Here is a 123843-nt window from a genome sequence, read left to right as displayed (position 1 = left end):
CTGCTAGCAGTGCCGGATTTACATATAAGCTAAACAAGCTATAGCTTAGGGCCCCACCCTCTTGGGGGCCCAAAAAATTTTAAAGGGAAAAGCACTGGGTATACATTTCCAAAATATAAGATAAAAAACAAATAAAATTAAACCTACATACAGCAACAGTGTTTTTGTGTTGTGTAGGCTCCTATGATGTAAGTCATGGGCCCCGCCTGCTAGCCTGCTCCCTAAAATATCACTGGTTTGCTCATTTCTATATATATAGGGTGCCTACATTCTGCATGGACGGGTTGCATGGCCACATGGGAAAATGGCTTGAGATACCTATTAGGTCCATAAATTACCATATAGCATATATTCAACACACAAAAACAGTGACATTTCGTTGTTGACAAGGGACAGCTGGACATATAAAGGACCCCACTACCTTCAGTAGCTTAGGGCCTCATCAAACCTAAATTCAGCCCTCGTCATCTGAATCACAGCTAATGAATCCTTGATGTTTGACCACCCAATCCCTCTTTAAAAACCTCCAAGGAAGGAGAATTGACCACCTTCCGCTGTCAAACAGCTCGTACAAAGGGAAATTTCTTCCTAATACTTGGGCAAATGTTGATGATGGATTGGGGGTGGTGAGGATTTTCCTAATTAAAATAAAACCTACCTACAGCAATGTTGTGTTGTGTTGTGTTGTGTTGGCTCCTATGATGTAAGTCATGGGCCCCGCCTGCTAGCCCGCTCCCTACAATATCACTGGTTTGCTCCTTTCTATACATAGGGTGCCTACATTCTGCATAGACTGGTTGCATGGCAACATGGGCAAATGGCTTTAGATACCCATTAGGTCCATAAATGACCATATAGCATATATTCAACACAAAAAACAGCGACAATTTGTTGTTGACAAAGGACAGCTGGACCTATAAAGGTCCCCGTTACCTTCAGTAGCTTAGGGCCTCATCAAACCTAAAACTGGCCCTGAATGCCAGGTCAAAAATTATGAAACCTATATCACGATATGAACTTCAAACCGGTTTTGGACGATATATTGATATATTGACCAGTCCTAGTTCCAATATTCTGCCTCGTTGGATGTTGGCAGATCACCTGAGGGTCCTCCACTGGGTTGCATTTGTTCCGCTGGTTGCAACTTGCTGACCCCCTTATATCATGGGCTACCCTTCCAAAGGCAGCTTTTCAGAATTAACTGTGCAATTCTCCCCACTCACTAGGGATGACTGCCTCCCATCAGATTCTCAAGTGATGCACAGATAAAAGTGTTCCCTCCTCCCACCCAAAAAAAGGGAAAACCCTCAAGACGTGTGTTCATTGTGTGGCTCAAGATGTACCATTTTCCTCCCGTGCTTAAGGAAGGAAATCAAATCCTCGTCATAAAAGAGTGGAAGGATTGGAGAAGATCCAGAGAAAATGTAATGTGTGTCTTTTGGGTCCCGTTCAATGGGCAAGGTTCTGATTAACGATCAGAAGGAACGCAGTGCATTTAGGGAGAAATCTGTCAAAATGGATAATCCTGTTGGTTAAAATTAAAATGTGGCTGTCGGTTTCAATGTGGCAGAATACTTCATTGTTTGAATGGCTGTTTCTGTCACCAAGACGAGCCCGGAAAGATCTGATCAAGCGGATTCTGTCTTGGGGAGTCACCAAGCAGGGCAAAAAGAAAAAAGAAAAAGTCCCGACTTTTTTAGTCACCCGTCAAGGCATTACAGTACCACTTGGCAAATAAGAATCCCCCAACTATTCTTAACCATGAATTATATAGATGTCTAAAACTTGGTGAACTCAGAATTCCCACTCTTTGCTAAAAGCAGAATGAAATAACTGCCTGCTAATAAACTGCACACTCAGAGTTCCCTGCTGATTTTCCATTACCATTGGCTGGATGAATCTTGGAGAGAGGCCTCAAAAGGTTGTGAAGGATGTAGAAGGCAGATAGGAAGAAGAGGCAGTATTTCTCTAGAAAAAGAGGTGCCAGAACACCTCTCTCACTCTCTTAGAATCGCAATGGTGCCCACCTGAGAGATGCCAGAACCGAAGAAAAAGCCCAGGGAAGAGGTATAAATTTTGGTGGAGCTCTGCAGTTAGGAATGGGATTCGTACAGTGGGACCTCGCAAGACGAATGCCCTGCAAGACGAATTTTTCGCAAGACGAATGCACCTTGTGATCTGATGGTGACTCGCAAGATGAATTCGTTTTGCGAAAAATTCATCTTGCGAATCGCGGTTTCCCATAGGAATGCATTTAAATTTAATTAATGCGTTCCTATAGGCAAAAAAAGAGAAATTTCAATGCATTCCTATGGGAAACCACTATTCGCAAGATGAATTTTTCACAAAACGAATTGACTCGCGGAACGAATTAAATTTGCCTTGCGAGGCACCACTGTATATTGAACGTTATATCAGAATGAGGTTGGGGTGAGAGGCTTGCTTTGTTCCCTTCCGTCCCCTGTTCCTTTGGCTTACTCTTTTGCTCAGCATCCCACAATTCCTGAATTCCTCGGATAAGTTCTGAAATGCATTCTGGAATGGGAGCAGGCAGAGTTTGCCTGTGTTTCTGTCTCCTTTGTATCGCTCTCTCTTGGCACACACTACATTGCAAACCTTGATGTGACTATAGGCTGGTTCGCACATTAAACTGAATGCAGGTACCAGGTGCTTCCACCCATGTACAAACGTTTGTGTGAAACAGCGTACACTTGTTGATTTGTTCAGCTCAATGATCATGTACACAGACTGTATACCCGGCTCATTAAACAACAACAAAGAACCAAGCCTTTAGTATTACCGGCCCAGAAGAGTTTCAGCAGGTGCCTTCTCTTTCTTTCTTTCTTTCTTTCTTTCTTTCTTTCTTTCTTTCTTAAAAAAGATTTTATTAAAGCTTTTTCATAATACAATAAGATAAAATAAACTACTTTCCCCTTCCTTCCTTCCTTCCTTCCTCCCTTTCCTTCTTCTTCCTTTCCTTCCTTCCTTTCTTTCTATCTTTTCTTTCTTTCTTTCTTTCTTTCTTTCTTTCTTTCTTTCTTTCTTAAAAAAGATATCATTAAAGCTTTTTCATAATAGATAAAAGAAACTAATCTAAATAAAAACAAATAAAGAGAGAGGAAGAGAGAGGAAAACACCAAAGGAACACCAAAACATAGAAGAAAAGAAGTGTAACTTCTTTGGTTACAATATCTAGCCAGCCAAAGCCACCGCCCAGACAAAGGCACTGGTTTGGCAAGCATGCTCCCATACATTCTACTCCCACAGATATAGGAACCCAAGAATCGGAAGGGACTCAGGGCAGATCCCCCCAAACCCACAAAAATATAGCAAATAAATAAAAATGGATAATTTTGGATTTAAAACCCCCAAGAGGAAGCTGGATGAGAGCAGATTTCGGAAGCGCACAAAGCTCACACGAAAGGGAAACATTTGCTCACACATTATCCACCAACATCAAGGCAAGAAGCAAAGACTGCAGGGAAGTCAGTTTAGGACAAAGATTTAGAGGGGGGAAATCCCTCTCGGTTCAGCAGCATCAAGAGATAAGTGCCGGCCAACGGTATATTTCAGACATGAAAGATGTTAACAAAAGGATTTCCTTTCTCACACGTACAGCTGATGCACATCTATAAACATACCAAAATACCAAATTTCTTTGATTGCAAGTGGTCTGGCATCTCAGTTCCTCAGATAACCCCCGTGATGAAAGATTCCATTTCCTGTTCCTGAGCCCTTCAACCACCCAGATCTCCAAAGCATAAATATTTTCACAGGGATGAAAATCCCACGCTTTTCGCCCACTTTCCCCTTCCAGGTTAACAGCTGCCCGTTATGGCAAACAAGTACGTTGAGTGTTATTTGGAAATGGAGCACTTTTTGGAATCGGACATATTGATGCTCAAGATGTACAGAACGTCTGCATTTGACCTCCAGATTTCATTTTAATGTTTGCCAATATTTGAGGTGCAATGCAAGTCTGTGCAACCATCGTTGAGTTAGTGTGGTGTTGTGGTTAGAGTGCTGGATTAGGACTTTGGAGACGTGGGTGAACTTGGGACAGCCACTGCCTCTCAGCCCAACCTACGTGACAGGGCTGTTGTGAGGGAGAACCATGGATGCCAACCATAGAGAAAAAGTGTCACGGTCCGGTCGGCGGGCGGTTGAAGCCCTGGCTGAGGACGTCAGGACCAGAGGCAAGATGGTGGTGTAGAAGCAGGAGCAGGTGCAGGGCTGAGGGTCCAGCAGCAGGCAGTCACAGGGTCAAGGAGCAAGGCGGAGGTGAAGGGCTGAGAGTCAAGGAGCAAGGCGTCGGCAAGGCAAAGGTCCAAGGGTCAAGGAGCAAGACGTCAGCAAGGCGAAGGTCCAAGGGTTGAGGATCAAGGCGTCAGCAAGGCAGAGGTCCAAGGGTCGAGGATCAAGGCGTCAGCAAGGCGAGGGTCCAAGGAGCAAGGTGTCTGCAAGGCAAGGGTCCAAGGAGCAAGAGGCCAGATGCAACCAGGCAGGGATAGCGTTGCTGTTGCAAAGAGCTGTTGCAAAGGGAAATGCTGAGCTTTTATCCTTCCCAGCTCCTGCCACCAGGTACAGTGAGGTGTCAAGTGGCCTCACCTGAGTGGCCACTCCTTGCTTCTCCAGCACAAGCTGAGGCAGGCCCCAGTCCTGCAAAGCACTACAGGCCCCAGAGCCTGAATCCTGCCCATACTCCTGACAAAAAGGTGGCAGGATCTTCCACATATTAGGCAGCAGGAAGAGGAATCTCCATGCTCCTGAGGCTCTATACCACTGGCATCACTTCAATCAGTGGTGGCAGGTGGGATTATGGCTCATCTGGCTCTATTAAATAAGAACTATCTAGCTTATTCCCAAACCGGAATTAAGAAATATCAACAACCTCAGATATGCAGATGACACAACCTTGATGGCAGAAAGTGAGGAGGAATTAAAGAACCTTTTAATGAGGGTGAAAGAGGAGAGCGCAAAATATGGTCTGAAGCTCAACATCAAAAAAACCAAGATCATGGCCACTGGTCCCATCACCTCCTGGCAAATAGAAGGGGGGGAAATGGAGGCAGTGAGAGATTTTACTTTCTTGGGTTCCATGATCACTGCAGATGGTGACAGCAGTCACGAAATTAAAAGACGCCTGCATCTTGGGAGAAAAGCAATGACAAACCTAGACAGCATCTTAAAAAGCAGAGACATCACCTTGCCTACAAAGGTCCGCATAGTTAAAGCTATGGTTTTCCCAGTAGTGATGTATGGAAGTGAGAGCCAGACCATAAAGAAGGCTGATCGCCGAAGAATGGGTGCTTTTGAATTATGGTGCTGGAGGAGACTCTTGAGAGTCCCGTGGACTGCAAGAAGATCAGACCTATCCATTCTGAAGGAGATCAGCCCTGAGTGCTCACTGGAAGGACAGATCCTGAAGCTGAGGCTCCAATACTTTGGCCACCTCATGAGAAGAGAAGACTCCCTGGAAAAGACCCTGATGTTGGGAAAGATTGAGGGCACTAGCAGAAGGGGACAACAGAGGATGAGATGGTTGGACAGTGTTCTCGAAGCTACGAACATGAGTTTGACCAAACTGCAGGAGGCAGTGGAAGACAGGAGTGCCTGGCATGCTATGGTCCATGGGGTCAAGAAGAGTCGGACACGACTAAACGACTAAACAACAACAACAACAATCTAGCTTATTTCACAAGCAGACAGAAATCAGATCATGGTTCAATGGTGGACTATTGGCTTGGGTTAATGGTCCACCTAGACCACAGGTGGACAACCTTCATCCCTTCAGATGCTGCCGGACTCCAATTCCCATTAGCCACAACCAGCATGGCCAGTGCTCAAGGATGATGGGAGTTGTAGTCCAGCAACTTCTGGAGGACTCCTGCCCTGGTACCTGTTGGTTGTTGGTGCTTTTGCAAGGACTGCTAGATTTGGCGAGCCTCCGTCAGATTCGACAAGGCACATCATGTTTTCAATCAGATGTGCCTCAACCGTCAAGACATGCTGAATGTGCATTCTTGGTTTGCAAATTGGAAACACATTGGCGGTCCACGAGGAGTCTAGCAAAACAAAGCAAAATGTAGGCCATGCGAGATGAATCAGCCCGCTCCGGTTTATCTTAATTGATTTGCAAAGTAGCTGAAGCCTTAGAAAGAATTCTGTTCCTGTCTAGCCGTTCAGAATCTGCGGCCACGCCTAATATGCAGCTCTCAATTTGTCCCACACCCATTCATGTGCATGGCAGGAAAGTGTCCTAAGAATACAAAGGTCTCTATCCATCAGCCTGGCTTTGTTTGACATCTGCTTGGCGCTTCCTTGCTTTGAAATATCCTAGATGCTTCTACGCTAGCCCTCCACCCCAACTATCCCAAAACGCAGCAGCCTTGCAGATTTCAAGGTTGCGTAAGCATGAGCACCGCCAGGTTCTTATGCTGAATAACCCCAAGACAAAGATGCTGAACTTAATTACAGCAGCATGTCAGCAAAGTACAAAATGTTCCCATTTCCTAAGGAATGTTGACATGCTATCTGCTGTGGTCTCATGCCTTGGGGTGTGGCTTGAAGAGGACTGAGTCATTCTTCTCCAAGACATGACCAAAGGCCATGGGAGGAAGGCTTCTTTATTCATATAATGATTCCCAACAGGTGAAACTGAGCGCATGGCTCTTCCTCTTTGCGTCCTCTAGTTCATAAGGTTGATTATCGGGGTGCCTGGTTATTGTCCATTAGGAATGTCCATCTCTGTGCCCAAATGGTTTGGGACCAGAGGCTCACCAGTGCCAAATGAGCCTCTCCTCCCCACAAGGTCTTTTGAGACGTCCGTGTTCTGTGCCTCACCTAAGGATGGGCAAATAATGTCCATTTCTGCTTCCTCAGTTTCCTTATTCTTTCAGTCTTCAGTTTGGTTCTTCACAATTCCTCACATTTGGCTTTAAAAAAAAAAGTCATCGTGGAAATTCATCAGCATCTTTGTGTGTCTTTAACCTAATGCACATACTTTCATATGCAATTCCTCCTGGGAGCCAGTGTGGTGTAGTGGTTAAGAGCGGCAGACTCGTAATCTGGGGAACAGGGTTCGCGTCTCCGCTCCTCCACATGCAGCTGCTGGGTGACCTTGGGCTAGTCACACAGCCTCACTCACCTCACAGAGTGTTGTGGGGGAGGAAGGGAAAGGAGATTGTTAGCCGCTTTGAGACTCCTTCGGGTAGTGATAAAGCGGGATATCAAATCCAAACTACTCCTACTCCTCCTCCTCCTCCTCCTCCTCCTCCTCCTCCTCCTCCTCCTCCTCCTCCTCCTCCCCTCCTCCTCCTCCTCCTCCTCCTCCTCCTATACACCTGTTGTTGTTGTTGTTGTTGTTGCTGTTGTTGTTGTTGTTGTTGTTGTTGTTGTTGTTGTTGTTGTTGTTACTAATACCAGTGTACAGGAAGAAGCAAAGATCACCAGTGTTGAAGCAGTGATTCTTCAACATCAGCTTCATTGGATGGTCATGTTGTTCAGATGCCTGATTACCGTCTCCCAAAGCAACTACTCTATTCCGAACTTAAAAATGGAAAGCGTAATGCTGGTGGTCAACAAAAGAGGTTTAAAGACTGTCTCAGGGCAAATCTTTAAAAAAATGTAGTATAAACACCAACAAAGGCACAAATATAGGATGGGTGATACCTGGCTTGAGAGCAGTACATGTGAAAAGGATCTAGGAGTCTTGGTAGACCACAAACTTGACATGAGTCAACAGTGTGATGCAGCAGCTAAAAAAGCCAATGCAATTCTGGGCTGCATCAATAGGAGTATAGCGTCTAGATCAAGGGAAGTAATAGTACCACTGTATTCTGCTCTGGTCAGACCTCACCTGGAGTACTGTGTCCAGTTCTGGGCACCACAGTTCAAGAAGGATACTCACAAGCTGGAACGTGTCCAGAAGAGGGCAACCAAAATGGTCAAAGGCCTGGAAACAATGCCTTATGAGGAACAGCTTAGGGAGCTGGGTATGTTTAGCCTGGAGAAGAGAAGGTTAAGGGGTGATCATAGAATCATAGAGTTGGAAGAGACCACAAGGGTCATCCAGTCCAACCCCCTGCCGAACAGGAAACACCATCAAAGCATTCCTGACATATGCCTGTCAAGCCTCTGCTTAAAGACCTCCAAAGAAGGAGACTCCACCACACTCCTTGGTAGCAAATTCCACTGCCAAACAGCTCTTACTGTCAGGAAGTTCTTCCTAATGTTTAGGTGGAATCTTCTTTCTAGTAGTTTGAATCCATTGCTCTGTGTCCGCTTCTCTGGAGAAGCAGAAAACAATCTTTCTCCCTCCTCTATATGACATCCTTTTATATTTTTGAACATGACTATCATATCACCCCTTAACCTTCTCTTCTCCAGGCTAAACATACCCAGCTCCCTAAAGTGTGACTTTGAGGTTAACAAGCCCATCTGCTTCTTCGCACACCGGGAGCATGCAGAGACCATTCCCATTCCTCTCATTTGGCGCATTTGCTTACAGGTTTCAGATTTCCTGGGTGTGGATTCCATCTCCAGCCAACACTTAGGATTCTTGAGTGCTCTGGCTGAAACTGATAAAAACTCCTTTCAATAAAGTTTTCGTTGGGGGGCGGGGAGGTGGAGAGGCGAGGCCTTTGAAAACACTTTATGCAGATGAGAAAATGGAAATGCTTGCACCATGGAAGCCTGGCTTATCCATTAATTGCTATTAGCGAGCAGCATATTTGATACGTCGATATATCGAGTTGCATCTAAAAGCTTTGAAAAAGAGAAAAACAATGAGCAGCACTTGCACTGTTGAGGCAAGTGTTTTCCTGCAATTCCCTTGGGTTTATTAGGCTCACACACTCCGGTTTTCAATTAAATCTGTTGCTGAGGATCAGTCTTCTCTTGTTTGTCAGATTGTAATAACGAGTTAAGGAAAGCGACTGGATCCCTCTAGTTCAGGCATCCCCAAACTGCAGCCCTCCAGATGTTTTGGCTTACAACTCCCATGATCCCTAGCTAACAGGACCAGTGGTCGGGGAAGATGGGAATTGTAGTCCAAAACATCTGGAGGGCCAAAGTTTGGGGATGCCTGCTCTAGGCTTCTAACTTACCTGGGTACTCTATGGTGACTGGTGTTAGCCTGGGTCCTGCTAGGTCAGGGGTCAGCAAACTTTTTCAGCAGGGTGTCCCTCTGTCCCCCAGCAGTCCACTGTCCCTCAGACCTTGGGGCGGACGGCGGATTATATTTTGAAGAAGAAATGAACGAATTCCTATGCCCCACAAATAACCCAGAGATGCATTTTAAATATTATAAAAGGACACATTCTACTCATGTAAAAACATGCTGATTCCCGGACCGTCCGTGGGCTGGATTTAGAAGGCGATTGGGCCGGATCCGGCCCCCGGGCCTTAGTTTGCCTACCCATGTGCTAGGTCCAATGAAACACCAACTCCAGCAAACATCCAGGCAAGCAAGAAGCACTTTCAGAGTTCAGGAGGGTGCAAAGCAGAGGTGGTGAGCAGGGCATACCCCTCGAGTGTCCTGATAAAACTGGGACGTCCTTGTTTTTTAGTAGCAAAAGCACAGGGGCCATTTGGAGCGCCACAATCTCGCCCTGATAAAGTGGTTTTCCAGGGCCACGATCTTGCACAGCACCCCAGGTTTTTGGGTGGCAGCCCCTCAGTCTCACACGGGTCACGTGACTCACAGCCCTGATTTTTCGCCTCAGTGTGATGGAGGGTATGGCAGGGTTTCCAGGTCAGGAGCATCCCAGACCCTGAGATTTCAGGGTCCAAGCCTGAGTCCTAAGGTCAATCCCTAGTGATGCCACAAGGGTGAGCCCTGGAGACGGAAGTTATCTGGGAGAGGGGAGGGAAGAATGGCAGACCCCACAGAGTGCCTATGCAATAATTTGCAGCCAGCCCCTGATGGGCTGATGTATGCAAGTTGCATGCACAGCTGTATTATTATTATTATTATTATTATTATTATTATTATTATTATTATTATTTAAAGGCACTCTCGCCCACCTGGAAATACGGGCCCTCTACCTGCCACCTGGAGGCCAGTCAAACCTGGAGACCTCAGGCCAGACTGGAGCTCTGGCAACCCTATTGGCGAGGGGTGTGACCCAGTAGGGTGTGCAGCCTGCAAAGGGCCCCAAAGGGCCAGACAGAAAGGCCTAGAGGGCCACATTTCCCTCCCGCCAGGCCTGATGTTCTCCATGCCTGTTGTGCTTCCTAACTCACCAGGTTGCTAAAGTGCAAATTTGAATCCAGGTTAGATCACCAAAGTTAACCCTTGGCCCTTTCTATTCTAGCATGTCTCTCTAATCACTGCACAACATGGTTTTGCAGCGGTTCGGAGCTCCACCGCTTACCCAAACAGGACAATTTCTGATGTCTGCGGGTTACCCTTGGAAAACTCAATTTTCTAGCTGCCGAAGGGAGCATAATTTGCCTGCCAGAGAGGAACTCGGCAATAAAATGTCCTTTGCCATGCTATAATTTTCAGGAAACTGTTGCTCTGAAAAGGCAATAAAACCTTGTTTGGAAACTCTTGAATGGCCTTAACCTTTAACTTGTTCTCAACTCACAGTCCCCAGGGTAACAGCTGAGTGCCGAGTACACTGTGAGACACTTTTCTGAGATGAATGGAAGCCGCTGGCTGATTCTCTGTCCAAAGAAGAAAAGAAGGATGGTGTGGGAATACATTCATTCATTCATTCATGGCAACTTATTATATCTCACCTTTCAAGGGACAGATCCTTCCAAGATGGCTCACAAGAAGCAAGGCATTTTCAGAAAGGAAGAATATACCAACATACAAAACAGGGGTAGGGAAGATTTTTTCAGCCTGAGGTCTACATTCCATTGGGGGCAATTTTTCCAGGGGCCACATGTCAGTGGTGGGCGGAGCCAGCAGGAAAGTGGGTGGGCCAATGGATGCCCATGCTACCTGTCTACAGTTGGCTAATTTCCTTGTTTGCTGGAAGTTGTGCAGCTTGGCAGGGAGGCCTGGTTAGCAGTGGAGGTGGGTTGTGAACACCCATTTTCAGGTTGGGTGCCGTTCCAGAGAGGTTGTATCCAGTTCAAAATGGGGCCATATTTTTTCAAGTGAGAAGACCTTCCATGTTCTGTTGTTGTTTTTTAAAGAAAGATTTTAACCTCTACCCTTTTGGAGTCTTGCGCCATGAGCAAAACAACAATAACCAGCCCTTTTCCATCCCCTTGTTGAGACTCTTGAAGCAGAGAAGCAGAGCCATTTATAGGTTTGTGCAAACACTTCGTCCCGTTTCCCCCCCCCCTCCCAGAAAGTAGTCGCTCAAAGCCGTTTACAAAAAAACCCCAAACCAGAAATTTACAGCAATCTATCATTTTAACAATTGCCAGACTAACAAAAGCAGCATCAAGGAAGAAGAATGCAAAGAGTGAACAATCAATAAATTAAATTAATCAGCAACAGAAACAAAAGCTTCTTTGAAGGGGAATGCCCTTCAATTCCTGGCAGAACACAAATAGATCAGAAGATAACCCAACTTTGTAGTCCAAGGAATTTCACATTATCAGATATCATCACCCCAGAGGTGGTCATTCTTCGCAGTGATAGGGATGGGCAATTTTGTGAGTTGTGGTTTTCTCGTTTTTCCACCCATCTCTGTATCAGTTTGTGATTTTCATTTCTAAATGAAACAAAATGAAATTTGTATGGATCTTTATATGCATTTTAATGTTTATCACTCTTAACATATGCATTCTCCTACACAATTTTGCCTCGTGGTCACATTTCTGCATGTTATTTACCCTAATATAATGCAAGTTTTGAACACATGTTCAAAACTTGCATTATATTTGCATATATATTGCATATATATATTGCATATATATATTTGCACATGTTTGGGTTGGAGATCTACAACATTTGTAGAAGTGGGAATTTCAAAGGATACTTGTGGTTGGTTTGCCTATTTGGAAGTGTGTGTTAAACAGTTTCATATTTAAGGGTGAACCAAACAAAAAAATGACCCATCCCTTGTGGCAAGGACTTATCCCAGGAATCCTCATTCACCGAAGAAAGAAGAAGAAGAAGAAGAAGAAGAAGAAGAAGAAGAAGAAGAAGAAGAAGAAGAAGAAGAAGAAGAAGAAGAAGAAGAATTTATTATTTATACCCCGCCCATCTGGCTGGGTTTCCTCAGCCACTCGGGCGGCTTCCAACAGAAAAATGAAATAAAATAATCTCTTAAAACATTAAAAGCCTCCCTAAACACGCCTGCCTTCAGATGTCTTCTAAAAATTTGATAGCTGTTTTCCTCTTTCCTCTGATGGGAGGACGTTCCACAGGGCGGGCGCCACCACCGAGAAGGCCCTCTGCCTGGTTGACCATTACTGGTACAGCTGTATATCAGCAGCAGTGGCTCAGCCTTCTACCGTCTATAAGCAGAGTGGACCAGGTTTCAAAATTGAGGAGTGTGTGACCTTGGAGCTGAAAGGCGATACCTGTTAGATCAGTGGGATAGAAGCAGAACCTAATGGCTCATCAAGGGAGAGAATCGGTCCATGTTTGGTGACTCATTGGTGGAGCCTAATGGATGTGGGAGCAGAGCTAATGGTCAAAAACACTCAACCATGCTGAAAGTATCCCTGCCTTTGCTTCTGATGCCCTAACGTGGTGGAAAGATAGAAAAATTCCACCCAGTAGAACCTTAGAGACCAACTAAGTTTGTCATTGGTATGAGCTTTCTTGTGCATGCACACTTCTTCAGATATTTCTTTGTGCATGCACACAAAAGCTCATACCGATAACAAACTTAGTTGGTCTCTAAGTTTCTACTGGATGGAATTATTATTATTATTATTTCAGCTATGGCAGACCAACACGGCTACCTGCCTGTAACTAGAACTATGGTGGAAAGATATTGAAGAAGAGGCCAAACACCCTGAATCTTCAGGTGGGTCCTTAAGAACCGGCAGGCCTCTCTGCAAAAACGAATATTATTTTTCATATTCATTTATTTTCCTGCCAGGAATTCCTTCTTTTGTCTTGCCCTGGGCCTGCTAAGTGCCTGGGGATCAATCTGCATCACAGTTGCTTCTCAGGCTGCAAGTGTCACTAAAAATAATAATCCTTGAGCCAACCATTTCTTTACATAATAGCGAAAAAGTGTGCCATAATCAAGAACAATACCCTGCTCGGTGGATCTTTTTGTTGGCTTCGGGCCTTGGCTCTCAGCTCCTGCCTTTGGTCAAACAATGTGAGGGTGATCAAAGTCAAATGCGAAGTGCCCCGTATTTGTGCCTGACATAGTGCCTGACGCCTGTTTGCTCACCCAGAAAGGATGGGAGCGTTTGCTTTCCTCTTTTGTGCTGGTGGCTTGTTTCTGCAAGAGTTTCCTACTCCCTTCAAGTTCGCCCAGCAGAAAAGGTCGAGGCGACTCGGTGGCACGTGGGCAGCCCTGTGCTTTCCTGAGAATAACTGGCTCCCAGCGAATTTGCCGCTCAAAATTCCCAAAAAAAACCATCTCAAAGAGCTAATTTTAAATAAACAAAGCTTTGCAAAAGACAAAGAGCAGGGAGAGGGGACAGAGAGAACTCTTTACAAGAAGGGGAAAACGGGGAGTAAAAATAGATTACTTCCCCCCCCTCTTCTTACTTGTTCCTCTCTCTTGCTGGAGATAAGCAAGCACCACACCCACAAACCAAATACTTATTATTTAAATAATAATAAGAAGAAATATGATTGAAAGTCCTTTAGCTCTTCCATCAAGTGATGACTTTGCAACTGGATAGAGAGTTAGGCCCACCAAATCATAGAGCCATAGAGTTGGAACCAACTAGAGTGGGAAATAACCCAACTAGTCCAGCATCCTGTTTTCACAGTGTCCAAACAGATATGCCCGTGGGAAATCCACAAGCAGGATTCGAACACTCTCCCCTCCTGTGCTTTCCAGAAATTGGTATTCAGAACCATTGCTTTCTCCAATCATGCATGCGGAAGGTTCCATCTTCTATGACTTCTGCATGGAGAAGATGCAGAAATGCTATTGGGTGACAGGGAGAAGGCGGAACTCTGCTACAATTCCCAGAATTCTTTGGGAGACTCAATAACAGATACACATATAGGGAGCCTTCCAGATGGTGCTGGATTTCCAACTCCCATCATTCCTGTCTATTGCTGTACTGGTTGACACTGATGGGACCTTTGGTCTAAAACTCCTAAAGGTGGTTAGAAAAGGTTGGTCTGACTCACTGCAAGACAACTTCATATTAGACTGACCAGATAGTCCTTGATGTTGTTATTTTGCATCAACAGAGAAGCAAAAGGGTGCCTGTCACACATGCACATTCTTTGGACCTGTTATGTAGCTTTCTATTCTCCTGATCTTCTCAGTAGCATTTTCCTTCTCCTTATTTGTTCTCAGCGTCCCCAGTTTCATTTGCCCACCCTGCTGCTTAATCTGATTGGCCTGATTGGTTCCTTCTAAAACCAGCACGCATGAGATCAGCAGGTCAGATGTCTCATGATGCTGTCAGCAAAATCACGTGAGCTGCCACAGCCAATGGGACTACCCAAGAGGTAAGGGCAAATGAAGTCAAGGACAGTGAGGGTGAAGAAGAGCGGAGGCAGTGATGCCAAGAAAGAGCCTGTTCGTACACACTGGGGGTCTCTCTGCCATACAAATTGCATGCTTAATCAATCTGCTGAAAGTCTTACAAAACCACTTCTGTCCTGCAGTTCATATGGGAGAAGGACTCAGTGGTGGCCAGTGTTTCTGGACTATTTAAAAATGTTTTCCCCAAAACCCCACCCCAAAGGATCTTAGGAAAACAATGCTTTAAAAAAATAAAAAAGGAGAGCTGGGTGTGACCTTTTATGGTTCTGATCATTCCAATCAAGTGAGTGATAATGGCTAACCTTTCCTAGGAAGTTCATGGAGAACAATATTTTAAGGAGGTTTGCCAAGGCATCTTAAAATTCCAGTGATGGGTTGCTGAGCCAGAATTTCTTCAGGGAAACAAAATGTGGATGGACCTAAATGTTACCAGATGAAGAAGGCAAGATCTATTGGAAGGGTGAAATGTTGTCATAGCTGTCAAGTTTTCCCTTTTCTCGCGAGGAAGCCTATTCAGCATAAGGGAAAATCCCTTTAAAAAAGGGATAACTTGGCAGCTATGAATGTTGTCCGGAATTAGGGAAAGAGAGATCTTATCTGCACAACCATTTCTCATCCAGTGTTTTTGATATAAGACCTTGACGATGTGAACATCTGATACAACAAACTGCTTAGATCCTTTCTGGAGTTTCAAGAAAAGCTACTAACTCAGGTGGGCCAGTAAATACTTTGCAGGACATTGGCACACCTGTAATAGGTGTAAGTCTTTCAAGAGTTCAACAGGATAAGATGGGCTGGTGACTATTCCTATTTAGCTGTTTTTTTCTGTAAAACATGCACACGAAAGCTCATACCAATGACAAACTTAGTTGGTCTCTAAGGTGCTACTGGGAAGAATTCATTTTATTTTATTTTTGACTACGTCAGACCAACACGGCTACCTACCTGTAACTTTCCCCAAAATGTCTGCTATATATACATTATTTACAAAATGGGCTCCACATGATTGGCTAATTCCGGGCTGCTCCTGTAGGCCAATCAGGTTGCGGATTCACTTCCTCCAGAAGCCTGATTGGATGCTCCTGCAGGCCAATCAGGTCGCTGATTCACTTCCACCTGGAGTTGGATTGGGTGGCTCCTGGGGGCCAATCAGACTGCTGCATTCTGGATCCTATTGTTCTAGGATTCAGCACAGTACATAACAGTAACCCTTTAAGGCTAAATAAAACTGCTAAGAGAAGTGGTGTTAAGTCTCTTGGCTCAGCTGTTGTACAGAACCACCTCTGTTCTACAATTTGTATGGAAGGACCCATTGGTAAACTGCGTATACTTCACATGGCAGAGGTGTTGGACTCAGTGGCAAGCCACATAGGAGAAGGATCCTGACTTAGCTGATAAACCACATGCAGTTCATACGGGAGAAGGGCAGTGCCATAAACTGCATGCTTTGTATTGCAGAAGATCCCAGATCCAATTTCTAGTCTCCAGTTAAAAAGAGATCAGGGTACATGTGATGGGAGAGTCCACCATGTGGGATGTCGGAGAGCTATTGCTCATTAGAGAAGACAATGCTGAGCTACAATGACCAATGGTAGACTTCAGTGTTGGGCAGGCCTCTGTGCTTCCTGTATATGCCATATTGTCAAGGACTGGGCAGAGGAGGAATGGTGGAGACCACCTCCCCATCCTGACGCCTCCAAGGAGGAGGAAGAGGAAGACAGTATAGATTTACAACGGGGGGTTACGGGAGGTTTCAGCTCAGAGGCAGATGAGGGGGAAAGCTGGGAAATCATGGGAGAGCCAGAACAACTCCCGGCTGACACGTTGTCATTAGAAAGCATCTCCCAGAACCTGGTAAGCCTTGAAAGTAGGAGAGCAAAGAGCTCAAAGACAGAGGGCACACAGCAGCACCCGTAGAAATGACGAATGAGGAAGTGGGAGAGACAGGGGGTGGAGATTCACTCAGGACAACACCATTATCCAAGAGGCTGGGTTCTATAGCCTCTCTCTGTAAAGACTGAAATAAAAAAGGACGGTAAGAAACTTTGCCTTGTCTTTATACTTTCCTGGGCAACCAACCGGGAGCCGCTGACAGCATCCTGACACATATTTGCTTACATGAAACACATGAAACAGGGAAGGCCCTTGAATGCAAAAAAGGACTAAGGCAATAGGTTTCATCCATGCTGGAAAGCTGAGTGAGAAACACACTCCTGAGCGGTCTGAGTCACCTGCTCCTCTCATTGCCAATTCTTCTATTCCTTCTGCTTTCCACACACTTCTGTGAAGAAGGACAAGTACATTCTGGTGAAGGAACTGGTGCAAAGTATCTTTCCAATAGTGTTTGATTCCAGAAATGGTATGATGGGGGAAATGTGCGTCCCTGAATCAGAAAGCATTCTTCATAACAGGGTTCGCGATTCTGCCCCCATCCACCACCAACTCCAGCTCCCAACCAAGAGGGAATGTGGACTTTGCTGTGCCCCTGCCCTAGACAGCTATCAGAGAAGGAATCCAGGAAGAAGAAAGGGTAGATTATTATTATTATTATTATTATTATTATTATTATTACCCCCGCCCTTCCCAGTTTAACAGCAAATATAAAACATTGATTAAAATGCGACTTAAAACAGCATAAAACAACATAAAACACAACATAAAATGCAGCATCAATATAAATAAAATTCAAAAATTCAGGGGTCGTTTTTTTTGGGGGGGGAACCAGTCAGTAGACATCAAATGATCACCAGGGTTAACTGGCCAAGTTGGTCCTACTAGGGCCAGCAAAGAGACCAGGGAAGAATTTAAATGTGGGGTCCCAGAAAGGGTTTCTTCATAGAAGAGGAAAGGGGAAAGGGAATAGAGGATCAGGCTAATTCAAATTGAAGGCCAGGCGGAATAGCTCTGTCTTACAGACCCTGCGGAAGGAGAGCAAGTTCTGCAGGGTCCTAGTCCCGTGGGTCAGAGCATTCCACCAGGTCGGAGCCGTCACTGAAGAAGCTCTGGCCACGGTGGAGGATAGTCTGGCGGAGAAAGGGAGCAGAGAAAGGGGTGTAGCTCAGTGGAAGAGCATCTCCTTTGTACGCAGGAGGTCCCACGTTCGATCCCCAGGTATGGCTGGGAGATAACCCCTCTCCAAAATCCTGGAGCGCCACTGCCAGTCGTTGCACACCAGGGTTTCCCATGCCTGGGTCTCCAGCTCTTTTTGGACTACAATTCCCATCATCCCTGGCCACTGGGCTTGCTGGCTAGGGATGATGGGATTTGTAGTCCAAAAACAGCTGGAGACTCAAGTTTGGGAAACCCTCGTGCAGACAGTTCTGAGGTAGATGGGCCCATAGAATTTCTCAGTATAAGGCACCTTCCTGTATTTCTAAGAAGGGAACAAATAGGAACGTGAGCAAAGTGTAGAGAGACAAAATAAATGCCCTTGAAAAAGGAACTGAAGGCAGGGCAAGGTGAGGTAGGGAAAGCTCAGACAGAGTCCAAAGGCAGGAGACTTGGAACTGGAAGAACTCCCTTCAAATGCCATCATCCGAGTTGAGCCGCTTAAGTGCTTTGGGATTGCAATTTACCCATCATTCCTTGTGACTTATGAACAAACTGCAGGGGTGTAGAGGGTGTGTGTGGGGGGTTGTATTGTTAAGAACCTGGCAGATTCCCCACTGTTCATTGTGTTGACAGATGTAGAATGCTGTGCAGAGCTCAGAAAAATTATTCATTTTCCTGCAAAGCTGACAGGCTCTCCAACACCTCCTCTTGCTCCCAAATATTTGAGGTTGAAAACAATGGCTGGGTTGTGTGTGTGTGTTGTTTTTAACTTGCTCCTTCTTGCTGTTAATCTCTCACAACGGTATCACGCTGTTATGCTAATAAGAGAAAACCCTAAATGATTTCAAATCCTTTGCCTTGTCACTAAGATACCAATGGTACACACTGAAAGGGGGGTGGGAGAAGGAGATGTTCTTTGGTGGACGCCTATGTATTGTGTTTTAATGTTGAAACATACCCTGGAACCTTAGGGTAAATGATGGGTAATAAATTATCACCATCATCATCAACAACTATAACAACAACTAGAAAGCAGTTATGTATCACCCAGATTTGAAATTTTTAAAATACAATTATTATTGTTGTTGTTGTTTAGTCATTTAGTCGTGTCTGACTCTTCATGACCCCATGGACCAGAGCACGCCAGGCACTCCTGTCTTGCACTGCCTCCTGCAGTTTGGTCAAACTCATGTTCGTAGCTTCAAGAACACTGTCCAACCACCTCGTCCTCTGTCGTCCCCTTCTCCTAGTGCCCTCCATCTTTCCCAACATCAGGGTCTTTTCCAGGGAGTCTTCTCTTCTCATGAGGTGGCCAAAGTATTGGAGCCTCAGCTTCACGATCTGTCCTTCCAGTGAGCACTCAGGGCTGATTTCCTTAAGAATGGATAGGTTTGATCTTCTTGCAGTCCATGGGACTCTCAACAATAACAACAACTAGAAAGCAGTTATGTATCACGCAGATTTGAAATTTTTTTAAAATGCAATTATTATTGCTGTTGTTGTTTAATTTTAATTTATTCAATTTTTAAAAAGATCCCAAGGTGGTGTACAACATCAAGCACACATTTTACAGAGCATCAATAATAAATAATAATAAATAAAAAGCATAATAACAGCATGATAATAAAATAATCATAATAACATTCACCACTTGCCCCCCCCCCCCCGGTCATAGATTATTTAATGACTAAAGAGCCTGGGAAAAGAATACATTTAATGATGGTGCCAGGCGAGCCTCTGGGGAGAGCATATGAAATTTAATATATACAGATGCATGCTTAGAAATTGCTCTTATAATCCAGATAAAATCTGGACACAATTCGTGGCAAACATTTCAAGCGCCACGACACCACTTTCATGGTCGGTCGGTCCCCCCCCCCCCCAAGAATCATGGGAGCTGAAGTTTATTGAGAGTGCTGATATTTGTTGGAGAGCCCTTATTCTCGACAGAGAATTACAATTCCCAAAGTGAAGAGGGATTGGTTGTTAAACCACTCTGGGAGCTCTTACACACACACACACACACACACACACACAGAGAGAGAGAGAGAGAGAGAGAGAGAGAGAGAGAGAGAGAGAGAGAGAGAGAGAGAGAGAGAATTTACATCAGGCATCCCCAAACTGTGGCCCTCCAGATGTTTTGGCCTACAACTTCCATGATCCCTAGCTAACAGGACCAATGGTTGGGGAAGATGGGAATTGTAGTCCAAAACATCTGGAGGGCCGAAGTTTGGGGATGCCTGATTTACATCAACTCCTGAAGAGGATGTTAAGCGTTGGCAGCTTTTGAAATAACAATACAGTAATTTAAAATATCTGGTGCATGGGCACAGGGCAGTCTCGAGCAGGTCAGGCGCCCGGCGCCCCCGCCCTCACAGGGCGCAGCATGGTTTCCACGCGGCTTTGCCGCACATCGCCCCGCCTACCGGCCCGGCGCCCTAGTACACCACGCCACCGGGACTCTACCTAGAGCCGGCCCTGCGTGGGCAGGGCCTGGGATAGAGCCAAGAGAAGGTTCAATGGGCAGAGACTAGACTAGGCTTTGGGATCAGAACTTTGGTGTGAGCTGAGCAGGGGTGCCAACTTGAATAAAATGTCGAGGGGGCCCAGGTAAGCCCCACCCTGCATAACTGATCACAAGACACAGGTAGGTGGCCATGTTGGTCTGCCGTAATCGAAACAAAATAAAAATAAAATAGAAAAATTCCTTCCAGTGCCACCTTAGAGACCAACTAAGTTTGTCATTGGTATGAGCTTTTGTGTGCACGCACACTTCTTCAGATACACTGAAACAGAAGTCACCAGACCCTTATATATAGCGAGAGGGTGGGGAGGGGTATTACTCAGAAGGGTGGTGGGAATGGGTGATTGGCTGATAGGAGTGGTAAACCTGTGGACGACTGTTAATGGCTGCAGTTGGTCTTACAGAAAAAAGCAAGGGGTGAGATGGCTAAAAAATAGCTTTATCGTGTATAATGAGATGAGAATCCAATGTCTCTATTCAGACCAGGTCTCTCCATGGTAATAAGTTGCAATTCAGCAACCTCTCTTTCCAGTCTATTTCTGAAATTCTTTTGTAAGAAGACAGCTACTTTGGGATCTTGGTCACAAGACGTGGGACATGCAGACCATTTGAATGGCAATGCCCATCAACTTTGGGGGCCCCTCAAATATTTTACCGGGGGGGGGGGGCAAAGGGACCTCAGCCCCTAGGAGTTGGCTCCTATGGAGCTGATGATTATATGGGGGAGAGCAGCCATCCCCCTTTCCGTTGCTCCAATCCAAACAAAATAAAACAACTCTCCAGCCCCCATCCAAAGAAAAAGAAAATCCTAGCCAAGCTGTGCTTATTTTTTTATTTTTTGCAGTTTAGTTAGTGGCCTTAATTACACCCTAGCATTTCCTCTGTGGTTGTGCGTTGATTGTTTTGGCTGTGAAAGGATTCCCGGGACCCCCCGCCCCCGCCCCCTGCCTTCACTGTTGGTAAATAAAAACATGAACCCTTTCTCTTTCAGAGACTGGGGACCCGGCCACATTTTTTCCCCAAAGATGAAAGCGATTCTTGATCACACAGTTTGGTTGAGAACCGCAGAAACCCCTCTCTCCCTCCCTCCCTCCTTCACTCCTCTAGCAATTGACATTTTATGCACAGTTCCACACATCCCAAACATCCCTAGTCCCCCCCACCGCTGCCCACCCGCTTTCCCCTTTGCAGCCAGCACAATTCATGCTCCGAGTCTCTTGGCTCTCACCAACTCCTCACTTGTGGTGGGAATTAGTGTATAACAGAGCTGGAAAAGGTGTTTAGGAAGACCCCATCCCATGGGTGGGCAAACTAAGGCCTGGGGGCTGGATCCGGCCCAATCGACTTTTAAATCCGGCCCACGGATGGTTCAGGAATCAGCATGTTTTTTTATATGAGTAGAATGTGTCCTTTTATTTAAAATGCATCTCTGGGGCATAGGAATTCGTTCATTCCCCCCCCCTCCAAAATATAGTCCGGCCCCCCACAAGGTCTGAGGGACAGTGGACCGGCCCCCTGCTGAAAAGGTTTCCTGACCCCTGACTTAGAACATTGCTTCAACCTGGTGCCTGTTATTCTACAGGCCAGCAATGTTACTCAATGGTTGATACTCAAGCTTGCAGAACTAAACCACCGTAGAGCATTCAAACCACATTTTCAATGTTAAATGCAGACTTACGAAAGCATAAACACAACAGCAATGTAGAAATCTGTGCCCTGATGTCACTTGCTGAGCTGGCATTTTTTTTAAAAAAGTTGCCGGATTAAAAAAATCAGCACCCACATATTCACAATGGTGGAAACAGAGGAGAGGTTTGGGATTCTGCGGTGTAAGCCCCAGAAAAGGAGAGCTATAATCTACACACTGACTTGAAATAGCCTGTTTATCTCTAGTTATTATTATTATTATTATTTTAAAAATGCAGGTGTCTTTTTTTTTGCCTTAAATTTTACATGTGGAACAGTTATTTCTTTTTACTTGTCAGAGGGCAAGCACGGCTGCGTTGTACGGAATTCAAACCGGACAAAAGAAGGGGTTTGTCTCAGAGGAGTGGCAAGGCTGTGACCCCTGCTCCTAAATGTGTTTCTTATGAACTGGCACATTGGAACCGAGCCACTGAAAGACTGAATAATGTCACCAGAGGCTGTTTCCTACACCCTGGGCTGTTGATGCTCAAAAATGCCAGCAAAGGCTCCAGACCAAACCGAGCTTCCCTTGTCTTGCTGCAGTTGTGATTCTTCCCCAGGCTGGAACAAGAAGTTCTGTCCTGTGCACTCTGAATCGGGGGGGGGGGCGGGCTCTCACAATGCTATAAAAGACTCCGTTTTGGGCCACGGTGGAATTAGAGTCGTCTTGCCCAGATTCCTGATCCAGGAGACATTCTGCGTTCACAAATGTCATCCTTTAAGATGAGAATAGGAAACCTTGGGCCCAGGAGGAATGTGGCTCTCCAGACCTCTCTATATGGCCCTCAAGACTCTCCCCAGGTCCTCCCTAGCCACACACCCTGTCTTCAGGCCACGCCCCTTCCCCGCCTTCCATTTCATCCTCTTTGAGAGTTTTTGAGCCTGCTCTAATTCATTTTTAATGTAATTTTCACTAATACAGGCGTTTTTCTACACACTTGACCCTAGCGTATGCATTTTTTGCACCCGTTACTCGGCTGCAGAACGACATTGCAAAATTCAGGCAAGTGAGAATTTGGGGGAGAATTGTGTTTATGTTTGCAAATTGTTTCAGAAATGGAAAATTAGGTAGCTTTGCCTCGATATGTGAACTGAATTGCATTTCTTCCCTCATCCTTAGCCCAATGGTGCTTACTTCTGGGTAAACATGTTCAGAACTGTGATGCTAATGAACAAACTGCTTCCAGACACCTTGTAGAAGATGCAGAAACTTACCATTTGGCATTGCCAAAGTCTCGAGACAAGCTTCCCCAACCTGGTGCCCTTGAGAACCCACCATCCTTGACCACAGGGGCTGTTGGGAGCTGGAATCCTACAATCTCTGGAGGGCACCAGATTGGCGAGGGAGGACCCACATTGTGCCTTGGGAAGAAATAAGTTGCGGCCTCATTTATAACACACCACAAATCATGCCTGGGAATGGCCACCATTTTGGAGACACATTTATTGCCCGTGGACAACGTGATTTACAAGTGCAGGCTCAACGCCCCGAAAGCCAAAGGGAAACAGATTGTTGGCATAACAAAAAGGTATTTAGCACTTTATAAACAAACCCCCATTGCATTTCCTTTGAAAAATAAAAGAAAAGGGCAGCTTACCCGAAAGCCCTCAGGAAGGAGAGAGATGTTTTCTGCAACTGTTCCAGGCAAAAACGTCCTAGACGACAGTCGGCGAGGCTCACTGGAAATCTTTTCGGGAAGGGCCGGTGAAAAACACTGTCGCTTCGTGATTAGAGCTTCCTAAATCAAGTTTTGCTGGCATGACATGAAGTGAACAAGGGCAGTAAAACCGAGGAAGTACATTGTGCTTGCGTCCCGGCCTGGACATGGAGAGGTTATGCGTGAACCGAAATGTCAACTGGCTGGGATTGTCTTGGTTTAATCGCTGGCCTTGAAAGGTGGGAACTGATCATTCACAGAGGGGGACGTGATCTAAAAACTCAACCTCACATTGAGCTCTTCCAGCTGCCAAGACAGACATGGCAATTATTGTTGAGAGTAAGGGTGAGTGCGTTTGTGCGGGGGAATGTGTGCTGGCATAGGTTGGATTGACATTAAATTGTGTTGGTGGGTGTGGTGTGGTATTTGTTGGCAGAGTAGCTAAATTGCAGCTGGGAAGCCAAATCATGTGCAACTCTTTTCTCGAAATTAAAACAATTTCCAACCGCTTGTTAAAATATTCAACAGCTTTCAACTTTCACTGGCTCTTCTTCCTTAAACATTCAAGCAAATCTGTGTTTTTCTCTCTTTCCGAGACTTGCATGACCATGACCAGGGCTGGCCCTACGACCATGCAGGACTCCCTGGTCCTGAACGGGGCAACTGTGCCCCTGAAAGACCAGGTGCGCAGCCTGGGAGTCATTTTAGACTCACAGCTGTCCATGGAGGCACAGGTCAACTCTGTGTCCAGGGCAGCTGTCTATCAGCTCCATCTGGTACGCAGGCTGAGTCCCTACTTGCCCGCTGACTGTCTCTCCAGAGTGGTGCATGCTCTAGTTATCGCTCGCTTGGACTACTGCAATGCGCTCTACGTGGGGCTACCTTTGAAGGTGATCCGGAAACTACAACTAATCCAGAATGCGGCAGCTAGACTGGTGACTGGGAGTGGCCGCCGAGACCACATTTGAAAGACCTACATTGGCTCCCAGTACGTTTCCGAGCACAATTCAAAGTGTTGGTGTTGACCTTTAAAGCCCTAAACGGCCTCGGTCCAGTATACCTGAAGGAGCGTCTCCACCCCCATCGTTCTGCCCGGACACTGAGGTCCAGCTCCGAGGGCCTTCTGGCGGTTCCCTCGCTACGAGAAGCTAAGTTACAGGGAACCAGGCAGAGGGCCTTCTCGGTAGTGGCCCCCACCCTGTGGAATGCCCTCCCACTAGAGGTCAAAGAGAACAACAATGACCAGACCTTTAGAAGGCATCTCAAGGCAGCCCTGTTTAGGGAAGATTTTAATGTTTGATGGATTTCTGTATTTTAGTGTTTTGTTGGAAGCCGCCCAGAGTGGCTGGGGGAACCCGGCCAGATGGGCAGGGTATAAATAATAAATTATTATTATTATTATTATTATTATTATTATTATTATTATTATTATTATGCAGTTCCTCCTGGGAGATTTCTACTTTCTCTTTCCAGAAGACTTCTCCTTGCTGCTTCTTTGGAAGAACGTCACCTTCTGTACTTCTTTCTGTCACATGCATTCACACAGAAACATTACCTCACCTCTCCTCTATTGCGTTGAGAGTGTGTGTTATCTAACACTGTCTCTTCTTCAGCTTTCATGGAGATGCGGCTGTTACAGTCAAGTCACTCGCACACCAAACAAAATGGAGAACGGAATAAGATACCTCCTGTGGGGCCAGTTAACCAATCACACAGGAGTAACTGGGGAACATTCCAGAATCAAACACACAATAATGCATTTAAGCACTCCCCATTTCAGAAAATTAAATCACTATGCTTAACAGAATTTGTGTGGGCATTGAGTAAGTGGAAATCTGTTTTATAGATTTTTGATGTTTTATCTGTTTGGTTGTGATATGTATTTAAATATATTGTTTGCTTTTCTTTGTAAACTGCTTAGTGATTTAAAAAAAATGAAAAGCAGTCTATAAATATTTGAAAGAAAGAAACAATATTACACATTTTGTTGAATGAACCAGCTGTTTTTTCTTGTTTTTTATTTTATTAAGGATTTTCTCGATTTACAGAAATATGTGCAATGTCTCTCGTAACATTTTTACAGATCAGTTTCATTTGTTGAGACAGTGGGAAGGAAAGGGGGAAAAGAGGTAGATGGGAGAAAGCCGAGTGGGGGTGGGTTCGGGTGACGGTGTTTCTATTTTACTAAATATATTGGGGGGGGGGTTGTCAGCGTCGCTTGTGCAGGTTCTCTGATGTTCGCTTGTGTTCCTTTGGTGGTGAGAGATGGGGTTGGCCTAGAGTATGATTATGCATTTGTGGTTGGCTACGGTGGTTTTTGTTTCATGTGTGAGTGGGGTGGGTGAATGGGTGTTTTGGATCAGGTTAGCCATATTGATTTGCAGGGCTGTCTTAAGCATACCTGGCGCCCTGGCGTGATGGATCCCTCCGGCGCCTCCCCCCCCGTCCCATTTCCCAGCGCGGCTGCTGCCTGAAGGGCCGGCGCCCTGTGCCATCCAGCTTGGCCGTAAGGCTGGCCCTGGGCCATGGGGCGCTGTCCGCCCCGTTGCGATGCCCCTGCGCGCGGCGGAGGCGGTCCCAGGCCCGCGCACCTCCGGAGAGCGGCCTGAAGCCGCTGAAACAGCTGAGAGGCGTGCCTAGGGCTGCATCTGGCGCGCCTGGGGCGGCCTCTCAACGGGTGCAGCGGTGCCCCTGGTGGCCTGGCGCTCTGGTGCCCCGCGCCACCGGACCCAGGCCTAGAGATGGCCCTGTTGATTTGTACGCTGTTGGTGGATTTTTGTCATTGTCTTGTTGGGCTGTGTATGTGATAAAAGGGAGCCATACCGGGGTGAAGCCACCTTCTTCTATTTGTCCCCGTGTCAGTTTCAGCTTATTGGTTAATTTTTCTAGTAAGGCTGTTTCCCATACTATATGTTACCATTGGTCCATGCTTTGAGTCTTGGGAGTTTACATGTGCAGTGATTAGTGATAAGGCCCTGGAAGACCAGGGTTTAAGCCTCTCCTCAATGCTGAAGCTCATTGGATGGTCTTAGGTCAATCTCAGCCTATCCTAACTCATGGGGTTGGTGTGAGGATAAAATGGGAAGGGTGGAGCTATGTGAACCATCTCGAGCTCCTTGGAGGAAAGGGGGAATATAAATGTACTTAATAAACAATGAAATCAAGTAATATGTTCTGTATCAACTATGCATCCTGTTCAGTTAGACATCAGTAGCCCTAGTGCCTATAAACCTCCCTATTCTCCCAGCCTCAAAGCCATCAAGATCCACCCTTTGAACCTTCCAGGATCTACAGTACCCTTCAAGTCACCTTTCCAAACCCTTGTTAGGTTTTACCACCCCGGCCCATCAAAGGTTTGCAGGCTCCGTCTGTTATCTAACCCCCAGAAGACCAGGCACTTGTGAAACGCCTGCTTGGCAGCCCTAACTGTTATTCGCAAGGCTCAACCAAAATAAACAGGTCTAAAGAGGAGGATTATGTGTGTTGGATATAATTCACCGATATCTATTCTCTGCGCAATGCAGCCAGGGCAGGAAAGGCCAGCACTTGTTTGTCCTGCACATTCTTTGCTTGCATTCTGCAAACAGATAAATACTGGTGGAACAGCAGGGCAGCAAATAATTGGCATATTTAGTTGCTGATGATATGCAGGCCTGGGCCAAAGGAGTTTCAGAAGATCTGGAAAGAAGCCAGTTCCAAACCCAAACCTTCTCTCTCTCTCTCTCTCCCCCTCTCCCTCTCTCCTCCATCTCCCTCTTCCCCTTTTGTGCTTTGGATTTGCTGTGGAAAAGGAGTTTCTCCTCATCAAACACACCCCAGAAGCTCTCAAGATCCCCAACCCTGGCAAGAGCCCAGGGCCCTGTTCTCAGCCCATTTGTCAAGTGTTATCGGCTAAGCGCCGACTCCCACCCCACGGGCAAATCCTACGTATCCTTTCTCAACTGCCAAGGCCTCCTGGAGAGCCTTGATAAACCTGGCCATGTTTATCAAGGGATAGTTATCGGCTGAGCGCTGACTCCCACCCCACAGGCAAATCCTACGTATCCTTTGGTTTCCCCTAAGCAACATTTCTGCGTGAATGTGAAGACTTTTACTTTGGAGGAATTTCTGGATTCCCAAGCAGCCCCCCCCAATACTGGAGTGTAAACGAAGCAACATAGGAAATGGTCTTATTTCCAGTGTGCACTCAGATGTGGGGGATGTTGCCTTTGTTTTCCTGATTATAATGCTACCACTTCTGTCCCCAGTGTGGTACTGTAGTTATAGAGTGTCAGACTAGGACCTGGGAGACCAGGGTTCGAATCCCCGCTAGGCCATGAAGCTCACGGGTTGACCTTGGGCCAGTCACTGTCTCTTGGCCTCGACATGGAGATGAAATGAGGACTAGCTGTACCTGTGATCTGAAGTAGGAGGGCTCTTCTTCCATTCCTCCCTCAAATTGTATGAGCAAAGACCAAGCTCAAGAACTTTGGGCAAAACTAAAAAAAGGAAAGCTTTTCTGTTCACTTTTTGAAATATGGCAACCCTACATACAGTGGTACCTCTACTTACGAATAACTCTACTTACGAATGTTTCTACTTACGAACGGAGCTCTGTCCGCCATCTTGGATGCGGTTTAGATAGGATTTTTCTTCTTCTTACGAATTTTTAGATAGGGTTGCTTCAGACTTATGAATTTTTTCTCCCAATGCATTCCTACGGGATTCGACTTACAAATTTTTTCGACCTAACGAATGTGCGTTTGGAACGCATTCAATTCGTAAGTAGAGGTACCACTGTATATCTGTAATGGCTGCTAATATCAGGAGCCTGCTGGGACACTCTTGTAACAGTTTACACAGCAAACGGGAAGCCGGTGTTGTACTTCATCGGCAGGAGGGATTGTTCTCTCACAGACAGACGCCTCTTGCCAGCTGCTCAGAAGTGAACATAATAAAAGCAGAAATACGGTGGAGTAGTCATAATATTAACTCCGAAAACAATAGGTGGCTTGAGCCTTGTTGAGAGACGCGCTGAGAACAGATAGCATGGACAGTCTGGACGGCAAATGTGTTCCCCTGAAAGACCACCAAATATTAGGGTACAAAAATAAAACCACAGAGATTTGGGAGCTCCTGCACCTCAGGCAAGTACCCCACCAGCTGTTCTCTGGGAAGAGGGACTGACTGCTAAACCACTCAGGGAACTGCAGCCATGTGAGGTGAATAGGGCCTACCCTCCAACATTTCTCTGATAAAAATAGGGCCGTCCTATTCCATCATAATAATTTTACTATTTATACCCCACACATCTTACTGTCTTGCCCCAGCCACTCTGGGAGGCTTCCAATGTATATAAACCATCATAAAACATTAAAAAAAAAAACCCTTCCCTATACAGGGCTGCCTTCAGATGGCTTGGGGATTGCATAACTCCGTATCTTCCAACATTTTTTTTCTGATGAAAATAGGGAAATTCTGATGAAAATAGGAAAAGCAGGACATTCCAGAATCAAATCAGAAACCAGGATGGGCTCTGTAAATCTGGGACACTTGGATAGGAGCCTCCTAACATCTCTCAGCACCCTTAACAAACTACCCTTCCCAGAATTCTCTGGGGGACGCCATTACTGTTAAGGGTGCTGAGAGCTGCACTTTCTGTGGTGGTTTAACAATCCCTCTTCCCAGGGAACTCTGGGAACTGTAGTTCTGTGAGGGGAATAGGGGGTCTCCCGACAACTCTCGGAGCCCTTAGCAAGCTACAGCCCCCAGAATACTTTGGGAGAAGCCATGCCTGTTTGAAGTGCTTCAAATATGTGGTGTGTTCGTGGCCTAACTTAGGTCCATCAATTTAATGGCTCTATTCTGGGCAGAACATAATTGGACACAACCCTTTGTTTTGTTACATCAGTGGGGGGCTTGTTTCTCATTGATATACACAAGCATATATGTTTATTTATAAATATATTGACAGAGGGTAACGAATGCGTTTTGGAGAGATGCAGAAACACACGAGAGGCAAGGAAGGCGCTGGCACTGGAAAACAGAAGGAATTAACATTAAGCATCGAAGCAGCAATTATTGTTGCTTAACACACAGTGAAACTGTCAAATGTTTTGCCAGACCAAGAGCCCCGTGTTCACTTCAAAGTTTGCTGGAGGTGTAATTTCACGGCAGCCTAGAAATGCGTCTGCACCCCTCGCACCTGAAAAACTTTACTAGTCTCTCCCCAAAATAGGGTTTCCAATAGGGAAGATCTGGACAAAGTTGTTGAGGTGGGTTTTTTTTGGGGTGTGTGTGTGTTGTCCTTTGCCCCCTCCCCCTGATTTTTTAAAATAAAAAGTATTGCCATATGTCCGGGTTTCCCCTGATATTATGCCAACTCGGCAAAAATCTGCCCGGACGCCATCTTGGTGAGCGATTCCCAGACACGTCAGGAAAGACCCAGACGTGTGGCAGCCCTACCAAAACTCTCACTTGGGGTGGAATTTGGCAGCGATTCTAATTTTTTTATTATTGTCACACACAGTTCCTCAAAAAACAGCTGTGTGTGTGTTGGGCGGGGGGAGACAAAGTTGTTGTGACAAGACTAGCCAAAATATCTCCCCCCCCCTTCACATCTGAAGTAGGAAGGGATGTGCATCTTATTTTATCACCCCTTTCCCACTTATCTTCCCTGTCAGCTCAAACATTTTTCTCCTCAGCCCGGGCCACATCTCATGTGTTTTGATAACAGAATTTGCAAGAACAGTCCAGGGTGTGTGAAAATGCTTTCCTGGCAGTAGTTTGAACATATTTTTAAAGTTTGCTGCTATGATTCATTTGTTAATTCTACAAATGGCCTCAAAAAAGAATAGAAAACAAGAAGCCTGCTTTCCTGCTACAAATACGGTCAACAGCCACCTTGAATTCCTTCGTTTGCTGCTTCTGTGGGGAAAGTAAATAATAATGGCCAATGTTCATCTTCGGGCCTTTTTTTTACAGTGGTACCTCAACGAACGACTCGACAACCGAATTTTTTGACTTACGAATGGGGGTAATGGCCGCGCGCTTACAAATGTCTCGACATCCGGGAAAAACCCGCGGCGGTTTTAGATGGGATTTTTTTGACTTACGAATTTTTAGATAGGGTTGCTTCGACTTACAAATTTTTCCGTTTTCCATGCGTTCCTATGGGAAATCGCGTTTCCAATGGCGTTTTTCGACTCACGAATTTTTCGACTTGCGAAGGTGCCTTCGGAAAGGATTAAATTCGTAAGTCGAGGCACCACTGTATTTACAAAATGGCACGCCCACTAAGTGCAATATATTTTGCTTTAAAAATAAAATCTGGAGCTACAAGGAGCATCACCCAAGGCATGTTACGCTGAAAACATTTCTCCGAAGTATCATAAGCATTTGCTTTGCTTAATGGAAATTATAGCAAAGTGTAACTCAAAAGATACGCTGGAAGGCACATTTGACTTCTGGTAAACCGAAGGCGCAAGTGGGAAATAAGATAACCTGCCTGCAGTCCTTTGACTTCTTCCCACATCCAACCCCCCCCCCCCAAAAAAACCCTACTTCACCGAAATAGCAGAATCCAGCCCCAAAGATGACCGCAAGCATTTCAAGCCAAGCTCCAACTAGAAGGAACTGGGCAGCCTCTCATCAGGAAAAGGCGATGCACAGATTCTTGGGCTCCTTTCACCAGTGAAGACTGGCAGGCCACAAGAGGAACCGCCCACCTCTTGTCATTTTATTTCTGATACGTTCCTAGATAATGCATTTGATAGAATTACTGGAAACGCTTCTAGGGACGGAGACCCAGTCTAGACGTTTCGGTCACCACGGAGATCAGCACCGCCCTGGGCAAATTCTCTCCTTAATCCCAGCCATATTGTGTACTGGAATGCCCTGTGTGAGTCAGAGCCGCTTGGAGATGCGTTTCCCTGCCCATAATCCACACTGCTTACGGCTTGCCAGCTGGGCAAAGGAAACTCGCAACGCTGCGGCCTACCTTCAACCGACTGCACTGTGACCAAGCTTCACATGCTAACTCCCAACAGCTTTAAGGTGGGATCAGTTGCCGGAAATTGCTGCAGGGATGCGAGGCCTTGAAGGAGAAATTCATACTGTGATGGTCACCGTCGTGCTCTCTGGATGCTACTGGACTCCTGACTCCTATCAGACCTTGGTTCAACGGCCAGGGATGGTGGGAGATGCATTTGAGCAATATCTGGAGCAGGCATAGGCAAACTTCGGCCCTCCAGATGTTTGGGACTACAGTTCCCATCATCCCTGACCACTGGTCCTGTTAGCTAGGGATGATGGGAATTGTAGTCCCAAACATCTCGAGAGCCGGAGTTTGCCTATGCCTGATATGGAGGGACTCTGATGTCCCCGAGCTGCACAAAGTGGCAACCCAGCCAGATGGACGGGTTATAAGTAATAAATTATTATTACACTTACATGGCGTGACCCAGTCCCAGAGCTCAGAACCCTGGCAAAACATTAACTGGGTAGTCAAAGCAGTGTCCTGTTTTGTTTGACTATAATTCCCATCCTCCCCGATCACCATGGACAGTGGTCAGGGATGATGGGAGCTGGAGTCCATCAACATATGGAGACGTGTCTGTATAGGATGAGTAGTAAAATATGCTGGAAATGTAAAGAGAAGGATGGTGAATTTTATCATATGTGGTGGACATGCGAAAAAGTTAAAAGATTTTGGGAAATGATATACAATGAACTGAAAAGGATTTTTAAATATACCTTTCCCAAAAAACCGGAGGCTTTTTTATTGGGACTTATAGGACAGGAGATTGTAAAAGGAGACCAGGTATTGTTTTTGTATGCGACAACCGCGGCTAGGACTTTGTTAGCCCAAAAATTGAAAACTCAGGAGTTACCGACGATCGAAGAGTGGCAGACAAAAATGATAGACTATGTGGAATTAGCAAGGCTGACTAGCAGGATCCGAAACCAGGGAGAGGCAAAGTTCTAAAAAGACTGGAGTAAATTTGTGGACTATATGGAGAGGAATTGTAGAAGTTTAAAGACACTTGCAGGACTGAAATAAATCCTACGAAATGACTTTAAATAAGGATGAAGTGTGCATGCACACGAAAGCTCATACCAAAATAAAAACTTAGTTGGTCTTTAAGGCGTTACTGAAGGAATTTTTTAAAATAAGGAGTAAAGGAACAGCGAGATAAGAGTTGAAAAGAAAACCAAATGAGGGGAGGGAGGGAAGTCAAGCTCGGCAGAGCATTGGGAATATGAGATAGGAGAATAGTTTTTAAAAAGAGAAAATTTGTATGTGTTGTATTTGTTTTTTATGTTTTGTTTTGTTTAATTTGTTTAATGTGTTTATTTGGAAAATTCAATAAATTGCTTTTAAAAAAAACAACATATGGAGACGTGTCACTTTGGGTCTTCCCGATAGATGTCAACAAATCTGCGTCCGTAATGTGACCCTGCATCCTTAGGGCAGGTAAAGGTGGAAGGAGGTGTTGTGGTTGTCATTTTTTAAATAATAAAACTGGTTGCAGTGCAGCAGGAAATCTAGCTTGCAGTTAGGCTCGGGCAGTGGTGGTGGGGACCATTTTCAGCCAAAGAGGCTTGTCTCCTGGGGGGCAAAAGTGGGAAGGGCCAATGGATCTGACTCTTAACTTTTGTTATTATAGGCTACATTCCAGCTGCACAAGTCAGAGGTATCTGTGCACACCTCTTCCTCCATCCAGGCAAACAAGAGCCATGATCAAAGTTCAGGGGCAGATTCCAGCCAGGCAAAAGCACTTAAGGAAGGTGCAGAGCAGGGCTGGTGAGGGATGCGTCCTGTTTGGGGTGGGGGAGGAATCCTAAGGGCCAGAAATAGAGAGAGCTGGCAGGCCACATTTGCCCCCAGAACCTGGGGTTCCCCACTCCTGGGCTGGAGCAAGAATAGGAAACAAGGAACCAGTTAGCATTTAGTCCACTCTGCACACTGATGAATACTACATGAACCTTGCAAGTGCAGACACTGGAAATACCCAAATAACTATCTAGCTCAGGCAGCCCCAACCTGCGGCCCTCCAGATGTTTTGGCCTACAACTTCCATGATCCCTAGCTAACAGGACCAGTGGTCAGGGATGATGGGAATTGTAGTCCAAACATGGAGGGCCGAAGGTTGGGGATGCCTGATCTAGGTACTTCCTGGAGCTTCTGACTGACAGACAGAAGATGTGCCTGAGACCTGGAGGTAAATGTTGGAGAGCCAATCAGGGGCTGACAAAGGGGCACAAGCAATGGCATAAAAAGAGATGGCGAGAGAAGCTTGGGTGACTCTCTTGACTTGGAGCCTTTGTGGAATTTCTAGTGGAAGATTGTGTCTTTGGAAGAGTAAGAAACCTTTTCAGTGGTGCCTCGCTAGACGAAATTAATTCGTTCCACAGGTCTTTTCTTATAGCGAAAAATTCGTCTAGCGAATCCCATAGGAATGCATTGGATTTTTTTTAAAAAAATTTCCCCATAGGAACGCATTAATTGAATTTCAATGCATTCCTATGGGAAACCGCAATTCGCTAGACGAATTTTTCATAAAACGAATTCGTCTAGCGAGGCAACCTCTGCTCGAAAAATCCCTTCGTTAAGCGGAAATTTCGTTTAGCAGGGCATTCGTTAAGCGAGGCACCACTGTAATTGGTTCCGGAAGTCTGTTCATAAACTGAAGCATTCATAAACTGAAGCGAACTTTCCCATTGAAAGTAATGGAAAGTGAATTAATCCGTTCCAGATGGGTCCGCGGCGTTTGTAAACCAAAAATTCATAAACAGAGGTTCCACTGTATATAGATCAGGCATCCCCAAACTGCGGCCCTCCAGATGTTTTGTCCTACAACCCCCATGATCCCTAGCTAACAGGACCAGTGGTTGGGGAAGATGGGAATTGTAGTCCAAAACATCTGGAGGGCCGAAGTTTGGGGATGCCTGATTTAGATAAAAGCACACTTAGATGCAGATCACTACGATGTATTGTGACCTAGCCTGCGGTGTGTGGCCTTTAATGCTTAAGAATTACAACCGGATAGTTCTCATTGTCCAACAGAGTTCTGCGGCTTAGATAAGGGGTCCCTTAGTGCAGGGGTAGCCAAGGTGGTGCCCAGAGGCACCAGTATGCCCACCAATACCTCCATAAAGTCTCCATAAATATCACCTCAAAAATTCGCAACACACAACTGTTTGCTCTTTGACCTAAACTCCCTTTACAGGTAGGTCTGACTCGAAGCAAAATAAAAAAATTCCTTCAGTAGCACCTTAAAGACCAACTAAGTTTATATTTTGATATGAGCTTTCGTGTGCATGCTTTCGTGTGCATGTGTGTATCTGAAGAAGTGTGCATGCACACGAAAGCTCATACCAAAATATAAACTTAGTTGGTCTTTAAGGTGCTACTGAAGGAATTTTTTTATTTTGCTAAACTCCCTTGTGTGCTGGCTCAGCCTCCACTGGACATGCCCCCTTAAAACATGACATTTCACTGGGTGCCAGGATTGGATCCCCACCCTCTGTGTGGCGTCTTCTTCCCTACTGATGGGCTGGCTGGCTGGGGGTGGGGTAGGCCCCCGCCATTTTGTGACCCTGTTTCTTATTCAGCTGTCTAAGAAGTGGCAGCTGTTATGCCATACCACCGCAGTGGCTATTTTGTGCTATGTCATGTGTCCCCCCCCCAATGGCTGCCATTTTGTGACGGGCACCCACGGCACTTTCTCGGCATCCCAAATGGGCCCACAGAGGCCTTCCTTGGTGGAATTAAGGGAGGACCAATGCTCTTGACTTGGCTCTCCCGGTAGCCAGGAGTCAAAGGACCAACAAAAGGAGAAGAAAGAAAAAGGAAAAATAAGAATAAGAAGCGTTGGCAGTGATATCCTTTGGTCCAGAGTGTTTGGGGAGCCACTGATCACACTATTAGGAAGAACAGTTTCTTCTCTCATTTGTGTGTGTGTGTGTTTGTGCACTCCCGTTTCCTTCATTTAGAACGGAGACAGTGAAAAAGAGCCAACTGTGGGCGCAGTCGGCGTTGTTTAGAAGCAGATACAATCGCAGGACGTGGATTGGATTCAGAAACGGAACTTGAGTAGATGTTGACAGATTTACTGCTCTCTCCCCGCAGCTTGTTTTGGCTGTCAAGGTTGGCTCTTCATTTTAACACGCGGCACGCAGCGCAGGCCCAAATGCGCGTGTGCGCACGGCCGCTTGTTTACAACAATGGAAGGAGGGGTGCCCGGTGAGCCAGATGGAATCCTGAAATGTCCTTCAGCCTCGTCGCGTGCGATGAAAGCACGCACGGCACCTTCCGGGGTTTCCTATCGCCGTGGGAATGGGCTCGTCTTCGGTCGTTGCGGGCCACCGCGGTCACAGGATGGGTTCTGTACCGTTCCAGTCGACGACGGCGCCTTTCCACCTAAAGGCAAAGCAGAACTGTTTACTTTGATGGGTATTGACGTGGAATTACTCTCAGGCCGTTATTAACGCAGCCTGACCGCAAGATTGGCGAGGACCAGTTGAAGGAGAAATTAACAGCTGACCGTGAAAAACAACATGCAGGATCAGGTCAATGGCCCATCTAGTCCAATATCCTGTTCTCACACGGGACAACCAAATGTCAAGGAGATGTCCGCAAGCAGGATCTGAGCACAAGAGTCCCTCCTGGGGCTTCTTGCAACTGGTATTCAGAAGCATGAGTTGCCTCTGGCTCTCCTCCCTTTGAGGTTTTGAAGCAGAGATCTGTCATGGATGCTTTAGCGGAGATTCCTGCATTGCAGGGGGTTGGACTAGAGGACCCTTGGGGTCCCTTCCAACTCTACAATTCCACGAATCTATGATGCCAGAGCATAGCCATCATGGTTGGCATTCAACAACAGCCCTCTCCTCCTCTGTGAGCTCGACCAGTCCTCTTTCAAAGCCATCTAAGTTGCTGTCCTGCACTGCCTCCTGTGGAAGTGAGTTCCATAGTTTAACTACGTGCTGCGTCCAGAACTACTTTATTTTTGTCTGCCCCGAATGTCTAGCATTCTGGACGTCAGGCCTAGATTCGCCATTTTAAGCAAAACAAGCACGTGCTCAGGGCATCGAGGGAAGGGCGGCACCACAGATATTTTCCCATTGCCGGGTTTACCATGGGCTGTATCATCGCAGAATTGTAGGGCTGGAAGGGACACTAAGGGTCATCTAGTCCACCCCCTGAAAATACAGGAATCTCAGCTGAACAAAAATAATGGCGCAGCTGAACAAAAATAAACGTTACTTTGTACAAATACACCAAAATAAGCATTATTTTCCCTCTTACTGTAGGTTTCATTTCGAAAAATCTAATTTTATTTTAAGGTTTATTGTTGTTAATATTTCGAATCAGATATATACGGGGGCAACAAAATCTTTTAAGCGCTTAGGACCTCTAAAGGACTTAATCTGGCCCTGCTAGATGCCTATGAGTTCTAGTTTCACGAGAGAGGGAGAAAAAAACCTTCTCTCTATTCACTTTTTCCATGCCCTGCTACCATTGTTGTGGCCTTTCACTTGCCTCACAAAATGGAATTGTTCTGGGTGAGTTGAGAGTCAGATTCCGCGATTGAATGTGGCGGGCAAACTCTCTCAGGAGGAGAACCTCAGCCCATGACGTCACATGAACCGCCATTACAATGGGAGCTCATCAGCTTCCTGCCGGTGGCCTTCGCAAAAGTGCCCCGAGGCTTGAATCAGCCTGGACCGATTGTTCTCTCAAGGAGTCTTTTGACAGTCATGTTTATTTATGGCTATGACTTCAAAGGAGCTCCAGCAAGGAGCCAGAATCCTTGAAATACACTTGGGAGTTCAATGGAGAGTCAATTCTCGCTTTTAAAAGCTTTTGTAACAGCGCAGGTTTGCTGCCTTAATTGACTCAGGAGTCAGTCCAGGAATGCCAACAGCACATCTTGTTTAACTTCATTTATGTCCTCCAAACAAATCTGGTTTTTTTAAAAAGACACAGAGGAGGCTGTAGGCCCCTCCGGGTCTCTGTTCTTCCCACTGGAACTCCGCACGCAGATGTTGTAGAAATTTGGGTCTCCCACTGTTTTTGGACTACAATTCCCATCATCCACAGCCACTGGTCCTGCTAGCTAGGGATGCTCGGAGTTGTAGCCCAAAAACAGATGGCGATTCAAGTTTGGGAAACCCTGTTGCAGATCGTGCAGCTTTTGTGTCGCATGTTTGCTTGGTTTCTGCTTCTGCGTACATTGTTTTGAATGTGCAAATAAATGGGATGCAGGAATCGTCTGACTTCTTTGATTTCCACTACTTATTTGTAGGGTCAGACAATTATCCTGAACCCATCTTCTGATCTTGTTCGTACAGACCCTGACTAAGATGGAAAAGTGGTGGCACAGACTCACATCTCTAGCTATATATATATGTCGACTTGGCAACTTTGAACCTAAGTGACCTTATGTTCACTCTGCTGCGCTTGTGTGAGGAGCCAGTCTCTTTCAGTGTGGCATCTCTGGAACTCCCTGCCCAGTGAAATCAGCCTTTGCTGTATTCTTTCTTAAGTCTTTTCTGCGTAGCCAAGCCTACTCACGCATTGCATGTATTCTGATCTGCAATTTGAGCTTATACCAACTTCTCACTGTTGATTTTATTCATTCTGCCTTTTTATACGCTTGTTTTCAAAGTTGGCTTTCAATGACCCTTTCAGTGTATGCTTCACAGCCTTTGCAAACCTCATTTATAGCTGGGCAGTTTGCAGATTTCGTTAAGTACATAAAATACATATCTAGAGCCACCTTTTCCAACCTGACGGTCTCTGAGTGCACCTGGGCATCAACTCCCATCAGGGAAGGGCCAGAGCTCAGGTCCCCAGCATCTCCAGAAACATTTGGGAGAGAACTCCATCCAAAGTCTGAGAGAGCTGCTGCCAGTCAGTGTAGACAATACTGAGCTAGATGGACCAAGAGATCCACCTAAACATTAGGAAGAACTTCCTGACAGTAAGAGCTGTTCGGCAGTGGAATTTGCTACCAAGGAGTGTGGTGGAGTCTCCTTCTTTGGAGGTCTTTAAGCAGAGGCTTGACAGGCATATGTCAAGAATGCTTTGATGGTGTTTCCTGCTCGGCAGGGGGTTGGACTGGATGGCCCTTGCGGTCTCTTCCAACTCTACGATTCTATGATTCTATTCTATGATTCTAAGAGATCTGCCTTGGTATTTGGCAGCTTCCTATGCACCCAACCAGCATGGAATGATGGGAGTTGTAGTCTGACAATCTCTGTAGGGTACCAGATTGTGGGGAGGCTGACCTGGGATAGCTCCGTCGGTAGACTCTTAGCCCCACATTGAGCAAAAGATGCCTACACTGTAGAGGAGTTGGACTACAACCTTTGCATTCCAGAGATATGCATCCATGCCAAGGGAATTCCAGGAGAGGCAGGCTTCAGGCGTTAACAAAATAAGACGGCTGCCTTAGAGATCACAACAAGATCAAAAGTTGCAGCCTACCCTTCGGCAGAGCTAACAGAAGTTATTTCCTTTGCTGGAGACAGAAAACATTGGGAGGATCAGGAGTGTGATATGAGCCTCTCCCTCTCCCTCTCCCTCTCTTTTTTGTTCCTTGGGGCGATGGAATACATTACGGCCACATGACATTCCGGGGGGAAAACTCGAGAAAGGCACATTCCTTTCGTCTCTCGGATCAGAACTGAGCTTCTCGCACAGGTGACGGGAGTTGCAACGCAGTCTGAGGTTGGAAGCAGCATGAGGAAGGGGTGTGGGTCGTCTCTCCCAGATTTTCATTTCATACATGTCAGAGGACGACAACAGGAAACACACAGCAAAAGGGCTTGCTCTTAGGGCAGGCATCCCCAAACTTCGGCCCTCCAGATGTTACAATTCCCATCTTCCCTGACCACTGGTCCTGTTAGCTAGGGATCATGGGAGTTGTAGGCCAAAACATCTGGAGGGCCGCAGCTTGGTGGTGCCTGTCTTAGGGATTTGCAACACATTTAAAAACATAGGTAAAGGGACCCCCGACCATTAGGTCCAGTTGCGGACGACTCTGGGGTTGCGGCGCTCATCTCGCTTTATTGGCTGAGGGAGCCGGCATACAGCTTCCAGGTCATGTGGCCAGCATGACTAAGCTGCTTCTGGCGAACCAGAACAGCGCACGGAAATGCCATTTACCTTCCCGCCGGAGCGGTACCTATTTATCTACTTGTACTTTTGACGTGCTTTCGAACTGCCAGGTAGGCAGGAGCAGGGACCGAGCAACGGGAGCTCACCCCGCTGTGGGGATTCGAACCGCTGACCTTCTGATTGGCAAGCCCTAGGCTCTGTGGTTTAACCCACAGCGCCACCCACCTCCCTTTTATTTAAAAACATAGGGTATCCCAAATCCATTGAAATCAATGAAGCTTACTAACTTCCATGCATCAGAGTACGGCAAGCATTGAATGCCACCCATAAAAATCACACCATTTACGAATTCGCACAAAATAACAAAATGTTTTGTTAATCCTCCATGGGAGGAGCACGCAAAACATTCATTGGGCAAGGATTCCCCCATTGCCATCAGTTCCATACTGGAGGAAAAACAGCGCCTGTTGAATTTCTCGCTGTCATGCAACTGTTAAAAGCACAGGAGCCCTGCCAAGAAAAAAAAAGTCTCTTGTCGAGGAGTGGAGAGAGTTTGTGTGTTGTCTGCACATGAACTGTGAAAGCTGAATATTTGGGTAACATATCAGATAAGTTTTCGGATGCTCTTAAGAGGAACCCCCAATTGGCTGCTGGTCGCATTATCTCTGGCCAAACAAGTTAGCCAGGCTTTTGAAGCATTTAAAAAACCCCTTAAATCTGTTTGAACAGAGATTACAGCAGGACAAAGATGAATACATAAACGAAAGTGTGTGTTTGCAGACGACAATTATTTTATCACCCTTTCTCCAACCTTCTGAAAATCCACCACCTGGAAATTATAAAGAAAAGAGAGTCGAAGGGAGGAGGGGGACAATTAGGCAGGTGTATTAGTGACAAAATAGGTTGCGATGTTTGAACAAAGGCTTTAATGGCAGCTGAAGAGACTCCTCCTGTTCTCTGAAAATTGCACATAGGCTTCATATAACGCCTTTTCCTAAGCAGCGTGCTATTTAGCCGGCATTGTTGGGAGACGTAGAACCGAGAGCTGCCACCTGCATTTTCAGCCTGCAAGGCTTCCCAACTACCACCTGACTATGAAGTCATACCAGGGGAACTAATTGGCCGCAGGCATGTATCTGGCACTGAAGAAATGCAACTCGTTTGAAAAAATATGAACACGACAAAATAATTCTGATAAGTGGAGGAGGGGGAATACCCCCCCCCTTCCCCAACGCTGGATTTCACCTACTTGGTCCGAATGCAGTGTTCCAATGGAGGGATGAGGTCATCATCCTTTCCTTCGATGTAAGGCTGTGAGGTATCTACAGGGAAGAAATCAGGCATCCATTAACGTTGCGTGTGAGCGGATCAAGCATACTTCACTTCATTATATTGTGTTTGGATACCTGTGCAGAAATAACTCTTGCTTTATAGCAAAATTTCTTTAGGCCCAGTGTTTTGGTCAAGACCACACCCAGTCTTAACCTGAGGAAAGGCTAGCCCAAATAATCCATCAGTCTCATCTAAGTTTTACTTAGGCTGCTGGTTTTTTTAGTTGCATCTTTGCCCGTTCACCAGGATATGTGCAAATATATCATCGCTTCCTTGTTTCGATTTCCATTGTCGTTTCTGTTAGAATAATGCACATTTTCTTGTTGGTGCTATGGGGCCTCTTAAACTTGATTCAGCTTGGAGTTCCAGCATGTTGGGTTTTTTTTGGGGGGGGGGTATAATTTTTTATGAAATTTTCTGTTTTACAATTTAGAATATTCATTTAAACAACCTTAAAATGTCAATGACTTCCCTTCTTCTCTTTTCCATGATTCATTTTGCATATCATAAATCCCTGCATATTTTGCATAAACTAAACCATTCAGTATTCCATTATTACATCCATCAAAACCTGTTTACACTGTTGAATTGATCTTAATGCTGCCAATGTTTTCAAGTGTACACAATTCCCGCCCCCATATATTCAATCAACATTTTCCAACGTATGTCTTTCTTGTTCTCTTATTCTCTTATTCTATATGATAGGTCCGCAAGCTGTGCGTATTCCATCAGTTTAAGTTGCCATTCTTCTTTAGTTGGGACCTCGCTCGTTTTCCATTTTTGGCCTAACAAAACACGGGTTGCAGTAGTGGCATACATTAAAAAAAAACCTTTTTGACACCTGGGAATTTCCATCTGAATTACCCCAACAAAAAGAACTCCGGGTTTTGTTTTGTTTTTGGAAAAAGTACTTGGTTCCAGTATGTCTGAATCTGGTCCTATTGCTGTGTTCTAAAAGGAATTTCCCCTTTCCTGTCTTCGAGCTGGAGAAATCTGATTGTCCCTTTGACGGAGGAACTGGGATGTAGAAAAAGCAGGGGTGGGATTCAACCCCTTCTGCAGGATACGGGCCCTGGGGGCAAAATTTTAGGGCTGCTGTAAGGGGAAAGGCTTACAGAGAACAGCCTCCCCTCATCAGGAGCAGCTCGTCTCCGAGCAGCCACGAGAGCGAAGGGTCTGAGGGGCAGAGCTAGGAGACGGAAAGGGAGGGCCAGTCCTCAAGCAACATCCAAGAGCCATTGCTCCATAGGCAGGAAGAGAGGGAGGGAGAAAGAGGGGACAGGAGTCAGTCAGTCCGCAGGCCATTCCCCCCGACACCGGAATTGAGGAGGCGGAGAAAAGGGAAACGCTTCACAGTTCCGAGGCTTTTATGTTGGTCTAGAACCCGGCGATCGCCAGTGCAGGAATCTTATTCGGAGTGAGCGGACATGAAACCACCAGCTCGTTACACTGTAAATAATGTGCACTAATAAAACCATCTTAAAGACAAGCATGTGGAGGGTCGTTACTCAAGAGTAGCCACATCAACCCTGACAGGTGCCTTTGGTGAGCGTGACCAGAGGCAAAAGCAAGCAAAGCCGCAACTGCAATCCCTGAAATGCAGGCATCTTTCGCCCAACATGGGACTCGAACCCGCAACCCTGAGATTCAGAGTCTCATGCTCTACCAACTGAGCTAGCAAGGCAGACATTTCTATACATAAACATCTCTCCATCACCCAGGCAAGCAAGAGGCAGCCCCAGAATTCAAAGACTTATCCCAGCCAAGCAAAAGCATTCTGTTAAGTACCGTGTCTCTACAAACTCCTTCCCTCTTTTTCCAGCTAGAGCTTTAACTTCCTTGGTCAGTTTTCCTGAAAGCGCTGTGGCCCAACATTTTGGGGACATTTGCAAATGTTTCAAAGATTCCTCATGCTAATTGTTGTGCAAAGGGTGGGTGGGCGGGATTTTTTTATCAGGATCATGTTTGGGAAGGGGGGGGGGTAAGCGTCCTCTCCCTGTGTGTTGCAGTACGGAAAAGTATCTCACCCTCCGGCCAGGCAGGGAACTGGGACTTTTTAAAAATAAAAGCCAGACAGTTCTGCCAGCAATGAAACCGAAGCGCCATCTATTTGGACCCCGAATTCGGCCACTGAAGCCACCTTCTGACGATATGATAAAGGGAGAAAGAGGCAGGCAGGGCGCAGCCCCGGGGGTCAAATGCTTTTGAAAACTAGAAGGGAGGTGGGGAGAATTTCAGAGCTCAGCACCGAATTCCACTCCCCTGTGGCTTCGTTTTACCGTCGCTAAACGACAGCTCTCCGTTTCATAACACCCACTGCCCCTCCCCCTTGCCGTTCCTCTATGAATAGCAGCCCACAGCTCTGGAGCAATTGGCAGTCGGGGATGCCAGGATGGTTAGACGCGTGGGTGCATTTGGAATGAAAGCAAAGAGTTTTCCTCCGTTCAAACTGCAATGCAGCAATAGGCCGAAGAACAAGGAAAGGGCTGGAAAAGTTTGAGCCGTGCAGGTACCATGGCAGCAGGCTGGGGGTGAAAAATGTAAAAAAAACCAGAGTTATGAAGGCATCTAAAGTGAAACCTAGTACATGAACCACAGCTGCAAGAAGTCAACAGGAAGCGGCTTTTCTCAAGCTTCGGTCTTTGGACTACAATTCCCATCATCCATGACCACTCATCCTATACAGACACATCTCCATATGTTGATGGACTCCAGCTCCCATCATCCCTGACCACTGTCCATGGTGATCGGGGAGGATGGGAATTATAGTCAAACAAAACAGGACACTGCTTTGACTACCCAGTTAATGTTTTGCCAGGGTTCTGAGCTCTGGGACTGGGTCACGCCATGTAAGTGTAATAATAATTTATTACTTATAACCCGTCCATCTGGCTGGGTTGCCACTTTGGGCAGCTCGGGGACATCCGAGTCCCTCCATATCAGGCATAGACAAACTCCGGCTCTCAAGATGTTTGGGACTACAATTCCCATCATCCCTAGCTAACAGGACCAGTGGTCAGGGATGATGGGAACTGTAGTCCCAAACATCTGGAGGGCCGAAGTTTGCCTATGCCTGCTCCAGATATTGCTCAAATGCATCTCCCACCATCCCTGGCCGTTGACAGTGAGACCAAGCAATGCAGTGTGGGAAGACTTTAAGCTAGGGGTTGCCAACTGTTTTTCCAATAGCCCCTGCTGCTGTGCTTGTAGCAGCAGGTTGATGTGCAAGAATTAATCAGGTGAGGCTCATTCCACAATTTCATCTGCTTTTTGTGTGAACTGGGATGATGCAAGGGAGTGAGTCCTTCAAACCAGAACTGAAGACCAGGATCAAACCATGGTTTGAAAAGTTGTCTTAAACCATAGTTTGCTGGCTCAAATGTAAAAGCAAACTGTGGTTTGTTCAAACTTATTAAGCTGGGCATGCCAAGAGGGAAGAGAAGGGGAGGATGGAGCTCACAGAACTTCTCCTTGCCTTCCAAAACATGGTTTGGAAAATCAGGAATGAGACATCTGAAGGCACCCTAAGCGTCTTCATGAAACGCACGATTAAAATCACACGCCCAGCCCAGTTTCAATCTTTTGTTTGTCTCCCTACCGATGGTTAGACGGATCTCATCTTGCTGATTGGCTAAGCCGTCGTAGTAATAGAGGTCAAACCGCCTCTCGGTTTTCCAGTCCGCGAGCAGATCCTTCCGCAAGCAGAAGAGAACGCTGAAATGGCTTTCGCTGCACACAACCCAGATTGGGAACTTGGGGGTCTTCAGGTAACAGCCAACCTGAGCAAAGGGGAGAAAAAAAGTGCACACGTTTGGGACAAGGTTATATTTTCACAACTGGATAATGCCTGAAGGCTCTTTCGACCATAAGCATTTTAAGTAGTGTGAGGAAAGTCCCTTCAGATGTCATTTCTGTTTCCTAGCAAAAATCACAATCATAGTAATTTATTTATATGCCACTCATCTGACTCGGTTGCCCCAGCCACTCTGGGTGGTTTCCAGCAAATTATTTCGCCAGGTAAGAACGTTCCTCTTCAACCAGGCCTTGGGCTTATTGATACTCTACAGCAGGCATCCCCAAACTGCGGCCCTCCAGATGTTTTGGCCTACAACTCCCATGATCCCTAGCTAACAGGACCAGGGGTCAGGGATGATGGGAATTGTAGTCCAAAACATCTGGAGGGCCGAAGTTTGGGGATGCCTGCTCTACAGCCTTTTAAATGTGTCTGTGGGAAGGAGGGGGTTATTGTTTTGCTGTTTTGTTTTACTTATTTCCTGGTTTTTATCCTGTATTTTATTCTGTGAAGCACCCTTCTTATGATGAAGGGCAGTATATAACTCTAATAAAAAAATAAAAATAAAACCACAGTAAAACATCACAGATTAAAAACTTCCCTAAACAGGGCTGCCTTCAGATGTCTTCTAAAAGTCAGATAGTTGTTTATTTCCTTGACATCTGATGGGAGGGGGTTCCACAGGGTGGGAGCCACTACTGAAAAGGCCCACTTCCTGATTCCCAGTAACCTCACAGTGAGGGAACCGCCAGAAGGCCATCGGAGCTGGTCCTCAGTGTCCAGGCTGAATGATGGGGGTGGAGACGCTCCTTCAGGTATACTGGGCCAAGGCCATTTAGGGCTTTCAAGGTCAGCACCAACACTTTGAATTGTGCTTGGAAATGTAGCAGCTTAATTCCATGCTGCGGATGTGACATTTGAAAGCCTAGGCGTTGTTGGCAAGGCCAGTTGGCAGCTCTTGTGAACAACATCAGAAGAGCCCGGTTGAATCTGGCCAAAGACCCATCTGATCCATCCTAAGCTCTTGCGATTCCTAGCAGCTCAACACCATCACCATCTGGCCCAGAGGAAAACGTGGGTGAACATTTGATCATATGTGGTGGAACTGTAAGGTGGTAAAAAGATTTTGGGAAATGATATATAATGAGTTGGGAAAAAATGTTTAAAATAACCTTTGTTGAAAAGCCTGAAGCCTTCCTTTTTGGAATTCTAGTAAAGACTATTTATGTATGCGACCACGGCTGCATGGATGTTATTGGCCCAGAGATGGAAAGAAGATAAAGTCCCTACCAAAGAAGAATGGTAGATGAATGGACTATGCTGAAATAGCTAAAATGACTGGAAGAGTCAGAAATAAGGAAGACCAAAATGCTAACAGGGAATGGGGATTTTTTTTAAAAAAAACTTATCTTAAAGACCATTGTAAACAGTTAAAAGTAGGATAGGAATATCACTTGTAGTTTAAGGTTAATTCTGGACATAATGGAAGAGGCAAAGGGTTTGGATTATCATAAAAGATGCAGGAGGAGTTGATTAATAATAGGACACACAAAGGGGAGGATGGAACTCCAGGAGATTCCTTGGAATCTTGTTTTTATGGTTTATGTTTGATATATCTGCAAAAGTATAAGTTGAAAAACCAAATAAATAAATTTTTAAAATAGAAAAGAAAAGGTGGGTAAACATGCAGGTTGTAACAGTTTAGGGAATAATAAAAAATATTTCAGAGGAGGAGGAAGAAGAGGAAGAAGAGGAAGAAGAGGAAGAAGAGGAGGAAGAGGAAGAGGAAGAGGAAGAGGAAGAGGAGGAAGAAGAAGAAGAAGAAGAAGAAGAAGAAGAAGAAGAAGAAGAAGAAGAAGAAGAAGAAGAAGAAGAAGAAGAAGTGAGGGGTAGGAGGCGATTCAGAGGGGCTCTTGTCTATGGGTCCCTTAACGGGTCACCATCAAATGCCCAATGATGCCGACCTTTGACACCAGTTCTGAACGGAACACCTGCTTTCCAAACCCTGTGTCACTATAAGACCACCTGACCTGCTTTCTTTTCGATTGAAGAATTAGATAACCCTATTTCCACCCCCTCATTGGGGGGGGGGGACCGTTCTCCACCTCATTACTTTGATAATGACTATTTTTAAAGCCATTGTTCTATACAATGGTTTGCTTGTTTATTTCTTGGGTAAATTTTTGAGTTGCGAACAGAGGCCCACAGTTATAAATACGCCGTCAGAATTAAACAAAGAGAGAGAGAGTGAGAGAGCAAAAGGTAAATTTCAAATGGGGGAAAGATAATATCGCAAGGATTTCCTTTCGAACGCATGCATATGGAAGCATTTTGAAAAGCAAACAAGGCGTCCAGCCCTTTCCCACTCCAGAAGAAACAAATTCTCAAGAATGCTGTTTGATGTGAAATGAGAAACACATTGAAAACATTTCTCCGGAGCGAAACCGCAAATGCCGCTCAATTAAAAGATTTTCAAACTTTCTAGCTTCAAGGAACCTTATCCACATATATTTGTTATTTAAAAACAAACAACAAAAAACCCCTCCATGACCAACACAGAATGCCTGTAACTGGCATAGCAGGGACAGACAGAAAGCTAGGCTGGATCTACTGATAGATTTCTGGGTGGTTTGCAGAACATTGTCAAAAATCTCTGACTCTCCACAGTTTAACAAGAACAGAGAGGAAGAGGAAGAGGAAGAAGAAGAAGAATCCATCTGCCTCACCTCCACAAAGACCTCTGGATGCATTTGCTCAGAGTCTGGCTGGCATCTCTTCTATGCCTGCAAATTTCATTCACTTATGTAAAAAGAGGAAAGTTGTATCTAAATAATGAGTCCAATAGGAAAAACAAAGAGCAACTCTGAAACAGTTCAGGATGCTTTGCAAACCTGATGTATAGATGTATGTTACATCCTGTGGCTGGTGCCTATCCATAGCCTATAAAGTTAAAAGCCAACTGTGGATAACCAGCTTTCAAAATGCTATAGCTGTGCAGAGATGAACGAGGTATCAAATCAGAGCGCAGAACAAACCTCTCACCTCTTTTGATTGGTTCCAACACATCCCCAGTGATCCACTGTTGTGAGGAAAATGGCGGGTCCAATATGATCAGAATAACTGCATACCTAACTGCCCTTCTGACCAATGGAGCTCTTGCTTTCTCTCATAAAAATGAGCAGTGGTTTTTCATTTTTTGGGGGGAAATGTCAACCTCTTTTACAAAGGGGCCTCTTCAAAGGCATAGCAATTGCCAACTCCCCAGGAGAAGTCCATGCCTGTTTGACTTCATTCCATGCTTCTGCGATGGTAAATCAATTCCTCTCAACAAGGTGACCCTGGTCACTTCCAGAACAAAAGTTCTTTACACCCAAAGGCATTTTGCCCCTTGGTCAGAGCTGAGGGGCAGATTTTTTCCCCTGCAGCTACTTAAAGGGGTGTGTGATGGGAATGAAGCCCAGACTGCTTCTCTGCCTTCAATGCTTGCAACATCCCAAGATGCAAACAGGGGTCAGGTATCAATTATTGCCATGTTTTATGAGATAAAAGGAAGGCACTACAGCAAACAAGGCACCCCAAAAAATTGCCAAGGAGGTTACATTGGACAGAGCAGAGAAGGGAGCTAATAATAATAGCAGCAACTTATTTTGTTTATGAATCACATCCTATGAAACATCTCAAAGAAATTTAACATCAAAAACACACATAACATGATTTCATATATAAGAACAATTTCAAAACCAATACAGATTACAGGTTGGGTTAAAAAAACAACACCTCTGTCTGAAAGGCCTGTTGAAAAATGATAGGTTTTGATAGGTGCTGAAAAGACGAAACGCCTGCCAGAAGCAAGATGGAATGAGTTGCAAGTATTTGACATCAACACAGGCCTTTTCCCTGCATCTGCAAAGCATTTCACACTGATTATCTCAGAATGCCTTAGGTACAGAAACAGAAGCGGCCTGGATTTTTTCTGAGACCTTTTTCTTCGATGGTTCTCTTTTTCTTTTCTTTTATCCCACCTCCCCAGGTGGGATAAAAGAACTCCACCGTTCTTTATGACATCCCCACCCCTGCAACACGTATCCCACAATGCCCTGGAAGGATGCCTGGTCCGGGGCCTTGTGGGGGATGCAAAATGGCGTCCAAACGGACATCACAGTTGTCGTCCCTGTCCCTCAGGGAATGCACAAAATGCAGTAAAACAAGGGCATGGAACCCTTTCAAGTTTGATGGCCTCCTTCCGTCCTGACTGATCTTCTGAGGGCCACATACAGGTGTTGGATGGAGCCAAAGGTAAAAGGGTGTGGTGCAGGATAGAAGGCCAGCCTCTCAGCTTCCACACCGGCTAATTGACCTGGAGGCGCAGGTCAATTCTGTGTCCAGGGCAGCTGTCTATCAGCTCCATCTGGTACACAGGCTGAGACCCTACCTGCCTGCAGACCGTCTTGCCAGAGTGGTGCATGCTCTAGTTATCTCTGACTTGGACTACTGCAATGCGCTCTTTGTGGGGCTACCTTTGAAGGTGACCCGGAAACTGCAACTAACCCAGAATGCGGCAGCTAGACTGGTGACTGGGAGTGGCCGCCGAGACCACATAACACCGGTCCTGAAAGACCTACATTGGCTCCCAGAACGTTCCCGAGCACAATTCAAAGTGTTGGTGCTGACCTTGAAAGCCCTAAACGGCCTTGGCCCAGTATACCTGAAGGAGCGTCTCCACCCCCATTGTTCTGCCCGGACACTGAGGTCCAGCGCTGAGGGCCTTATGGCGGTTCCCTCGCTGCGAGAAGCCAAGTTACAGGGAACCAGGCAGAGGGCCTTCTCGGTAGTGGCACCCACCCTGTGGAACACCCTCCCACCAGAGGTCAAAGAGAACAACAATTACCAGACTTTAGAAGGCATCTCAAGGCAGCCCTGTTTAGGGAAGCTTTTAATGTTTGATGGATTTCTGTTGTCTTTGTCTTTGTCCCTGGAGTTTTCTTGGCAGGGATACTGGAGTGGCTTGCCAGTTCCTTCTCCAGGTGGATCACGCTTAGTCAAAACTCTTCACTATGACCTGTCCATCTTGGGTGGCCCTGCATGGCATAGCACATAGCTTCTCTGAGTTATTCAAGCCCCTTCGCCATGACAAGGCATTGATCCATGAAGGGAATGAAGGGATCATTCTGTATTTTAATGTTTTGTTGGAAGCCGCCCAGAGTGGCTGGGGTATAAATAATAATAAATTATTATTATTATTATTATTATTATTATTATTATTATTATTCAGCCTCTGCTGAAATTCCCTCTGGCGAAGGACAACCTGCTAAATCTCAAGGCAACCAGTTTCATGGCCAAACAGCTGTTGGTCTCTCCCAATAGTTCAGGTGAAATACGCTTCCTTGCCATTTCCAATCCACTAGCACTAGCCCTCTGGGGCAACAGAGAACGTGTCTTCTCCATCTTCTACCTTGACAGATACTGGAATATACCTGCCGCACCGACCCTTAACCTTCCCACTTCCCAGGCTGAACATATCTAGTTTTTTCAACTGGTCTTCACAGGAAATGGCTTCCAGAGCTCTCTCCATCATGGTTGCCCTCCTGTGGATGAAGCCCTAGTCTGTTAGTGTCCATCCTAAAATGTGCCGCCCCAAATTGTACTCCAGATTTGGCCTGATCGGCACAGATCAGCAAAGAACTTTATTATAGAGTTCCCTTAGGTGGGCTCAGCGAAGCAGGATCCTCAGCCAACTAAGCTAAGCACTCCGTTTCTTATTTATATTTTCAAAATACAAAAGTGATTATTACAAATTCCACAGTGTCATGAAACATCAAGACAATGCAGTCATATAATTTCCACCCTGGTCGATTACAAATTGGGGGAAAGGGTAGCAGTACATTGTTCCTTTTTAAAGTACAGTTTGATTGGAAGTTACCTTATTTTTCCGTCTATTTGGGGGGACTCAGATTTAAGAAAATGGGGGGAGATGGCCCTGCCCCCTAATTTTTGACTTTATTTTTTAGGGGGAAAACCTAGTCTTATACACGGAAAAATACGGTAGTTGTTAATGCATAGCCAAATGCTGGCCTTTTATCATACGGCAAGGAAATCTATATGCAATCATTTTTCACCCATTCCAAACATAACAATAACTCTCTCTTCAAAAAAAGTCCATTCTACTTGAGCAAATGCCTTTTGTGTATCACTATCTAAGCACTAGTCTTGATTTTTCATTATCTCTTATACTGCGATTGTTACTTTACCAGAAAATCTTCTATACCAGGGTTCCCCAAACTCGCAATAATCGCGTATGACTTCCGGGAGTTTAGTCCTCGCCTTCTCAGGTGAAGATAATTTGGTTTTAATAATAGTATTTTCTCTATGATAAATTAAAATAAAAAATTATGCCACATACCCTTTGAAACCCTTTCACATACCTCAGCAGGGAGGAGTACCATACTTTGCGGGGAAAACTGTTCTATACAAAGCCACCTTCCCCGTTAATAATATGTTTAGGTGACAGACAACATGGCCACCCAACATTTTATAGTCCAGAGATATTGGTCTGAATAGTCCAATCTACAAGAGATCCCTTCCAAGCTTAGGTTTTAATATAATGGTTCTCTCAGGAGCTGTATCCCCCACTAAGCAGTCATTCATACCCAATGTTACTTTTGAAGGCAATATGCTTTTATATTACTGATAATATTCACAGGAGAAGCCAACTGGGCCTGAAGCCATATTTTAACTTACTGTTCAGACTTTTCTTATTGTTTCTTTTACATCTTAAACTCTGATTAGAGTTTCCAAGAAGCTAAATCGCCACCATCCAATCAATCAAAATGCATTTTCTTCTCTGCTGTTGAAACCACATTCTGACTGGACGTATTCCACAAAATCTATCATCTGCCAACATCTCTCCCTTCTACCACTTCTTTCCGGCCATGACAATTCCATGCGACTTGCTCATCCCCAAAACAAAATTACACCTTACTGCCCGTCATTCGAACGTGTGGTAAACCAGACTCCAATAAGAGATTCCCATCAATTCAAACTCCCAAGCTCAATCCTTGCCGAGTTCATTAATTCAACAGTCTCCGCTCCATTTACAGCCAATCAAAAGCTCCAGGTCAGTTTCTTGACATCAAATGTCCAACTCAGCTCTATAAATAATGTTTCCAGCACCACTCCTTGGCTTGAGCAAGGGTTCCCAGCACAGTTTATTGAAAGATGTTCCCATCACAGTCCATTTATCAGATTCCCAACAAGGCTAAAATCAAGTACTGTACTTGCTCCCCATTCTCTTTGAAGAAAAAAAAACACAAGGTGCATCTTGTCTATGGGACCAGTTGCTCCATTTGTCCCGCCCCTCCTCCCGTGGCTCCGCTTCACAGCTCACTGGTAGAACACAAAGTTTTCATGCAAAACATCCCTGGTTCAATCCACGACATCTCCAAGGCTGGGAAGGAGATGCCTGACACTCTTGAGAGATGCTGCCAGCCAGCGTTGACAATATTGCAGTACAGTCATACCTCGACTTACGAAGGCTTCGACTTCTGAATAATTCGACTTCCAAAGTCTAAGCCTCTGGAAGTATTTTTGGCGCGGACATTCTGCACCTGTGCAGAGCGGCGCACGCAGTCGGTGCATGCGCAGAAGCACAAAATCGTGCTTCGCGCATGCGAAGTAATCACTGTAGATGTAGGAGTGTAATCTGTCAAGGGTGCTTCCCTGCCAAAGCAATGCACATGGCAGAAAGCTGACTCTTTATTATAAAAAATAACACAGTCGCTTCTACAGCTCTGGAGACCTACGCACACCAATCTAACAGCTAGACAGTTCTATTCCCAGGTCTGTGCGCTATGGAGCAGTTGCAGCAACAGAGGAGCGCCCCCCCCCCCAGTTTATGTACCTTCGCCCGATGGGGCTGCACGCACGCAGAGACTACGCCTGCATGGAAGCTGCCTCTGCTCATCCCTCTTCAATCCGCTCCTGGTTCTGGAAGAGGGTGGTGCAGGAGAGAGTGGAGATGCACCTGGCCCTTCACCTGCCTGACGTGCCTCTTCCTCCTACCCATCCCTGTGCTCCACCCTCCGGCTCTGAAGCTTTCCCCCTGCCTCCATCTCTTGCCTCCTGGCTGGTACAGGTCCCCAAAGATCACCAGGCCCCTCTCCCGAGTCAGACTCCAGCACCGCTTCCCTGCTACACAGCCGCCAGCGTCCTGCCAGTCTCCGATATCATCCATCATTGGCATTAAATTCAATTACTTGTAGGGCATTGCCATAAACACCAACACACACAGACACTTGGGCAGAGTCCTGTTAGTTCAGGCCTGTTCTCACAGCGGTCAAGTAGAGGCCCACGGAAAACCTGCAAGTGGGACATGCGCTTCCTCCAGGAGGCTGAAGGAGTTGTCATTAATAGAATGCATTCCCATATGGACAGGCCACGTCCGAAAATAAACACGAGGATCAGGCTGTTCTATGATCACTTGCAGATTTGAATAGGAACGGAGAACATGAAAGGCAATGAAGAGAGGAGAGAGGATGGAAAGAATTGAGAGGTTCAGAATAAATATAACAAGCTCAGATCTTGACAGGGAGGTGAATCAACTGTGTGATGTAGCAGCAAAAAAAAGCTAATGCTACTCTAGGCTGCACTAACAGAAATAGAACATCCCGATCAAGGGAAGTAATAGTTCCGCTCTATTCTGCCTTGGTCAGACCACACCTGGAATACTGTGTTCAGTTCTGGGAGCCACAACTTAAGGCAGGCATATCCAAAGTCCGTTTCAGGAGGCCTAATCCGGCCCGCCGGTCGGTTTAATCTGGCCCCTGTGGCAGTTTATTTCCTGGGGTTAGATTCTTAAAAAAAAACCTCAACAACTTCAATCCTAAAGAAAGGATAACAACTTTGGTTGGCCCTTCAGCACCACTCCTCATGGGCCTTCACTTCATCAAATCTGGCCCCCTTTGAAAAAACTTTGGCCACCACTGATAATTAAAGGATATTGACAGAGGAGGGCAACCAAGATGATCAAGGGTCTAGAAACCAAGCCTTATGAGGAACGGTTGAGGGAGTTGGGCATGATTAGCCTGGAAAAGAAGGGACTGAGAGGAGATGGGAATCATAGAATCAGAGTTGGAAGAGACCACAAGGGCCATCCAGTCCAACCCCCTGCCGAGCAGGAAACACCATCAAAGCATTCTTGACAAATGCCTGTCAAGCCTCTGCTTAAAGACCTCCAAAGAAGGAGACTCCACCACACTCCTTGGCAGCAAATTCCACTGCCGAACAGCTCTTACTGTCAGGAAGTTCTTCCTAATGTTTAGGTGGAATCTTCTTTCTTGTAGCTTGAATCCATTGCTCTGTGTCCGCTTCTCTGGAGCAGCAGAAAACAACCTTTCTCCCTCCTCCATATGACATCCTTTTATATATTTGAACATGGCTATCATATCACCCCTTAACCTTCTCTTCTCCAGGCTAAACATACCCAGCTCCCTAAGCCGTTCCTCATAAGGGATCATTTCCAGGCCTTTGACCATTTTGGCTGCCCTCTTCTGGACACGTTCCAGCTTGTCTGTATCCTTCTTGAACTGTGGTGCCCAGAACTGGACACAGTACTCCAGGTGAGGTCTGACCAGAGCAGAATACAGTGGTACTATTACTTCCCTTGATCTAGATACTATACCCCTATTGATGCAGTCCAGAATTGCATTGGCTTTTTTAGCTGCTGCATCACACTGTTGACTCATGTCAAGTTTGTGGTCTACCAAGACTCCTAGATCCTTTTCACATGTACTGCTCTCAAGCCAGGTGTCTCCCATCCTGTATTTGTGCCTTTCATTTTTTATTTTCCCAAGTGTAGTACTTTACATTTCTCCTTGTTAGAATTCATCTTGTTTGCTTTGGCCCAGTTGTCTTAATTTGTTAAGGTCATTTTGAAGTGTGATACTGTCCTCTGGAGTATTAGCCACCCGTCCCAATTTGGTGTCACCTGCAAACTTGATCAGGATGCTCTCAAGCCCATCATCCAAGTCATTGATGAAGATGTGGAATAAGACTGGGCCCAAGACAGAACCCTGTGGCACCCCACTAGTCACTACTCCCCAGGATGAGGAGGAGCCATTGATGAGTGAGCACCCTTTGGGTTCGGTCAGTCAGCCAGTTACAAATCCACTGAATGGTAGCATTGTCTAGCCCGCATTTTACCAGCTTCTTTACAAGAATATCATGGGGCACCTTGTCAAAGGCCTTGCTGAAATCAAGATAGGCTACATCCACAGTGCTCCCCTCATCTACTAGGCTTGTAATTCTGTCTGGGAGCCATCTTCAAATATCTCAAGGGCTGTCACATGGAAGATGGAGAAAGCTTGTTTTCTCCTGCTCTGGAGGGTAGGACTCGAACCAATGGATTCAAGCTACAAGAAAGGAGAGTCCAACTAAACATCAGGAAGAATTGTGTGACAGTAACAACTGTTTGACAGTTATGCCAGGGTTTGAAACTGGGGCCTTCTGCATGCAAGGTAGATGCTCTACGTCACTGAGCTACAGCCTTTCCCCTGTTGACAAAAAGCCCAACCGTGCTTGGAAAGCCATAGGTTCCCCAGCCCTGCTCTAGAAACTGCATTTACCCTTGAACATAGGCCTTCATCCAGCCAGCCTGCTATCACGGGACCTCAACTCTGCAAAGATTATAGTTAAAAGGAGGATAACAGATATAGAAAGGCAGAGGGATTTGAGTAAAGTACCCCACTTTCTTACGCAGAAGGAAAGGAGATACATACCCCGCCCTGCTGCATATCTATGCCATCTGGAAATACCATCTCATAGAAGAGCTTTCACGTTAGTGCGATATAGCATAATGCCCTCAGCAGTTCTTCAAGGGAAGTATAAATGGACCCCAATGTGCGAGAGATGCTGCCCGTGTGGATCTGGGGAAGTGGAAACTATTGGCCACATACTCCTGCGATGCAGCTACTACGAGGAGGTGCGAGGCGAGCTCATCCCCCGATGCTGGCTGAGCTTCCTGGACACTCGGACAATTTCTCTATAGAGTGGCTCCTTTCAGATGCTAACTCTAATGTGACAGCAAGGGCAGAGCTATTAGATGTACCCTCCCAAGTAGTGATACCTGCTTTTATCTAAAAAAATTATAATGGTGAAAGTTTAGACATGTTATTTATATATGTGTTGGCGTTGGTGCTGACCTTTAAAGCCCTAAATGGCCTCGGTCCAGTATACCTGAAGGAGCGTCTCCACCTCCATCGTTCTGCCCGGACACTGAGGTCCAGCGCCGAGGGCCTTCTGGCGGTTCCCTCGTTGGGAGAAGCCAAGTTGCAGGGAACTAGGCAGAGGGCCTTCTCGGTAGTGGCACCCGCCCTGTGGAACACCCTCCCATCAGAGGTCAGAGAGATAAAGAACTACACAAGTTTTAGAAGACATCTGAATGCAGCCCTATATTGGGAAGTTCTTAATGTTTGACCTTTTATTATGTTTCTATATGTGCTGTAAGCTGCCCAGAGTGGCTGGGGAAACCCAGCCAGATGGGCGACGTATAAATAATAAAATTATTATTATGACTATTTATGATTAACTAGATACCACCCAGCCCTAGTTATGTGGCGCCTGTAGGAGTGCCAACTGCACCGAAGTGGTCAAGCAGGCGTATTTGGGTATACCTGAAGGAGTGTCTCCACCTCCATCGTTCTGCCCGGACACTGAGGTCCAGCACCGAGGGCCTTCTGGCGGTTCCCTCGTTGCGAGAAGCCAAGTTGCAGGGAACTAGGCAGAGGGCCTTCTCGGTGGTGGCGCCTGCCCTGTGGAACGCCCTCCCAACAGGTGTCAAAAAGGAAAACAACTACCAGACTTTTAGAAGACATCTGAAGGCAGCCCTGTTCAGGGAGGCTTTTAATGTTTAATAGATTACTGTGTTCTATTTTTCTGTTGGAAGCCGCCCAGAGTGGCTGGGGAGACCCAGCCAGATGGGCGGGGTATAAATAATAAATTATTATTATTATTATTATTATTATTATTATTATTAGTCGTCATAGTACTCTCCCAAGTAGTGATACCTGCTTTTATAAAAAAAAATTTATAATGGTGAAAGTTTAGACATATTATTCGTATATGTACCCTCCCAAGTAGTGATAATTTCTATTACCTAATAACTTTTATAATGGCTATAGTTTATATTTATTGTATATATTTTAAATTGTATATTGGATTGTTTGATGTATAAATGCGTGTGCTGGTCGAGAACCGTAAAAATAAATTAACTAACTATCCTTGAACATGTGGCTCTCTCCCTACTGCTTTTCCATCCCTGGTTTCAGTTACTGTGAGTTTATTCAGTGCTGAGTGAGCCCATTTGCTGACATTTCGGGCAGGAGAATTAAGTGTGTGTGTGCGTGTGTGCACGTGCGTGCGTGCGATTGCAAAGGTTTGGGTTCAGCTTGGTTTCTGGTAATGCCAGCTTGCTTAAAGGAGTATTACGAGCCTCTCTCTGTTTACACACCAGTGGTTGAGAGGAGACAGCAAGCCCGCTCTCCCCCAGCCCGCTTTAGAACCAAGCCGAGGAAGAATTAAACCCACTAGAATTTCATTTGCTTTTCACTGCCTCCCTCGTGCGCCCGGAGACTTAATCCTTCCAACACACAGTGGAAGGCACATGTTCTCAATAATGATATATATATATTTATAAAACCCAGCCTCTTTGCATCAGGAGTTTCACTTAAGGCAAAAAATGGGCATGCCCTTTTGCAGGGATTTCTGCAATTGATTAAGTCGCTCGCCAGGAGCCCAATTTCCCCCAGACGCCGTATGTTAATCAAATGCTAGAATCCCTTCAGAGTACAGGGCGAAATGTGGGGTATTTACTTATTTATGGCATGTATTACTTAGGCTTCTCGGAAGCCTCGTGAACAAGCTCTCTGGGCATCACGCAAGATAAAAGAAAAAGTCACAATAAACCTTAAGAATCCAACCTAGGCTAAAACCGACCAATGTAAAACACAACAAAAATCACAGGAGCTAAAGACAACCCCCCAAAAGCAGGCGCTGGAGGCAACAACCATACCAGGGAGGCAGACAGAGCAATCTAGGCCAACTTTGCACCAGTCCGTGGAAGGTTTGGACTGGGTTGGAGTGTCGGCCCAATCCTGCCTGCCTCACGCCAGGACAGAACTCCCGCACAAAATGGTTGTTGACTGTACTATGTTTCCAAACTGGTGTGTTGCCCGGAACTTCCCAGGCCACAAACATTTTGGGTTTCATTTTTTGGACCCACGCTTGTGTTTTCCAGGCAGCGATAACATGGGGGAAGCTTTGGAGAACGACTAATGCAGCAAAATGATCTGTGGATGGCCCAGTATGAATCTGCCATTGGTTCACTATTATTGTACCATGGACATTCCAGTCCAATGCAGGGCCTTTATGTTAGCCCAACAGAATGTTTCTCCCCCAGCTTTTGTCAAGGGGCAGATATCCAAACATCCCCAGAAACGATAGACATTGCAGATGTTCTTTGAATGCGCCAGACACTGTAGAACGTAACCTTTTCTACTGTCCACCGTACAACCAGCTATACAAACATGTGCTATCCCCTCTTTTTTGGGTAGTCTAACATCACGGCGACCCAGGTGATCACAGGGACCCAGGTGGCGCTGTGGGTTAAGCCACAGAGTCTAGGGCTTGCCGATCAGAAGGTCGGCGGTTCGAATCCCTGCAACAGGGTGAGCTCCCGTTGCTCGGTCCCAGCTCCTGCCCACCTAGCAGTTCGAAAGCATGTCAAAGTGCAAGTAGATAAATAGGGACCACTCTGGCGGGAAGGTAAACGGCGTTTCCGTACGCTGCTCTGGTTCGCCAGAAGCAGCTTTGTCATGCTGGCCACATAACCCGGAAGCTGTCTGCGGACAAACGCCGGCTCCCTCGGCCTATAGAGCGAGATGAGCGCCGCAACCCCAGAGTCGGACACGACTGGACCTGATGGTCAGGGGCCCCTTTACCTTTACCTAACATCACGGCACAATGAAAATACCAGATTCTATCTGTCTGACATTAACCGCAAGGATGGCTGAGCTTTTATTAATCGTTTCTCAAGAGTGGTGAATGGCACTATTTAGTGGGAAGAAACTCCATTGAAAATACTTGCTATTACAAGGATGACGATGATGATGATTATTATTTACATGGATGTTAATTTGTATATATATATATTTAAAAAAATTATATATGGATGTTTTTAGGATTGTCTTTATTTGCAATGCCTAATAAAGGTTCGGCGAAGTAAGCATCATGGACATACTGTAGAATACAATTGAGGTTGAATCCTGACAAGACAGAAGTACTGTTTTTGGGGGACAGGGGGCAGGTGGGTGTGGGGGACTCCCTGGTCCTGAATGGGGTAACTGTGCTCCTGAAGGACCAGGTGTGCAGCCTGGGAGGCATTTTGGACTCACAGCTGTCCATGGAGGCGCTGGTCAATTCTGTATCCAGGGGGTTGTCTACCAGCTCCATCTGGTATGCAGGCTGAGACCTCCCTGCCTGCAGACTGTCTCGCCTGGGTGGTGCATGCTCTGCACCACATATGATGAAATTCACCATCTTTATCTTTACATTTCCAGCATAATTTACTACTCATTCTATACATTTTGGCTAATTCTACTGCTTACCTTCCAAGTCCCGGACTGCAGAATCCGGGACCGGCAGCCGTGTGACACCGGACGTTGCGTCGACGTAACTTCTGGTGTCGCTTTGCCCTTCTATGGGCACCAAAAATGGCCGCCGCCGGCTTCGAAAGTCGCTTCTACGCATGACCGGAAGTCGCATCTACGCACTTCCAGACATGCGTAGCTTCGACTTTTGAAGCCGGCAGTGTACCCTGTGGCTCAGCCTTAAGAGGGTTCTCCTCCTGAACTAGATACTGTACAAGTAAATCAAAGACAGCCTTTCTGGACAGGGGAAAAGGCTGGTTCCATCAGTGTTCGAGGCCCTGGAATTTGGTGCGTACCTGACAGATGTTGTAGTGCTCAAAGAGGGACAGGACGCCGATGTCACTGCGGCCGGAGACGCCTTTCAAGAGGGTGATGTTGCCGTTCCCAGAGTCCAGCTCCATCACGTCATTGAAAACGTTGGACACGGCTTGGCCAGTCAGTAGCAGGTTGACCAATTCCTGGTTACCGTAGAAGAAAAAAGGGGCTCTTGGAACAGACACTGTAGGAAGAGCTGGTGCTCATGTTCTAGGACTAATTCTGCTGGACCCAACTTTCCTTCAGATCCCTTGGAAAAGTGTGTGCTTATCTCTGTCTGCAGGGAGAGGGGCTGATCTGGGAGAGGGCAGAGAGATAGGACCCGGGGGGGGTGCCCATGGCACCCGCTGCCAAATAACCAGCCGGCAGCAAATTGCACCGTTCAAAGTTGGAGTTAGTTCTTTATTAGCAAAAACAGGATTTTCAGAGACTTGGCTGAGTGTCAGGCCTAATGAGCATAGCAGCTCATCCTCAGGAATCAGTTGCTGGGACTGAACCCCCCCCCAGTTGTCTATGTCCCCTTCTCGCCAAGGCTTTCCCCCAAGAAATCAGAGACTGTGCCCGTGTGCAACCAACCTTTCCTCTGCCCTTTTCATGCCTCTCCTGGTTCTGCAAGGAAGCTTGTTGCAGAAGGAGGAGGAGACCCCCTTGCTTCTTCAGCAGCCTGACTCATCCCTGCCTCTTGGCCTCCTCTCCTCTCCTGCTTCAGCTTCTGCTTCAGATTCTGGACTTCTCTCTGCCACAGACTCTCTCTGCTCACTAAGCCCTGTTACCTCTTCAGCTTCTGACACGTCCTCCTCCTCCTCCTCCTCCTAGTCTTCTCCCTCTGACCCCTTATCGTCGTCCCACCACCAACCTCCGGGCTCTGAGCTTTTTCCCTCTGAGGTCCCTCCAGCTGGCGCTTCCCACCATTCCTCTGTGTCCAACCCAACCATGACACCCGCTCACAAAATTCACCCCCTGACATATACCGGTACATTTCGGCCCCGTCTCAGAAGCCTTTGCCATATTTACCTGCGTACAGTATCCGTGTGCGCCAATCAGCCGGTTTGTGATCACATCAAAATCTCCACGTACTCTAGGGTGGGGGGGATAAAAATGAAGGCAGCAAAGTTAGATTGACTGAAGTTTCCCCCAAACCTTCAAAAGCACACCATAAAAATAGTCTAGTCCAGGAGTTGGCAAGGTTTACCTTGCCTGGGCCAGTTCACTCCAGCAGAGATCCCGCCGTGGGCCGGCTCACGCTTGTGTGTGAGCGCACGCAGCACATTTTCCTGCATCTGCATTTGTGCAGATGTGATTTCCAGCGTCTGCGTCTGTGCAGGAGCAGACACGATTTCCGGCACCGCAGAAGCGAGTCCCCGCACTGCACTGGTTTACCACAGTGTGCGGGGACTCGCTGAGTGGGCAGCTCGGTTCAGGGGCAGCTCATGCACTTTTTAAACCACCTCCATGGGCCGCTTGTGGCCCATGGGCCTTAGGTTGCCTACCCCTGGCTAGTTCAATTTTTGGAGACTGGGCCAGGTTCTGTGACATTCTATGACAGCGTTTCTCAACCACTGTTCCGCGGCACACTAGTGTGCCGCGAGACGCTGGCTGGTGTGCCGCGACGTGCGGCGACGAGAAGGGCGATTTGCATTGTCACGTGCCTGGCGGCCGCCAATACACAGCACTGACCCGCCGGAGAGCAATATTTCTCCTCCTCTTTCCCAAAGCTCAGTGCAAACGAACATGGCAGCCGCCAATACACAGCGCTGACCCGCCGGAAAGCAATATTTGGCAAGTGTTTCTTACAGTCATAATTATAATATAGGGCGGCACAGAGTTAAATTTTTTAACTTTTTTAATGGTGGTGTGCCTCATGATTTTTTTCACGGAACAAGTGTGCCGTGGCCCAAAAAAGGTTGAGAAACACTGTTCTATGAGGTGGCTCCCAAATTCTGCCATGGGTGTGCAAAGTCCTATTATAAACGTGCACTGTTCAACCCAAGTGCATTTTGCATTGCTGCTGCACACTTTAAACCAGCCTTAGCCAATGTCTTGCCCTCCAGATGTGTGGATTTCAACTCCCTTCAGTCCCAACCAGCACAGAATCCAAAACATCTGCAGAGAACTAGGTTGGTGAAGACTGCCTTAAATCCTTTTGAAATATATAATGCACAATTATTAAGTCAAGACTCTGGAGGAATCTGGGTGATTTAAGAAGGGCAGACCTGAAAATCCTCCCCCAAAGTCAAATGCTAGAATCCATAGGCCTCCTCTATCTCTCTAAATAAAAGATTTTATTCAAAGAATAAGGCCACAATATATTTCATTGTGAACATGAGTATCCGCAGAAAGTATTGAGGAAGTTACTATGAGTACTAAAAAAAATTCAAAAAAGAGCCTTTAAATGAAGCACTCAAAGAGTATGCTTCAATTTTTAAAAGGTGATGACTTATAAAATAAAACATTATTATTATTATTATTATTTTAGCTACATTAATGGCTGGAACTGTTTTCAGAGCTGAACTGACATAGCAGAACGTGAAATAAGTCAAAGAGAAAATATCATTGCACACTTTCAATGGGGCTTCAGAAAGAACCACCTTTGGCTACTGGCCACGGTTTTTCGCTAAGGGAACAATCACACTCTGGAAACCCCAAACCTTTGCTAGAAACAACTGACCGGGGCAACCTGCGTCAATTAGGGGCTGTGGGACGTTGAGTCCGGACAATAGGAGGAAGTTTCTAATTCCATCCTTGGGTGCAAACGGCCTGGGAATCTTGAGTTGTCCCTAAGACGCCCGCAGAGGAGAGACATCTGCCCTTCGCATCATTTCTGCGAGTGAGGAAGCCATCAAGGCCGTGGGATGGAGACTGGCGGCAAAGCCTGGGTTGTACTGAAATCCCCTGGGTAGTCTCCATTAGGTACACGTAACAACCAGGCGACCTATCAAGACAGGCCAAGCGTGAACAACACAGGTGTTGGGTCACAGAATCATAGAATCATAGAGTTGGAAGAGACCACAAGGGCCATCCAGTCCAACCCCCTGCCGAGCAGGAAACACCATCAAAGCATTCTTGACATATGCCTGTCCAGCCTCTGCTTAAAGACCTCCAAAGAAGGAGACTCCACCACACTCCTTGGGAGCAAATTCCACTGCCGAACAGCTCTCACTGTCAGGAAGTTCTTCCTAATGTTTAGGTGGAATCTTCTTTCTTGTACTGTAGTTTGAATCCATTGCTCCGTGTCCGCTTCTCTGGAGCAGCAGAAAACAACCTTTCTCCCTCCTCTATATGACATCCTTTTATATATTTGAACATGGCTATCATATCACCCCTGAACCTTCTCTTCTCCAGGCTAAACATACCCAGCTCCCTAAGCCGTTCCTCATAAGGCATCGTTTCCAGGCCTTTGACCATTTTCGTTGCCCTCTTCTGGACACGTTCCAGCTTGTCAGTATCCTCCTTGAACTGTGGTGCCCAGAACTGGACACAGTACTCCAGGTGAGGTCTGACCAGAGCAGAATACAGTAGTGCTATTACTTCCCTTGATCTAGATGCTATACTCCTATTGATGCAGCCCAGAATTGCATTGGCTTTTTTAGATGCTCATCACACTGCTGACTCATGTCAAGTTTGTGGTCTACCAAGACTCCTAGATCCTTTTCACATGTACTGCTCTCAAGCCAGGTGTCACCCATCCTGTATTTGTGCCTTTCATTTTTTTTTTTTGCCCAAGTGTAGTACTTTACATTTCTCCTTGTTAAAATTCATCTTGTTTGCTTTGGCCCAGTTGTCTAATCTGTTAAAGTCATTTTGAAGTGTGATCCTGTCCTCTGGGGTATTAGCCACCCCTCCCAATTTGGTGTCATCTGCAAACTTGCTCAAGATGCCCTCAAGCCCATCACGGGTCCACTGCTTTGCCCTCCCGCTGCCCGGAGCCAGGCAAAATAGTTAATCTGAGCACACGGAGGCGAAAGAGGAAGCGGGAAAGAGCCTCACCACCCTCCTTTAGTTCGATGCACTTTTCACGAGACAAAATAATGAAACGCCCCCCCTCAACACCTCGCCAGCAAGGGTGCAGTAAGTGGGGTGGCTAGTGCCAGATTTATGTACAGTGGTACCTTGACATCCGAACAATTCGACTTCCGAGGGTTTCGACTTCCAAAGTCGACAATCCCAGAAGTCTTTTCCCCGCGCGTGCGGTCAGTGCATGCACACAGGGCCGGTGTGTCCAGTTAGGCGGACTAGGCAATTGCCTAGGGCGCGTAAATGGAGGGGGCGCTGGCCAGCCTGCCCCGCAACCCCCCGCGCAACCGCCGCTCTCCCACGGCACGCGCCCGCGCTCCTCCCACCTATGGAGGGGACGCTGTGAGCTCCTCAGCGGCTGCAGAGAGCGGGCGGCAGCGGCGGCAGCGCCCATAGCTGAAGGCTTCAGCTATGGGCGCTGCTGCTGCTGCCGCCAGTCACTCACTACAGCCGCTGAGGAGCTTACAGCGTCCCCTCCACAGGTGGGAGGGCGCTGAGCTCTCCTTTTGGCTTGCGCTCCTCCCGCCTATGGAGGGGACACAGGGGCATCAGCGGCGTTGTGCGTGGGGCATGACGCATGTGCCGGGGGGGGGCGCCAGAAGGTGATTTTGCCTAGGGCGCAAAAAGCCCTAGCACCGGCCCTGCATGCACAGAAGCACGAAATCGCACTTTGCGCATGCGCAGAAGTGGCGCTTCGACAACCGAAGACTTTGACTTACGAAGACGGCTGCGAAACGGATTGTCTTCGTAAGTCGAGGTACCACTGTATATGCTAAAGAAGCTAGAGCTTAGGGCCCCACTCTAACTTACAGGCACAAAAATAAACCACCCTTCTCTCCTCCCTGCTGCCCTCCCGCTTTTTTTAATTGTAGATTTTCCTACTCCCGGCCACATGTGTGTGTTTTTAACGGGAGGCCTGGCACTTCCGCAGCTCCTCTCCATGTGGCGAGGTTGCACTGCTCCAGGGGTGACCTCACACCCCTTTCTTCATGGCAACAGACTGTTAACATTAGCAAAACACACACAATTACGGGGTTGGCGACAGAAATAGGCCACGGGTGGGGAAAGAGGGGGAAGAAAAGGTCTTAAAATAATTGCAAGGGACGCTTCTAGGAAACGGCAGCCTGTGCACAAGGGATCTCCGAAGGGATGTTCTCCTTGGGCATGTTCATGCGCCACCATTTATGGGTTTGGTCCAACGGCATGCAAGACAGGACAGCCCAGCCGCCACAGGTCAAGTGTATCTTTTACGGGCTGAAGGGTGAAGATCTTCCTGTATCTTCCTTCCCTATTCCCCTGTGGCCTGCAAAGCTGGTGTTTTATTCTAATCTGCAATTTTAGCTCGGAACGCACACTTCTGACTGTCAATCTTACTCATTTTGCTTTTTCCATAAGCTTGCCGGTAACTTAGATTTTCTAACCGGCAGTTCCGATGTGCGTTTTGCATTCTTTGTACACCGCACGGAGGTCTCGTGTGCAGTTAAGCAGCAAACACGTTTCGTTAAATACAGTTTGAAAAAATAACCAGGGTACTGCAGGCAAGGCGCAAGAGCCCGGGGTGTGAAGATCGAGATGCAAAATATCCAGAACACCACGCGGTGTAAATAGAAGCTGCAATTTTCAGGGTGTGCTGTATTAATTTGAAGACAGTGTGAGTTGAGGATGAATGTCTCCTACATCTTATATAAACGGCAATGGAAGAAACATATGTTTGAATGCACAGCAAACCTCTGAAGCGTGTAATGGAAGCCCAGTTCCCTTCAGGAGGGAAGGTCAGAGGTGGGAGAGAGAGAGAGAGAGAGAGAGAGAGAGAGAGAGAGAGACCTGGCTACTCAAGTTCTGAGGCAGATTAAGAGGCTATGAAGCACATTTTCCATGGATTAGAATAGATTGCTCTTAATGGACCAAGCAGCCTCCCCAATTGACCTTCTGTGTCCCTGAGACTCGGAGCTGTTTTCTCAAGGCCATTGTTTTTTGGCCTGTTTTATTTTTATTTTTTAATGATGCTATATATTACTGATTAAACACATAAGCAGCCATTGTTTGCTCCATCGTCCCCCAAAGAGGGAGAAAAGCAAAACAAAAAACGTTTCAGAGGGGAAAGTTAAAAAGCTTCGAGACTTTTTCGGGAGTCTAAGCTGGGATGGGGATCTGTGTTCCAAACACGCTTGAATGCGCATGCAAAGAAGAGGAGGGAGGTCAGGAGGGAGTTATTCATGAGTCGCAGGCTCATGATGTCCCTTAATCCTCTAGCAAAGTGTCTTTCCTTACGACAGGTGGCCTACGCCTGCCTTAGCTGATGGCAATCTCCAGAGGCTCTCCTCCTCCGCAGGAATGCAGGAAGCAGCTTGACAGAATCCCAGAGAGTTGGAAGGGACCCCAAGGGACATCTAGCCCAACCCCCTGCAATGCAGGAACCTCAACCTCCTACTGAGTCAGATCGCTGCTCCATCCAGCTCAGCACTGAACGACTGGCAGTGACTCTCCAGAGTTGCAGATGGAGCCACTCTGTGTCCTACCTGGAGATGATGGGGATTGAAGCTGGAACCCTTTCCACGTGCGGGGAAGAGTGCAACACGAGCCTGCTGGATCAGGCCAATGGCCTATCTTGTCCGGCATCCTGTTCTCACGGTGGCCAATGGGAAACCGCAGAGCACAGAATCATAGAATTAGAAGGGACCCCCAAGTTCATCTGGTTGAACCCCCTGCAATGCAGGAATCTCAACTAGAGCATCCATGACAGATGGCCATCCAACCTCTGCTTAAAAACCTCCAAGGAAGTAGAATCCATAACCTCCCGAGGGAGACCTTAGCAAAAGAGTGCTCTCTCCTCCTGTAGTTTTCAGCAACAAGGATGCACAGAAAACACCCAGCTTCTCTCAGGCCTTTGCCTAATTCTTTGGCTAACTCTCTCTCAGTGTGTGCGTGTGTGTTCATGTCTTACTAAAATATGTATTGCTGTGTTTTTATACAGTGGTACCTCGGGTTACGAACACGATCCGTTCCGGGTCGCAGTTCGTAACCCGAAAAGGTCGTAAACCGAAGTGCCATTTTGCGCATGAGCAAAGCATGCGTGCCGCTTCTGCACATGCGAGGAACGCACGTGCAGCGAAAAATACTTCCGGGTTTGCAGAGTTCGTAACCCGAATTGTTCTCAACCCGAGGTGGTCGTAACCCGAGGTACGACTGTATTGCAAATCACCCTTTGGTTTTCAGAAATAATAATGGTATAGAAATAATAATATGGTGGTACGGTACCTCGGTTTTCAAACGTAATCCGTTCCCGAAGACCATTCGAAAACTGAAATGTTCGAAAACCGAGGCACAAAGGGCAGTCTGCAATTTCAATGGGGAAAATTGAAAAAGAAAAGAAAAAACTCAGCAGAAGCCGTTTGACTTCCGAAAAGCGTTTGAAAACGGAAGCAATTACTTCTGGGTTTTCGGTGTTTGGAAACCGAAATGTTTGGCTTCCGAAAGACTTGAAAACTGGAGGTACCACTGGGAGGAGGAGGAGGAGGAGGAAGAGGAGGAGGAGGAGGAGGAGGAGGAGGAGGAGGAGGAGGAGGAGGAGGAGGAGGAGGAGGAGGAGAAGAAGAAGAAGAAGAAGAAGAAGAAGAAGAAGAAGAAGAAGAAGAAGAAGAAGAAGAAGAAGAAGAAGAGGAGGAGGAGGAGGAGGAGGAGGAGGAGGAGGAGGAGGAGGAGGAGGAGGAGGAGGAGGAGGAGGAGGAATTCAAAAGCATGACTGCCTTCAACCGTGGAGGCAAAGCACAGCTATCGTCCCTAACAATATCCTTGCCCTCCGTTGATTTCCCTCATCGTCTTTTGAAGCCATCCAAGTTGGTGGCCATCACTGCCTCTTGTGGGAGGGAGTTCCACGGTCCAACTATGCGCTGTGTGCAGAAGCGAAGACTCTGCCACTGGGGATATAGGAACGCGAGCATATTCAGACCATTGGTCCACCTAGCTCCACATTGAAGATGCTCAAGAGCGAGGTCAGGACCCTCCGAATGCCAAGGAGATGCTCTGCCGCTGAGCCACAGCCCCTCAGTACCCCCTCTGCATTTCAGATCGGGGCAGGGAAGGACTCTGAGGCGTTTAGCACCCAAGGCCCCCTGCTGAGTTTCTGACGAAGACGATGCTCGAACTGGAGACTTCCAACCGGTGCCAGATTTACGTATAAGCTAAACAAGCTATAGCTTAGGGCCCCAATTTCTTGGGGACCCCAAAAAAATTTAAAGGGGGGAAAAACCTGGATGTACATTTCCAAAATATAAGCTATAATAGGAGTACAGCATCTAGATCAGGCATCCCCAAACTGTGGCCCTCCAGATATTTTGGCCTACAACTCCCATGATCCCTAGCTAACAGGACCAGTGATCAGGGATGATGGGAATTGTAGTCCAAAACATCTGGAGGGCCGAAGTTTGGGGATGCCTGATCTAGATCTAGGGAAGTAATAGTACCACTGTATTCTGCTCTGGTCAGACCTCACCTGGAGTACTGTGTCCAGTTCTGGGCACCACAGTTCAAGAAGGATACTGACAAGCTGGAACGTGTCCAGAAGAGAGCAACCAAAATGGTCAAAGGCCTGGAAACGGTGCCTTATGAGGAACGGCTTAGGGAGCTGGGTATGTTTAGCCTGGAGAAGAGAAGGTTAAGGGGTGATATGATAGCCATGTTCAAATATATGAAAGGATGTCATATGGAGGAGGGAGAAAGATTGTTTTCTGCTGCTCCAGAGAAGCGGACACGGACCAATGGATTAAAACTTCAAGAAAGAAGATTCCACCTAAACATTAGGAAGAACTTCCTGACAGTAAGAGCTGTTCGGCAGTGGAATTTGCTACCAAGGAGTGTGGTGGAGTCTCCTTCTTTGGAGGTCTTTAAGGAGAGGCTTGACAGGCATATGTCAAGAATGCTTTGATGGTGTTTCCTGATTGGCAGGGGGTTGGACTGGATGGCCCTTGTGGTCTCTTCCAATTCTATGATTCTAAAAAACAAATAAAATAAACCCTACATACAGCAACAGTGTTTTGTGTTGTGTAGGCTCCTATGAGGTAAGTCATGGGCCCCGCCTGCTGCTCCCTAAAATATAGGGTGCCTACATTCTGCAGGTGCAAATGGCTTTAGATACCTGTTAGGTCCATAAATTACCATATAGCATATATTCAACACAAAAAAAAACAGTGACAAATTTGTTGTTGACAAAGGACAGCTGGACCTATAAAGGGCCCCATTACCTTCAGTAGCTTAGGGCCTCATCCAACCTAAATCTGGCTTGGCTTCCAACGCTCTTAATGTCAAAGTCGGGAGAGGCAGGCGTTGCGAATCGAAAAACACACAGCAATCAAAAAGGCATTAGCTGAATCAGAGCCGCTGCCCAGAGGAAGCAAGCGGAGGAACTAAAATGCCCCAGTTCTTATCGTCTGTTTACGTTCAACAAGCTTAATGAGTTTATCGCTTATCTCTACCAGGATTGACTTGTGGGGTGTTGCTGTTTTTTTGACGGCTCTCCAGGGCAGGAGTGGAAGGAGCAGGCTGTCCTGCACTAAGTGTATTTCTAATTATTACTGTCAAAACTTTCAGGGGAAGATGGATTCCCTTGTTTTCTTACCCAAGGAAAAAATACGTACCAATGAGTTTCTGGTACAGGCATTGCGAAGGGCAGCTAAACGGACGAGAGAGGCATCGTTTAGGCATGGAAAGCAATGGAAAGGTCAGGGATTGCTGGCCAGGTGTCCTGGTATGGCAAAGAAACTTCGCAGGAAACCCACACAGGAGAACCCCACCCTAGTTTCCTTCTTACGTTTTGGTAGGAGCTGTGGGAATGCGGCTCCTGTGAGCTGGGGTAGCCCAGGCAGCCCAGCGTGGAAGGGCAGAGCTGCATATCGACCACCTGCCCCAGCATCGCTGCAATTTACCTGGGCGGGGCTGTGTGGAACGGAGCATCCAATTGGCTCTTCCGGCACAAACCATGGAACTCACTGCCACAAGAGGCAGGCGATGGCCAATGGCCGAGTTGGCTTCAAAAGAGGATTTGGCAAAGGATCGCGTTGGAAGACCCACACGGGCACCGGAAGCTGAGTCACCAGGAGGCCCGTGTGCCCTCCAACTCCCCACCCCCACCCCACAGCATGACTGTGTGTCTCCTTTGCTGTTCTTCCAACCCTGGAGCAGTGTGGGAAGCAGTCACGGGGATGGAGAGGGGTTCAGTGTGAATGTTGTAGAGTGTTGGACCTGGAAAAGCAGCTGAGAAAAGGAGGCTGGAAATTTGCCGCGCGTAACTCCGTGGAGGGGCCTTCCGTTTAAGGAGAGGGAAGATATATTGCTGGTGCAGCAGAAAGGTTTGTGGTTCAAGCCCCACCTAAGGACGGCTGTGGGGCAAAAGATTCCTGCATTGCAGGGGGTTGGACTAGAAGACCCTTGGGGGTCCCTTTCAACTCTACAATTCTATGCGTCTATGAGCTACGCCGTTGAACCACAGCGGTATAGAGGGGCACGGTTTCTGATGCACATACAAAGCAAATTCCCTGTGTTGCAGAACAGACAATTCTAGACAAACCGCAAGCAACACACGGCTAATAATGAACTAACAATCAGTAAATAATAATATAACGTTTCACAGCAAGAAGTAGTACGTGCATCGTGTTTTAAGAGTTCATTAAACCGAGATGGTAAGTGTAGACAGTCGCTATCAAAGCACACTGGAATGAAGGCTATTCAATTGGTATGTATTTGTTATTATTTTTATATGCAGGGTGGTCATTTTCATGTTTGTTTCACCATTGCATGTGACGTACTTTATTCAATTGCCAGCTGATGAAGAATCATCTTCAAAACAGTTCATCTATCCAGATTAACTGTTCTGCTGTTTTCTGTTGGAGCACCTAACACCGCTTTCTGCAGGACATTGACTACTGAAAGGCATCTTGCCTTCAGCGCAGTGTGCTTCAGGGTGCAAGGGAGAAACGTGCTAAGAGGAAGGCACGCTTGGCAAATCCACACTGTGATCAACTCCCGCCCAGAAACCAATGTCCCCACCGTGGAAGGACGTGTGGATCCAGAATTGGCCTCCAAAGTCACTTACGGACTCATTGTTAAAACCGTGTTTATGGAAGACAATCTTACTTGGCTACGAGTGATCTCCAAAGAAGAAGAAGAAGGTTTGGTAAGTTTTTATTTTCAGTCCCTTTCCTAATGATTCCTAACACATTTTTGCACATCACTTGGGAAGACAGGCGAACTAATGCCAGTGTACTGGAAGAAGCAAAGATCACCAGTGTTGAAGCAATGATTCTTCAACATCAACTTCGTTGGACTGGACATGTTGTGGGGATGCCTGATGACCGTCTTCCAAAGCAACTACTCTATTCCAAACTTAAAAATGGAAAGCGTAATGCTGGTGGTCAACAAAAGAGGTTTAAAGACAGTCTCAAGGCAAATCTTTAAAAATGTGGTATAAACACTGACAACTGGGGAAAAACTGGCCTGCGAGCACTCCAGTTGGAGAACAGCCTTTACCAAGTGAAGACACTCGAACTCAGGTCGCAAGGGAGAAATGTGCTAAGAGGAAGGCATGTTTGGCAAATCCACACTGTGATCAACTCCCGCCCAGAAACCAATGTCCCCACTGTGGAAGGATGCGTGGATCCAGAATTGGCCTCCACAGTCACTTACGGACTCATTGTTAAAACCGTGTTTATGGAAAACAATCTTACTCGGCTACGATGGATCACCGAAGAAGAAGAAGCTTTGATAGTGACTGCCTACGCTTACCATTTCGCTTTAATGAACTTTAAAACTCTGTGCATGTACAGATGCTCCCTGGGCAGGTGGAGTGCAAGGAGCCCATACGGCTCTAAAAATCAACACAGACGTGCCTGTTAAGGGAGTCTCAGGGGAGACTTTTTTTGAGAAACCAGAGCCTAAGGAATTCCATCCGTGATAAGCCAGAGCATACTTGGAAACTTTGGCCATATTCCGCATCGCACAACTATATCTCAGAGGCTTAGGAGCCAATGCCAGTCACCCTTCAGAAAGAAATGCAGATGTACTCACTGATCGATGGATCTTGATAGTATCGCAGACAAAGTCAGAAGAATGCACCCGTACGGACCAGCTTCAAACTGGGAGGGAAGGAAGAGAAGAAGCTTGTGGTTCTGAACTGGAAGGCGCACCTTTCAAACTAGTCATTCGCGACAGAACCAAAAATGCATTCATCTGTCTTATTTTAAAAATAATTAAAAATAATTTTTGTGTGTCAAATTGCACAGTGGACCGTGTGGAACAGAACCGCCAACTATCCTTTCGGCAGATACTTTGATTTTATCTTTAAAAATGTAAAGGTTGTTGGTGCTTAAGAAGAGAATCCCAAGCCTATAGGTAGTATGTTCAACAAACACGGGTGGCGCTGTGGTGTAAACCACTGAGCCTCTTGGGCTTGCCGATCCGAAGGTCGGTGGTTCGAATCCCCATGACGGGGTGAACTCCCGTTGCTCTGTCCCAGCTCCTGCCAACCTAGCAGTTTGAAAGCAAGGCAGTGCAAGTAGATAAATAGGTACCACTGCAGCAGGAAGGTAAACGGCGTTTCCGTGCGCTCTGGTTTCCGTCACGGTGTCCCGTTGCGCCAGAAGCGGTTTAGTCATGCTGGCCACATGAGCTAGAAAGTTGTCTGTGGACAAATGCCAGCTCCCTTGGCCTAAAAGCGAGATGAGCGCCGCAACCCCACAGTCGCCTTTGACTGGACTTTACCGCCCAGGGGTCATTTGTCTTACCTTTTTGAGACCCATTGAAAAGAATGGACATGACTAAGTTAGGTCCACTGATTTCGTTAGGTCTACTCTTAAGTAAAACTGTAAACTACCACACTACAGTGGTACCTCTACTTACAAATGACTCTAGAAAAAATTGGGGCGTGCTTACGAATTTCTTCGACATCCGAAGGGCCCTCACCACCGCCACCAGCACTCCCGCCACCCTGCTGGGCTGAATCGGGCCCTCGCCACCGCCACACTCAGCTGGCTCCCACTGGATCCAGCCCTCGCCAGTGGCGCCAGCGCTCCCGCCACCCCGCTGTACTGCCTACGGCCAGATCCGGCCCTCGCCACCGCTGCCTGCGCTCCCTGCACTGAAAGGTAATGCTGTGCAGTTTGCATGCCTTTAAAGTGCACTTAAAAGTCTTTTTTCTAGGCTCCAGAACGAATTAATCTGTTTCCAATGCATTCCTCTGGGAAACCGTGATTTGACTTATGAATTTTTCTACATACGAATGTGCATTTGGAACGGAATAAATTCGTAAGTAGAGGTACCACTGTATACTAGGTCAACCAAAATGTCACATTATTTATTATTATGATTGATTGAGGGGCGGTGAATTTATTTTGTACTGATGTAGAATTGGGAGTTGGTCTGTTTGTCATTTTTGGTGTCCCTGCCAAGCTGCCTTATACCAATAATAATAATAATAATAATAATAATAATAATAATAATAATAATAATTTATTTTATACCCCGCCCATCTGGCTGGGTTTCCCCAGCCACTCTGGGCGGCTTCCAACAGAAAAATAAAACACAGTACTCTATTAAACATTAAAAGCCTCCCTGAACAGGGCTGCCTTGAGATGTCTTCTAAAAGTCTGGTAGTTGTTTTCCTCTTTGACATCTGATGGGAGGGCGTTCCACAGGGCGGGTGCCACTACCGAGAAGGCCCTCTGCCTGGTACCCTGTAACTTGGCTTCTCGCAGCGAGGGAACCGCCAGAAGGCCCTCAGTACTGGACCTCAGTGTCCGGGCAGAATGATGGAGGTGGAGACGCTCCTTCAGGTATACTGGACCATGGCCATTTAGGCAGAATGCTTGTTCTATCTTGCTCAGTATCTCTTACGCTGACTAGCAGAGGCTGTCCAGGATTTCTGCCAGGGAGCCTCTCCCACCCCCCTCCCTGGAGACGTCGGGGATTGAACCAGTAAGCTTCTGCTTGCAAAGCAGACATTCTGCCTCTACGCTATGGCCCTTCCCAGCATTCTATACCTGGAAGATGAGATTCTGTTGAAGCAGAGACAGCTAAAGGGGTCAAATCCAGTCTCTTTGATAAGCTACTGTCGCCAGCCAAGTCTGCTACATGCTCCACAGAAATTGCTAACTGAAGATTATAGAAGAAGAGCTGAAAGAAAGCATGCCTTCCCCCCTTTCCTAGCTGGAGGTAAAGCCATCAATCGTAGAATCGTAGTTATTCATTGGGAGAGTGTGATTTTTGCAGCTGCTGTTAAAGTTGCAAAACAATGAAACACAGCACGGAGCAATGGAGAATTTCTGAAAATCACGCTGCAATGGAGAAGCGATTGAGACCCGGACCTGGTCGAGATTCGTACCTGATGAATATTTTGTTGCAGGAACCCCAGCAGGTCTTCGTAACTTGTGGCAACGTGCAACATCAGCTGCGAAAGGAAGAAAAAGGCGTGGGGTGAAATTCAGGCCAAAATACAACGGGAACATCCAGCCAAGGTCTAATGGACAAATCCCAAACAGAGAGAGATAGACAGGACTACTGTCATGCGTAGCAAAGAGTTTCTCCTGGTGGAGACAGGCATTCTGCTAGGTATCAGGGTCCTGAGGCTTTCTAGTGGGGTAAAAAGGTAAAGGTAAAGGACCCCTGACAGTTAAGTCCAGTCATGAACGACTCTGGGGTTGCAGTACTCATCTTGCTTTACTGGCCGAGGGAGCCGGTGTTTGTCCGCAGACAGTTTTTCCGGGTCATGTGGCCAGCATGACTAAGCCGCTTCTGACAAAACCAGAGCAGCGCACGGAAATGCCGTTTACCTTCCCGCTGGAGCGGTACCTATTTATCTACTTGCACTTTGATGTGCTTTCGAACTGCTAGGTTGGCAAGAGCAGGGACTGAGCAACGGGAGCTCACCCTGTCGCGGGGATTCAAACCGCCGACCTTCTGATCGGCAAGCCCTTGGCTTTGTGGTTTAGACCATAGCGCCACCCGCATCCCCTATGGACAATGTGGACAGATACAAAACAGAGACTATGAAATAATATGCAGTTGGAAGTGTTGACAATAGGACCCACGGAGGGGGTGGGGTGGGGAGTTGTGAGATTCAGAGAAATCTTGTTTTATGGATATGTACAGGTGAAACTCGGAAAATTAGAATATTGTTGTCGAAAAGTGCATCTATTTCAGTAATGCAACTTAAAAGGGGAAACCTATATATGAGATAGATGCATGACATGGAAAGCAAGTTATGTCAAGCCTTTATTTGTTGTAATTGTAATTATTTGTCATTGGGCAGGTCAATTATAAATGGAATGTAATAAATGAAATGTAATAGCGATGTTTATTTTTGTTTATTTTTGTATTATTGTAACTATTTGTTTTATTACTGTGGAATTTCCAAAATAAAGCATTTGAAAAAATTAAAAGAAAAATAAAAAAATAAGAAGTTGCATTACTGAAATTAGACGATGTTCTAATTTCCTGAGTTTCACCTGTATTTGGTACTGTAACTAATTCTCATTTGTAAAATCAAATAACAGTGACCAACAAAAAAAAGCAGAAATAAGGCTCAAATGGGTTAGGGAGGCGGCTTTGGTGAGCTTTGAGGAAAGGGGTGTCCAGGAATAACACACAGGAGCCCTGGTGAGACAGGTCAATTCTGTGTCCAGGGCAGCTGTTTATCAGCTCCATCTGGTACGCAGGCTGAGACCCTACCTGCCTGCAAACTGTCTAGCCAGAGTGGTGCATGCTCTAGTTATCTCCCGCTTGGACTACTGCAATGCGTTCTACGTGGGGCTACCTTTGAAGGTGACTCGGAAACTACAACTAATCCAGAATGCGGCAGCTGGACTGGTGACTGGGAGCGGTCGCCGAGACCACATAACGCTAGTCTTGAAAGACCTACACTGGCTCCCAGTACGTTTCTGAGCACAATTCAAATTGTTAGTGCTGACCTTTAAAGCCCTAAACGGCCTCGGTCCAGTATACATGAAGGAGCGTCTCCACCTCCATCATTCTGCCCGGACACTGAGGTCCAGCACCGAGGGCCTTCTGGCGGTTCCCTCGTTGCGAGAAGCCAAGTTGCAGGGAACTAGGCAGAGGGCCTTCTCGGTGGTGGCGCCTGCCCTGTGGAACGCCCTCCCAACAGATGTCAAAGAGGAAAACAACTACCAGACTTTAGAAGACATCTGAAGGCAGCCCTGTTCAGGGAGGCTTTTAATGTTTAATAGATTATTGTGTTTTATTCTTCTGTTGGAAGCTGCCCAGAGTGGCTGGGGAAACCCAGCCAGATGGGCGGGGTATAAATAAATTATTATTATTATTATTATTATTATTATTATTATTATTATTATTATTATTATTATTTGTCTGCCTAACCCAGGATAGTCTCTGCCCAGCCACAACTCCCCAGCGTCTAAAGGGGAGGCGGCTTTCCCATCGCCTGGGACCCTCTGAAGATGCAAAGCCCTGAACTATGGTCTCTCTCTTTCTCTTTCTCCCCCCCTCCCCTGCAATTTTGAGATGGTCGGCAGCTGCAGGGCTGATGAGAATCCTCTGTTGAGGAAGTAGAACACGAAGCTCCGCGGCCCCCAAGGGATTCTTAAATTGAAACGCCTTGTATTTTTCATGACGTTCATTCCACAAGAACGATCTTTCCGGTTCATTACTGTTTTGATCTCATCTCCGCTCTGCTCAATTTGTGGCTCAATGCACAGGTTATGTGCAAACACGTATATTGGAGTCCGGGTGTCAAGGTTTTTGTTTGTTTTTTAACTGTTGCGTAATGGCTAGTTTTACGCCCCTTCCCCACCCTAACAGCAGCAAGGGAATTTGGATCCCCTCTTTTTTGGGGAAAACACACAACCACACACTCCCGGGACTCTGGAAATAACTGTCGAGCGGCTAAACCCCCAGATTTGCTGCACCCTGCTCTGGCTTCTCAGCTTTTGCCAGACACTGACCACATATTTCCCGGTTCTGTTCTTGTTGCCATTAAGGGCTAGAAGCATGCATTTCAAGTTTGATGGATAGAAGGGATTCTCAGGATTCCCAGAGCGCAAATCCCACATGCACACACACAAAGTTTGCAAATTCCACACGTGCAGAATATAGAGTACAGTGGTACCTTGGTTCTCAAACGTAACCCGTTCCGGAAGTCCGTTCCAAAACCAAAGCCTTCCAAAACCGAGGCGCGGTTTCCCATGGAAAGTAATGCAAAATGGATTAATCGGTTCCAGACTTTTAAAAGCAACCCCTAAAACTGCAATTTAACATGGATTTTTACTATCTAACGAGACCACTGATCCATAAAATGAGAGCAACAAACAATGTACTGCAGTCACACAATCGATCAATCAGTAGCTGAACTTGGTTCCACTGTGTCACAAAAACAAAAAACAAAAGAGCCGCAAAAACAAAAACGCAAAATAAATAGCAAAAACAGACAGACCTCAGGGTAAGACTCAAATCGGAAGCGTAACACTCAAAAAAGGAGCACGTTCGGCTTCCAGAAAAAGTTTGCAAATTGGAACACTTACTTCTGGGTTTGCACTGTTTGGGCTCCAAGTTGTTTGAGTCCCAAGGCGTTTGAGAACCAAGGTACCACTGCACGCTATTTCTAACTACAAAGCAGAAACATCTACCAAAGAAAGATTCCTGCATTGCAGGGATTTGGGCTAGATGACAGTCGTGGTCTCTTCCAACTTTCTACAATTCTATGAAAGGTTGAGGGCGGGGTGAGGGCAGTTCTGGCCAAAACATTACCGTTTCCAAGATCCCATCTGCTTTGTATTTCCCTACAGGAGTGAACTGCTGCGTTCCAGTACACCTAAAAAGAACAGAACAACAAAACATCTGTAGAAGGAAAACAGCAGCTGGGGAGCCCCGTTCGCTAAGGGCAAGAGTCATTAAAGGGCTGTGCCCTTTGCACCCAGAGTCAATACTTGGCGGGGGCTGGGGGAGCAACAAGAGTTTGGAATCTCTCCCCCTCAATACTTTCCCAGGGAAGAGGAAAACGGTATTTCCCATGTGCTTTTGTCCTTCAGATTTTCTTTAAACAGGAATCTCAGAGGTTGGGAAAACATCCTCTCCTCCGAGGGAGATCACTGCTCCAACTCTGTATATGGCAATAGCTTGGATCCTTGCGAGAGGAGCCCCAGATCAGCGATTAAGACACAAGGAAGACATTGCCCCACGGTGGTCAGAGCTATTTGTCCGTCAAGCAGGGAGGGGAAGATGCCACCATTTGCTATTTCTCCCTGTGCTCATCGTACGCTTCCGTTCTGCTTCAGTTCGGCTACTGCCAAAAACTACAGCATCGGTCCGCCACGGCAACTTTAAGTAACTTACACAATTTACATAATCAATCATACAAATTATGGAAATTGTGCAGGCCACTGTGGATACTGGCCTGATCCAGCAGGTTCTTCTTTTAAGCACTGACAATTTTTTGCCTGGGTTCTGCGTTCATCAGAATTCTCCAACAGCCCTCGCATCCAGCCAGTGCCGGATTTATGTATAAGCTAAACATGCTATAGCTTAGGGCCCCACTCTGTTGGGGGCCCCCCCAAAAAAAAAGGAGGAAAAAAAACTGGATGTACATTTCCAAAATATAAGCTAAAAACAAATAAAATAAACCCTACATACATCAACAGGGTTTTGTGTTGTGTAGGCTCCTATGATCATACCTGCCAAGTCTCTCGCAGAGAAATCCGGGATTGGCAGCCACGCGACACCGGATGTTGTGTAGATGCAACTTCTGGTGTCGCTTTGCCCACCTGTGGGCACCTAAAATGGCTGGTGCTGGCACCGGAAGTCGCGTCTACGCATGTATGGAAGTGCGTAGACGCAACTTCCGGTGTCGCTTTGCCCATCAGAAAACTTCCGGTGTCGCCTTGCACCAGAAAATGGCCGGCACCGAAAGGGAAAAGCGACACCGGAAGTTGCGTCTATGCACTTCCGGACATGCCTAGATGTGACTTCCGGTGCCGCCACCAGCCATTTTCTGGTGCCCATAGATGGGCAAAGCGGCACCAGAAAAATGGCCGCCGACAGGAACCAAAAAATAAGGGAGATTAACAGGAGAGGAGCTGAAACAGGAGACCTCCGGGAAACAGTAAGGAAAAATGGGGTTTTCCCGGGAAATATGGGGTACTTGGCAGCTATGCCTACGATGTAAGTCATGGGCCCCGCCTGCTAGCCTGCTCCCTAAAATTTCACTGGTTTGCTCGTTTCTATAGATAGGGTGCCTACATTCTGCATGTGCAAATGGCTTTAGATACCTATTAGGTCCATAAATTACCATGTAGCATATATTCAACACAAAAAACAGCGACACTTTGCTGTTGACAAAAGACAGCTGGACCCAGGGCCCCATTACCTTCAGCAGCTTAGGGCCGCATCAAACCTAAATCCGTCCCTGCATCCAGCCAATGTTGCCTACTCTAGCAACAGAACTATGGGGTCATTTCCCGTCCCCGGGCCTTCTAAACTGGACAGACTTTTGTGTGCAAAGATTCTGCTACTGCCACCAAGCAACAGGTGGCTCTCCCTGAAAACAGCAACCTTTTGTTGCAGCGCTCGCTGCATTTTCATAAACGGAGCTACGTGTACAGAGTGGGCACGCTTGTCACAATGCTCTGTGCAACTTTTGCAAACATACGAGGGTGTGGGTGTTTTCCAAATTAGCAGCAGATGTGAAAGGCACCAAAAGTCTCAGTCCTGATGGAGACCGCCACTCCCCGCGGCTGCTGTTAACTAGGGGAGGGGAAAACCAAGAGACTTTCATTTAGCGTCCCGCCTGGTTTAGCCCTGGTTAGGCGTGCTCTGACACGCACAAAATTTTCCCGGAAATCGGTAAGGGAGGCCGAGCTGTCTCCGAAGGAAGCTGACCCTCCATTAATTATCAGGATCTGTATTGACGAAATGTGTTAGAATAACCCCCGTGTTCTTCGGGAAATAGCCTGAAAAACCAGTGGCTTGAGGAGGGCATCGTCTTCCACTTACAAGGCAACCGTGGCTTTCCTGCGGCCGCCTCCGCACCACAAAATGCCGGCAATGGCCAGAGTGAGGCACTGGGTTCTGGCAGCCGCCGATACTTGAAGGCACTTGCTGTTTCAAGACAAAAAAGAGATAGCAAGGCGTCACAAGCGGCAAACGTTGCAGGGGGAGAAATGAAACGGGCAATGAACAGGGAGGACCATGCTGCAGTGAACACAGGAAGCTGCCAGATCATTGGTCCCTGTAGTTCAATGCTGCCTACACTGGCTGGCAGCAGCGGCTCTGCAGGTCTTTCCATGGAGAACATTCCCAGCTTTGCCTGGATCTGCTGGGGATTCCAATATTAAATTCCGATCCCCTCAGTTCACAGGAAAACACATCAGCATTTTAGTGTGAATTACTCCTAATATAAACATTTTTTTTTGTATTTCCCCCCAGATTATTCAAAGCATTTTTTGCCTCTTGTTCCTTAGTTTCACAAATATGCGTAGTTTATTTGCACACTTTCCCCTCCTAGTATATGCACTTTTGTTACACATTGTACTTGGTTGGAAAACTTCATTGCAAAATTCGGAGGTGCAAATTTCAAAAGATGACCGTGTTTCAGTTTCCATATTTCCTAAACGACCGTGTTTTAGTTTCCATATTTCCTAAACGGCCTCGGTCCAGTATACCTGAAGGAGCGTCTCCACCCCCATCGTTCTGCCCAGACACTGAGGTCCAGCTCCGAGGGCCTTCTGGCGGTTCCCTCACTGCGAGAAGTGAGGTTACAGGGAACCAGGCAGAGGGCCTTCTCAGTGGTGGCACCCACCCTGTGGAACGCCCTTCCATCGGAGGTCAAAAAGAAAAATAACTACCAGACTTTTAGAGGACATCTGAAGGCAGCCCTGTTTGGGGAAGCTTTTAATCTTTAATAAATTAGTGTATTTTAATATTTCTGTTGGAAGCTGCCCAGAGTGGCTGGGGAAACACAGCCAGATGGGTGGGGTATCAATAATAAATTATATTATTATTATCATTATTATTAGTATTATTTGGGTAGTATGTTAGGGTTGGTTCACATTTAACTATGAACTGAATTCCAATTCTTCCCCATCCCTACCTGGGATGAACATAGCAGGACTTCCTTCTGAGTAAACAAGCAAAGGATTATGCTATAGGAGAAATTGCACTCTATACATCTCTTCCTTCCTCTACCTGACCAATAAGCTCCATCTTATTGGTTGAAATGTCCTCTTTTGAGCCACACTCTCATTGGAGGCTGAACTAGGGGAGAACCAAGTAGCCAATTCTCTCACGTATCAGCCTTGCTGTTGCTCAAACATTGGTAGACTCCCATCTGGTTCATGCAGATTTTCCCTTTTTTAAACATAATTTTTATTTGATTTCACAAATATAAAATTATAAAAATAACATAACACATACCCACAAATTAAGAGATTTCTCCAAATCTCTGGACTTCCCACCTGGGCTGTGTTATGAAATCTTTTCTACTGCATCTTTTTCGATACAGTCGCACCTTGGTTGTCGAACGGTATCCGTTCCATAAGTCCTTTCGAATTCCGAAAACGTTTGAAAGCGAAGGCACAACTTCCAATTGGCCGCTGGAGCTTCCCACACTCGATCGGAAGTTGTGTAAACCACGTCAGACGTTCGGCTTCCAAAGAACGTTCGCAAACCAGAATACTCACTTCCGGGTTTGTGGGGTTCGGGAGCCAAAACGGACGAGTACCAAGGCGTTCAACAACCAAGGTACGACCGTGCTCCCTATTTTATTTTATTTACAAAACCGCATTCGCTCCATAATACCTGTTACATTACAAGGGTTATTGCAACCCTGCTAATGTTTCCATCTCAGTCTGACCCCAGTGTTACCCTCCCCTAAGGCTTTATCCTACAGATATTTAAATGCACTTGTAGATTCCTAATTTTAAAATTGAATTTTAACATTGTATTTAATCTGCATTTTAATTGAATTGTTTTTTATGCTTGCTTTGGTATTCTTGCTGTTAGCCGCCCTGAGCCCGGTCTTGCCTGGGAAGGGCGGGGTATAAATAAAATTATTATTATTATTATTATTATTATTATTATTATTATTATTATTATTATCTGTTTACAGTGCAGATTCTTCAAACAGATGAAGTAAATCTTCAGATTTAAATTGCACACAGTTTGTATATACTTTCTACTCAAGATGCACACTTTAAAAGAATTGTTAATGTACACACTTTTTGACACATTTGCTTGCAAAATGCAAATTTTGTGTTCATCTTCGGCATGCAATATGCCTTTGTGTGCACTGAAACAAAATATTGAGAGGTGCAGAGACCAACAGGGGAGCCAGCCTTGTCATGATCTGCAAGCAAGCTTTGCGCTGGGCCGCAAAAACTCCTGCCCCCCTCCGGAGCTTGGACGCCCTCTTCCTTAATGCCCTTTCCATTTTAGGTCTTCGGTTCAAAGAACGACACTCCCTTTGATTGATTTCTATGAGAGGCGGCGGCTGGGCGAGAGAAGTGGCAGCTTGCAGAGCACGATGGCAGATGTCTGGAAATAGCTGATGGGTTCATATCGGGAGGGAAAGGAAGTACTTAGCATAAAGGTTAAAAGCAGAGGGAAAGCATTAGGGAAGGGCCGTTTCGGGCCAGATATTGGAAAACGACCCCGCCCTGGACCGCGAGTTCCGTAGGATGCAGAAGAATGTACTTTGGGTAGGGCAAATGAGACCCCCAAGGGGGGCATTTGGTGGAACAGCTAAGGGGGAAAGAAAAACCAAAACAAATGAATATTGATGATGACTCCTGATTGTAACCCATAAACTTAGGAGTGGGAGGCTTCAGGTTCCGGTTTCCGCCTGCAGGAATGGCGGACCTGTTTTCCATCTCTCTGACCTTCGTAAGGAATTTGGCGGTTGCTAGGGGAGTAAATGGCAACCCCCTACCCTCTCCGGGGGTTACGGAGAGGGGCCGCTGGCCCGCGATGCCCCCAGACCCACTCCGACTGTTTTTGGAGTGGGGGGAGCTTGGGCTGAGCACTTACGACGGCCAGGACTCCCGGACGCTAATCTGCATGGCGGGGATTTCCATGGTTAAAGAAGATAATTAGGCTTAAATCTATGGACATACTTCAGAAGGAGGGGAAGAAGCGCTGTTTACTGCTGAGAATTTTATGCTGCTGAGCGAGAGGAGTCAAAGAATGTACGGCATCTGGAAGAAGGATTGATGGGGACGGAGCGATAAGGGAAGCAAGTTTTTATTTTTTCTTCATATTGTTGCCTCGTATCTTCCCGGACGCGATGTCCTGGCTTGTTTGGAGTGAAAGAGAAGCAAAAGACTGTGTGAGTTGAACTTTATATGTTGTTACTGAGCATATTTCTTAAAGATGTGAAGTTGCCGATGAGAAAAGCCCCCCCCTAGTCAGACGGAAGGAGTTCTGGACGCGTTCGGAGGATTTATGAGCTGTGACGCACTTTAAATTGGAGCAGCGACCTGAAGCTAAGTTCAGCTATAGGGCAAGGAGATCCATTAATTTACCAAGAGTTCATGGTTGGATGTTTGGGTCTCCTGCCTGAAAAAGCTGTAAATTCTATAAAGATAAATAAATCGTAAATCTTCATGGCTATGAGAGAAAATGAAAGTGATTTGAGCCTTTTAAGATGGCGCTGCTACTCCGTCGCAACAGGGAGCTCCACTAAGAAGATTTATGGGGAGGCTGGACTGATTAACTCACACAGGAGAAAGAACATCTGTGAAACTTCGTTTGACATTTATCTCAGCAGCTGGAACAATCGGATGAAAGTGGAAAACATCTAGGTGACTGTAAGGGGAAGATTTGGAATATTATGAGCTTGGAGGACGATTTGAACTTTAGAAATAAGACGGCAGTGGACAGTTGCGAGGAATTCCCAATTTCTTGAAGCATGGGAACCCAAAAATAAATTATTTAGATGATTTGGCATAACATTCGGTTTGATTGATATATATATGTGTATAATTTGAAATATTGAATGTGATATAATTGGTTTTAATTGGAAAATTAATAAAAATATTTAAAAAAAAAAAAAAAAGGAGTGGGAGGCTTCAGACGTCCCTCGCTGCCAGGGTTTCAACATACCACTCGGCTCCGAGAATTTAAAGCAGAGGCAGAGAAATGCAGAAAATGAAAAATAATTCAAAGTCTTAAACAGCTTTTTTTATATCTGAAGGAGCATCTCCACCCCACCCCCCCCAATAGTTCAGCCTGGACACAGAGGTCCAGCTCCGAGGACCTTCTGGCTGTTCCCTCGCTGCAAGATGTGAGGTTACAGGGAACCAGGGGCAGGGCCTTCTCGGGAGTGGCACCCGCTCTATGGAACACCCTCCCGTCAGATGGCAAAGAGATAAGCAATTATACGACTTTCTTTAGACATCTGAAGCCAGCCCTATATCAGGAGGTTTATATATGTTTGATGTTTCATTGTGGTTTTTGTACATGTTGAGCAGCTGGGGCCATCCAGTCAGATGGGTGGGGTACAAATAATAAAAATATTATTATTATTATTCATCCTAGGCTGACATATATATGAAAGGATGTCGAATGCCGCCTCAGCCTTGCACTTTTTGCTTTTGCTCTGCAGGTCTCGCTTGGGGATTATTTCCCCATCGATCTTGTAGCTGCAATGACACAGACGCAAGGAACTCGGTCATTTAGACCGCCTGAATGATGTTCATGGACCACTGATGGTTCTACAGACCAGTGTACAGGAACAAGTGAAGATCACCAGGGTTGAAGCGACAATTCTTCAACATCAACCTCGTTGGACTGGTCATGTTGTGCGGATGCCTGATGATCGTCTTCCAAAGCAACTACTCTATTCCGAACTTAAAAATGGAAAGCGTAACACTGGTGGTCAACAAAAGAGGTTTAAAAACTGTCTCAAGGCAAATCTAAAAAAAAATTGTTGTATAAACACCACCAATTGAGAAACACTTGCCTGAGCGGGCTCCAATTGGAGAACAGTCTTCACCAAAGGTGAAGAGAGCCTGGAGAAGAGAAGGTTAAGGGGTGATATGATAGCCATGTTCAAATATATAAAAGGGTGTCATATAGAGGAGGGAGAAAGATTGTTTTCTGCTGCTCCAGAGAAGCGGACATGGAGCAATGGATTCAAACTACAAGAAATAAGGTTCCACCTAAACATTAGGAAGAACTTCCTGACAGTAAGAGCTGTTCGACAGTGGAATTTGCTCCCAAGGAGTGTGGTGGAGTCTCCTTCTTTGGAGGTCTTTAAGCAGAGGCTTGACAGGCGTATGTCAAGAATGCTTTGATGGTGTTTCCTGCTTGGACTGGATGGCCCTTGTGGTCTCTTCCAACTCTACGATTCTATGATTCTATGAGGAGGTTTCTATACGTTTGATGTTTCATTGTGTTTTTGTACATGTTGAGCAGCTGGGGCCATCCAGTCAGATGGGCAGGGTACAAATAATAAAAATATTATTATTATTATTATTATTATTATTATTATTATTATTATTATTCATCCCAGGCTGACAACAGTTTGAGCTCATGATTTGGGGCAGGAGTTGTGACCAGCAGAGAAGTGAGTCGTAGGGCTTGCACCTGCTCCCACCTGCTAAATTTAGGGTATTCGCCATGTCAACACCTGCCCACGTGGACCCCTATTGGATGCAATCCATCTGGTGCAAGGTAGGCTAGTCTTCGCCAACCTGGTAGCCTCCAGTAAAGCCCAGCCAACCCAACTCAACTGCCCAGCCGATGCTTGGCCTGCAAGGCTATTGATCTGACACCTGGCACAGTGTCCTTAAATGCTCCCAAGAAGGACCCAAATTAGCTGCGGGTGACATAAGACCTGGGTTCCTCTTTCCTCGCCCGTAAGTGACCAACACCAAAAATCGCCCAGATTAGCTGTGTGTGATGTAAGGCTTCGCTTCGCCTTCATCTGCTTCCCTGCAAGTCACCAACACCCTTCCGAGGAGACGGAAGAAAGTTAACATCCCACACTGTCCCAAAGGCAGGGGGAAGAACGCCAAAGGCCTCTCTTTCATGTCTGATGCTTTGATTTGATGTTTAGTCTTCTTAAATGAGTAGATCTTTTGAGCAGACCAGCGGTGGGAACACCGAGAAGACTTATCTCTCACGCAGAGGCCTGCTATTGTCTAAAATTTCAAGTGGCGTCTTCATCTGAAATGCGGATGTTTCAGGTTTAGAATGTGCGTGGAAGGGATTTTGATCCCACCCACCCCTTTTCGTTTACTTCAGGGGGTGAGTTTTGGGAGTGACATTGCAGCCCTGATGAATTAAACCAATTTAATTTCGCTTCTTTCATCTCAGGTCAGAAGCTGCATTTGATGGAGGACCAGAAATGGTCAGGCGTGGCCTCCTTCCCTCAAAATAACCAGCTGCCAAGACCGTCTTCATATATACCAGGCATAGGCAAACTCGGCCCTCTAGATGTTTTGGGACTACAACTCCCATCATCCCTGACCACTGGTCCTATTAGCTAGGGATCATGGGAGTTGTAGTCCCAAAACATTTGGAGGGCCGAGTTTGCCTATGCCTGATATACACTGTTCCTCCACATCCCACTTCGATCCTCCAAGGTCGGTAATAGGAGACAGGTGATATTATTATTCAGTGGGGCAGCCTTGGTCCATGGGTTAATTGCTGCTGACCCCTAACCATATGACTGGACACCCTTCGTCATCTCAAAAATTGCAAGCTCACTTTCTTAGTAAACCTTGAACGGGAAGCCTTGCATTTTGGAAAGGCACCCTGATAAAAATAGGTATTCATTATTTTAATCGGGAGGCGGAGTTAGCAGTCAGCAGCAGTCAAACTTAGCTCATTGCAGCTTCTGGGAGCTTAGAATCATAGAGTTGGAAGAGACCACAAGGGCCATCCAGTCCAACCCCCTGCCAAGCAGGAAACACCATCAAAGCATTCATGACATATGGCTGTCAAGCCTCCACTTAAAGACCTCCAAAGAAGGAGACTCCACCACACTTCTTGGCAGCAAATTCCACTGTCAAACAGCTCTTACTGTCAGGAAGTTCTTCCTAATGTTTAGGTGGAATCTTCTTTCTTGTAGTTTGAATCCACTGCTCCGTGTCCGCTCCTCTGGAGCAGCAGAAAACAACCTTTCTCCCTCCTCTATATGACATCCGTTTATATATTTGGACATGGCTATCATATCACCCCTTAACCTTCTCTTCTCCAGGCTAAACATACCCAGCTCCCTAAGCCGTTCCTCATAAGGCATTGTTTCCAGGCCTTTGACCATTTTGGTTGCCCTCCTCTGGACACGTTCCAGCTTGTCAGTATCCTTCTTGAGCTGTGGTGCCCAGAACTGGACACAGTACTCCAGGTGAGGTCTGACCAGAGCAGAATACAGTGGTACTATTACTTCCCTTGATCTAGACGCTATACTCCTATTGATGCAGCCCAGAATTGCATTGGCTTTTTTAGCTGCTGCATCACACTGTTGACTCATGTCAAGTTTGTGGTCTACCAAGACTCCTAGATCCTTTTCACATGTACTGCTCTCAAGCCAGGTGTCTCCCATCCTGTATTTGTGCCTTTCATTGTAGCAGGGGAGTTTAAGGGGGAGGCTGAGAGTACTGCATAGGGCCAAGAGACATTTGGGGGGGGGGGTAAGCTGCTGCAGTGACCTGCCAACACCAGCGCAATGTTTGTGCATGAAGATGTTTGTCCACTTGCGCACAGAGACACACTGCTTCTGCGGAGGGTCCGATTGGCTTCCTAGCCCTCCCCAAACGCACCCGGCCCGTCACGAACAACATGTGTTGTACAAGTGCAAAAAATACATGGGGCTTGTCCCTCAAGGACCATCAGCCTCTCAGTCAACACGAGCGCTGCAATTTGGACTTTATCTCCCTTTAATGAGGTCAAGACCAGGAAGACCCCTTTTTCCCCTTCCAACAATAGAGGGGGATTTGCGTTCAGCTCAGGGTGGAAAACACGCCGGCTCTCACCAGCGTCGACTTACCATGTATCGCTGTTCCTGCTGCTGTCTCCAAAGATAAGATGTCGCAGGAGGAAGGCTTGGACTACTGCCAGGACCCCGCACGGCCCACCCTAGACAGCAGCAAAAGGGAAGGGACAGAGAAAAACAATGAGCGCCGTTTGAAGCTGGTGAGAAGCTTGCACGGGCTACAAGCCTCTTCAGCTCCACCCAGCCTCCTGCCTCTTGTTTCCCTTTGTTTTCTGTGTTCTTAACCGCCGTGGCCCAAATGTCGTGGACGTTGTGGCCGGCTGAAAATTCTGCGCTTGTAATTAAAAGGTTGCGTCCCTGGATGTTTTCCCGAAGAAGAAAACCCCAGAACAGTATGTGCAGGCGATGCCAAGATCTGGAGCATGTGGCTGATTAGTTCTGCCGTCGAGGGGTGAAGCAGGGGTCTGGTTTCTCTCAGTGGCCACGTGACCTTGGGGGCAAACGGCTGGAGCAAAAGAGCTCAAATATCCCGGCCAGGAGGAGATTTGAACCCTGGTCTCACTGTCTGTATCCTCCTAAGTCCTACTCTTAGGAGGTCGATTATGGGTCCTCAGATTTGAGGACATGGGACACTCTGATACGAAGTGTACAATGTCCTCTTCCTTAAGGCAGCCAACTGGGCAATGTTTGGAGGGTTCAGACTGGGAGATCAGGGTTCGAATCCCCACCTGGCCAGTGCGCTCACCAGGTGATCTTGGGCCCATCACTATCTCTCAGCCTAACTCACCTCACCAGGCTGTTGTGGGGCTTAAATAAGGTAAGGAGAGAACCACGTACGCCCCCTCGAGCTCTTCGGAGGAAAAGGTGGGGCATATATGCAATAATCAAATAATAAACAGATAAATAAACAAACAGGCTACAGAGATGCAAAAGTATATTGACTGTGTCTGGAGATCACACAATTTTTAAAAACAAAATTTTTAAAAACAAAAACAAAACACCGTTGCTTTCATGAGGAAATGTTTATACATGGGGTTTTTTGTGTTAGGCTTGGCTGGCCAAAGAGCGAAAAACTATTTCGTTTCGTAAGTGATCGCCACAATCCTAAATGGAACAGAGGTGGCAAATCTCTGCCCCACTTCAGGTACTGCTAGACCCCCAACTACCACCTGCCCTGCCCAGAATGGCCAGCAGCCAGGGATCATGGGAGCTGAGGTTTAGAAATACACGGAGCACATTTCTGCTCTGTGCATGAATATTCGGAGGGGAGTGACTGAGCAAAACTTTCTGCGTTCTGGAGTCGCAGGTGATCTGCTCCTGTCCCAGAAGTGGGATCGATGCAGAAGGAATTTTGCGCATGCACCATTTGCCACAGCTCCCGGTTCCTTCAGCTGCTTTGCGCATCCCCCGCCCTAACCATATGGCCGAGGAACAAGTGTGGATTCCTGCAGGAGAGCAAAGAAGACAGTCTTTTGTGCCGTCACAGTACAGCCCCATCAAGATGTGTGGCGATTTACACCAGTCCTAAGAGACCTACATTGGCTCCCAGTACGTTTCCGAGCACAATTCAAAGTGTTGGTGCTGACCTTTAAAGCCCTAAACGGCCTCGGTCCTGTATACCTGAAGGAGCGTCTCCACCCCCATTGTTCAGCCCGGGCACTGAGATCCAGCGCCAAGGGCCTTCTGGCAGTTTCCTCACTGCGAGAAGCAAAGCTACAGAGAACCAGGCAGAGGGCCTTCTCGGTAGTGGCGCCCGCCCTGTGGAACGCCCTTCCATCGGAGGTCAAGGAGATGAACAACTACCTGACATTTAGAAAACACCTAGAGGCAGCCCTGTTTAGGGACGTTTTTAATCTGTGATACTTTAATGTATTTTGGTATTTGTTGGAAGCCGCCTAGAGTGGCGGGGGAAACCCAGCCAGATGGGCGGGGTATAAATAATAAAATAATAATAATAATAACTGACTGAGCCTAGGGTTCAGTATAGGTGAAAGTCTCCTTGCACACTATTGCACTAGCGCCATTTCAACTGGACTGGCCTAGGACAGCGCCCTCCCCCCACCCCAATTTCCCCCCTAAATTGTGTCCCCCAGTGGCTTCGGAATCCTGTCTTCAGGCTTTACCTTTTTCTGTACAATGCCATACTTCAGCTGAGGGATGTCGTTAAACATAAAGCTTTGGATTTTCCATTCCTCGCTGAAGCAGCCGAGGCTGGAGCCAAACAGAAGGATCTTCAGGTCCTTGATTTAAATAAGGGGGGGGGAGAGAGGACATGAGATGAAGAATAAAAAAAAAGGAAAAGACAGACCTCCTGTTCTTTTTGAAATCTAATTCTTCACTCCGGAGGGGGGGGGGGCACAGAAAACTCCCAACAAATAAGAAGTTTTCAGGGACGGCGTAAGGGTGCATGCGTGATCCAAACAGTTAGGATTCCAGCCAGCCACGCCCTATTTCAGGGAACTCCGTCCCATTCTCTCTTCCCCTGCATTATAAACCTTCCCCGGTCAGGATTCTGTGCCCCCCTGATTCCAGCAGGGATTTCCAAGCAGGAAGGAGAAACCCAATGGCACGGTGCCCGAGCCTGTCTCGCCACACTGGTAATTTTAATAAAAATAAATTGCATATGCAGTTGTCCTGATTAACCCGAGGAGTCGTTTTTTCCTCCCCTCGCAATGTTCCTTCAGCATAAATGGCTGTGTGTGTGTGTGTGTATGTGTGTGTGTGTATCACTGCAGCAGAATGAGGCTTTTTGGCTGCAGACCCACTTGGGACTCAACCAGTCTTCCATTATCTTCAGGAAGGCTGTGCCAAGCCTAATGGTTAAAAGAAAATGGAACCCACTGCAGCTCGGGGGGAGGGGGCAGATAATTAATTAATTAACTATTATTATTAATAATAATAATAATAATAATAATAATAATAAATTTTTATTTATACCCCGCCCTCCCCAGTCAAAAACCGGGCTCAGGGCGGCTGACACCAACAGAATTACAATAAAACATAAAAACAATTAATTAAAATACAGATTAAAATACAGTATTAAAATTTAAAGTGCAGCCTCAATTCAAGTATTCCATAAACCCAAGCCATGAGGGAGGAAAAACACAGGGGTCAAGCTGAGTCTAACCCAAAGGCCAGGCGGAACAGCTCTGTCTTGCAGGCCCTGCGGAAAGATGACAAATCCCGCAGGGCCCTGGTCTCCTGGGAAAGAGCGTTCCACCAAGTTGGGGCCAGTACTGAAAAGGCCCTGGCTCTAGTAGAGGCCAATCTAGCCATCTTATGGCTCGGGATCTCCAGAATATTGTTGTTTGTGGACCTTAAGGTCCTCCGCGGGGCAATTAAAAGTTGCAAAGCCTTTTTTTCCAGGGTATTTGTGGGAGCACCACGCGGAGCACTGCTGCTGCTGTTGCTGCTACGATTTCTTACCCACCCTTTGCCATAATAAAACACCAGGATGGGTTCCAGCAGTTCGTTTTTTTACAAACAAAACAAAATTGTATTAAAATCAGCTTAAAACACCTCGCAGTCAAAGAGAATAGGGTGGATCTTCAAGGGCAGGGTAAATGAAGAATGTCAAAGGCTAAGTTAAAGAGATGCATCTTCAACGTAAGATGAAAGTTGTGTAATGAAGGTGACAGGCAGAAACTCTGCGCGGAACGAATTCTGCAACTTAGGAGCTGCTGCAGAGAATGTTTGGCTTCTTCCCCCACTGCTTAGACTCTGCTATTGCTCTCATGTCCTGCTTGGGGGGGTTTGGTAAGCAAAGGGGTAGAAAGCCTTTTTCTGTGGCGAACTGCATTGCCTTGGGGCAATCTCTCAGGGGTGTACGGGGGGGGGGGGGGCAGAGGCAGGGCCAATAGTGGGTGAGGCTCCACTTCAGTCTATGCCCCACCCCATTCCTCTCCACCCAGGGAGAAGAACAGAGGACTGAACTGCTTGCTTTTGAAATTGGTTCAAGGACCCCGGGATAGCTCAGCTGGTTAGAGCCTGGTGCTGATGACGCCAAGGTTGAAGGTTTGATCCCTGCATGGGTTAACTGCACATTCCTGCATTGCAGGGGGTTGGACTAGATTACAGGGGTGGCCAACTCCCAAGAGACTGTGATCTACTCACAGAGTTAAAAACTGGCAGTGATCTACCCCCTTTTGGGGGGTTCAGGTCAAAGTTGTTGAACTTTTTTTAGGAAGGAAAGCCCTGTTTTGGGGGGGTGCAGGGCAAAAATGTGGAGCTTTTTTTTTAGGGGAGACAAAGTTGTTGAGCTTCTTTGGGGGGAGCCAGTGATCTACCAGTGATCTACCACAGACGTCCAGTGATCTACCGGTAGATCAGGATCTACCTGTTGGACATGCCTGGACTATGTCCAACTGGTCGTCCGTGATCTACAGTTAGATCTCCTGGGTGCTCCAGGTCGATCTTGGGAGTTTAAAAAGTGCTTTCCCGGTTACACGCCGCGCCCCCTGGGCTCTCTCCAATCTTTGCTGCTGTCTGGTCTCTCCCCTTAAAAAAAAAGCTCAGCAACTTGCCAATCCTTCCCCCAAAAAGCTCAACCATTATGGGCAATGACAATGGGTAGATCACTGCTAGTTTTATTATACAGGGAGTAGATCACACTCTAGAGAGTTGGACGTGCCTGGACAGACTAGCAGGTCCTCAGCATCCTTCCTAGCTCTGCAAATATATGATTCTATGTGTAAATATGGTGTGACCCGCTATAATACAACTGCAATCCCTCATGCTTGGAGATCTCGAGCAGGCACAAAGGATATTCCATTTGATCATATCTCAAGCTACAGTTGAAGGATGTGAGGTGGCCAACCTTTGAAGAACCTCTCTCCAAAGAGCTGGGTCTGAGACCTTCTAAAAGTTGACCGCACTGGGTTAGATCTGCAGGTGCTGGTCTGCCTCCATGTACAGCAACAGTCATTCGGCCTTTTCTGCACCAGCCACATCAATGTGTTTCTTACCCTTGCAAGATAGTAGTCAATGGGCTTTGACGTTACTTGGACAGCGCACAGAGCAGAAGAGTCGGGCATCATGTAGACGTCCTCCAAATCTTCTTCGTCCTCAACATCAACTGTGGAGGGCAAAGGAAAGGCTGTTTAATATCCAGATAAATACTAGTTGATGGGAAGTGTGCTGTTGCACGAAGGTATAGCTTCCCACCTGGACAATCTGATCGGCCAATGTGAGAACAGGATGCTTGACTGGACGAACTACTGGCCTGATCCAACAGGCTCTTTTTCTTCCTATTGGTAGCGAGAGTTGTTTTTGTGTGTGAGCGGGGTGTGAGTGTGTATTTTTGAATCAGGTTAGCCAGATTGATTCGTATGCTGTTGGTGGATTCTCGTTGTCTTGTTGGACTATGTACAGTGGTCTCTCGACTTACGAATTACTCGACTCACGAACGGGGCAAACGCTTACAAATTTTTCTACATCCGAACGGAAACTGTTGGTGGCTTTAAATGCGGTTTGTTTGGCTTACGGATTTTTCCGAATTTTTTTTTCCCTATGGGAAGCCGCGTTTCGACTTCCGAACTTTTCGAGCTATGAATGTGCATTCGGAACGGATTAAGTTCGTAAGTCGAGGGACCACTGTATGTGATAAAGGGGAACCAAACCGGGATGAAGGCGTCTTCCTCTATTTGTCCCTATTTCAGTAAAGCTGACACACACCCCCACTAAGTAGAAGAATAGAAACATAACCATCCCACCCCCATTCACCATTCCTCTCTCTCCCTCTCCCTCCTTTTTCTTTCTTTCTTTCTTTCTCTCTCTTTCTCTTTCTCTCTCTCTCTCTCTCTCTCTCACACACACACACAATAGCTATGGACACAAATCAATGTTATAACAGGAGTGGCAGATGGGACGGATGCAAAATGAGAGATCCCACTGAAAACCAAATTACAGGTGTTGAGGACTTCCATGGTTTTTCTCGTAAGCAGCTTCCAGGCAGGCAGAAATTCATCCCAGGGGAGAACCACACCTGTTGATTTTCTGCCTGCCAGCTGCCATTCTCAAAAGCACAGGAACTTTCTTTCTTTCTTTCTTTCTTTAACTGTTTAAACCAATTCATGAACCAAGAACCTGTACATTGACCACTAATGATGAAACGTATGTTGTAGATATTTTCCCCACATTTATTATGCGATTTTTTGTGTGACATACAAATGACGTGAGAAAACTTGGTATACCCATTTGTGTAACACTATTCTTGTTTATAAAACCCAATAAAATAAATAAATAAAATTTTCTATCCGCCTCCCGAAAGAGCGATGGATAAGCATGTAAAATCCCTAACACACACACACACACACACACACACACACACCCCGCAATAAGTGAGCTAGTTGAGAACGGAATAAAACACACCTAGTTCCAGAGCGTCTTGGTTCAAGCTGTCTCTGCTGGGAGAGGAGACAGGCATCTTTCTGGACAGAAACAAATTAAGCACACAGATGACCAAACAAGAGGCAATTTATCAGAAAGGCTGCTGTATAAACAGAAATAAACAACACGCTTCAGCAAGAAAAGCGGTTTATCATCCGCATTCTTTGCTAAGAAGGATGGGGACGAGGGGGGCATCAAATCCCTCAACCCCCCTCAAAAAAATTCAGGGACTGTCAATCTCAGTTCTAAGTTTCCCGATCTTAAATTCGGACCTCCACATTTCTCCAGCAAATTTGCCATTTCTTCTCTAATCCTAGCATGGATTCGCCAGCAGTTCCAATTTCTCCCAATAAATCCATTCTCATCTGCAGTTTCGACCAATGTTACACGTCTTAGCAAGCAGTCTCCCCTAACGGAATGCATTTTTGTAAGGTGTTTCGCTATTGCATTAGTTTTCATGCCCCAAAATATGTGCCTTTTTTGCAAACATTGCTTGGTTGGAAAACTGCGTCGCAAAAAAAATCAAATGAGTGAGAATTCCGAGGGATAGCTGCATTTTGGTTTGCGAAGAGTGAATTGGGTAGCTTCTCACTGAAAAGCAAACAAAATTAAATCCCCCCCCCCATTCCTATGGGGGGGGAGAGTACAATTTTTAGGGGGAAGGAATGCCCTGCTGCCATGTTTTCTCTGAAAAGCCCTTGGAGGCAACTCTATAGGCTGTAGCAACACTCATATAGTTGATGCTACCGCAAATCCCCTCCCTGCAAGGGGGGGGGAGTCAAAATTGCCCTTTCATTTTAGTATCTGCTAATAGAGTACAGTGGAACCTCGGTTTATGAACACCTTGGTTTATGAATTTTCGGTTTACAAACGCCACAGACCCATCTGGAACGGGTTAATTCACTTTCCATTCCTTTCAATGGGAAAGTTCGCTTCAGTTTATGAACGCTTCAGTTTATGAACAGACTTCCGGAACCAATTACACCCATGCTTCGGGTTAAGTACACTTCAGGTTAAGTACGGACTTCCAGAACCAATTACACTCATACTTCGGGTTAAGTACGCTTCAGGTTGAGTACTCCGCGGACTCGTCTGGAACGGATTAATCCACTTTCCATGACTTTCAATGGGAAAGTTCGCTTCAGTTTATGAACGCTTCAGTTTAAGTACTCCAAGGACCGCCTGGAACAGATTAATCCACTTTCCATGACTTTCAATGGGAAAGTTCGCTTCAGTTTATGAACAGACTTCCGGAACTAATTGTGTTCATAAACCGAGGTACCACTGTAATGAAATGGAAGCGTGGGTGCAATTTTAGCCAAGGCCTTAAAAAAAAAAAAAACCCAACAACCTCTTGGTGACATGTTGTACATTGAAAGAAAACTATATGAAAATGATGTACCAAATACATATCGATAAAAAACGAGACTTCTCTGAATCTCGCAACTCCCACCCCACCCATCCCCTCCGTGGGTCCTATTGTCAACACTTTACTTTACTTCAAGTTGGCAAAAAATGTATAGGACAGGTACAAACACCTGCTGGAAATGTAAAGAAAAAGAAGGTACCTTTTATCATATGTGGTGGTTCAGGCTTACTGGGAAATGATATATAATGAAATGGGGGGGGGGGAATTGCTTAGAATAACCTTTGTTAAGAAACCAGAAGCTTTTCGATTAGGAATGATAGGTACCAATATCCCAAAGGACAACAGCTGCTCGGATGCTACTAGCCCAGAGATGGAAGGAAGACAAAGTCCGTACCAGAGAGGAATGGCAAACCATGGCACTATGCCAAAATGGGAAAACTGACTGGAAAACTCAGAAACCAAGAGGACAAAAACTTTATACAGTGATGCCTCGCAAGACAAAATTAATTCGTTCCGTGAGTCGCTTCGTCTTGCAATAATTTCATCTTGCGAAGCGTGGTTTGCCGCAGCAAAAAAACAACAACAAAAACTGCCAAAAAAATTGTCTCGCGAAGCACAGCCATAGAAAACTTCGTCTTGCAAGTCACCAAAAACATCGCAAAACGCTTTCGTCTTGAGAGTTTTTCGTTGCGTGAGGCATTTGTCTTGCGAGGTACTACTGTAAAAGACTGGGGGAAATGTATAAGTTATTTAGGAGACCGCTGTAAGCAGATGGAAACATCAGCAGGATTTTGATTTCACTGGTAGTGTGACAATTACCATGGATAATATGGTTTGATATAAAAATTGGAGTATGGAAGGAGATGCAGCAGTAAACGTTTAAAATGGGACCCCGTGGAGGGGGTGGGGGAGAGACCTGAGATTCAGAAGGATCTCTTTGCATGGATATACAGTGGTGCCTTGGTTTACTAACTTAATCCGTTCTGGAAGTCCCTCCTTAAACCGAAACGGTTCTTAAACCGAGGCGCGCTTTCCCTAATGAGGCCTCCCCCCGCCGGTGCCCTTCCATTCTTAGACCATTCCATTATTCCGTTCTTAGACCGAGGCGAAGTTCTCAAACCAGGACACTATTTCCAGTTTTGTGGAATTCGCAAACCGAATCGTTCTTAAACAGGACTGTTCTTAAACTGAGGTACCACTGTACTTTTTGATTTTTTGTTTATAATTTTGAATTTGTAAAACCAGTAAAAATGATTTCCCAAAAAGAGAGAGAGAGAGAGAACTTTTAATGCTTATTTTGACGATTATTGAACGGTACATTGCAAGGGGCTCCTCCCTCCCTCATTTTGCACATTGTGTTGTCTTCCCATCAGGCTGTTAAACCTACTTGGATTCTCTCCAGTTTGGTAACTGAAATCAAAACGTATTCCTGGCCTCTGTTTGTCTCCACGGAGTGAGGGAACCGTTTCCACACCCAGATGGGAGGAGAGACGGAGGTCATTATCCCGGATATGGGATCCCATATATTCCCAGCTCAACAATGTCATTGCATCAGCGACTGTTGACTTGCAATATCCTTCCCATTCATGTGTTTCCTCTCCTGGCTCTTGAGCAGGAGATGAGCAAAGCAGGGAACTCCCTTCGTGACATTCAGGACCTTCATAGCAGAATACGTGGGGTTGTGGGGTGTCTCCTGGACCTCCGACTACTGGACCCCTTGTGTAACTTAAGAACATAAAGCTAGCACTTGTTTTCACCCTAGAAAGCTATAAGGAAATGAGTCAACAAAACATGACTCAGTCAGGAGAACTCACTCAGCATGCATACACACTGGAGTAGAAAATGAATCACCGGCATTAGCGATGAGTCAAGGCAAAAAGAAAAAGAAAAACCCACCCTACCAACTTCCATGTTTTAAAAGATCCGTCATGGGATTGAATCAAATAGGTTGCAAATCAATAAAATTACATTGCAAGGATATCTAAAAGGTAAAAAAAGGTAAAGGACCCGTGGATGGTTAACTCCAGCCAAGGGCGACTATGGGGTTGCGGCCCTCTTATTCCTTTCCTGGTGGGTCCATGAATAGGGTTCCACATAGGGATTTTATACAGTTTATAATGCAAATATTCCCCATCTTGTAATATTCAATTCTATTATGAGATGAGCACGGTTTTCCTGAAGGTCTTCCAAAAAAAATGCAGAGCAAGCTTGTGAATGTGTGCTGTCAGCAAGGTGTCTTGGGAAATGTAGTCTCTGAAGGTATCTGAGCAGGTTAAAAGATAACGGTAAAGGACCCCTGGATGGTTAAGTCCAGTCTAAGGCAACTTTGGGGTTGTGGCGCTCATCTTGCTTTCAGGCCAAGGGAGCTGGCGTTTGTCCGCAGGCGGCTTTCCGGATCACGTGGCCAGGGTGACTAAACCACTTCTGGCACAACGGAACACAGTGGCAGAAACCAGAGCGCACGGAAACACCATTTATCTTCCTGCTGCACCGGACCTATTTATCTACTTGCACTGGCATGCTTTTGAACTGCTAAGTTGGCAGGAGCTGGGACAGAGCAACGGGAGCTCACCCCATCGCAGGAATTCGAACCAGCAACCTTCCAATTGGCAAGCCCAAGAGGCTCAGTGCTTTAGCGCCACCAGCATCCCACAAGGATATCTAGCAATGCTCTGGGTTGACCAAGCATCCGTCTTTGCAGAGAATAATCCTCTCTTTTGAAGGCATCCTCCGCTTGAAGGGCTCTCTGGTCCAACTCTTTAGACAAAGAGCCCTAAGAAGAGAGAGCAGGAGACTTAAAGCTGCCAGTCAACACACCTGAGCAGGTACACAGATCACCTGGTCACAGTCCTTCCAAGCAGGGTTGGCACAATACATTGTGCAAGAAGAAGAAGAAGAAGAAGAAGAAGAAGAAGGAGGAGGAGGAGGAGGAGGAGGAGGAGGAGGAGGAGGAGGAGGAGGAGGAGGAGGAGGAGGAGGAGGAGGGTAGTTTGGATTTGATATCCTGCTTTATCACTACCCGAAGGAGTCTCAGAGCAGCTAACATTCTCCTTTCCCTTCCTCCCCCACAACAAACACTCTGTGAGGTGAGTGGGGCTGAGAGACTTCAGAGTGACTAGCCCAAGGTCACCCAGCAGCTGCATGTGGAGGAGCGGGGAAGTGAACCCGGTTCACCAGATTACGAGTCCACCGCTCTTAACCACTACACCACAATGGCCCAGCTGCCGCTTCTCCTCTTCCACCTCCTGCAGTGGCTTGGACTAGATGACCCTTGGGTTCCCTTCCAACTCTACGTTTCTACAATTCCTTCCTTCCCCCTCCTTCTGCCTCCTCCTCTCCCCTGGTTTCCCTTCTCTGTACAGCCTCCTCTTTGCAAGCCTTCTCACTTCATCCAAACTATGGTTTCCAACACCTGAACAAGCCAGGACATTAAACCACCGTTTTGAAGTCCGAATGGAATGGGAAGCCAAGAGAATTAGACACTTCCTGGCTTTACCGGGACTTGAGCCAAGGGGATCCATGGGCAGGCAGAAGGCTGGCAGTTTAATTCAGTTCCAAAATATAAGGTACTTGCTTACTGCTTGGGAATCCACAGCGTCTTCAGCTGCAGTTTAACAATTTTGCTTTCCTGCCAGGTTCAGACACGAACCATACCTAGCTCTGCCCTACACTTACATGACATGCTGCTGCTGTTGTTGTTGTTGATGATGATGTTATGCCGCCCAGCCGACTGGGCTCCCCCAGCCACTCTGGGCAGCTTCCAAGAGCATATAAAAGAACACAACAAAACATTGGATATTAAAAGGCTCCTGATGCAAGGTGCCTTCAGATGTCTACAGAAAATTGCATAATTGTTTATCTCTTTGCCATCCGACAGGCATTCCACAGGACGGGTGCCACTACTGAGAAGTCCCTCTGCCTGGTTCCCTGTAACTTCACTTCTTGCAGCGAGGGAACCGCCAGAAGGCCCTCGGAGCTGGACCTCAGTGTCCGGGCTAAACGATAGGGGTGGAGACACTCCTTCAGTTAAACAGTGCAGTTCTGCTTATCCAGCTCGTGACACCACGGCACTTGGCATTTCTCTACCTCTGCCCCATGACACTGACTAGCACACGGGTGCTAGGATGACAGAAGGGAAATAGAAGGAAGATTCATAGGCTTGTAGTATCATAACAAGGGTCAGTAGTAGCAGATCTGACATGGAGAGCTCCCTAGACACGCAGGTATACATTTGGGGAGCATACACAGTATACTCAGTATACACAGCATAGCAGGGTCAGGACCACAGGTGCCCACAGGCAGAGTCCTCCTCCGAAAGCAGACCCAAGGAGGAGATGGATCCGCTCCTTGGCTTATGCCAAGAGTGGCTGCAGTGACCAGAGACTGTATCTCTTCTCCCGAACCTTCAGGATTCATCTCTACCACCAGACTCTGTGAAGACCACACCTTGGTCCCTCTCCAAGGTGCTGATCCTGCCTTGCCTTCCTTTCTACCTGGGACTACTGAAATACCCTTCGCTTTGGCCATCACCTGTCTTCAGAGGTCAACATCCCCGTGGATAATTTGGGCCTCAGGGAAGGCCCAAATCAGCAAGATGGTTTTCCAGATTTCTTCAGTCGCCTGCCTTGTGGACAAATGCCGTCTTCCGTCTTCATTCTTGCCCTCACAATTAGGGCTGGTTTTCAACATCGTGATATATCACCAGCTAAATATTGTGATATGCCGATATATCATAATGTCTGAAATAAGGATGGAGATATGTAGAGGGCATGGGGCTGGCTTCACGGTTTCTCCCGCATCGTGACTTCTGCATAGCGTGAGAAGCCACCCACCCCACAATTTGTGATATATGGCCAGGTCAAAAATTATGAAACTGATATCACGATATGGACTTCAAACCTGTTTTGGACAATACATTGATATATCGCCCAGTTTTGTTCACAATCTCTCCAATCGGCTGAGTGTCCTCATAGCAATAAAGTCAGTGTGGCAGGTTAGAGAGAGCCAGCGATGGTGTGGGGGTTAGAGTCTCAGACTAGGATCTGGGAGACCACGTTCGAATCCCCACTTGGCCACGAAGCTCACTTGAGTGACCTTGGGCCAGTCGCTGGTGCACAAATAAATAAGTGTGCACCAGGGTACAGCAAGACAACTGTGGCATCTGCACACCAGTCAACACAATGCAAAAAACCACAATCCAAAAAGTTGAAACGAGAGGGTTTCTGGGGCTGGGAAAGACTTGCAAGGACTTTACCACTGTTTCCCCTTCAGCAGATGATCTTGCAATCGCAACTATTGTATACATAGCACGCATGGGTTGGTGGAGCAGGGAAATGCAAGATTCCCGCATGTTGTAAGAAGGAAGCAATCCATCACATTAGGAAAAGCGGGCAGGAAGAAAATGGGCCTCCCCATAAGGAAGCCATACAGTGCTCTCTCCAGATTGACAGGCCTCCCCCTTTTGATCTCTGCGCGTTGTGGGCCCTGTGTTTACACGAAGAGCAACGCTGCTGGAGAAAGTCCCTCTCTTGATACAATAAGGGCCCCTTCCTCTACAGCTTCCTATTTACAATATAGAACAAATACACAAAGGGCTTCTTAAATAAGCAACGGTCACCGGCCCCTTCAAAACAACCAACTCTCCTTGCAGGAGAAATAAGGCTGCAGCGTTTGGCCGGCTTGCTTGATGGGTTTTCCACAGCGTGGCGGTACCTTTAGAAATAAACCTAGGGCCTCAAAAGAACTCATAAGAACAGAAAGAGAGCTTGCAGGATAAGGCCAGAAGCTGAAGCCACAAGCAAGATTCGAGCAATACAGCACTACCACTCAGAAGCATCACTGCCTCCAACCGTGGAGGGCAGGGGATAGCCATCGTGGATGGTAGCCAACGGTAGTCCTCTCCTCCATGAATTTATTGCATCTAGGTCTCTTTTAAAGCCATCTAGGTTGGTGGTCGTGACTGCCTCCTGCAGCAGGGAGTTCCAGAGTTTGACTGAAAGATCTGTTTTCCCCTACGAGCCCAAGACGGTGCCCGAACATTATCCGGGGCTCCCTTCGCTCGGTATCCAGTTTGTGGCTGGATACACTCAGTGGTGCTAGGCAAAGCGTTTTCTCTCCCTCTCCCTCTCTCTCTCTAAGCAGAGGCAAAGTGGGCAAGGGCGAGGCGTCCCGTCTCTGAAGGAAGGTGCCAGCTGTCATTCCCTTCCGCCATTTCCTGCCTGCCAGGACTCCAAACACAGCAGCGACGTCAAGCTGGGGAATGGGAGCCACAGAAAACGAAGAGCTGCCCTTTTACATGACGACAGCCTGGGAGTCAGAGAGGACGGGAAGACGACTCAGACTTGTAAACGGGGCCCAGAGACAAAAGGCCCTTTCCTCCCCGAAAAGGACAACCACACAGGACTTCCTTCCAAAATTCGGTACCAGCTCCACCAGCTTCCGGTTTCTGAATCAGAGTCCACACCCACCTAGTCCAGCCCTGGAATAATACATGCATATATATTTACAGCTGCAAAGCTACTAAGATGTACCAATCAATGAAAAGATAATTTTAAAAAGCTGGGTATGTTTAGCCTGGAGAAGAGAAGGTTAAGGGGTGATATGATAGCCATGTTCAAATATATAAAAGGATGTCATATGGAAGAGAGTGAAAGGTTGTTTTCTGCTGCTCCAGAGAAGTGGACACGGAGCAATGGATTCAAACTACAAGAAAGAAGATTCTACCTGAACATTAGGAAGAACTTCCTGACAGTAAGAGCTGTTCGGCAGTGGAATTTGCTACTAAGGAGTGTGGTGGAGTCTCCTTCTTTGGAGGTCTTTAAGCAGAGGCTTGACAGGCATATGTCAAGAATGCTTTGATGGTGTTTCCTGCTCAGCAGGGGGTTGGACTGGATGGCCCTTGTGGTCTCTTCCAACTCTATGATTCTATTATTCTATTATTCTATCCCTGCTTCTCTGCTCTGAATAGGAAAGTTAGTACAGCCCAATGTCTCATCTTTGGCATGGAAGATTTCGCCTCCCCTCCCCTCCCCCCCCCAACCCACCCACCCTGCACAGAGACAAGTGCTTTTTAATAGTTCCTGAAATATCACTGCAAAACCTCATCATTTGGTAATGGGTTGTTTTCGAGCTACGTCCACGGAGGGATCCTGAAATGGCCACAAAGGATTAAAAGGCCTCTATTGGAAAATTAGCCATGTTTCAGAGAAGCATCGTTTAAAAAAAGAAAAGGAAAAGGAGAGACTTTGGGCCATTTTTGCTTCCAGATGATTTCTCCAAGCTGTGCCTTTGCAAAAAAAAGGGGGGGGGGCTGTTGGCAGGTCCCTGTACACAAATACAGAGCTATAATGGCTGTGTTTGCACATCACACAGAACCATAGTGGATCATAGATCTGTAGATTCTAGGTCATCTAGTCCAACCCCCTACAATGCAGGAATTTTAGCTAGGTTTTAATCAAGGGGCTTAAGGGGGCCTTTTCAGACCAAGGACCACATCCCCATCTGGAATTTCTAAGATTCTTAAATGTCCTGCAATCACTTCATTTCTCCCAACCTTTTTGCAAAGCCAGCCACCGCAACCGCCATTCCTGCGCCGTTTCTCCTCGTTCAAAGCGCACGATGCAAAATACCAAAAGGCTGTGTTTATATGATGTGGCTTAATCTATATATATATATAAATGGTGAAGGTGCAAGTGTGTTATTCCCCACTTTTCTCCCACAAGCACTTACCCGATCGTCCTGAAATTTGGCCACAACCTCAGAGTCACATGAGAGCAGGTAATCATGTGCTTACACTGACCAGCTGACACACCTAACACAGGTAAAAACCTGGATTTGTGGTCAAAAAATTGCGCCCTCCAGTGGACATTCAATGAACAACGGACAAACTTACTCCCACAATCCCTCACGCTCCGGAGACCACTCCTCCATAGAGAACAAACCGCCCGAGACCACGCCGCTCCTCAGGGAACCAGATCCGCCTCGGAGATCGCAGCCGAGACCAGGCCTCTCCCCAGGGATCCCCTGCCGTCGCAAAGATCCCCCTCTGTCCACGGAACACCGCACTCCACATAACCCCCCCACACACACACACATAGGCCTCTCCACACCTCGCGGATCATGCCGCCGCCGATCTAGGTCTCTCCACAACCCCCACCCCACCCCGCGGATCCCACCACCACCGATCCCGACGCCCCCAGGGACCAGTCCGCCCTCCATTGGGAGCAGGAGGGGACGGGATAGGTCATGGATCGGGACAGGGTGGGGGGAATCACAGGGATGAGCCACAGCAACGCGTTGCCTGGCCAGCTAGTTATATATATTTAAAAAGTGCACAGAATACTTCTGCTGTGTTCTTTACGTGCTTGCTCTGGGCTCGCTGGGTCCTTGTTGATTTTCTCCCAGCTGTAATCCACTCCAGCAGAAAACTGGGTCTCCCCTCTGCTCTGACCCCCGCATAGCTCGGAAGATCTGCCACAGCAGGTTCTTGTCAAAAGTGCAACTAATATTATGGGGGAAAGTTCCATTTGCTAGAGCTGGGATAGATCTTGGTACTGGGGACCATTGCAAGTGAGGGGCGGGTGGGGAGGAAATGCCCTATAGCCTGTGCTTTTAAATTTATGCATTTCACAAGTTCCACTCCTTGTACATTTGCAAAACCCCAGATATTTATTATGGTTCCTGGGAAGGGAGGACCGCTTTTATTTCTGGGGAATCTTTCCATAAATCAAACTCGAGACATTCACAGGGAAACCAAAATGCTTGTTTACAAAGCTATTGTACTACCAACCTTACTGTATGCTTGTGAAACATGGACCACTTATAAACCCCATCTCCAACTCCTCGAAAGATTCCATCAATGGTGTCTCCAAAAAAAATGTACACATCACTTGGGAAGACAGGCAGACTAACACCAGTGTACTGGAAGAAGCAAAGATCACCAGTGTTGAAGCAATGATTCTTCAACATCAACTTTGTTGGACTGGTCATGTTGTGCGGATGCCTGATGATCATCTTCCAAAGCAACTACTCTATTCTGAACTTTAAAATGGAAAGCGTAATGCTGGTGGTCAACAAAAGAGGTTTAAAGACTGTCTCAAGGCAAATCTAAAAAAATGTAGTAGAAACACCAACAATTGGGAAACACACCTGCAAGTGCTCCAATTGGAGAACAGCCTTTACCAAAGGTGTCATGGGCTTTGAAGACACTCGATCTCAGGATGCAAGGGAGAAATGTGCTAAGAGGAAGGCACGCTTGGCAAATCCACACCGTGATCAACTCCCGCCCGGAAACCAATGTCCCCACTGTGGAAGGACGTGTGGATCCAGAATTGGCCTCCACAGTCACTTAGGGACTCATTGTTAAAACTGTGTTTATGGAAGACAATCTTACTCAGCTATGAGGGATCGCCAAAGAAGAAGAAAGGAGGAGGAGGAGGAGGAGGAGGAGGAGGAGGAGGAGGAGGAGGAGGAGGAGAGGTTCTAGGGAGAGTCCCAAGGACCATATAGAGAAGACATCCAGCCCTTAGGCCTGAAATTCTCCACTCTTCTTTTACTCTTCCCTTTGCAATGATACTAAAAAGAACAGCATCTTCTTTTCACTGGCCAGCTATTTTTTTTATTTTTAAACCCTCTCCCTCCCTGATGCCTCAAATTCATTGCTCTTCAGACGGTTCCTTTAGATGCTACACATTGCTCTGGTTTTCGGACCTGATCCCTCTCTAGACAGCACACATAGGCAAAAAAGTAAAAATAAAATAAAGGTGCCTAAGGCTGGTGGCAGATCAGCAACAGGCATTTTTGAAAATGTCAAACCACAGGGTGGGTGGGTATTTTAAAAGGGGGGGGGAACCATCACCACCACCAACAACAAAAAGTAGAACGGAAAGGAAAAGAACGAGAAATGTATTTCTTGATTGGCGTTTGGGAGGGCACATCCCAGAATTCCCAACAGCTGGAACAGAGAGAGAGTTGCCTTCCAAGGATGGGAGAGGAAAGGGCAAAGTCTGAGCTAGTGGCGGGTAATGACGTCTTTAAAGCCCTGCGAAGACACAGTCACGGCTTCTCCCTACCAGAGAAGAATGGCAAACCACGCTGATGGACTTTACCAAAATGGCAAAGCTGACTGAAAAACTCAGGAACCAAGAGGACAAGAACTTTACAAAAGAATGGGAAAAATTTATTGAGTTATTGAGGAGACCACTGTAAGCAGATGGAAACATTGGCAGGATTTTGACTCCACTTGTAGTGTGACAATTACCATGGAAAATATGGACTGATATGATAGAGCATGGGTCGGCAAGGTTTACCTTGCCTGGGCCGGTTCACTCCCGCGGAGATCGCTCCGTGGGCCAGATTGCATCTGCGCAGGTGCGATTTCCGGCGTCTGCGCAGACGCGATTTTCAGCGCCACGGAAGTGAGTCCCCGCTCCCAGTCACCAGTCTAGCTGCTGCATTCTGGATCAGTTGTAGTTTCTGGGTCACCTTCAAAGGTAGCCCCACATAGAGCACATTGCAGTAGCCCAAGTGAGAGATAACCAGAGCATGCACCACTCTGGTGAGACAGTCCACAGGCAGGGAGGGTCTCAGCCTGCGTACCAGATGGAGCTGGTAGACAGCTGTCCTGGAGAAAGAATTGACCTGCGCCTCCATGTACAGCTGTGAGTCCAAAATGACTCCCAGGCTGCGCACCTGGTCTTTCAGGGGCACAGTTACCCCATTCAGGACCAGGGAGTCCTCCACACCTGCCCGCCCCCTGTCCCCCCAAAACAGTACTTCTGTCTTGTCAGGAGTCAACCTCAATCCATCCTCCAACCACCTCCAGACACTCACACAGGACCTTCACCGCCTTCACTGGTTCTGATATGAAAGAGAGGTAGAGCTGGGTATCATCTGCATACTGATGAACACCCAGCCCAAACCTCCTGATGATCTCAACATGAAAACCACAAAATATATAGATAAATAAGAACAGCAGCAAGCCAATAACCCCCTGGACAACACATTTAAAAGGGCGTTGGGTGCCGGAGCATGATACTCTTAATTTCAGGGTTGTGGGTTCGAGTCCTACGTTGGGCAACTTGATGATTCTATGTTCTATGATTCTCCTGTTTGGGGGAAGTCGTGACTGTTTAAATGCTTGGCGTGAATGTGGCCGGAGAGGGGGGGGAAACAAAATCTCTCTTTGCACCACACGCACCTTTAGAAACCTCCCAGCATGGCCTTCTCCCCTCCTAAATCACCTTGTTTTCTAAAGACTGGAGCCCCGAAAGGTCACTTTCTCCTTGCGTGGAAGGCATTGCAATCCTGCGATCACTGATCACACCAAACCAAGTTGAACTGAGGCAGCTTCTCCTGCTCAAAGGCCAGCGACCGCACATCTTTCAGAAGCGTTAGTCAGAAGCTTTGAGTCACAGCATTCTGTCTGGCAAATTTTGGGAGCTGGCAGGATGATGGACAAGCTATCTGCCAAGGAAGCAGCAGCAGCAGGGAGCATTGCTTTTCAAAGAGTGCCCTCTGCTGGACCTCTGGACGTATGACCGTACTGCAGGCGTCCTAAGTCAGAAACGAAAACAGCTCAAACAATCCATCTCCCTCTGCAGGGGAACTCAGGGAAACGTAGCTCTGAGCCTCCTAGCAGCTAACAAGCACCCTTAAGAAAATACAGCTCTCAGAATTTTTCGGGGGAAGCCAGGGCTGTTTAAAGTGTTACCATAGTGCTTTAGATGTATGGCCTGAATCTGACGTATTGATGGTATCTAACACCAGCTAAACTTGCTGACAAAGGTCCGTATAGTTAAAGCTATGGTTTTCCCAGTAGTGATGTATGGAAGTGAGAGCTGGACCATCAAGAAGGCTGATTGCCAAAGAATTGATGCTTTTGAATTATGGTGCTGGAGGAGACTCTTGAGATCAAACCTCTCCATTCTGAAGGAAATCAGCCCTGAGTGCTCCCTGGAAGGACAGATCCTGAAGCGGAAGCTCCAATACTTTGGCCACCTCATGAGAAGAGAAGACTCCCTGGAAAAGACCCTGATGTTGGGAAAGATTGAGGGCACAAGGAGAAGGGGACGACAGAGGACGAGATGGTTGGATAGTGTTCTCGAAGCTACAAACATGAGTTTGACCAAACTGCGGGAGGCAGTGGAAGACAGGAGTGCCTGGCGTGCTATGGTCCAAGGGATCACGAAGAGTCGGACACGACTAAACAACAACAAACTTGCCAAAATGTATAAGACAAGAACTACGGTAATGAGTGCTGGAAATGTAAAGAAAGGGAAGGTAAATTCTACCACATGGGGTGGACTTGTAAAGAGGTAAAGGCTTTCTGGGAAATGATATATAATCAGCTAAAGAATATGTTTAGAAATACTTTTGTGAAAAAAACCAGAAGCCTTTTTTACTGGGTATAGTTGGTGAAGAGATACCAAGGGAAGATAAAAGATTGTTTATGCATGCAACAACTGCGGCAAGAATTCTCTTAGCCCAAAAATGGAAACAACAGGGAGTTCCAATGAAAGAAAAGCGGCAGATGAAATGATGGACTTTGCAGAACTGGAGAAGCTGACGGGAAAAATCCGAAACCAGCGTGATCAAGTATTCCAAAAGGATTGGAGTAAATTCATACGATATCTGAAAGATTACTGGAAGCAATTAACATCACTAGCAGGGTTGTCTGAAGACTTGCAATGAGAAATTTTCTACTTTTCTATATTTACCGGGTATTTAAATTTTGAGCCATTTTGTAATGAGTGTAATTAGAAGTGGAAAACGTACAAAATGCAATGATATAAAGGTTAATTTTGAAAGGCATAAGGCGGGAAGGAAGGAAGTTGACAGGCTCTAAAGAGCCAGGGACGTAAAATGAGTGTTATGATGTGAACGTATATTATAAAATGGAAAATAAATTTTATATATAAATATGAGAGATGTATGGTCTGAATCTTGCCCTTGCTAAATGTTGCAAGGGGAGGATATGGGTGCATCTGAGGCAGTAATCCAATCGGTGACAAGTTTTACCTGTAGCCAATGAGGGAATTCAGACAAGTTGACTTGGAGATTCAATATCAATTGGTTATAGCTCAGAGGCAGAGCCTCTGTTCTGCATGCTAAAAGTCCCTAGTTTGATCCCTGGCATCTCTAGACATGGTTGGAAAATGCCGCCTGTCTGAAACTTCTGTGTTTCAAGGCAGGAAATGTTGGGTTTGGGTCAATGCTTAGTGATCTGTTCAGGGGTGTGGGGTTTGCAGCCAAATCACAAACACACGCTTTGCTAGAGAAGCACAGGGTTAGTACACGGAGAGTTCTTCAACTTCCTAGAGAGGATCCTCTGGGCGCTCCTTTCCCCTGAGCAGGAATTCTGTAACAATGGAGATATACCTTTATACTTCCGTCTGCCTTTGAGGAGTCTCTCTCCATCATGCTTCCAAACTGATCAGGGGGCTCCAGACACACACATCCTATTCTGAAGCCAACTTTTGCATTTTGTACCTGAGGGGTTTTCTGACCTGTATTATATTTGCTGCCTGCACTGAAATGTAAGTAAACTTTTTTTTCCTTACTAAAAACGTGTGGTTCATTCTCTGCAACGGGGGTGAAGCGGGAAGTCAGCAGAGCACAAATAAAAGGGGACCAGGTGTGCAGCCTGGGAGTCATTTTGGACTCACAGCTGTACATGGAGGCACAGGTCAATTCTGTGTCCAGGGCGGCTATCTACCAGCTCCATCTGGTATGCAGACTGAGACCCTACCTGCCCGAAGACTGTCTCACCAGAGTGGTGCATGCTCTAGTTATCTCCCGCTTGGACTACTGCAATGTGCTCTACGTGGGGCTGCCTTTGAAGGTGACCCGGAAACTGCAATTAATCCAGAATGGTGCAGCTAGACTGGTGACTGGGAGCGGCCGCCGAGACCACATAACACCGGTCCTAAGAGACCTACATTGGCTCCCAGTACGTTTCTGAGCACAATTCAAAGTGTTGGTGCTGACCTTTAAAGCCCTAAACGGCCTCGGTCCTATATACCTGAAGGAGCGTCTCCACCCCCATTGGTTCAGCCCGGACACTGAGATCCAGCGCCGAGGGCCTTCTGGTGGTTCCCTCACTGCGAGAAGCAAAGCTACAGGGAACCAGGCAGAGGGCCTTCTCGGTAGTGGCGCCCGCCCTGTGGAACGCCCTTCCATCGGAGGTCAGGGAGAAGAACAACTACCTGACATTTAGAAAATACCTAAAGGCAGCCCTGTTTAGGGAAGTTTTTAATCTGTGATATTTTAATGTATTTTTGTATTTGTTGGAAGCAGGGTGGATAAAAATCAATGATTTTTTAAAAAAATCAAAAAAATCGGATTTTTTTTATTGATTTAAATCGGATTTTTTTGATTTAAATCGGATTTTTTTTATTTAAATCAATTTTTTTGCTTTAAATTGGATTTTTTTAAATAAAATGCTTTTTGAGGAAAGAATATTACCATCCAAAGGTTATTCCATCATGAAATAAAGATTAGTTTTTTTAATTATGTAGTATAAGGTTGTATATGTTTAATTTATGGGGTAAATAAATTCCATTAATCCATTCACCTCTTCCAGAGGTTTTTGTAAGATTATTGGGCAGTTTCTCTGCCTACAAGATATTATCACAGGTGCTTGGTTTACTTTTGCAGTTCTCAAAACTGAATTTGACTCAACAGAGATCACATGCCTCTTCTTCACAGCAAAAATGTTATAACATGAACAGAGTTGAGAAAAAGACCTTAATCCTATCGTTCTACAAACCTATGAATACAGAAGCAACCCCTTCAGTGCTAAGTTTCAAGAAGTTCAGTGAATAGAATAGAAACAATATTTTTCTGATTGTTTGGACAGTATTTAAGTTTTTCATGTGTAGGCTGGGCTGACAGTCTAAGTTTCTTAAAATATATATATTTTGTTTTTGTTTAGCCAAATTAGTTAACAAACATGGATGTTTGTTTAAGCAAATAACATTTGCTGAAATGTTATTGTTTCAGTTGAATAAATCTATTTAAATTGTTATTATTAAGGTAATGATTATTTTTCTCCTTCCTAAGTACAACAGTAAAGTTGTCCAAATATGAATGATTAACCTATTAAACTGGGGATAAAAAAACTAATATGAAAAGTTGTTATTCTAAAAATCTTCATCTACTTGCATAATAAAGTTATACCAGCAAGAATTAGTCTTTATGATTTAAATCAACTATGATTTAAATCAAGCCTTACTGACTAGTGATTTAAATCGTGATTTAAATCGTGATTTAAATCGTGATTTAAATCAGTTTGATTTAAATCAAATCCACCCTGGTTGGAAGCCACCCAGAGTGGCGGGGGAAACCCAGTCAAATGGGTGGGATATGTATAAATAAATAAATAAATAAATAAATAATAAGGTGCAATTGCCTTATTCCTAAGCTTTAGTGAGCTGAAAAATGTACAAATGTTTTCTCTGCTAGAAAGGTTATGCAGTTCACTTCCTTCTGTATTTCTTCCACGCATGTGGGGTAGGAGGTTTAAATTTAATCTACAGATTTAATCCTCAATCCATCTCCTACAAGGGGAAGGGTTGCCTCTCAGTGGTGGAGCATCTGCTTTGAATGCAGAACATCCAAGTCTCCGTGCCCGGCCTCTCGGCACAAAGCAGCTTCTAATGTCCAGTAACAATTACACAAGCTATTCTGGTTCAAATTCCAAAGAAATGACCAGCCTCTCAACCTGGCGCCCTCCAGATGTTGTAGCTCATCAGCCCCAAACAGTCAATCGTCTGGGATGGTGGAAGCTGCTGTCGAACAATATCTGGATGGCGACAGATTGGATAAGGCTGAGCCAAAAAGTTCTCTTCCAACCAAGGAAGGGAACCTTTCTTTTGGTTATCAGAGTATTATAGAATTGTAGAGTTTGAAGGGATCATGAGGATCATCTTTTCTAACCCCCTGCAATGCAGGAATCTCTTTGCCCAATGTGGGGCTCGAAGCCACAACCCTGAGATTAAGAGTCTTACCGGCTGAGCTATCCTAACCTACCGAAAAATATTTACAAACAAGTGTGTGAATAAACGACTGGGCGTCGTTCTAAATACTATGTCAAATCTTGATCCTACCTGAAGCCTGTATTTTGAGGTTCGCTCTTTTGTGTGGATCTCGCTGTCTTCTCATGGTCAGCTCCCATCTGCTTTGGAAAAAAGCTCGAGCGGTGGCTTCCCTTATTCGTCTCCGCAGGGTACAGGGGCGCAACTTTCCTTTCTTCAACCGAGCGTCTTTCGGACATCAGTTTGGCGAATGGGCCTTCTATGCTTTTGGCTGAATTTTTTGCCGCTTCCCCGCCTGCATTTGTGTACGGGCCAGTCAGGATCGTGGAGGAATAGTCCTTGGTTACGTCGATGGAACAGCCAAGGTGTGGAGAAAAGAGATTTGCAGATGGCCTGGAGATTCCTGCACATTGCGGATCCCCCATTGGCGCGGCGAAACGGTCCCCGGTTCCGTTTTCTTCTCCGGGTTGCGCTGTTCTCTGGATTCCAGATGGTTGCTTTGTGCGCCGTCTTTTCAAGGAGTCCTGAAATAAATTGTAGAGAGAGGAGAGCGGCGGTAGAGCACGAGGCTTTCGATTTCAGGGTTAAGGGTTCGAGACCCATGTTGGGTGAATGATTGCAGGGGGTTGGGCTAGATGACCCCCGGGAACCCTTCCGACGCTACAATTCCATAGGCCTTGATGTACCAAAGCACCCTAAAGCTGCATGTCTTTAGAATAAAATGAGAATATACACATTGTGGTGTTTTTTTATGACAAAGGGGTACCCGACCTCCGCTTGTCCTTTTCTTCTGTACAAGAGACATTGATAGCTCGGCTCCTCAAAACATCTAAAAGTGGCCCTAGGATGAGCCACACATGATGGCTAAGAATCAAAGAACTGTAGAGCTGGAAGGGGCACAGAGGGTCATCTAGCCCAACCCCCTGCAATGGAGGAATCTCAACACACGGTCCCCCATCCAGTTTGAAACCATGTCAGACCCTGCTTTGCATTGCAAATGTGCAGTTTAATTGCCGCGCCATAGGGATCAGGATGGTAGAATCTGCCTTACATTGAGCCAGATTCTGGGTCCATGTAGCCCAGAACAGGTGGTTTCTCTTCAGGGCAAAATGGGGCACTGCTCTTCTCCCACCCAGGGTCCACACTCTTCCTGCCACCCCAACATAATGAGCCACATAATCATCAATTGGATCACTCAGTCTGTCTCTGGTGGCCAATCAGCTGCAAGTCTGCAAACAAATGCACCCAATGAGCAGTCACTATGTGTTGCTAGGCCCCACCCCCTTGTCTCCCGGTGAAAGCTATTTTGCCCCAAACAATTACTTTCCCTCTGAGAGAAAGCCTGGGTAGGTCACTGGAACCCAGATCTCCTCCATTAGAAGCACACACAACCCCCCCCCCAACTCAGGAGTCTTTTGGGACCCAACAGGTAGCATAGAGGTAAGGTAAAGGTAAAGGGACCTGAAGGAGCGTCTCCACCTCCATCGTTCTGCCCAGACACTGAGGTCCAGCACCAAGGGCCTTCTGGCGGTTCCCTCGTTGCGAGAAGCCAAGTTGCAGGGAACTAGGCAGAGGGCCTTCTCGGTGGTGGCGCCTGCCCTGTGGAACGCCCTCCCAACAGATGTCAAAGAGGAAAACAACTACCAGACTTTTAGAAGACATCTGAAGGCAGCCCTGTTCAGGGAGGCTTTTAATGTTTAATAGATTATTGTGTTTTATTTTTCTGTTGGAAGCCGCCCAGAGTGGCTGGGGAAACCCAGCCAGATGGGTGGGGTATAAATAATAAATTATTATTATTATTATTATTGACCATTAGGGTCCATTTGCAGACGACTCTGGGGTTGCGGCGCTCATCTCGCTTTACTGGCCGAGGGAGCCGGCGTACAGCTTCCGGGTCATGTGGCCAGCATGGCAAAGCCGCTTCTGGCGAAACCAGAGCAGCACATAGAGGTAGAGCTGTCCTAATCAACAAACCATTTGCTGCCTTTTAAAAGATGTGGCTTTTATCCTTCCACAGAGACTGGTCACCGCACTTTGGCACTTCAGGCCACCCTCATTCAGGTGACTTTTGCGACTGCCTTGGAAAGGGTCCATGGCTCAGGGGTAGAACATCTGCTTTATCTAAAGAAGGATCAGGGCCGTCTTAAGCATGCCCGGCGCCCTGGCGCCGTGGTGCGACAGATCCCTCCGGCGCCCTGCCCCATTCCCCAGCGCGGCGGGCGGGCGCAGCTGCACTGCGCTACCCAGCCTATCGTAGGGCCGGCCCTGGGCCAGGGGGCGCTGCCCGCCCCCTGTTGCGACGCCCCTGCGCGTGGCGGAGGTGGCCTCAGGCCCGCGCGCCTCCGGAGAGCAGCCTGAAGCCGCTGAACAGCGGAGGCACACCTGGGGCAGTCTCAGCCGCGCCTCTCAGCGGGCGCAGCGGTGCCCCTGGTGGCCTGGCGCCCTGCGCCACCGGGGGCAGGCCTAGAGCCGGCCCTGAGAAGGATTCACCCCCAGCATCGGCAGGTAGGGTTGGGAATGTATATCCCAGGTCTGAAACCCTGGAGAGTCGCTGCCGCTCAGTGTAGACAATATGGAGCTACGTGGACCAACAATAAGGCAGCTTTCCTGGTCTCTGCTGCGTCAGAGGTGGAAGAGCTGTTGGACCCCAGATCTCATCTAGGGGCGGGCGATATATGGAGATGTCATCCAAAGGGGTTTGAAGCCCCTATCGTGATATTGGCTGCATAATTTATGACCTGGCAATATATCACGAATCGTGTGTGTGTGTGTGTGTGTGTGTGTGTGTGCTATGCAAAAATCACAATGCGGGAAAACCATTAAGCCAGCCAATGCCTCTACATAGCTCCATTCTTATCTCAGACATCGTGATATACTGTATTGGTATATCAATATATTGGTATATCACAATCTTTAGCTGGTACAAAGTTGAAAATCAGCTCCATCCTTATTTCAGACATAATGATATATCACTATATCACAATTTTCAGCTGGTACGAAGTTGAAAATAGGCTCTATCCTTATTTCAGACATCACAATATATTGGTATATTGTGATGTTTAGCAGGTACAAAGTTGAAAACCAGCTCTATCCTTATTTTAGACATCGTGATATATCAGTAATCACGATGTTTAGCAGGTACGCTGTTGAAAACCAGCTCTATCCTTATTTTAGACATCGTGATATATCAGTAATCACGATGTTTAGCAGGTACGAGGTTGAAAACCAGCTCTATCCTTATTTTAGACATCGTGATATATCAGTAATCACGATGTTTAGCAGGTACGAGGTTGAAAACCAGCTCTATTCTTATTTCAAACATCGTGATATATTGGTTTATTGCGTTGTTTAGCAGGTATGAAGTTGAAAACCAGCTCTATCTTTATTTCAGACATGGTGATATATCAGTATATCACAATGTTTAGCTGGTTGTTGAAAACCAGATATCTATGTTGAAAACCAGATATCGCCCAGCTCTCATCAGCTCTAGGCAGCATGGCCTATCACTAGGGATGGTGGGAGTGGAAACCCAGCAACCAGGGGCACACAGATCTCTCCATTCCTGCACTGCTCAAGGCTTTTAACTGGAAATGTCAGGATTTGAACCTGGAACCTTCTGAAGGCAAAGCAGCTGCGCTACCAGTAAGTGACGTCTCCTGCTTACTCGGAATTCAACAAATGAATTGGCTCAGCGTCACAGATGACTTTGGAAAAACCGAAAGGGGGACCCAAGTGCGAAATCAGCACGTTCCCCACTGGCAATTCCCAGCAACTGGTTATTCAGAGGCAAGCTGTCAAAGCAGCATTCTGGAGCAGCTAGACTAGCCGCTATTTGTGTGGCCACAAATGTGTGGATTTTTTTTTAGAAGGCCTTTTGGGGTCAGATTGGCAAATAGGTCCATTTGGTTTCTCTCATTTCCTCACTCTTCAAGCCTTACGTTCACTTCTCGACATATCTACATCAGTTTGCACTGCTGTTTAAAAAGGGAAAATGCAGCAGCGATTTTGTATGAATTTATTCTACGACACACACTTCCTATGCCATTCTGCCTAATATACACATTTCTACAGAGCTATTTCCCTCAATATAATTCATTCTTGGAGATTATTCACACCAATGTATGCAGAACATATATGCACACTATAAAACGACTTTGCCAAATTCAAAGCAGTGGAAATTTTCGAAGGAGGGCTGTTTTCTACAGTTCCCATATTGTTTCAGGAAGTACAAATTTGGTACTCTTTTAAATATCAGCTGAATTTAATTTCTCCCTAGTCTGGGGAGCCCAGCTAAGGCAGTCCCTGTCTTCAGGTTCTGAGGAAACTACCAACGACCTGAGACGACACTGGGGTTTTATTTTTTGCTATGTTTCAATATTTTTTCCCAATGTTTGGGTTTCCTTGTTCTGTTTTAATATTTTAAATTGCAAAAAAAAAATCCTGGGCTGCCTTGTCAGAAAGATGGTATAGAAGTGCAATAAATAACATTATTTATTGTTTTATAATAATAAAAATAACAAAATGCTTAGAATGAGAGCAAAGAACCTCTGGAGAGCTGACTGGGGGGGCCGCCATCGTTCCTCTGCCAAATGGACCACCGCGCCTGGCTTGGGGTTGCTCCCTCGTGGCATTCGAAGACAACTCAGGTGTCCTCAAGGCCTCGTAGTGATGGCTCGCTGGCTTCTCTCCCTCAGAAGGTGAGGTACTCTCGAATGCCGTCCCAGCCTTGCACTTTTCGCTTTTCCTCTGCAGGTCTCGCTTGGGGATTATTTCCCCATCGATCTTGTAGCTGCAATGACACAGACGCAAGGAATTCTGTCATTTAGACCGCCTGAATGATTTTCATGGACCACTGATGGTTCTACAGACCAGTGTACAGGAACAAGTGAAGATCACCAGGGTTGAAGCAACAATTCTTCAACATCAACCTTGTTGGACTGGTCATGTTGTACGGATGCCTGATGATCGTCTTCCAAAGCAACTACTCTATTCCGAACTTAAAAAATGGAAAGCGTAACGCTGGTGGTCAACAAAAGAGGTTTAAAGACAGTCTCAAGGCAAATCTAAAAAAAAAAAAGGAGTATAAACACCACCAATTGAGAAACACTTTCCTGCGAGAGCTCCAATTGGAGAACAGCCTTCACCAAAGGTGAAGAGAGCCTGGGGAAGAGAAGGTTAAGGGGTGATATGATAGCCATGTTCAAATATATAAAAGGATGTCATATAGAAGAGGGTGAAAGGTTGTTTTCTGCTGCTCCAGAGAAGCGGACACGGAGCAACGGATTCAAACTACAAGAAAGAAGATTCCACCTAAACATTAGGAAGAACTTCCTGACAGTAAGAGCTGTTCGGCAGTGGAACTTGCTACCAAGGAGTGTGGTGGAGTCTCCTTCTTTGGAGGTATTTTAGCAGAGGCTTGACAGGCATATGTCAAGAATGCTTTGATGGTGTTTCCTGCTTGGCAGGGGGTTGGACTGGATGGCCCTTGGGGTCTCTTCCAACTCTATGATTCTAAAGGTGTCATGGGCTTTGAAGACACTCGAACTCAGGATGCAAGGGAGAAACGTGCCAAGAGGAAGGCACGCTTGGCAAATCCACACCGTGATCAACTCCCAGCCAGAAACCAATGTCCCCACTGTGGAAGGACGTGTGGATCCAGAATTGGCCTCCACAGTCACTTATGGACTCACTGTTAAAACTGTTTTTATGGAAGACAATCCTACTTGGCTACGAGGGATCGCCAAAGTACAGACCACAGTATGGGAACTGCTGCCTGGAGAGCTATGGAGTCGAATAGAAGCACACTTTGGTTTAGGAACTCTGTCTTATGGTTTAAGCAGGCATGAATGTCATGTAAGCGAGCTTTCTCTCTTCTATTGATCAGGCTTAGACGCATAAATAAAACCATAATATGACAAAGGAGCCACCAGTGACCTTGCTTCCAAGGAAACCAAGCCCTCTGGGATCTCTTACTATTCAGAGATCGGGGTGTGCATAGCACTTTATTAATAGGAAGGCAACAACAGTATATTGTGTTGTTGAGCTGGGGATATATCAAGATGTTGAAAACCATCCTAAATCCTGACAAGACAGAAGTACTGTTTGTGGGGGACAGGAGGCGGGCAGAACTCCCTGGTCCTGAATGGGGTAACTGTGCCCCTGAAGGACCAGGTGCGCAGCCTGGGAGTCATTCTGGACTCACAGCTGTCCATGGAGGCGCAGGTCAATTCTGTGTCCAGCGCAGCTATCTACCAGCTCCATCTGGTACACATGCTCTAGTTATCTCCCGCAATGCGCTCTATGTGGGGCTACCTTTGAAGGTGACTCGGAGACTGCAACTTATCCAGAATGTGGCAGTTAAGACTTGTGACTGGGAGTAGCTCCCAGGACCATATAACACCGGTCCTAAAGTATCTTCACATTTTCAAGCACAATTGGTGCTGACCTTTCAAGCCCGAAACAGCCTCGGCCCAGTATACCTGAAGGAGCGTCTCCACCCCCATCAATCAGCCTGGACACTGAGGTCCAGCTCCAAGGGCCTTCTGGCGGTTCCCTCCCTGTGAGAAGTAAGTTTACAGGGAACCAGACAGAGGGCCTTCTCGGTAGTGGCACCTGCCCGGTGGAACACCCCCCCATCAGATGTCAGGGAGATAAAGAACTACACAAGTTTTAGAAGACATCTGAAGGCAGCCCTATATTGGGAAGTTCTTCATGTTTGACCTTTTATTATGTTTCTATATGTGCTGTAAGCTGCCCAGAGTGGCTGGGGAAACCCAGTCAGATGGGCGACGTATAAATAATAAAATTATTATTATTATGACTATTTATTATTAACTAGATACCACCATCAACATCAAAAAAACCAAGATCATGGCCACTGGTCTCATCACCTCCTGGCAAATAGAAGGAGAAGAAATGGAGGCAGTGAGAGATTTTACTTTCTTGGGCTCCTTGATCACTGCAGATGGTGACAGCAGTCACGAAATTAAAAGACGCTTGCTTCTTGGGAGAAAAGCAATGACAAACCTAGACAGCATCTTAAAAAGCAGAGACATCACCTTGCCTACAAAGGTCCATATAGTTAAAGCTATGGTTTTCCTAGTAGTGATGTATGGACGTGAGAGCTGGACCATAAAGAAGGCTGATCGCCGAAGAATTGATGCTTTTGAATTATAGTGCTGGAGAAGACTCTTGAGAGTCCCATGGACTGCAAGAAGATCAAATCTATCCGTTCTGAAGGAAATCAGCCCTGAGTGCTCACTGGATCCTGAAGCTGAGGCTTCAATACTCTTGAGAAGAGAAGACTCCCTGGAAAAGACCCTGATGCTTGGAAAGATGGGAGGGCCCAAGGAGAAGGGGACGACAGAGGACAAGATGGTTGGACAGTGTTCTCGAAGCCACCAACATGAGTCTGACCAAGCTGCGGGAGGCAGTGGAAGACAGGAGTGCCTGGCGTGCTCTGGTCCATGGGGTCACAAAGAGTCGGACATGACTAAACGACTAAACAACCACAACAAGATACCACCCAGCCCTAGTTATGTGGCACATGTAGGAGTGCCAATTGCACCGAAGTGGTCAAGCAGGCGTATTTGGGTGAGGCGATCTCGCAAGTCCTGAGTTTCTAAGGGCTTTAAATACTATCCATAGGTTCCTGAAGCTCGTCTGGTAGCCAATTGGCAACTGGAGCAGACCTCTGAGTCCAGACATTATAGGCGGGCAAGGCCTCACTCCTGTCAGCAATTGTGCTGCAGCATTTGTGCCTCGGTTGCGTGAGCAAAGGATGGAGAGAGAGGTGTTCGGATGTAGAAACCCCTGACCTTCCTGTGACTGGAATCACCTGTACAAAGGTCAGAGTCACATCCATTGCTCCACCCACTAGCCAACCTGGCCCCGCCCAACACTGGCATGTGGTCCCTAGAAGGATGTCCTAAAGGAACATGCAGCCTCCCAGAGATGAAAAACGCTCTCCACTTCTGAGTTACACCAAGAAGATTCATCTGTAGCGACAATACCGGCCCAAGAAAGTGGATTTAGAATTGAAGCGCTTATTCATACCTGTAGGTCTCGGTTTTGCTTTTTTCAGGCCCAGTTTGCAAGTGGGTGTCTTCATCGGAGAGATAATTCTTCAGGACAGAGTCCTCTGTACACCTGGGCTGGGGGAGTTTCTTCCGTGGGGCTGGCGGGCTCCCCTTAACGCCCTTGGAGCCGCTCGTACGCTCCAGAAAATAGCTGGCCATGACTTCAAGGAGGGTTTTCAGGGGATTCTCCCTTGCCTGCAACAGAAGAGCTTGGCTGGTTAGAGAAAACCTCTGTCTTTCATTGAACCATTAACTGAGATATGTACACAAAGGGACAGAGGACGCTGCTTCAGACCACCAGTTCATCAAGCTCAATATTGTCTACACGGACTGGCAGGGGCCCTCCAGCTTTCTATAGCAGGCTCTCTCTCTCCAACTGCTACTGGCGGATACTGGGATTGAACCTGGGAATGTCTGCATTCAGGGCAGGTGCTTTGCCACTGAGCTATGGAGAAAACGCAGGATGGGTGTGTCGTAAAAGAACAGCAGGCTGGTGAATAAGCCATTCACAAAGGAGAACTGGGAGGAGGAGGAGGAGGAGGAGGAGGAGGGGAATAAACGAAGAAGAAGAAGAAGAAGAAGAAGAAGAAGAAGAAGAAGAAGAAGAAGAAGAAGAATTTATATGCTACTCATCTGACATTCTGGGCTCTGTAGTTTATCCCTCTTAGAACTACAAATCTCAGTAACCCTTAGCAAACTACAGTGCCCACAATTCTTTTGAGGGAAAGAACGGGCTTTTGCGCACATTCATCTCTTAACTGCAGTCTGCACTTGAATTGGATTTGAGATTTTTTGCAAACACTCACTTTCCATTTGGGGGCTAACGAAACACGGGCCGCAGTTGTTGCATACATAAATAACCTTTTCTGACACCTAGGAATTCAGTCTGGGTTATCCTCAATAAAAAGGACTCTGGTTTGTGTGTTTTTTTGGAAATGTATTTTAAACATTTTTTTTCAACTCATTTTAAATCGTTTCCCAATACACTTTTACCTTTTTTACATGTCCAGCGAGTTCCGTAGTTTATCTATGGAACGGCTGGCCTCATCTCCACCCGCTCCCAGGTTTCAGAACGATCCGGGGAATTTTGTACATAGGATTCACCTTCTCACCTTGTTTTGTTTGCACAAAGACTGGAGGTTCAAGACATTTCGCAGCTCGTTTCTGTTGCTGATGCTGAGAGCTGTTCGAGGCAACTCTTCGTCCATCACAACGATGGTTTTCTTCAGGCACTGCGGAGGGAAGAGAGAGGACGGACGTGGCGCTGTGCAGGATTGGTACCTCTTCCCATCCTGTCTTAACAGTTCATGACAACTGGTCTACAAAGTTCCTACAAAAAAACACTATCCAGTGAAGTAAGCATAACTGCACATGGGGGATGTACATAAAGCAAAGGTTGCCAACCTTTTGGGACCTGTGGGCAGATTTTGAGTTTTGGAAGCAGGGTGGATTTGATTTAAATCAAATCGATTTAAATCACGATTTAGATCAGGCATCCCCAAACTGTAGCCCTCCAGATGTTTTGGCCTACAACGCCCATGATCCCTAGCTAACAGGACCAGTGGTCAGAGAAGATGGGAATTGTACTCCAAAACATCTGGAGGGCCGAAGTTTGGGGATGCCTGATTTAGATCACTAGTCAATAAGACTTGATTTAAATCACTAGTCAGAAAGACGATTTAAATCATTTGTTTTACAGAAAGACTCATTCTTGCTGGTATAGTCTTAATATTTACAACCAGATGAAGGTTTTGGTTTTGGAATAATAAATTTTCAGAGTAGTTTTTAGAGTTATATCAAAAGTTACTGATTTGGTTATACTTTTAGAAATAGACGGGTATGAAATCATTGTGAGGTTTAATAAGTTAACTGTTTATATTTGGACAACTTTTCTGCTGCACTTTATTGGAAGGAGAAAAATAATCATTTCCTTAATAACCATTTAAACAATTTATTTAACTAAAGCAATAAAATTATAGCATAGGTATCCATGTTCGTTAACTGATGTGGTTAAATGTGTGTGACTGAGTTTTAGCACACAAGAAAAACTTAAAACAAATCCCTATTTCCTAATCAATAGCATTTGGACTACAATGTAACTTAAATATAAAACGATCTTTAGAAAGATTTTTTTCCTCCCAAAGCGTTTTATTTATGGTCTCAGCAATAAGATTAGCTGCTTTGCAAGCCTGCTGGCAAAACCATTTCCCCCAGACTTCAATTTCTTTAAAACTGACATTATGGCAGAGGACAAAACTGTATTGTAACTTTTGACATATATTTTTAAACTATTTTAAAAAGTTATATGATTTCATTTGCATTGAACCAGTTCTTCTGTTTGTTTGTCTGCTCCCTCCCCCCCGACCGCCACAAGTTGCAATTTATTTATTTATTGAGCTTGCAAGCTGCCCCTGATAATATGAACTGGCGGCCAAGCATGTAAATAAATACTTAAACAAACAAACAAACGATGCAGAAGCTTGGGCTAGATGAATCGCTTCCAAGACGGCAATTCTATGATTCCGTGAAACTAACAAACAGATAAATAACCCAGGCTTAAATTAGATGTGTGAAATGGATATGGGTCACAAAAGCAGGCATGCATTTTTAATTTGGAAATTCCTTCTCTGTCTTTTTCTCATCGACTCTGCAGCTTTTAATGGATAAAAAGCTAGAAGCGGCCAAACAGATGGCTTTTAATAGCACCTCCTACCGGGGAGCTCTCAATCCCTTCCCTCCCCTCCATTATTATTTTTTTTTAAAAAAAGTTATTTTTAAACAGAATAATCACTAGCACAGCTTCATTGCTCGGCAGAAGCACCGTACTTTTTTTCTCTTCAGTACACATCTGTTCAACGCAATCTACTCTCTGTTTTAATATCTGAGCATCCTTTTCCTATCAAATTGGGTGGAAAACTCATGTTTCTGCTTCCGCGTTCATGGCAATCTAAGTGCATTCTGGGAGATGTAGTCCTCGTGGTGGGTGGCAGGGAGCTTGTTGTTGCAGCCTGAATCAAAGTCATTCTCATATATGTGTATATATATGTACACACACACACACGCAAGCATTAATTTCCCCAGCAAAATCTGGGGAAAGCAGAAGGAACGTTTTAAGCTTAACAAAATGCATTGCTTTTTTTTCCCCTTCCCAAAGGATCGTAAAACGCGCATGCACTGCTCTCCAAGGCAGACCGCAAAGCTCTTTATTTTTCTTATTCTTTACCTTTTTGCTGAGAAATTCTCTCACCAAGGATGCAGCCACCTCTTCCAGGAAAGAGGCTTCCATTGCACAATTCCCGGAGCATGCAAAAAAAAGAGGGAGATTTGCGTGTGCTGGCTCAGTTTAAGGACAGGGAGAGGGAGAAAGCGAGAAAGCCTTTGTTTTGTGCGCCTGGCGAACTGCTGCTCCTGCACTGCTTTCCGGTCTCCAGCTGCAGCAGCCCGGCTGTTGCGTTGCCGTTGGCAAGTTGCCGTGGCGATGGAATCCTGGCCGGGAGAGCGTTCGCAGCGCCCCCTGCCGCTCCTGCGGGGGCAATGCGAGGCAACTCACCTGGGCGCGCACAGGTAAGCGCGCGAGGCAAGGTGTTCAGGGCGCCGGGCACTTCGGAGGGACCCAGCCAGTGCCGGATTTACTTATAAAGCTAAACAAGCTATAGCTTAGGGCCCCAAGTGGGCCCCCCCCAAAAAAAAAATAAAGGAGAAAAAAAACTGGATGTACATTTTCAAAATATAAGATAAAAAACAAATAAAATACACCGTACATACAGCAACAGTGTTTTGTGTTGTGTAGGCTCCTGTGATGTAAGTCATGGGCCCCGCCTGCTAGCCTGCTCCCTAAAATATCACTGGGTTGCTCATTTATACCGGTATATATAGGGTGCCTACATTCTGCTATTTATAATTATTAGTAGTTTGCATCATATATTTACACCTATTATTAATATTTCATGTTATAGCAAGTTTCTAGAGACTAGGTTATGAGTAAATTGGGTTTCTAAAGGAACTTTTGACATTGCCAAATGTCAAGGTGTTTGCATTATTAAGTTTGTTATGAATAAAAAAATCATTTTAAGTTAGAGCTTAATAATTAGTCCAGGGGTCCTTTACCTCTTTACCTCTGCTATGCCGCATCCTTGAGTGATCTGGAATGTGTCCTTCAACTCCGAGATTGGGACTAATGAGCTGCTCTGCAAAGGTGGAATAGGCACTCATTGCCCTGCCCACTTTTTTTACCCTGACCACGCC

General features: G+C 46.3%; 1 protein-coding gene, 1 long non-coding RNA gene and 1 other non-coding gene across 4 annotated transcripts; all 3 read right to left on the bottom strand.

Annotated features, from left to right (window-relative positions):
* Positions 1-11355: 11355 nt before the first annotated feature.
* Positions 11356-23898, bottom strand: LOC148684314 (uncharacterized). The gene is made up of 2 exons (XR_015946360.1): positions 23466-23898; positions 11356-11678 (listed from the first exon to the last, which is right to left on the bottom strand). It is a non-coding gene; the product is annotated as an uncharacterized LOC148684314 (long non-coding RNA).
* An 11704-nt stretch (positions 23899-35602) lies between these two features.
* On the bottom strand, positions 35603-123059 carry MINDY4 (MINDY lysine 48 deubiquitinase 4). 2 transcript variants are annotated; one of them, XM_088653935.1, is made up of 18 exons: positions 122822-123059; positions 120711-120928; positions 119576-119793; positions 116066-116309; positions 111593-112044; positions 94100-94158; positions 92695-92804; positions 89854-89970; positions 87785-87873; positions 79789-79893; positions 77548-77611; positions 74153-74218; positions 71842-71909; positions 60784-60847; positions 59751-59912; positions 44561-44741; positions 40880-40952; positions 35603-35928 (listed from the first exon to the last, which is right to left on the bottom strand). In XM_088653935.1, exons 2-18 carry the CDS (start codon positions 120804-120806, stop codon positions 35880-35882), a joined length of 2217 nt encoding a protein of 738 aa, XP_088510061.1. In that variant the 5' UTR covers positions 120807-120928; positions 122822-123059; the 3' UTR covers positions 35603-35879. The 2 variants fall into 2 exon arrangements, with proteins under 2 accessions (XP_088510061.1, XP_060136918.2); XM_060280935.2 differs by having other exon boundaries at positions 120711-120830.
* On the bottom strand, positions 42574-42646 carry TRNAQ-CUG (transfer RNA glutamine (anticodon CUG)). Its single transcript has one exon. It is a non-coding gene; the product is annotated as a tRNA-Gln (tRNA).
* Positions 123060-123843: the final 784 nt, after the last annotated feature.

Source organism: Zootoca vivipara, chromosome 11 (genome assembly GCF_965207765.1).
Source record: "Zootoca vivipara chromosome 11, rZooViv2.hap1.1, whole genome shotgun sequence".
In the NCBI taxonomy this organism is placed as follows: domain Eukaryota; kingdom Metazoa; phylum Chordata; class Lepidosauria; order Squamata; family Lacertidae; genus Zootoca; species Zootoca vivipara.
Note: the sequence above shows the minus strand (reverse complement) of the source record. Positions and strands in the feature narration are given on the sequence as shown.

Excerpts from the sequence above, each read along its gene's own strand:
- MINDY4 (XM_060280935.2), bottom strand. The coding sequence starts at position 122,884 with ATGGAAGCCTCTTTCCTGGAAGAGGTGGCTGCATCCTTGGTGAGAGAA. Across the intron at positions 87,874-89,853 it reads ATGGCATTGTACAGAAAAAG|GGTGGGCCGTGCGGGGTCCT; the intron begins GTAAAGCCTGAA and ends GCTGCTGTCTAG. Across the intron at positions 60,848-71,841 it reads CTATCAAGATCCATCGATCA|AGTACGTGGAGATTTTGATG; the intron begins GTGAGTACATCT and ends CCCCCACCCTAG.